The following is a 144179-nucleotide window of genomic DNA, read 5'->3' as shown; positions in this document are numbered from 1 at the left end:
GATACTTGGGACTGCATGCTGGCTGCGGTGTAGTGTATGAACTGTGTCCTGTGTTTGTGGATTCCCATGTCTGCATCTATGTGGCTCATGTCTCTGGTGCTGTGCAGGCTGGCTGCATGCACCTTATGTACTGGCTTTGGGTATCCCCATGCATGTTGGTTTTGCGATGCGTGCTGGCTGCGGCCTTGTGTGTGAACATGGCCTAGTATATATGCATGTCTGTTTGTGCTCTGGCGTACTGGCTGCGGTGGACTCCGTGTATGCTGGTTGCCAGGGGCAACGTCTTGTACTACAGCATGTGTGTTTTGTGGTTCTCGTACTCCTGTTCTGGTGGGGTTAACATTCCCTGGCCTGGTCCTGGGTGTGGCATATCAGGTGCCCTCATTAAGCAGCTATTTCTACCTGTGAGCTGTGGGGCTTGGGGTCAGTCTTTCTTGTGTCTTGCTTGGTGTAGCACCTCGCTGCTCACCCAGGCGGTCAGTCTATCTCTATCCAGTGCCCTACTGGGTGTAGCCCCTTGCTGATGACCCAGTTTTTTTTCCCTATCTTCCATTGTCTGTGATTTCTAACATGCGCCCCCCCCCCTCCTGGTTTGGTGTTGGTTCTTCTCCCCTTTTCAACCCCTGTATGCACCGTAAGAGGGAAGGGTGGCACAAGCATTCGGGTGGCTCCCCTCTTTCTGTTTACAATGGTGGTGGAAAGAGGGAGTCCTGCACTGGTCAACACTGCCCATAGGTAAATGGGATGGTGTAAAAGGCCAATAGAAGATGTGGACTCAGTGGCCGGAGCCCCAAGTCCAAGGAAGAAAGGGTGTGCCCTCCATTGACTGCATGGCCCAGGGTGAGGACTACAACCATGAACAGAGAGTACTACTCCCCTTCTCAGTGCCACTACCACCACCCGCATCCTTTCTGTCCTGCGTCTCCCCTCTAATGAATGTGACGTCATTGGCCTAGGAGGAGGTTGCAGGGCTCAGAGCCTGGAGTCAGACCTCAACCAATCTGATACTGATGACCTATCCTGAGTATAGACCTTTAATATTTTACTCTCAGAAAACCCCTTTATTTCTGACAGCCTTTTCCCTACAAATGAGATCTAGTACTTGGAAGGAGCTGTCTAATCCTCACCAAGTATCTCAAGCTGAACCTTGTTTGGTTTGTTCATGGAGAAGGCAGAGCAGTTTCTATTGTTTGCTGGTTTCCTCGCAGGCTCTTATCAGGTATTTATAGACAGACCGCACAAATACTGCACATTTCCTCCCACAGCGGCGGACTGGTGTTTTCATGACATAAGCCGCACTTATTTGCCTAAGTAACTTGTCTCAATGGCTTGGGTTAATGATTACTGAACAGGTAACCTGCAAGTCACAAGTATAACTGGCAGGGGAGGGGTGGGAGTGGGCACCCGGTTAGAAGATTTGCACCCGGGAACTGCAGAAAGAGTTAATGAGAATGGAATTGTAGGCCTGTGGTTATTTGGAGAGACTGCAAAGTGTACTTAAACTTAAAGGAAGAGAGACGGGGAGTACTACTACTACCATCATTGCTACTGCCTATACCCAACTATAGGGGAAATACTACACTGTGACATACCTTAGAACGGTGCCTTTGCTGCTATCTGTACTACTACTACCATCATCAACTTAGTAAAGAGAGACTTTATTTATTGCAACCAACTTGCCTGGCCATTGCCTCCATAATTAGCCAGCCTTACATATGTTCTCCTGCCTTGCACCCCATCACTCAATATTCAACACCATGGGCACCAGGCAGAAGGCCACAAAAATCCACGGTTTTCCCCCAGGGAGGAAGGGTGCATCCGCCATTCACTGCAGGGTAAGGACAGCCACTGTGATCCACTACAGCTCCCATCCTCCTCAGCGACCATCCCCCTGCTTGTCACTGCAGTACAGCTCCACTGGACTTTGTCTCTTAGCTTTACCTGGCTACTGAATACCAAGAAGGGGCTGCTAGACTCATTTTTCACTGTTTATCTCCAGAAAATAAGGGATCTGACTGGTAAAATACTAACTATCAAAATCTTCTTTATCTGCGTAGAAGTAGTTAGGACAACGCTGCCTCATAGGTATCTGATTGCTGGGACTGTCCCTGTGTATGTACCTTGCATTCTCTTCCAGTGCTCTGGCCCTAGCTACACTATAGTACACTGAGGACCTCTAGTGGTCATATCAGGTTATGCCACATCTATTTCCTGTAGTTATTCCATACCGGATTAAGTTTTCTCCTACACACAGGATAGGGTATAACAGATCGGTGGAGTTACAACTGATGGCGTTCCCACCCATCACAAGAACAGAGGACCCCTGAAATAAATGGAGCGGCTGCTGAAGCCTGCGTTGTGCCACTGGCTACTTTTAACACTAGCGTTTTTGCTGGATCCGGCAGGGTTCAGCAAAAACGCTTCCGTTACTGATAATACAACAGTCTGCATCCGTTATGAACGGATCCGGTTGTATTTTCTTTAACATACCCAAGACGGATCCGTCATGAACTCCAGTGAAAGTCAATGGGGGACGGATCAGTTTTCTATTGTGTCAGATTGTATCAGAGAAAACATATCCGTCCCCACTGACTTGCATTGTGGGTCATGACGGATCCGTCCCAGGAAGGAAAGTAAACCGCAGCATGCTGCTCTCCGGTATGAGAACGGAATGCATTTTGGAGCACTCCGTTCTGTTCAGTTATGTTTTGTCCCCATTGACAATGAATGGGGACAAAACGGAAGCGTTTTTTTCCGGTATTGAGACCCTATGACTGATCTCAATACTGGAAAATATTAACGCTAGTGTGAAAGTAGCCTAAGGCAGTGCTCGTTTATTTCCAGCAGTAACACAGCCAATAAATGGAGCTGCATAGAGTATGCTCAACCGGCCCCTTCATTCAGTTGGGTGGCCCATGGGGTACAGGGCCCCTGCTCTCGTGATTAGGGAGGGTCCCAGCAGATCTAACAGTTATCACCTATCCTGTTGATATAACAGGAATACCCCTTTAATTTGTTTTCCAGGTGAACAATGGAATGGGTTAAAAAAAATAATCATTACCCACATCACTGATCCCCGCCCCATTTCGCCGAATGGTTCACGAAATATTGGCGTTTTTGTGGTGAAATTGGTCCCATAGGAATGAATGGCGAAATGTTCAAAACTAGAGTGGGAGCTGACAAAAGCTAGAGTGGGAGCTGAAAAATCAGGACATGATTTCTAAACTGCCACCACTCATTTTCAAGCTCACCTACACAAATCTTATATCAAAACGTTCAGCTATCCCTGCTGCCACTAAAAAGCCATAGTCCTGATAGTTTTCACAATATAACCATTTGTTTGCAACTCACTCCGCCCATTGACATTCATTGAAACTCCACTCTAGCCACCTCAAATTAGAAGGGCAATTTATAAACTGCGACTGTGCCTTCATTATTAATATTTCAGAGACATACTACGCATCAAAATGTAGGTCTGGGTCTTTTGATTCTCACAATATAAAGCTCTTCGCAGGTAGGATTTATAATTTTTAAACTACAACCGTTTGAAGATGATGGCAACCGCCAGTGAAGTGAGCAAGTTGGAGCAGTTTGTTTTTTACCGCTCTTCTCTGACCTTGCTGTAGAGTGAGTTATTATTATTATTATTTATTATTAAAGCGCCATTCATTCCATAGCGCTGTACATATGATAAGCGGTGCACATACATAATACAGACAATTGCACTAATCATAAACAAGACGAGTTACAAACTGGTACAGAAGGAGAGAGGGCCCTGCCCGTGAGGGCTTACAATCTACATGGTATGGGAGAAGGACACAGTAGGTGCGGGTGAAGTTGGTCATGGCGGTATAGAGGCAGCAGGGTCACTGGTTGTAGGCTTGTCTGAAGAGGTGGGTTTTCAGGTTTCTTTTGAAGGATTCCAGTGTAGGTGAGAGTCTGATATGTTGGGGTAGCGAGTTCCAGAATATGGGGGATGCACGGGAGAAATCTTGGAGTCGATTGTGGGAAGAGGCGATAAGAGGAGAGGAGAGAAGGAGGTCTTGTGAGGATCGGAGAGTGCGTGTGGGGATGTATCGGGAAAGTAGCTCCGAGATGTAGGGAGGGGACAGGTTATGGACGGCCTTGTATGTATTTGTTAGTACTTTGAAGTGAATTCGCTGGGCAATGGGGAGCCAGTGAAGGGATTGGCAGAGGGGAGAGGCAGAGGAGTAATAGGGTGAGAGGTGGATTAGTCGGGCAGCAGAGTTGAGGATAGATTGGAGGGGTGCGAGAGTGCTAGATGGAAGGCCACAGAGGAGAATGTTGCAGTAGTCTAGGCGGGAGATAATGAGGGCATGTACAAGAATTTTCGCAGATTCAAAGTTAAGGAAAGCACGGATGCGGGAGATGTTTTTGAGTTGGAGGCGGCAGGTGGTGGAAAGAGCGTGGATTTGCGGTCGGAAGGAAAGTGCAGAATCAAAGGTCACTCCAAAGCAGCGGACTTTGTTGACCGGGGAGAGTGTGCAGCCATTGATCATGATAGATAGGTCTGCTGAGGGGATGAACAAGATGGGGGAAAGATTATAAATTCTGTCTTATCCATGTTAAGTTTTAGAAAGCGAGAGGCGAAGAAGGATGATATAGAAGATAGACATTGTGGGATTCGTGATAGTAAGGTGGTGATGTCTGGACCAGAGAGGTAGATTTGTGTGTCATCAGCGTAGGAGTGATACTGAAAGCCATGGGACTCTATGAGCTGTCCCAGGCCAAAAGTGTAGATAGAGAAGAGCAGGGGTCCTAGGACAGAGCCTTGCGGGACACCAACAGAGAGGGAATGAGACGAGGAGGTGGTGCGAGAGTGGGAGACGCTAAACGTCCGGTCTGTGAGGTATGATGTGATCCAGAAGAGGGCCAGGTCGGTGATGCCAAGAGATGAGAGAGTTTGCAACAGAATGGAGTGGTCAACAGTGTCAAAGGCAGAGGACAGGTCAAGGAGAAGGAGGACAGAGTATTGTTTCTTGGTTTTGGCTGTCAGCAGGTCATTGGTGACTTTGGTAAGGGCAGTCTCGGTCGAGTGGTGGGGTCGGAAGCCAGATTGTAGGCGGTCAAAGAGGGAGCAGGAGGAGAGGTGGGAGGACAGTTCTGAATGGACATGTTGTTCAAGTAGCTTTGAAGCATACGGAAGAAGTGATATGGGGCGATAACTGGACAAGGAAGATGGGTCAAGTGAAGGCTTTTTGAGGATGGGTGTAATGGTAGCATGTTTAAAAGCAGAGGGGAAGACACCAGAGTTGAGTGATAGGTTGGAGAGATGAGTTAGGGTTGGGATAAACACTGTGGTGAGGTTAGGGATGAGGTGGGATGGGATTGGGTCAAGTGCACAGGTGGTCAGATGAGATTTGGAGAGTAGAGTGGAGAGTTTTTCTTCTGTAATGGTGGAGAAGCAGGTTTTGGGAGAAGAGGACCGAGCAGTTGTGTAGCGGGTCTGTGGGGACTGTGTAGTGAAGCTTTCCCTGATGTTGACTATCTTTTGTTTGAAGTATTTGGCAAAGTCCTCAGCTGAGAAGAGAGGAGAGGGTGGGGGCGCTGGGGGACGGAGAAGGGAGTTAAAAGTGCTAAAAAGTTGTTTAGGGCTGTGTGACAGGGAAGATATGAGAGATGAGAAGTAGGCCTGTTTTGCATCAGCGCGTGAGGATTTAAATATGAGGAGGGATTGCTTGTATGCGGTGAAATGATCTTTAGAATGGGATTTCTTCCATTGCCGCTCAGCAGCCCTGGAAGCTTGTCTGAGTTTTTTGGTCAGGTTGGTGTGCCAGGGTTGTCTGTTGATTTTTCGGGTTTTGTTGTGTGTGAGGGGGGCAACAGTGTCCAGAGCTGTACTTATTGTGGTGTTATATAGGGTGGTAGCAGCTTCTGGGTCTTGGAGGGAGCATATGGTAGAGAGTGAGAGAAGAGAGTCAGAAAGCAAGCAAAAGTCGAGATGTTTAAGGTTCCTGCGGGGGTGTGCTAGTGTGTGGACCGGGGGAGCAGCAGAAGAGACCAATGAAGAGAAGGTGAGTAGGTTGCCATAGGAACCCAGGTGTGTGAGCAGCCAGCAGAGTGAGAAAAGCTAGAGTGTGAGCTGAAAAATCAGGACATGATTTCTAAACTGCCACCACTCCCTCATTTTCAAGCCCACCTACACAAATCGGTTGCTGATGTATTTATAAATGTATGTTTTAATGTAACTGTGAAGCACTTTGGGCAACAACATTGCAATTAAATGTGCTATATAAATAAATAAAAGTTGAAATGCATTTCTCACTCTTTCAAGCTTGCCATGTGCACTTTTTAAATTTGATTAATCAATTGGTTAGTGTAATGTTTACTATCATTACTCACTCCAAACACTCCACACAGTTACTCTGCCCAGTCCAACCTTTCCACAGTTACTCCAGCCACTCCACCCAGTTACTCCGCCCACTCCAGTTGTAGACTACTGGTGGAGGCAAGAACACTTCACACAATTTCCCCAGAAATTGTAGCTTTTCTAGTTAACTTAATCTTTTCTTCATATATAACACTGCCGCCTCCGCAGAAGATAGTCCATGTTCATAACACGTGTTGAAAAGATATCACAAGATGGCGGTATGCATAAGATGGTGGTTCAACTGTTCAATCTTGTCATTAAACATAAAATGGTGGATATATTTCTCTTTTGAGTATCTGTACTCTCACTTTAAGTTATTTAAGCACTTTATGATCTCTCTGAGAGGTATATCTGAGGTTAACCAATAGTTCACTTGCTCAACTTGGTTTGCAGTTTGCTCTATACAATTGCTTATGATCTGGTATGAGCAGTTCGCATTTGTATGCAATTAGTTTGGATTGTATGATTGTATGGCTCAGTAGTTTGTTTGTATGGTGGAACTGTAAGTAAACATACATATAACCAGTTCAGTATACAGTTCTAATCACTATATTAACAGTAGGAAAATTACATAACTGTTTTAAATACCTATTTTGGCCTCTTGCTTCCATGAAACACACCTCTTAGTGGAGTGAATGTCTGTTTAGCTTCTCTCCTCTGCTATAATGATTCTAGCAGCTCCTGCTAGGGGAATTTCCCACACAGGTTGTGTGTGAGGCTGGCTGTGATTGGTCAAAACTCCTGGGCTCTGTGAGGCTGGCTAGGATTGGTCAAGACTCCTGCCCAGCAACAACTCTATGCTTTCTGTTGTTTCTGCTGCGTCATTGAGTTTACCTTACATTATATAATGAATCTTAAAGGCATATTATCTTTTCTGCTTCTGTGAACACAATATATATATAACAGTTATATGACATCCAAACATAAAGTCACAGTAAATAACTCTGCTTTTGTCTTTAACTTATAAACATAATAACTGTATTAAGGTTATTGGCAGGTCTAGCTGTATACAACACACAAGCTATATATATAACCTAGGACAGGTCTCAGCTGGCCAGCTACACCAAAACCGATCGGGCCCCAGTGTTAGAAATGCCAAGTGGTGATGTGTCACAGTGCTCCTACCTCGATACTGTAGCTCCCCAGGGTTAGGCTCCGTAGCATCCAAGGAGTTTAAGAGTTTTTATTTGAATAAACTGGCAATAAACTTGTGTCATCCAAACAATCCTTGATCTTTCTCTTGGCTCCAGTAGGCTAATGGTAAACTGGCAGGTAAACTTGAATACTTTGCTTTCTCTTCTGTTCTAATCTCTGGCTTCAGTCTGGTTACTAGATTTTCTGGAATTTCTGGTACCTTTTGAGAGGGGTGTCTTTGGCTGTTGATCCCCTCTTAATACTCAGCCTGTGAACTGCCAGGAGCATGGTGCTCTATGAACTGCTTCCCCTGGAATACTCCTGCTGCAGGAGGGGGGGGGGGGGTGCTCCCCTCACTGCACCATGTCTCGTTTCCTTCCACCCCACTCCACTACAGCTTCCTGGAACCCCTCTTTCGGTAGGACTAGCCCACTACTGCCCAAAAGGGAGGAGAATTAAATGGTAAGTTCCATTCTGAATAAAGGTCTCTCTGCCAGACACACTGCCACCTGCTGGTAAACCAGGCACACAATAAATAACAGTTACATAGCAATACTATTAAGGCCTATATCAAAGGACCTGGAATCAGATATACAGATTACATTATTGGTTAGACTATTAGAGACAGTAGCAGGTTATAGGAATGGTAGTGCCCTCTCTGGGGTACTACAACTACTGTTAGGGGGCACAACAAGGGCATAACTACTGTGAAAGGGGCAAAATGTGGAAATAACTGCTGTGATGGGGCACAATGTGGTCATTAATGCTGTGAGGGGGCACAAAGTAAGCATAACTACTGCGAAGGGAATAAAGGGATGCAAATGAGCTCTTAACAAGCTCTTCCTCTGATGCCACCAGATGTAAGGCAGCTATCCTATAAGTCAATGTTCGACCCTTTAAATAGGCCTTGAGACATGACTTGGATATTAGACAAGCCAGCATCTCATCTGCAGACAGCTGTTTTGGGGTGATTGTCCCTCATCAGTGCAGAGCAGAGAATACTGGCTTTACTGGGTGAGAGGCCTAGGTCAGGATTTAGGGGGTACTATCTCTCTTTGGGGAGAGAGCGCCTTAGTCCACGTGAGGAGACATAACTACTGTGAGGAGGTACAATGTGGCCATAACTACTCTTAGGGGCACAATGTGGGCATAACTACTGTGAAGAGGGTACAATATTGGCATAACTATTGTGAGGGGAATAATGTTGGCATAACTACTGTGAAGGGGGCACAATGTGGATACTACTACTGTGAGGGAGCACAATGGGGCATAACTACTGTGACGGGGAAAAATGTGGCATAACTACTGAGTGGTAGCACTAATGGGAAAGCAATGCCCTAGATTACCCTGTGATACCATCCCAATGGTATAATCTAGGGGAGTATTTTTATACGGTCAGGTTCCAGATGGGGTTGCCCTTTTTGGGGCGAGCTCCGTGGCTAGGTCTAACAGGGCAGCACAGCACCCCCTGCGAGGGATTTAACAGGCACAGTTACCATCCCCTGTTTATTTGGTTGGGTATTCTTTTTACTCTATCACTATAGTGACCTTATTCCAGAGGACATCATCTGCATTTGTAGAAGCCAGCCCTATGCCTCACCTGTATTGTTTTGCACTTGAGTTCCTCCAGTTTAGAAGCCCACTGGTTTACTGCAAACTCTGACTCTCTGGACTTATTTCCCTTTGGGGTACACTATGTCTTTCCATACTCTCTGGAGAACTTCAACATGTGGTGACACCTCGATAGTGGAACCTGGGGGCTATCTCAAACTTGGCCACTACACTAGAGAAGTGGATCTTCTAAGTCACAATAAATTTGGTGTTCCTTAGGTTGGGGTCTGAGTAATCTCCCCATTCTCTACTTTTAACCCCCACAAGGAGGTATGACATTTTCCAATCGGATTCCCGGGTGTTGGACCCACAGTTGTCATGCATTGTCAGCAGGAGTGCTAATAAAACTGTAATGAAGTAAGGAACATAGCTGGGGTCACCACCAGGGAAGTAGTCAGGATGGGACCAGCTAAAAGATGAAATGGGAATGTGGTCAGAGGATAGGACAAAAGGCAAAACCAGGAGTAGATCCACAGGTGCCAAATCCAAGGGGTGAGACAGAAGCGTAATCCATAAATAAAGCCAAGGCTGAGATCAGGGCCAGGAGCAGAGTCACAATAACAATTAGAAACAAGAAACAAGCAAAAGGATATACTTTAGTATAAAGGTGAAGTGGTAAGACGAAGTTCCCTTTAATCAAGTCAGGAGGCTGATGTCATCCAGGAGAGCATTTGTTATGGCAACTTGACACCACCAAGAGCAGCGGCTGCCAGCAGGAGGCATCAGTGGAGTAGGGAAACCTATTACCTATTGTAAAGGGGGAATATTAATCACCAATATTATGTAAATATCAATAATTAATATTCATAAATGGGAGGAGCCGTCTATTGATGACTATGCCCATTTATACCTTTATATAACAATAATACAATACTTTGCGTTTACCTTACGCTAATCACTAAGCTAGCTGCATGCGCCTTACTAAACTAACTATCGCTAATAACCACACATTACACAGATAGTTATATATAAAACACAGTATTTATTATTACCAACAATACACTAAGCACGCAATACACTAACAATACAGTACTATAAATACAGCACTAAACTACACTACACGGTTCCCAAATTCCACCCACAAACTAACTATACAATACACACACACATTTATATTAGCAGCCCACCCACCTGGTTCTACTTACTGTCCCTATTGGGTATGACAAGGGAATAGGGGTGAGGTACATTGGGGGGGTGATCAGGGCTTCAGGGATCGTTGGTGGGACAGGGTAGGTAAGGGTTGACAATGGGGGTGTTCAGGGCTGTACAGCAATGCAGGGGTTAATACCCTACAAGTGTACAGTGAGGAGGTGTATGCAGGCCACAGACACAAATATCAAGGCTGCACAGCAATGCAAGGGTTTACCAGGGGGGGATATTCGTACAATTATGGCACTGCAGGAGTTAATACATACAGGCCAAGGAACACAGGGTAGTAACTATGCAGGGGTTAACCAGGGGGGGATGTAGGGGTAAACCAGGGGGGATAATCGTAATCTAATTATACGCTATATCTATATATATATTTATAGATCAATGGTTATAAATATATATACATATAGACGCACACACCACAATACAAACCTAGCTACACTAGACAATTCCCAATTCCACCCCACACTCTAGCTGTACATACATTCCTTAGCAGCCCACCCAAAACACACACTCAGCTGCCACTGGGGTAAGCAGGCAGCAGTGAAGGGATAAGATTACAGGGCAGCTACATGGGTATGAGTTGGAGGCAGGGAAGGGGTGAATCAGGGCAGGTGTATTAGGGGCCTGGAGGGAAAGGGTTACTCTTTAGGGCCATCTTTAGGGCCATGTGGCCTCTCTCCCTTCAGGGAGCAGTCCCCATGTGTCTCTGATTGTAGTCCAGGTTTCCAAGAGGCCGCACCTCTGTCCGGTTTGGGCTATTATAGCCCAAAAGCAGCCCCCTCCTTCTTCCTCAGGCATGTGACATCATAGTGTGCCCTCCTACAATCCCAAGCAGAGGTGTGGAAAACAGGTTTATGATGTCTCTGGTCAGAAAGCCCCCTCACAAACGGTGCCAGAGAGTCTGATTGGGGCCTGAACAAAAGAGGACTAGATACTAATCAGCTGTTATCCTACAGGCTATCAGCACAAGTTTTTCTCTAAACAACTCTGTAGATAAGAGTTGGAATTGCATATATACATAGTACATATTGCATATATATATCCACAGATGCTTGGGGCACATCTATAAACACATACAAAACCGGGGGTATGAATGGGCAGCAATAAGCCCACATACATACTAGATACATAGACACGTGTGCAAATACATACACACATATCTATATATACACAAACCCTCGCATATATCTGGGGCATCACATACAGGGGACATACATATGTCCCCACTTGCCATACAGGGCCAATATATACACGGTCATACAGGAAATATATACTAACTATAAGGGGACACATATAAGGGGGCACATATATATATACAGTACAGACCAAAAGTTTGGACACACCTTCTCATTCAAAGAGTTTTCTTTATTTTCATGACAATGAAAATTGTAGATTCACACTGAAGGCATCAAAACTATGAATTAACACATGTGGAATTATATACATAACAAACAAGTGTGAAACAACTGAAAATATGTCATATTCTAGGTTCTTCAAAGTAGCCACCTTTTGCTTTGATTACTGCTTTTCACACTCTTGGCATTCTCTTGATGAGCTTCAAGAGGTAGTCCCCTGAAATGGTTTTCACTTCACAGGTGTGCCCTGTCAGGTTTAATAAGTGGGATTTCTTGCCTTATAAATGGGGTTGGGACCATCAGTTGCATTGAGGAGAAGTCAGGTGGATACACAGCTGATAGTCCTACTGAATAGACTGTTAGAATTTGTATTATGGCAAGAATAAAGCAGCTAAGTAAAGAAAAACGAGTGGCCATCATTACTTTAAGAAATGAAGGTCAGTCAGTCAGCCGAAAAATTGGGAAAACTTTGAAAGTAAGGGCTATTTGACCATGAAGGAGAGTGATGGGGTGCTGCGCCAGATGACCTGGCCTCCACAGTCACCGGACCTGAACCCAATCGAGATGGTTTGGGGTGAGCTGGACCGCAGAGTGAAGGCAAAAGGGCCAACAAGTGCTAAGCATCTCTGGGAACTCCTTCAAGACTGTTGGAAGACCATTTCAGGGGACTACCTCTTGAAGCTCATCAAGAGAATGCCAAGAGTGTGCAAAGCAGTAATCAAAGCAAAAGGTGGCTACTTTGAAGAACCTAGAATATGACATATTTTCAGTTGTTTCACATTTGTTTGTTATGTATATAATTCCACATGTGTTAATTCATAGTTTTGATGTCTTCATAGTCATGAAAATAAAGAAAACTCTTTGAATGAGAAGGTGTGTCCAAACTTTTGGTCTGTACTGTATATATATGAAAGGGACATAAAGGGGGCACATTTTCCCCACAGGGGCCACATATTTCCCACAGGGGCCACCATGAGCCCCTGTGGGCCACTAAGGCGCACATCATCCTATGAAGTGACCATTAATGCATGTATATATATCATACATGCATGCACATGTTTGCGTGCATATATGTATATATATGCATGCATATCAACCCTTCCTCAACACCTATTAACCTGATGCGGCTGGTGGCCACCAAAGTAGGCCTGCCGCTAGTATGTAGTCAGGTGAGTAACAGTGACGTCACAAGTGGATTTCCGTGAAGTAAGATACTATCCAACTCAGTGGAAGTCTGTCAGGTAACATACAATGATATCACACTGGGTTTCAATCAGGTAACCTATTATGACATCAGAAATAGATTTCAGGTAGGTACAATGCATTCGGAAAGTCTTAAGACCCTGTCACTTTTTCCACCTTTTGTTACGATGCGGAATTGTGCTAAAATAAAATAAAATTCAAGTTTTCTCATCAATTTACACTCAGTACCCCACAATGAGAAAGTCAAAAAAGTCAGAATTTATTATTATTTACAAATGTATTAAAAATGAAAAACTAAAATTCAGACCCTTGGCTATGACACTTAAAATGTAGCTCTGGGGGCCTCCCATTTCTCTTTGAGATGTTTTTACACCATGATTGGAGTCACCTGTGGTAAATTCAGTTGATTGGACATGATTTAGAAAAACACAGCCCTGTCCATATGAGGTCTCACAGCTGACAATGCAATATCAGAGCAAAAACCAAGTCATGAAGAGGAAACAACTGCCTGCAGAGCTCAGAGACAGGATTGTGTGGAGGCATAGATCTAGAAGAGGGTACAAAACATTTCTGCTGCACTGAAAGTTCTGAAGAGCACAGTGGCCTCCAGAATTCTTGAATGGCAGACATTTGGAACAACCAGGACTTTTCTTAGAGCTGGCTGCGCCACCAAACTAAGTAATCAGGGGAGAAGGGCCTTGGTAAGAGAGATGGCCAAGAGCCCAATAGTCACTCTAGCTGAGCTCCAAAGATCCTGTTTGCAGATACTAGAGACTTCCAGAAAGTCAACTATCACTGCAGCACTCTACCAATCTGGGCTTTATGGCAGAGTGGTCAAAAAAAAGTCTCTTCTTAAAGTACTCTCAGGCTGTGAGAAACAAGATTCTCCGGTCTGATAAAACCAAGATTGAACTTTTTGGCCACAATTCCAAACATCATGTCTGGAGGAAACCAGGCAGTGCTCATCACCTTCCCGATACCATCCCTACAGTAAAGCATGGCAGTGGCTGCATCATTCTGTGGGAATGTTTCGATGAGTGGATCTGCAGAGAAGAAAAGCAGAAAATCCCCAAATTCAGGTGTCCCCAAACCTTGTGGAAGACTTGAGGCTGTAATCGTTGCCATAGCTTCAACAAAGTTCTGAGTAAAGGGTCTGAATACTTATGTCAATGTAAGATGAAGATTTTTCCTTTTCAATGAATTAGCAAAGATTTCCAACATTTGGTTTCGTTTTCTATTTATCGGGGATTGAGAGCAGAATGATGTCGAAAAACATGTGTTTTTATTTTATTTTAAGTCCTCAACATACAGTAACGATATGTGTAAAAAGTGAAAGGGTCAGAAGACCTGACTGTATATATATATTTTTTTTTGGGGGGGGGGGGGGGGGGGCACTGGATCTTGGGTGAGTTCCCACACTTTTTTTTCTCCCAGGACTTGACCCCTGGCTTCCGACTGCTGTGACATCCTAGTGGGTTTCCTTCAGGTTTTGGTCAGGTAAACTGCAGACCTCCCAAGAGTCCATCATTTGGAGGGACAGTCCCTCCTTTTGACCCAAGTTCCTCTGTCCCTATTTGCTCCTTAAATGTCCTTCTTTGTGATCTGTAAATTTGTATTTTTATAGAAGGAAAAATTGCTTTGTAAACAATTGGAGTTAATTCACTCCTAACAAAATAGATGTGATAAAATTATTGGATCTTTGTGATCTGAGGTATAGATTTGCATTTTCACAATATTGACCCAGAAAGTGTTCCTTTGGTGCCCCTATGTATACTAGAGCCTGTCTTTTATATTTTTTCATTATTAGATGCAATTTGGATTTTAGAAATTTCTATTTTCTGATAATTGTTGCCCTATTGTGCACAAGAAAACTATTGAAGTCTATAGATAGAAAAATGGATCTTTCACACAATGAACCAAAATTGTCCGTCTTTGACCTTCCAAAAAGTTGGGAGGTATGAAACTATTGTGACATCACAACTGTGTATCACTCACACACGGCTATGATATCACAACTAGTTTGGGTCAGGTGATCTCACAGGTAAACATACCATATGTACCATCAAATTAGCATCTGGAAATGCAGGAGGCTACAAAGGCCCCTTTCACACGAGCAAGTTTTCTGCGCGGGTGCAATGTGTGACATGAACGCACAGCACCCGCACTGAATCCTGACCCATCCATTTCAATGGGTCTGTGTACATCACACATCAGTTCTGCGTTGCCTGAAAAACGCAGCATGTTCTATATTCTGTGTTTTTCACGCAGCCCGGCCCCATAGAAGTGAATGGGGCTTCAGTGAAAAACGCATTGTATCGGGAAGCAGGTGTGGATGCGTTCTTCACTGATGGTTGTTAAGAGATGTTGTTTGTAAACGTTCAGTTTTTTATCACGTGCGTGAAAAACGCATCAAAACGCATCGCACCCGCGCGGAAAAAACTGAACAACTGAACGCAATCGCAGACAAAACTGACTGAACTTCCTTGCAAAATGGTGCGAGTTTCACTGAACGCATCCGGAGCCAATCCGTCACGCTCGTGTGAAAGAGGCCTAACTGTTCCTTCACAGAGGACTTTGCCGTTTGTGTCTGACCCTAACAGAGGAATAGACGTTTCCAGTCACATAGACGTATGAGGGCTTGTTTCCTGTCCTGAAATATACTGATATTTTAATTGTTTGGTGGACTTTTTCGGATGCGGTAAAACCAATCATTTTTTTTATTGCTTATTTATTCTTATATGTGAAAATTAAAAAAAGTGGGTGAATTGAATTTTTGATATTTTTGTGTCAAAACAAAATTTTTTCCATCATTTTCACTCCTCTTTGGACCTCAGTATGCAATGTTCTGATCGCTTGTACCCTATTCTATTGCAGTCTATGGGATTTCGACGGCTTTTCTGTGAAGTGACCTCTATTACACGGCCAGCGCTCACTTTGTATAGAGTGGGATTATTTTGTGAGCCCACTCCATACATTTCTCCTGCACCCTGGACAAGCAGTGACGTCACATTGTGTGGGAAGGGATTACGTCAGGACTCGCTGAGCCTGTTGTGCCACATGAGATCAGTAAAGCTATTGTTCCAAGTTACCGCCGCGTCCCGTGGGAACTGAGCACCACCTGAAGACTGGACTGTGTTCACACTGACATTCCTCATTATACCTACAACTGTGTCTTCCCGATTCCTTCCGCCATCCACTCACTAGCCGCTAGGGTAAGGTCTGTCCCCACAGCCCCTGTACGTTGATACCATGAGGCTCCTATGGGCTCAGCTCTGGTTGGTTCCATCCCCTTCGCTCCCTTTCTCCATAAGAACCGCTTTGCTAACAAACATGGAGCTGGGAAACTGACTCAAGGGTCATTGGAAAGGATGCTGGAGGGAGCTTTGTGGCTGACGCTCGTGGGGCTGTGTGGACCAGACATATCATTTGGGGCTCTGCAGATGGCACTCCTAGGTGGCTCAATGATTCGCACGTATAGGGACTGTGTGGCATGGTTATCATCTCTGTTGCTGGCACTTAAAGGGCATCTGTCAGCAGATTTGTACCTATGAAACTGGCTGACCTGTTGGCAGCTGAAGACATCAATGTTGGTCCCATGTTCATATGTGCCCGCATTACTGAGAAAAATGATGTTTTAATATATGCAAATGAGCCTCTAGGAGCAACGGGGGTTTTCCCATTACACCTAGAGGCTCAGCTCTCTCTGCAACTGCCGCGCCCTCTCCTGCAGACGGAACTGCCTGCCGGAATCCTCTGCCGCAAGTGTGAAAGTACCCTTATAATATGAAAAGAGAATGCGGCTTTAAATGTCTATAGAAATCATGTACATACCTTGTGTGACCACTAGAGGGCAGCATAGAATAAGGACCTAATATCAAGACCTCAGATGACACCAGGCTGCACCATATACCAGGCTGGAAGTGTAATCACTGCGAAAAACTCAGCAGGGGAGTCCGTGTTTCTCCAACCAATACAATCATTTGATAATAATTTTTCTTTTAAATCACCAATTGCCTATATAAGTGTTTCAATTGATTATAATAGTAATTCTGTTCACAGCTGATGGTTTGTTACAATTGTATGCACTCTCAATTGTCCTCTGAGCTATTGTAGGCACAGCAGCAGCAGCACAAATCTCTCACCAGTCCTGATTTTTTGTTACAATGTATCAGTCTGGAATCCTGTCTGTCTGGATAAAGTCTGAGAATTACCTAAATGTTCCTATTTACTGACAGGAAGCAGAGATCTTGCCTATAGTGAGGAATTTAAAGGGGTTATTAGGAAATTTATATTGATGACCTATCCTCAAGATAGATCATCAATAGGTTTGAGCGAATTGAAGTATCCAAAGTGGACTTGAATCCGTATTTCAGGGAAAATGCAATTCGCCGCCAGGCCGAATTTCCTTGCGCTTTACCCTCATCCATTTGAGCACGAACATGCCGCTGCGGCCAACATGATTGAAGATCCCGCACAAAATCTCGAGTGTGGTGACGTATAGTGTCACCACGCCGACCATCATGATGACGTCATCACGCACCGTGCAGAATCTTCAATTATTACAGGTGTGGTCGGATTAGACACCAGGTTTTGTCACAAGAGGCAGTAAAAGTGCTTCCCCGCTCCCCTATAGAAAGGCTCCCAGAAGCTACTTTTGGATAGTGCACCTCTTTGTGAGAGATCGTTGACTGCTAGACATACATTTACGACACACTCAAAGACTTATTGCCCAGTTGACAAACTGTGAGAGGGGCACATCATTGGACTGAGAGAAGCAGGATGGTGGTTTCAACGAATTAGCCCCCCCACCCCATCTAGGTCATTCTTACCTAGCTGTTAGGAGGTGTTGGGACTGAGCAGTGGTTACATGAGGGCAGACTCTGGATGGCCAGGCAGACCACCAGTGGAGAAGATCATTTGATTCCCCGACAAGTACGAGCAGCTCTCATAGTGTCATTGTCCAACATCCAGACACAGGTGGCTCCTTCATTATTACACATCCCTGTCTCTGCCTGGGTTGTTAGCGAAGGAAGGAAATTTAGTGTCATGGCGCCCATTATGTGTCCTGCCATTGACAGCCAGCCACCATTGCCTTCATTTTCAGTGTGAATGAGAACCCTATGACCGGGAACCATATTATTTTTAGCGATAAATCCAGGTTCTGTTTAGGATCCAACAATGGTCAGGTTCCAGTATGGAGGCCTCATGGTGGGCTCTTCAATCCTGCCTTTGCTGTGGAGGACACACTGCCCCAACTGCTGGTGGGATGGTCTGGGAGCCATCACATGCGACAGTCGGTCACCCCTAGTGGTGATCAGAGGGACACTGATAGCTCAGTGATAAGTGCAGGACATCCTGCCACCACATGTGTTCCTCTCATGGCAGGGCTTCCAACTGGCATCTATCAGCAGGATGATGCTCACCACACACAGCAAGGGTTTCCCAGGAATGTCTCCACTGGATTACAAGACTTCCTGGGCTGCCCGGTCACCAGATTTATCACCGAGCATTTATGGGACCAGCTGGGACACCAGCTTCACCAACCTACAAGTGTGCAGGATCTCCATGCCATGGCTCATTACAAGACTGAGGTCTGATACACTATAAGACGTCCTGCAGCTAGTGAGGTGTTGGCAGGGACTGTACCCCAGGGGTGCTGCGTGCCACGGGAGCACAAAGAAACCACTGACCAGTTTATTTAAATACAAGGCTTGGACAGAAATCTGAATTTCAGCACTGGTGGAGGAAAGCTTAGCTATGACTTTGCTATGAGAAGATCAAACTAGCACTTTTCCTATGTCCCCAACATGGTACAGAAGAAAAAGCTGGGTCCTAACATAGGATAAAAGGATACTATACTGGGGGCATGGATTTAGAGGCTACTAGGACTCCTTCCAAGGTAGGTATCAATATAGACAGCACTCCAGGTAGTGGAGAAAGTGGAAGTGCACACCCAGGGCAGTTTCTACAGCCGGGGGAGGGGTGCGACCGCACAGGGCGCGTGTCTCCAGCAAGAATAGGGGGGCGCCGTCGCGGACACTGGCGGATCCAGGGGGGGGGAGTCAACGGGTCAACTGCCCCTCACAATATAGTGAGTCAGGGCGGAGAGCGGATTGGGGGGAGGGAGAGGCGTTTCCCTTCCTTGTTCCTCTGACAGGCTGCCCGGCACAAGACCCGCAGCCTATCAGAGGCCGGTGCGGGACACAGGCCTGCATCGCTGACATGGAGGTAAGTATAAGTGTTTTTTATTTTTATACGGGACAATACTTGTCGCACATGATTTGGGGGGGGGGGGCATGGAGAGGCACCTCTTACTAGCACATTATTGGGGGGAATCTATAGGGGCACTTCTTACGGTCACATTATTGGGGGGGCACTATGGGGGCATCTACTGAGGCCACAAAGAAGGGGTATTTTATATGGGGGCTCTGTGTGGTACTAGTATTATCAGGGGGTTTATCGGTTTCTGCAGTATAGTATTGGGGAGCACAGAGGCACAGTATTGGGGGTGGTAGGATGATTTGTCCAGAAGATGGGAGGATGATGGAAAAGTAGTAAACTAAGATTTTTTTTTTCAAACTGCAGAGACGAAAAATAGCTGAAAAAATGGTGGTCTGGTCTGAAGGAGAAGATGAGGAAAGAGAACATCTACGTCAAAGGAGACGTCACTGGATGTAAGAGGTATGGGGCGCTGTATAGCAAGTACAGAAAATGCGGTGTGGGGGGAGGGGGGGACTTAGAGAATTGGGCCATATTATTTGGGGCTTGGGCCCCGGATCTTTTTCGACCCTAGCATCACCCCTGACCTCCACCCATTCCACTACGCCCCGTCCACGGACGCCGTGACTGGCATCTCAACAGCAGCAGCAGCAGGAAGTGACGTCACGTTCTAGGTGGTTGATAGACCGTCAGGCTTAGCGGCTACTTCCTGCCAAGCTAAACCTGTCTGCAAGGATCGGCCATGATGAGAAGGTCAAAATAGCATATCTGTATGATGTCATCGTGTTACTGGAAATGCAGTGGTAGATTAAAAGGAAAATATTACTGATAGCAGCCAAAGGCTGTGCATGATACCGCCGGCTGAACCGCTGTATCTGAGCTTATCCTGTGTAATACTGATACATGATAAATGCAACTTACTGAAGTGAGACAACCCCTTTAAGGGGGGGGGCGCTTTTTTAATGTTCCCTAGAAGCGGCCCTGTGCACACCTTCTAGTGATAAGGTCCAATGCCTCCAGACAGCGGATAATCCAAAAAGTACAAGATTGGAGACAGCACTCCTTAAGGCAAGGTAGATGATCATCTAATCCAGATGTATGTGGATTAAAGGATCATCTACCTTGCATTAAGAAGTTCTGCTTCCATACTGTTAGTATTTCTTCCAGTCAGTGAGGTAGTGACAGGGTGACAGTTCCCTCTGGACCCTGGTAAATGGCACCCTTAGCATCACCCAGAGGTTTCACGCTATGCTTCATGTATTGAGTTATTTGGTCACTGTATGGTGGTATTGTGTGGCACTGCCACCTCGGCACTGTACCGTAGATTTTGCGTAGATGGCAGTGGTACCATATAACATTATTATTTACCCCTTAGTCTACAGGAGGTTTTTTCGTTTTTGCGTTTTCATTTTTCTTCCCTATTTTCCTTGAGCCATAACTTTTTTATATTTCCGCTCACATAGCTGTATGAGGGCTTATTTTTGCGGGACAGGTTGTACTTTCGAATGCCACCATAAATTATGGCATAAAACAGGGGGCGTCGCTAGGTCAAAACATTCGGGGGCTTGAGCCCCAGATGTTTTGTCCAGGGCCCCGAATGTTACGGCTGGTAGCTATACAACTGCCTTGCCGACCTAAGTACGGCGATACAGTTGAATTACTGTGGCCGCTTGCTTGTAGAACGGCGCGGGCGGTCGCCAAGCAACTGCCTGTGCCAGGTCTCAGGCGGCGTGATGATGTCATCGCGCACGCCTGCGCCAAGACACAGACGGCGTGGTGACTTGAACATGCCCGTCTGAATCCAGAAGCCTGCAACTTGGGCTTTGTGAATGCTATGGGCATTAAATGTTGGCATTATACCTGCTGGAGCCACTGGGGGATTAGTTATAACTACAGGGGCCTTTGCAAGTACTGGGGAGACTGAAGAGGTCATTTTACATGGGGGCACTATGTGGAGGCCATTATAACTGTTGGGGGACACTATAAGTATTGCTGGAACTACAGGGGGCATTATACTTTCTGGGGCACTATAGGAGGGTATTATAACTATAGGGGGAACCACAGGAGGGCCTTATAACTACTGTGGCACTATAGGAGGATATTATACCTATTTGGGGCACCACAGGAGGGCCTTATTACTACCGGGACACTACAGGAGGGTATTATACCTATTGGGGGCACCACAGGAGGGACTTATTACTACTAGGGCACTACAGGGGGCATTATACCTTCTGGGGCACCATAGGAGGGACTTATTACTACTAGGGCACTACAGGGGGCATTATACCTTCTGGGGCACTACAGGAGGGTATTATAACTATAGGGGGAACCACAGGAGGTAAATCACTGAAGAAAATGCACCAAAAGGATATGTCACTGACTAAACTAGCTGGTCATGCAAGCAGATATTAAAAGCTGAGACTTTCGCCAATATGTTCCTGTCAGGAAGATATCGGAGCCCATCATTGCACCACGTCACGGTCACTCAGCATGGCAAAGGGTCCTACCACTACGCTAACTGTGGTGTGAACACGGTCTGAAGGTGATGTGATCCAGCTCACAGCCCAGCCTGCACACAAATGCCTAGCAGGACAGCCAGTGCAATGAGAACAAAGCAAGACTGTGAGCCCCACCCATATCAGACCATGTGATGGAGGATTCCAGGTGCAAAGGAATGTTCAATTGCCAGATGAAGGCACATTCAAGACATATAAAACAAAATCACTGTAGAATTGCAGTGGCCAATATGGTGGAACTGCTCAGACCCCAAACACTGTAGCGTGTTTCTCATTGGGCGAGCAGTCCCATCGCATGTGAACCACAGAACCACAGGAGGGCCTTATAACTACTGTGGCACTATAGGAGGATATTATACCTATTGGGGGCAGAAGAGGAGAGACTTATTACTACTGGGGCACTACAGGAGGATATTATACCTATTTGGGGCACCACAGGAGGGCCTTATTACTACTAGGGCACTACAGGAGGGTATTATACCTATTGGGGGCACCACATGAGGGCCTTATTACTACTAGGGCACTACAGGAGGGTATTATACCAAATGGGGGCACAACAGGAGGGACTTATTACTACTAGGGCACTACAGGAGGGCATTATACCTTTTGGGGCACTACAGGCGGGCATTATACCTATATGGGGCACCACATAAAAGCCTTATTACTACTGGGGCACTACAGGAGGATATTATACCTATATGCGGCACCACATAAAAGCCTTATTACTACTAGGGCACTACAGGATGGCATTATACCTTCTGGGGCACTACAGGAGGCCCTCCTGGGAGGGTATTATACCTATACGGGGCACCACAGAAAAGCCTTATTACTACTAGGGCACTACAGGATGGCATTATACCTTCTGGGGCACTACAGGAGGCCCTCCTGGGAGGGTATTATACCTATACGGGGCACCACAGGAAATCCTTATTACTACTGGGGCACTCCAGGAGGATATTATACCTATTTGGGGCACCACAGTAGGGCCTTATTACTACCGGGACACTACAGGAAACTATTATACCTATTGGGGGCACCACAGGAGGGCATTATTACTACTGGTGCACTACAGAAGGATATTATACCTATTGGGGCACCACAGGAGGGCATTATTAGTACTGGGGCACTGCAGAAGGGCATTAATCCTAGAGCCACCACAGGAGGACCTTCTTACTGCTAGGGCAGGACAGGAGGGTATACCTATTGGCGGCACCACAGGAGGGCATTAAACTACTGGGGCACTACAGGGGAGCACTATAACTACAGGGGCACTATAGGGGGCATTAGACAGTAACGAGTAGGGGTCTTATAGGGGACATTATATGTTCTGCTCAGCAGACATGACTAGACATGCAATCTCATGTACAGGCAGCCATTTTACCATGTGCTTCAGTGTTAATGTAATGTTATAGTACATGCTACGCTATGCTTAATACCGCACACTTGTACAATCTCTCACTCACGTGCATCGCGCAGAGATGCCCTCCTGTGGTGCCCCCAACATTATAACGACTGGGGACACTATAATGGTGGATAAGTACTACAGGGGGGCCTTATTAATATTATAGAGAGCCTTATTACTGCTGGGTGCACTATGTTGGCCATTATTATTGGGCACAATATGGAGGGCACTATCACTAACAGGGGAACTCTTGGGGAGTAGTATCATTATTGGAGGCATTGTAGGGGTCAGTATTACTAAGAAGGGCACTCTGGAAGCGAATTATTGCTATAAGGATACTTTCACACTAGCGTTTTTCTTTTCCGGTATTGAGTTCCGTCCTAGGGGCTCAATACAGGAAAAGAACTGATCAGTTTTATCCTAATGCATTCTGAATGGAGAGCAATCTGTTCAGGATGCATCAGTTCAGTCCCTCTTAAGTTTTTTGCCGGAATGGCGGCATTAAATTCCATTGAAATGTATTAGTGCCGGATCGGCATTAAAATTGCCACATTGACGGAACCGTTTTTCCGGTCCGTGCGTGTGCAGACCTTTAAATCTGTGAAAAAAATAAATACCGGATCCATTTTTTCCGGATGACACCGGAGAGACGGATCTGGTATTTCAGTGCATTTGTAGTAGTATAGACAGGCACTGAGCTGGGATGTTTGAGCAGTGCGATCTGCTCGGCGTCCCACGTGGCTCAGACGGGATGTTCGGATGCGTGTGCGGGCCGGTAGTTTGGTTTTTGGAAGCGCTTCCAAAGACTACATCAGACAGAATTTATCCCAGAATGGAGTGTGCGGATTCTGTAATGTGCTTTACCGGACGCGTTTCGAATCTCACTCTGACTTCTTCATCAGTGGTGACCGGCCTCTCTCCATTCAGGGCTTTTATACGTCCATAAGGTTGGGCAGAAAATCCGAAATGGATTTTGATTCATTTCACTTTTCTCTCTCTTTTATTTGTATGTTCAGAATCCTCCTTTGAGGGCACATTTAACATAAATCCAGGGCCAGGCCCAGATGCAATTACTTATATATGGGCACAATTTCACTATATTGGTATTCAGTATATCAAGATTCGTGTGAATGTCCGCTAAAGGAATCCGCACCGCCGCATTTACAATCACGAAATTTGGCACACAGGTACATCAGGTGTCCGGGAAGGTTTTAGACCAGGTCTCAGCTCTCTAGGACGTACCGTTCCTGAGATATTCCCAAAAAATGCATTAGCCAATAGAAGCTTGGTCACATGACCCTTATCAGCCAATAGAAGCTCGCAGGCCCTTCAGCCTCCACATACACAGTTTTACTCCAGGTTTCCATAACAACCCCGCCATTTCTCTTCACTGCTGTAGGAGAGCTTTAAAGGAAATCTGTCACCAGGATAATTGCTATTGAAGTAAAGCCATGGCCTAATAGCACTTAGTACCTTATTTCCAGATGCGGGAAAATGCATGATTTTTCTGTGCGAGTGCAAAGCGGTTTAATGCGTTTTGCACGCGCGTGAGAAAAATTGGCATGTTTGGTACCCAGAGCTGAACCCGGACTTCTTCACTGAAGTTCAGGTTTGGGTTCGGTGTTGTGTGTGTAGATTTTATTATTTTCCCTTATAACATGGTTATAAGGGAAAATAATAGCATTCTTAATACAGAATGCTAAGTAAATTAGGGATGGAGGGGTTAAAAAAAATAAAATAAATTAAACTCACCTCATCCACTTGGTGCAGTGACGTCACCAAAGGTCCTTTTCCTCCCAGGTCCTCAAAGAAGAGGAAAAAAGATGAGCCGGGCTGTGTGAACAAGTGGATGAGGCGAGGTTTAATAAAAAAAAAAATTAACCCCTCCATCCCTAATTTACTTAACATTCTGTATTAAGAATGCTATTATTTTCCCTTATAACCACGTTATAAGGGAAAATAATATAAAACGGATCCCCAGCCCGATCGTCACCTAGCACTGTGCGTGAAAATCGCACCGCATCCACACTTGCTCGCGGATGCTTGTGATTTTCACGCAGCCCCATTCACTTCTATGGGGTCAGCGTTTCCTGAAAATCGCAGAATATAGAGCATGCTGCGATTTTCACGCAACGCACAAGTGATGCGTGAAAATCAACGCTCATCTGCACAGCCCTATAGAAGTGAATGGGTCGGGATTCTGTGCGGGTGCAATGCGTTCACCTCACCTTCTACAGATCTCGCAGTGAATAAAGGTTGGTAGTGGGTCAGGTGGTGCAATGCTCTGTTGGTCTCCAAATGATAAAAACAGAGGTGGTACAAAGGTTTCTGAATGGAGCAATGCTCTGCAGATCTCTGAATGAATACAGGCTAGTAGTACAATGCTCTGCACCTCTGAGAATGAATAGACTTATGTGATTTACAAACCTATGACTGTATAGTATTGGTGGTGCAATGATCTGCAAGCCCTTGAATGTGTACATGCTAGTAGTAATGCAATGCTCTGCTGATCTAAGAATGAATAAATCTATATTTATAAACATATGAATGGATAGTGCCAGTGGTGCAATGCTCTTCAGATCTCTGAATTTACACAGGCTAGTAGTGCAATGCTCTGCAGATCCCTCAATGTATACAGACGAATAGTGGAATGATGAACAATGCTCTGCAGCTCTGAGAATGAATAGAGATATGTGATTTACAAATGTATAACTGTATAATATTGGTGGAGCAATGCTCTGCAGCTCTTAGGCTGAGTAGTGATATGAGATTTATAAACATATGACTGTATAGTGTTGGTGGTGCAATGGTCTGCAGATCCCTGACTGAATACAAGTTGGAGTAGTACAATGCTCTGCAGATCCCTGACTGAATACGGCCTAGTAGTAGTAAAATGCTCTGCAGATCCCTGACTGAATACGGGCTAGTAGTAGTAAAATGCTCTGCAGATTCCTCACTGAATACAGGCTAGAAGTATAATGCTCTGCAGATCCCTGACTGAATACGGGCTATTAGTAGTATAATGCTCTGCAGATCCCTGACTGAAAACAGGTTAGTAGTAGTACAATGCTCTGCAGATCCCTGACTGAATACGGGCTAGTAGTAGTATAATGCTCTGCAGATCCCTGACTGAATACGGGCTATTAGTAGTATAATGCTCTGCAGATCCCTGACTGAATACGGGCTATTAGTAGTATAATGCACTGCAGATCCCTGACTGAATACGGGCTATTAGTAGTATAATGCTCTGCAGAACCCTGACTGAATACAGGCTAGTAGTATAATGCTCTGCAGATCCCTGACTGAATACAGGCTATTAGTAGTATAATGCTCTGCAGATCCCTGACTGAATACAGGCTATTAGTAGTATAATGCTCTGCAGATCCCTGACTGAATACAGGCTAGTAGTAGTATAATGCTCTGCAGATCCCTGACTAAATACGGGCTATTAGTAGTACAATGCTCTGCAGATCCCTGACTGAATACAAGCTATTAGTAGTATAATGCTCTGCAGACCCCTTACTGAATACAGGCTAGTAGTAGTATAATGCTCTGCAGATCCCTGACTGAATACAGGCTAGTAGTAGTATAATGCTCTGCAGATCCCTGACTGAATACGGGCTATTAGTAGTACAATGCTCTGCAGATCCCTGATTGAATACAAGCTATTAGTAGTATAATGCTCTGCAGACCCCTTACTGAATACAGGTTAGTAGTAGTATAATGCTCTGCAGATCCCTGACTGAATACAAGCTATTAGTAGTATAATGCTCTGCAGACCCCTTACTGAATACAGGCTATTAGTAGTATAATGCTCTGCAGATCCCTGACTGAATACGGGCTAGTAGTAGTATAATGCTCTGCAGATCCCTGACTGAATACAGGTTATTAGTAGTAAAATGCTCTGCAGGTCCCTGACTGAATACAGGCTATTAGTAGTATAATGCTCTGCAGATCCCTGACTGAATACGGGCTATTAGTAGTATAATGCTCTGCAGATCCCTGACTGAATACAGGTTAGTAGTAGTATAATGCTCTGCAGATCCCTGACTGAATACAGGCTATTAGTAGTATAATGCTCTGCAGATCCCTGACTGAATACGGGCTATTAGTAGTATAATGCTCTGCAGATCCCTGACTGAATACAGGTTAGTAGTAGTATAATGCTCTGCAGATCCCTGACTGAATACAGGCTATTAGTAGTAAAATGCTCTGCAGATCTCTGACTGAATACAGGCTATTAGTAGTAAAATGCTCTGCAGATCCCTGACTGAATACAGGCTATTAGTAGTAAAATGCTCTGCAGATCTCTGACTGAATACAGGCTATTAGTAGTATAATGCTCTGCAGATCCCTGACTGAATACGGGCTAGTAGTAGTACAATGCTTTGCAGATCCCTGACTAAATACGGGCTAGTAGTAGTATAATGCTCTGCAGATCCCTGACTGAATACAAGCTATTAGTAGTATAATGCTCTGCAGATCCCTGACTGAATACGGGCTAGTAGTAGTATAATGCTCTGCAGATCCCTGACTGAATACAGGTTATTAGTAGTAAAATGCTCTGCCGGTCCCTGACTGAATACGGGCTATAAGTAGTACAATGCTCTGCAGATCCCCGACTGAATACGGGCTATTAGTAGTATAATGCTCTGCAGATCCCTGACTGAATACGGGCTATTAGTAGTATAATGCTCTGCAGATCCCTGACTGAATACAGGTTAGTAGTAGTACAATGCTCTACAGAACCCTGACTGAATACAGGCTATTAGTAGTAAAATGCTCTGCAGATCTCTGACTGAATACAGGCTATTAGTAGTAAAATGCTCTGCAGATCTCTGACTGAATACAGGCTATTAGTAGTAAAATGCTCTGCAGATCTCTGACTGAATACAGGCTATTAGTAGTAAAATGCTCTGCAGATCTCTGACTGAATACAGGCTATTAGTAGTAAAATGCTCTGCAGATCTCTGACTGAATACAGGCTATTAGTAGTAAAATGCTCTGCAGATCCCTGACTGAATACAGGCTAGTAGTAGTATAACGCTCTGCAGATCCCTGACTGAATACGGCTATTAGTAGTATAATGCTCTGCAGATCCCTGACTGAATACAGGCTATTAGTAGTACAATGCTCTGCAGATCCCTGACTGAATACGGGCTATTAGTAGTATAATGCTCTGCAGATCCCTGACTGAATACGGGCTATTAGTAGTATAATGCTCTGCAGATCCCTGACTGAATACAGGTTATTAGTAGTAAAATGCTCTGCAGGTCCCTGACTGAATACAGGCTATTAGTAGTATAATGCTCTGCAGATCCCTGACTGAATACGGGCTATTAGTAGTATAATGCTCTGCAGATCCCTGACTGAATACAGGTTAGTAGTAGTATAATGCTCTGCAGATCCCTGACTGAATACAGGCTATTAGTAGTATAATGCTCTGCAGATCCCTGACTGAATACGGGCTATTAGTAGTATAATGCTCTGCAGATCCCTGACTGAATACAGGTTAGTAGTAGTATAATGCTCTGCAGATCCCTGACTGAATACAGGCTATTAGTAGTAAAATGCTCTGCAGATCTCTGACTGAATACAGGCTATTAGTAGTAAAATGCTCTGCAGATCCCTGACTGAATACAGGCTATTAGTAGTAAAATGCTCTGCAGATCTCTGACTGAATACAGGCTATTAGTAGTATAATGCTCTGCAGATCCCTGACTGAATACGGGCTAGTAGTAGTACAATGCTTTGCAGATCCCTGACTAAATACGGGCTAGTAGTAGTATAATGCTCTGCAGATCCCTGACTGAATACAAGCTATTAGTAGTATAATGCTCTGCAGATCCCTGACTGAATACGGGCTAGTAGTAGTATAATGCTCTGCAGATCCCTGACTGAATACAGGTTATTAGTAGTAAAATGCTCTGCCGGTCCCTGACTGAATACGGGCTATAAGTAGTACAATGCTCTGCAGATCCCCGACTGAATACGGGCTATTAGTAGTATAATGCTCTGCAGATCCCTGACTGAATACGGGCTATTAGTAGTATAATGCTCTGCAGATCCCTGACTGAATACAGGTTAGTAGTAGTATAATGCTCTACAGAACCCTGACTGAATACAGGCTATTAGTAGTAAAATGCTCTGCAGATCTCTGACTGAATACAGGCTATTAGTAGTAAAATGCTCTGCAGATCTCTGACTGAATACAGGCTATTAGTAGTAAAATGCTCTGCAGATCTCTGACTGAATACAGGCTATTAGTAGTAAAATGCTCTGCAGATCTCTGACTGAATACAGGCTATTAGTAGTAAAATGCTCTGCAGATCTCTGACTGAATACAGGCTATTAGTAGTAAAATGCTCTGCAGATCCCTGACTGAATACAGGCTAGTAGTAGTATAACGCTCTGCAGATCCCTGACTGAATACGGCTATTAGTAGTATAATGCTCTGCAGATCCCTGACTGAATACAGGCTATTAGTAGTACAATGCTCTGCAGATCCCTGACTGAATACGGGCTATTAGTAGTATAATGCTCTGCAGATCCCTGACTGAATACGGGCTATTAGTAGTATAATGCTCTGCAGATCCCTGACTGAATACAGGTTATTAGTAGTATAATGCTCTGCAGATCCCTGACTGAATACGGGCTATTAGTAGTATAATGCTCTGCAGATCCCTGACTGAAAACAGGTTGGAGTAGTATAATGCTCTGCAGATCCCTGACTGAAAACAGGTTGGAGTAGTATAATGCTCTGCAGATCCCTGACTGAATACAGGATATTAGTAGTATAATGCTCTGCAGATCCCTGACTGAATACAGGTTGGAGTAGTATAATGCTCTGCAGATCCCTGACTGAATACAGGATATTAGTAGTATAATGCTCTGCAGATCCCTGACTGAATACAGGCTATTAGTAGTATAATGCTCTGCAGAACCCTGACTGAATACAGGTTATTAGTAGTAAAATGCTCTGCAGATCCCTGACTGAATACGGACTATTAGTAGTATAATGCTCTGCAGATCCCTTACTGAATACAGGCTATTAGTAGTATAATGCTCTGCAGAACCCTGACTGAATACAGGTTATTAGTAGTATAATGCTCTGCAGATCCCTGACTGAATACAGGATATTAGTAGTAAAATGCTCTGCAGATCCCTGACTGAATACGGACTATTAGTAGTAAAATGCTCTGCAGATCTCTGACTGAATACAGGCTAGTAGTAGTAAAATGCTCTGCAGATCTCTGACTGAATACAGGCTATTAGTAGTAAAATGCTCTGCAGATCTGACTGAATACAGGCTATTAGTAGTAAAATGCTCTGCAGATCCCTGACTGAATACAGGCTAGTAGTAGTATAACGCTCTGCAGATCCCTGACTGAATACGGCTATTAGTAGTATAATGCTCTGCAGATCCCTGACTGAATACAGGCTAGTAGTAGTATAACGCTCTGCAGATCCCTGACTGAATACGGCTATTAGTAGTATAATGCTCTGCAGATCCCTGACTGAATACAGGCTAGTAGTAGTATAACGCTCTGCAGATCCCTGACTGAATACGGCTATTAGTAGTATAATGCTCTGCAGATCCCTGACTGAATACAGGCTATTAGTAGTACAATGCTCTGCAGATCCCTGACTGAATACGGGCTATTAGTAGTATAATGCTCTGCAGATCCCTGACTGAATACGGGCTATTAGTAGTATAATGCTCTGCAGATCCCTGACTGAATACGGGATATTAGTAGTATAATGCTCTGCAGATCCCTGACTGAATACAGGTTATTAGTAGTATAATGCTCTGCAGATCCCTGACTGAATACAGGTTGGAGTAGTATAATGCTCTGCAGATCCCTGACTGAATACAGGATATTAGTAGTATAATGCTCTGCAGATCCCTGACTGAATACAGGCTATTAGTAGTATAATGCTCTGCAGAACCCTGACTGAATACAGGTTATTAGTAGTACAATGCTCTGCAGATCCCTGACTGAAAACAGGTTGGAGTAGTATAATGCTCTGCAGATCCCTGACTGAATACAGGATATTAGTAGTAAAATGCTCTGCAGATCCCTGACTGAATACGGACTATTAGTAGTATAATGCTCTGCAGATCCCTGACTGAATACGGCCTATTAGTAGTACAATGCTCTGCAGATCCCTGACTGAATACGGGCTAGTAGTAGTATAATGCTCTGCAGATCCCTGACTGAATACGGGCTAGTAGTAGTAAAATGCTCTACAGATCCCTAACTGAATACAGGTTGGGGTAGTACAATGCTCTGCAGATCCCTGACTGAATACAGGCTATTAGTAGTACAATGCTCTGCAGATCCCTGACTGAATACGAGCTATTAGTAGTATAATGCTCTGCAGATCCCTGACTGAATACAGGCTATTAGTAGTAAAATGCTCTGCAGATCCCTAACTGAATACAGGTTGGGGTAGTACAATGCTCTGCAGATCCCTGACTGAATACAGGCTATTAGTAGTACAATGCTCTGCAGACCCCTGACTGAATACGGGCTATTAATAGTACAATGCTCTGCAGATCTCTGACTGAATACAGGCTAGTAGTAGTATAATGCTCTGCAGATCTCTGACTAAATACGGGCTAGTAGTAGTATAATGCTCTGCAGATCCCTGACTGAATACAGGCTATTAGTAGTATAATGCTCTGCAGATCCCTGACTGAATACAGGCTAGTAGTAGTACAATGCTCTGCAGATCCCTGACTGAATACGGGCTAGTAGTAGTATAATGCTCTGCAGATCCCTGACTGAATACAGGCTAGTAGTAGTATAATGCTCTGCAGATCCCTGACTGAATACAGGCTAGTAGTAGTATAATGCTCTGCAGATCCCTGACTGAATACAGGCTAGTAGTAGTACAATGCTCTGCAGATCCCTGACTGAATACAGGCTAGTAGTAGTATAATGCTCTGCAGATCCCTGACTGAATACGGGCTATTAGTAGTACAATGCTCTGCAGATCCCTGACTGAATACGGGCTAGTAGTAGTATAATGCTCTGCAGATCTCTGACTGAATACGGGCTAGTAGTAGTATAATGCTCTGCAGATCCCTGACTGAATACAGGCTAGTAGTAGTATAATGCTCTGCAGATCCCTGACTGAATACGGGCTATTAGTAGTACAATGCTCTGCAGATCCCTGACTGAATACGGGCTAGTAGTAGTATAATGCTCTGCAGATCCCTGACTGAATACAGGCTAGTAGTATAATGCTCTGCAGATCCCTGACTGAATACAGGCTAGTAGTAGTATAATGCTCTGCAGATCCCTGACTGAATACAGGCTATTAGTAGTACAATGCTCTGCAGATCCCTGACTGAATACGGGCTAGTAGTATAATGCTCTGAAGATCCCTGACTGAATACGGGCTAGTAGTAGTACAATGCTCTGCAGATCCCTGACTGAATACAGGCTAGTAGTAGTATAATGCTCTGCAGATCCCTGACTGAATACAGGCTATTAGTAGTACAATGCTCTGCAGATCCCTGACTGAATACGGGCTAGTAGTAGTACAATGCTCTGCAGATCCCTGACTGAATACAGGCTAGTAGTAGTACAATGCTCTGCAGATCCCTGACTGAATACACCAGAGCGCATATTGAAAAAGAAGGAGTATGTAAATAAAAAAGTTTCTGATCTTGGAGGCAAAGGAGGAAATAAAAAAATAAAAATTAAGTATTAAAGGGGTTGTGTGGTCTTAGACATTGGTGGCATGTTGCTACAAGATGCCACCAATGTCAGTTAGGTGCAGGGCCCTTCTGTGGGGCCCATACTTATCTCTATAACGAAACACCAAAACTGAAACTAGCCGAGCGCACTGCTCAGGTCATGTCTAGGGTTCGATGGCGTTCTTACCCTCATCTTACATTTTCTACCTCTTAGGCCCTTTGCAGACGAGCGTGTCCGGATTAGGTCCGGATGCGTTGCGGATGCGTTCAGTAAAAACTTCGTGATTTCGCAAGCAAGTTCATTAGTTTTGTCTGCGATTGCGTTCAGTTGTTCAATTTTTATCGCGCGGTTGCAATGCGCAATGATGCATTTTTCACACACGTGATAAAATACTGAATGTTTATAAACACCATCTCTTATCAACCATCCGTGAAAATTGCATCGTATCCGCACTTGTTTGCGGATGCAATGCGTTTTTCACGCAGCCCCATTCACTTCTATGGGGCCTGCGTTGCGTGAAAAACGCAGAATATAGAACATGCTGCGATTTTCATGCAACGCACAAGTGATGCGTGAAAATCACCGCTCATCTGCACAGCCCCATAGAAAGTAACGAGTCCGGATTCAGTGCGGGTGCAATGCGTTCACCTCCCACATTGCACCCGCGCGGAAATCTCGCCCGTGTAAAAGGCTATTAGTATAATACAAGAGATTTTTTCCTACCTTCTATATTTCATTGCTTGGAGCAGAGCGTCGGCAGAACTTGAAGAGGAGGAGAGCGCGTCAGTGAAGACTGCGGTCCAGTGAGAGAGATCCCAACAAGGGTGAATACGGCCGGCGTCAGCGAAGACTGCGGTCCAGTGAGAGAGATCCCAACAAGGGTGATAACGGCCGGCGTCAGTGAAGACTGCGGTCCAGTGAGAGAGATCCCAACAAGGGTGAATACGGCCGGCGTCAGTGAAGACTGCGGTCCAGTGAGAGAGATCCCAACAAGGGTGAATACGGCCGGCGTCAGTGAAGACTGCGGTCCAGTGAGAGAGATCCCAACAAGGGTGAATACGGCCGGCGTCAGCGAAGACTGCGGTCCAGTGAGAGAGATCCCAACAAGGGTGAATACGGCTGGCGTCAGTGAAGACTGCGGTCCAGTGAGAAAGATCCCAACGAGGGGTGAATACGGCCGTCGTCAGTGAAGACTGTGGTCCAGTGAGAGAGATCCCAACAAGGGTGAATACGGCCGGCGTCAGTGAAGACTGCGGTCCAGTGAGAGAGATCCCAACAAGGGTGAATACGGCCGGCGTCAGTGAAGACTGAGGTCCAGTGAGAGAGATCCCAACAAGGGTGAGTACGGCCGGCGTCAGTGAAGACTGCGGTCCAGTGAGAGAGATCCCAACAAGGGTGAATACGGCCGGCGTCAGTGAAGAATGCGGTCCAGTGAGAAAAATCCCAACAAGGGTGAATACGGCCGGCGTCAGTGAAGACTGCGGTCCAGTGAGAGAGATCCCAACAAGGGTGAATACGGCCGGCGTCAGTGAAGACTGCGGTCCAATGAGAAAGATCCCAACAAGGGTGAATACGGCCGGCGTCAGTGAAGACTGCGGTCCAGTGAGAGAGATCCCAACAAGGGTGAATACGGCCGGCGTCAGTGAAGACTGCGGTCCAGTGAGAGAGATCCCAACAAGGGTGAGTACGGCCGGCGTCAGTGAAGACTGCGGTCCAGTGAGAGAGATCCCAACAAGGGTGATAACGGCCGGCGTCAGTGAAGACTGCGGTCCAGTGAGAGAGATCCCAACAAGGGTGAGTACGGCCGGCGTCAGTGAAGACTGCGGTCCAGTGAGAGAGATCCCAACAAGGGTGATAACGGCCGGCGTCAGTGAAGACTGCGGTCCAGTGAGAAAAATCCCAACAAGGGTGAATACGGCCGGCGTCAGTGAAGACTGCGGTCCAGTGAGAGAGATCCCAACAAGGGTGAGTACGGCCGGCGTCAGCGAAGACTGCGGTCCAGTGAGAGAGATCCCAACAAGGGTGAGTACGGCCGGCGTCAGCGAAGACTGCGGTCCAGTGAGAAAGATCCCAACAAGGGTGAGTACGGCCGGCGTCAGTGAAGACTGCGGTCCAGTGAGAAAGATCCCAACAAGGGTGAGTACGGCCGGCGTCAGTGAAGACTGCAGTCCAGTGAGAGAGATCCCAACAAGGGTGAGTACGGCCGGCGTCAGTGAAGACTGCGGTCCAGTGAGAGAGATCCCAACAAGGGTGATAACGGCCGGCGTCAGTGAAGACTGCGGTCCAGTGAGAAAAATCCCAACAAGGGTGAATACGGCCGGCGTCAGTGAAGACTGAGGTCCAGTGAGAAAGATCCCAACAAGGGTGAATACGGCCGGCGTCAGTGAAGACTGCGGTCCAGTGAGAGAGATCCCAACAAGGGTGAGTACGGCCGGCGTCAGCGAAGACTGCGGTCCAGTGAGAGAGATCCCAACAAGGGTGAATACGGCCGGCGTCAGTGAAGACTGCGGTCCAGTGAGAGAGATCCCAACAAGGGTGAGTATGGCTGGCGTCAGTGCTGTGGACCACAGTGTCTCCTTCTCAGCCTCTACATCTTAGGCTCCATTTACACATCCGCAATTCCATTCCGCATTTTGTGGAATGTAATCGCGGACCCATTCATTTCTATGGGGCCGCACGATGTGCGGCCCCGATCCGGAATTGCGGACCCACACTTCCGGGTCCGCAATTCCGATCCTGAAAAAAATAGAACATGTCCTATTCTTGATCGCAATTGCGGACAAGTATAGGCATATTCTCTTAGTGCCGGCAATGTGCTGTCCGCAAAATGCGGAACGCACATTGCCGCTGTCCGTGTTTTGCGGATCCATGGATCCGCAAAACACACACGGATGTGTGAATGGACCCTAAGTAAGAGGAGGAGGAGAAGAAGGATGGACTTCCGTGGCATCCGGCACTGGCCGCCAAGCTACACGAGTGGGAATGTTGTAAGAAAAGATGATCCAGAATAGTTTGTTGTGGAATGCAGTGTAATTAATAACACCGACAGGTCAGGTGTGGTGAGGGGTCCTATTACACAAAGGGTTACAGGAAAAGAAGGGAGGGAAATGTAAAGTTCAGCAAAGGCAGGGTTAAGACTTTGACAGGTCCCCACAGCAGTATTATACAATGACACCACATGACAGACAGACCAATCGGCACACACTGCAGGGACCGCCCAAAGCACCGCGCCGCCGGCCAATGAAAACACAGCGCAACACATGCAGCCTGGACCGCCCACAGCAGCGCGGCCGTCCAATCAGTTGACGCCCGGACCGCCCACAATTGTGGCGGCCAATTAACACACGGCAAACCACACGCCGTACGGACCGCCCACAGCACAGAGCCGTCCAATCACACCATCCCCACAACTGCGCCGCTGGCCAATAACAGCCTCTTATGGTGTCTTGTGTCAGTTGGAGCAGAGTCATTTTGTGCAGAACAAGCGCCGCCAAAACATGCACAGAGCGACCGAATTATCAGATACACACCGCAGCTGCCGCCAGCAGTCAGTGCCAGCCCTATCAGCCGCCAGTCAGTGCCAGCCCTATCAGCCACCAGTCAGTGCCAGTGACACATATTACAGCTACATATAAGTCAGTATTACAGTAAGAGAAAATATTATCCTTTGTAATAAAAGCCCTGTGTGTGCGCGTGTGTGCTGATAATTGAACTGCGCATGCACAGCGCTCTTACCATTCAACACATGACGTTCCACTTGCAACTGTGCTGCCCACACCAGTGCCAGCCGTCAGTCAGTGCCATCAGTCACAGTGCCAGCAGTCTCACCCACCAGTCAGTTCCCTTGCCATTTAATATAGACTGTTCCTACTAATGTTTATGCTCTACTGTTCTAGCGCCCGTCATTGTAACGTTATATCATATTATATAGGAAAAAGATGGCGTGGCAGGCTGGTCTGGTCTACATCGTGACTAGCCAAAGGAGTGCCTCACTCCCTACACTTTGCATCACGGCTCGTTTTGATCCGCGCGACGGGGAGATGCACTGGCGACCCTGCAGGCATCAGGAGAGGCGCAGGTCCCGGGGTAAGTACAACCTGGATGAGGGGCCCCGGCATTTCGAACTATTCTATATTGATGACCTGTCCGCAGAATAGGTCATCGGTATCCGATCGGTGGTGATCTGACTCCGGCGAGGGCCACGCTTACCCTGCGCCTGGTAAGCTGTAGTCACCTCAGCTGATAGGTGGGGGTCTACAGATACTGATGAGCTTTCCTGAGGGGGGTCATCAGTATGACGAAGAATAACCCTTTAAAGGGTTAAAAGGGGGTGACCTGTGAAGCCAGCAGGATGTGGGCGATGCACAGTGCAGATCCTGTGCAGTCCCTTTCTTCCATAGATATTACAGATGACGTCAGCACGATGACAATGTAAAATCCCCGGCCGATGAGATCATCAGGTGACTGTATTGACTGAGGCAGCGGCTCTCCGACCATGGGCGGGGTCAGCGCAGGTTTCATTGTGACGTCACGGTGGGCGGCGCCTCCAGCCCCTGCTCCCGGCTGCCTGTCACTTTCGGCTCATTCCTGTGCTGTCCTCGGAGATCGGCAGCTCCAGCACAACGATGGCCGCCCGCCTGTGTGCCATCCTGCCCCGCGTACCTTCCCGCAGCCAGCCCGCACTGCCGGGGCTCTGGAGCTCCTGTCCTCGGCCAGGATTCTGCTGAGACCCGCACGGAGCATGAGCTAACCCCCGGCACTGATGGGACCGGCCATGGGGGCGACCTGGGAGAGGAAGGGCATCAGCGCCCGGGCATCTGCTGCTGCTGGCATCTGCCTACTGGTGGTGAGTACCCGCCCCATTGTGTGCCAGCCTCGTCTGCCCACTCTGCAGCTGCTCATCATGCCGGATCCTGCAGTCAGGGTGCAGACCTATCAATGTGCGGGGCCCAAGCTGCTGCAGAACCTCTTTGTGGACGGCCCCAGGCTTATTCTGCAGGGTTTGTGAACCAGGAATGTGCTGGAATGTCTCAGGTGTTGCTGCAGTTTACATGGATGGGAAGAGGTTCTGCAGCAGTTTGTGGGTCGTAGGAGGTTCTGCAGCAGTTTGTGGGTCGTTAGAGGTTCTGCAGCAGTTTGTGGGTCGTTAGAGGTTCTGCAGCAGTTTGTGGGTCGTTGGAGGTTCTGCAGCAGTTTGTGGGTCGTAGGAGGTTCTGCAGCAGTTTGTGGGTCGTAGGAGGTTCTGCAGCAGTTTGTGGGTCGTAGGAGGTTCTGCAGCAGTTTGTGGGTCGTAGGAGGTTCTGCAGCAGTTTGTGGGTCGTAGGAGGTTCTGCAGCAGTTTGTGGGTCGTAGGAGGTTCTGCAGCAGTTTGTGGGTCGTAGGAGGTTCTGCAGCAGTTTGTGGGTCGTAGGAGGTTCTGCAGCAGTTTGTGGGTCGTAGGAGGTTCTGCATTGGTCAATGTGAGGGATTTTCTAGGAATTGACAGCCTTTCGGATGGATGTTTTGTAAGTGCTTATTCCAAGAGGTTCTGCAGCGTCAGGGGATCCCAGGCAGTCCTGCATCTTTGCAGGCTGGTGCTGTGCCCGGGGTGTCGCTGTAGTTTATTGGCCTGGATGTCCTCGTGCCAGTTACTATTGGCCCCCAGAACCAGGAGAGGACAATAAGGCCACTTTCACACCTGCGTTTGGTGCGGATCCGTCGCTGCACCAGTAGGCTCTGGGGAAGCTGGGTGGCAAGTCTTCTCATGGCGCCCATATTGGTTTAAATATGTAGAGAAAATCTAAATGGCACATCCTCATACCTATGCTTCTGATGGGTATTGGTTGTCACCCAGCTTTCCAAGACACGAGAAAATATGAAGACTGTGACTTGCTGGTTTTTATGATTTTAAAGGGAAATGCCCATTGAGCGATTGTATGCAATTGTCTTTAAGTATTTGTCTTTCTGTGTAACTGGCTCCGGTCAAGAGGGAGTTAAAGGTTTTTTTTTTGTTTTTTTTAGGGGGAGAACTTAAAAAAAAAAAAAAAAAAAAAAGGTCCAGAGTATGTTGAAAGTAATAGACAATCATTACTCGCCTGTTTTTGGGTCAAGGGTGTTTTCTTCTGCAATCGGGGCGTGTTCTGGGTGTTGCATTGTTTGTTTTTTGTTTCTTTCCTCATCTTCTGGTATTTTGCCCCATAGACAAGGCTGGCATTTTGGGATTTTTAAATAAACACACAACGGTTTTTGGCGCTGTTTTTCATGTGTTTTCTGCGCCACCAAAAAAAAGCCGTTAAAAATTCTCCCATTCATTTCTTTGGGAGGCGGAACTTGCTTTTTTTTTATTAAATCCACGCTTTTTCTCCCATTGAAATGAATTGGAAGCTGAAAAATGTGCCAAAAAACACACTTTTTATTTAAAATCCGGAGCGTGAACAGACCCTTGGACTACCTGCAAAAGTTTTCGTGCAGATAAACCGCAGTGTCGGAGTGAATGAGATTTCCCAAATCTTTTGCAGACTTTGCTTTTTCTCCAGTTCGGAAAATTTGCCTCCCATTGTTTTCAAAGGGCGGCGGCACTGCATTTAGTGGGCTGGCGGTTTTAAAGCTGCAGCATGTCCCTTCTCGCTGCGTTGTATGGACAGATGGCGGCAAAAATTGCTGCGGTTTCTGCTGCGGAATACGCTGTGGATTTATCCGTGAGTTTCCCCCCCCCCCCCCCCGACCCCTTTTAAGTGCAGGTTTAGTTTTTAAGTTTGGGTGAAATCATGGCAACTGGCTCCGGTGGCGTATCTGTTTTGGGTGATTTTCTTGTAAACTAAACAGCTTTACCCTCCCCAACCACAAAGATGACAATCGCTCCTCCACTCTTACTGTAAAGAATCCACGTTAGAGATGGCAGCCAATAAGATTCCAGCTTTTATTTTTACGTAAATGTCAGCTGTAATGTGACTGGTTGCTATTGGCAACACTGACATATGGGCAGATGAACACTGAAAGAAAAAACTGCTATTGGCCAATCACCGGGCAGCTTTCATTTTTGCACAGCACTGTAAGAAATGAAAGCTGCGCTATGATTGGTTGCCATGGGCAACAGACATATTGCCATTATGAGTTGCCCCCATGCATTATTAGCACTGGCTGTCCTTCTCTCTGGTATCCAGCCGTAGGCTCTTGGGGCATGCTGGGAGTTGTAGTCTCGCAACAGCTTGAACCACAGGGGGCGCGGCCAGCTGGGCTATGTAACGGCCCTCAAGACGAGCGCACTCCGCTATTGACCACTAACAGGCCCCACCATTAAAGGGGTGTCCCTGTATTCTATAAATATGGACTGAAACCCAATCGGGCAGATTTAGCAATCGTTTTCATGGTTCCCAACGGTTCCAGATCTGCAGGGACTGCCCCCGATTTCCAGAGGCAGCGCCTGCAAATTTAGGCCATCCTTGGTTAAAATGGGAGGGGCTTGTGTAAAATGGATGGTGCTCGTGCGTGTTCATACCATAAATTTTCAACTTTTTATACTTCTCGGCCTTTAAAAAAAAGTGATGATAGCAGGAGGGGGCAGAACCAGCCCTGGCCGGCAGATTTACTATCCTTTGCGCCAGGAAATGCTCGTAGCTGGCATAGTTTTGATTTTATGGTACACGGGCGGCTAATAGATTCTCCAAATCTCGGCGTGAGAAAGTTTAAGCTGTTGAAAGGTTGCTGTTGGAAACAATCAACAAGCTTGTTGTCAGACTCAGACCTAACCGCTTAGCCCCGCCCCTATTACAAGGCGCCATTATCAGATTACATTACAGGGTATGGTGTATGGAGCGCACTGCAGAAAGGCCTTACAGCAAGTGATGTGTAGACATTGAGCCAGTCTGAAGAATAGTGAGTGCAGCTCTGGAGTATAATACAGGATGTAGCTCAGGATCAGTACAGGATAAGTAATGTATGTACACAGTGACTGCACCAGCAGAAAAGTGAGTGCAGCTCTGGAGTATAATACAGGATGTAGCTCAGGATCAGTACAGGATAAGTAATGTATGTACACAGTGACTGCACCAGCAGAATAGAGAGTACAGCTCTGGAGTATAATATAAGATGTAACTCAGGATCAGTACAGGATAAGTAATGTAATGTATGTACACAGTGAATCCACCAGCAGAATAGTGAGTGCAGCTCTGGAGTGTAATACAGGATGTAACTCAGGATCAGCGCGCCCCGCCCCCCCCCCCCCCCCCCCCCTTTTCTGGAGATAAGTTCAGGTCCCAGAGTTGAGACCCTCATCTGTCATAGGTTTGTGACCTATTCTGTGGATATGCCAGAAATGTCTGAAGTGGGGACACCCTTTTTAATTCTATAAGATACCTTGGTGGACACGCGCTTTATAAACCTCCTGTTCACACAGTGCAGCACAGAGCCATTAAGTCGTGGTACGTTGTGTGGGCAGACGCGTAGAAGTCACAGAAAGGTCTCCGTCACCTTCTCTCCTTTGTGCACCTTTCGTGTCCGTAAACAGCACAGAGCCCAAAATATTGTTTATGGCTTATTGTAATCCTATAACAGGCGGCTAATCCCTATAGTCAGTGTGATAATCCGCAGAGGTGTCCTGTGGTAGAACAGAAGCCGACGCCAAGATGGAAGTTACCTCACCAACATATTGTGTGCTCCTTCTATGTCAGATCACATGTAGGCTGCTCGAGAACATATCTAATTGCAAAGTATCTTCAAGGGATTGACCACTCCTTGAAGGGCTCATGCACACGACCGTATGTATTATGCGGTCTGCAAAAAATACGGATGACGTCTGTGTGCATTCCTTCTTTTGCTGAAAGGAACATCCACCCCTAATAGAACAGTCCTATCCTTGTCTGTAATGTGGCCAATAATAGGACATGTTCTATTTTTTTTTTTTTTTTGCGGAGCAGACATACGGAAATTTTTATTTTTATTTTTTTGTGGACCCATGGAAATGAATCTGCATATGGACAGTAAAAAAAAAAAAAAAAAACACACACAAAAAGAAAATGCCGTACATTTGCAATTGCGGACAAGAATAGGACATGTTCTATTTTTTCCAGGAACGAAATTGCGGATCCCGAAAAAACTGATGCGGATCCCGAAGATGCAGATCCAGGAAATGTGGATTTGCATCCGTTCCAGCCCCATTGAAAGTGAATGGGTCTGCAAATTGCGGAATGAATGACGACCCAAATTACGGACGTGTGAATGGACCCTTTATACTGATGGCCGTTCCTGTGGATTTTTCAGCCAGCACTTGGCCTATTGTGTCCGGTTGGCACTGTCTCACCATTGGTATGTGGCTCCTGTCCATGGGACACGGGAGGATAATCCAGCTAGATGCCTCTCAATCCCGTTGTGGTTGTGCTTGATTCCCCCCCCCCCCCCTTGTGACTTCTAGTAAAGCCACATCATAGACAACGTTGTCTTGAAGTCTCTTATCTCGACTCTCGTGCAATTAATTGATCTAATGGACGTTGAGTCCAGTCTTAACTCCATCGCGCTGTCTGACGTTGTGGAGACGGAACGTGAAGATAAAGGGTAGAAAGATCTGCGGAAACTAAGATCTGAACAGACCCAAGACTAGAGAGGACATGGAGAATGGAGGTAAAGTCAAGCTAGTTGTAGGGTGTCAGGAGAAAGGTCCACAGCTGGAGATGAGCGAATCGCTCAAAATTCGTTTTGGGTTTGATTGGGTGCAATTCTGTTTGCGTCCATATAAATTCTACCTGAATGGAAAGTGATAGAGTGTTGCCTGGGAAACCTCTCGTCTCTCTCTCCTCTCCTTTATTTTTCCCAAATGGAGTCTCACAAAATTCTGAAGACTCAGAATGTGTGGAAAAACTCAATCTGAATTTTAGAATTAATTTACTGGGGGACCACAGGAAATCAAAGCCAGGGTGGTCCATGTGCACTGAACCATGTCCACGGAAGTCTTCTCCTCCTCCATGGAAGTGGTATGTGTGGCCGAACTTTCAAGGCCTCATGGCCATATTTTGTGTCCGTGTCCAAGTTTTTTTTTTTTCCCATTCATTTCTATGGGTCGGCGTGCCGTCCATATTCGTGTTTCTGTCCCGCGACTTATAGAACATGTCCTATTCTTGTCCATATTGCAGAGAAGAATAGTCATTTCTAGTAATGGGATTAAGAAAATTGCAGATTGCATACGGAAGGTCTCTGTATTTTGTGGATCCGCGGTTTGCGGACTGCAATACGGTAACGGTCCTGCTCAAGGGTGCAGGTTTATAAACCGAAAATCCGTATAGATTTCCATGCGGGTTTCTCTGCGTTTCTTCACCAAAACTAGTCCGCCTCATTTGAACCCTATGAATGTAGCAGTGGTAACCGGTGAAGTCCACGACTTTGGACCAACACTAATTTCAAGAATCAGGACCTGCCGACCATCTGATCTGTATGTGGTCCCCGCGACTCCCCCAAAAAGAGTTTCCAGGAGTCCAACTGATGTTGGATTTCAACAAGCCCTTATGTTCTCATAAGGGCTCATGCACACGACCGTATGTATTTTGTACTCCACAAAACATAAATCCGCAAACAACGGATGACATCAGTGTTGCATCAGTTTTTTTGGGGTTTTTTTTGCGGGCGGATCTATTGTAACAACCCCTGTCCTTGTCCGCAAAACGGACAATAATAGGACATGTTCTACTTTTCTGCAGAACAGACGTACGCACACGGAATGCACACTGAGTCATTTCCGTATTTTTTTTTTTTTTTTCAAGCCCCATTGAAATGAATGGTTGCGTATACGGACCTCTAAAGGAACGGAACTGGAAGAAAAATACGTTTGTGTGCATGAGCCCTAAGAAAGCTGCCTCTAGAGATGTCTGCCAATGGCTTACCTACACCTCCATACGGAGAACACATGCACACTCAGCTGAGCTTGTGTTTCCAGGGGGCCAAATAATGTCTGCCATCTAAAGCGCCAGCGATTTCTGGAGATGATTGCATCAATGTAAGGGTTTGGGCATTCCAAGCAGGTGACTTTTTAACATGTCAGGAGACCACTTTTGGTTGGGTTTCCGTGGTCTGTAATAATGGCTCTGTCATCATAGGTACTGGTTCTGGGTGCCCATCATCAGTAGATGGAGGGAATAAAACACATGGAGGAGTCACTCGTCTAGCTCACTCCGGGCAGCACATCCTCCTCGTCTGTAGATTTGGCCCTGTGACCGCCATTATTTGTGCTGCAGTCTAAGCAGCTTCTGCTGGAGAAGTGGGTGGATGCTGCTGTCGGGACAAGCCCGGGTTCTCCTTGGCTCTGATTCCTGCCATTGACACTAGCCCTGTGTCGGCTATTGTCAGCTCTGCTGCACGAGATGTATTAGTCGTGTCACTTTATGTTGGGATGGACTCTTGTTTTCCTCTTGGTTATATCCGGCTTCTGCAGTGATCTGTGTCACGCATTCCTGGTTAGTGACAATGGAGGCTGTTATGACGGGAGTTATACTTATTCCCCCGCAGACACGTGGACTGTCTCATCATCGCTTCCATAGTCCCATTCTTAAAAGAGCCACAAAGATAACCTGATCACCTTCCTGTCCCCACCAGGCCACCGGTATCTCAGAGCCACCTCCATGTCCTGCACCACCTCAGTCAGGACACAACTGGGGTTTTTGGTGCAAGCACTCTTTAAAGGGGTTTTCCGAGATCTTTATACTGATGACCTATCCTACGTCATCCGTAGCTGATCAGTGGGGGTCCGACACCCGGGACCCCCGCCGATCAGCTGTTTGAGAAGTCATCGGCGCTTGCAGTACCGCCAATGCCTTCTCTCAGCTTTCGTCTGGTTCATCGGGAGTGTCTTTTCTGCTTCAGCGTCTCCATGCCGTCCCCATCAGAACTCAGGAGGCAGGAAATTGTTTTATAGACTGAAATGATAAAGATGGGAACTAAATTCATATGCAGTATTTTGATGTTCACGTCTGCTTATTTTTTTTTTCTTATTTGGGGCACCTAACAGCTTAATTTTTAGAAATATGTGTATAAATGTACGTGTGTGTGTGTGTGTGTGTGTGTGTGTGTATATATATATATATTATACGGAAATGCATCCGTATGTCTTCCGTATCTGTTCCGTTTTTGCTGAACCATCTATTGAAAATGTTATGCCCAGCCCAATTTTTTCTATGTAATTACTGTATATTGTATATGGCATACGGAAAAACGGAAAGGAAACGGAACAACGGATCCGTGAAAAACGGACCGCAAAACACTGAAAAAGCCATATACTGTCGTGTGCATGAGCCTTTAGACTTCCCCCCCCCCACATTCATCAGCGCTGTGAACGGCGCGGGCAGCGCAGCGATGCTGCCTGTGCCGGAAATAACCAATAGCAAAGCTCCTTACAGCAAGGAGCTTTGTTATCGGTTGGTATAGGCGCGCGCCGGAGCGATACAGGTCCTGCAGCAGGGGAAGTCGGCGGGAGCTGGAAGGAGGAGGGGGCGGCTCCTGGGGTGGTTGTTGCAAGGAGAGCGGGGCGCGCTGCCCGAGGACCCCGGGAAACATGACAGGGCTGCTGGAGAGGTAAGGAGCCGTGGACTTATGTGACTGGTCCCCGGACTGAGAGAAGAGCTGCCCCCAGCCATGTGTTTCCCCCTGCCACCGGGTGAAGGGGGGTGGTAGAGTTGTTGTTCTGACCACCTTGCTATTACCCCATTACTAGCACCCCCCCCCCCTCCGGCTTCAGGATAATGAGGAGCGTAGTCTCTAGGTGTGCAGAATAGTTATTATGTGGACATGACCTGCAGAAATATAAGAAGGGGAGACACAAAATCTAAAAGAACCCCGCCCCCCTTCTCCTATTGCCCCACTAGTGACGCTGCAACCCCCTCCTCCTGTCACCCCACAGGTAAGAAGATGTACAGACTACTCCACTGACTATGATGGGATCCGTTCAGTTCCCGTTCGGGATCTGTCTTTTTACCGGACACAAAAGTGCTGCATATAAGGCTTTTTTGTCAAGTCTTTAGACAGAATCTGCAACAGCGTCTCCAAACGCAGGTGTGAGCATGTGTAGGCCTACGTATTATGTATCTGAATTACCGCAACTTTCGTACTCCTCCTCGGGTAAAAATACTCCTCAAAAATGGTCAGAGGAGTATTTTTACTCTTCTGCAAAAACATAGTGCGACCTCTGTGTGTGTGTGTGTGTGTGTGTGTGTGTGTGTGTGTGTATATATATATATATATATATGTGTGTGTGTGTATATAATGATGTATGTGCACTCCATTAGGCCTGTACAGCATTTGTATAGATACACACACATGTTTGTTCATGGTTGTAGACTAGGGGAGTCTATCTCCCTCACATGCACTGGTCAGTTCACATAAGGTCATGACAAGACACCATCAGACCCACATTGTAGATGACCAGTGCTTCCAGCTCTGTAGTCGGCTCTGCTGCCCGGATAATAGATGTGGATTTATGTCTGGAGAAGCAATCATTTGCACAGACTGGCTGTCCTGTACCCGATAGACGAGGTTCAGCGTACGTCAGCGAGGCCACAAATTCTCCAAACGATCATAGGGCGAAGTTCCCTTTGAAAAAGTGACCATCTTCTACTCAGGCTTGTGGAACTTGGTGGATAGTTTTTGACCTTGGACAGATGTGCATCATCTAGGTGTCATTCTAAAGCAGATTTCACAAATCCTTGGATCATATTCTGATATTGAACATAAGCTGTAAAGGAGATAATTATTCTACTGATGACGAGTTGTCCACTGAGAGTCATTCTCATTACCTGTGGAAATACAGATGTGGATAGGTGGTTTACTGGGCTGAAGAAGTGAGGATGTAGCTACCAGATCTCAGTTTATGACCAAATACTGTTCTAACCTAAATGTGATGATGCCCCAGTGCTATGATTCCTAGAACCGTAAGTGTGTAGCTGCCCCTCTCTCATGTAGCATCGTACAGCCCAAGAGTGGAGCATGGACCTATCCCAAAGAATGAATTGTATGATTTTTGGGACCTGGTGCTAATCCAAATTCACTTTTCACATCCATCCCAAATGAGAGATTCTTCAATGCCAAAGGCAGAACACAAGCAAAAAAAAAAAAGCTAAAGATGATTTCCTAAAACAGTCCCTGGAGACAAATGTGTTTCCATTATAACCTATTTTGGGTGAAGACCACCCACGATATGTCCAAGAAGATACCTTTTATTGGGGGTTTTCTAAGTGTTTTTCACTGATGACCTACTGCAATCGCCGCTGCTTAGGTCATCACTAAAAAAAAACACTTCGAAAACCCCTTTAAAGTATCGTCGTCCAGACAAACAATTGTGGCCTTAAGGGATATTTCTAACTTGGACATTTATAGGATTTTCCACATAGGTCTGGATGTAGATCCTACCTCTGGGATTTGCTCCTTTCTGAAGAATAAGGGTCCCTGCCGGTGGGACGGCTGCCACATTCAGGTGGAGAATAAAAGGCTAAGTAGTTGTGCATCTTGGAGTTACAGAAAGAGATGAGCACAGCTGCTCGTCATGACGCTTTCTCCAGACCTTTTGTTCTCATTGGATCTGTTTCCACTCGCATCATGACTAATCGCTTTACTAATGGATCCAAATGGACTCTGACCAACCTCAGGGACTTTATTGGAATCCATTAGGCTCCAGTGTTTCTGATAACAAGAATTTTTTTGGAGGTTGTTCTGTTCTTGATGAAGATACCAGAAAGTTGACCGAAACCCGGAGGGACCATTGTAGTTCTGGTGTGATCAGAGAAAAGGAGATTAAATGATTGCCTCTGGGAGAATACAAAAGAGAATGTAGACACTTGACAAGTGGATTGGAGAGGCCCTCTAACCAGTGGGACCTGTCATCTCTCATTGTCTCAAGTAAATTTTTCAATATTTCCAGCAAAAATCCAGGATATGCTCATTCACGTGAGCTACGTTGCCCATCGCTCTGATGCCTACATATTTATTTGCATTCTGTGTTATTGATGAACCCAACTGGGTGGAAAAGGTGTTTTGACGCTTCCGGGTAATGACTGCCATATATTTCTGGCTACTTGTTGGCGTATGAACCTTGCCATGCTGGAAGCGGATGTCACAAGCCAGCGGATGTCCCACGTCTCGTTGCAGTGATGGTCGTACATACTGCTTTAAAAAAAATTTTTGCATCATAAAATTAACGCGGTTATTACAGGACGCTGGGAAACAAGTCAGCGGGTGGCAACCAAATAATCTGAGGGTTCATGCAGATGACCATATCAGTTTTGTGGATCCGCCGGTGCGCTCAGCACTTTGCGGATTGGTACGTCCTTCCCTATGAGAGAAATGTCTATTCTTCTCCGCTAAACGTACAAGAATAGGACTTTCCAATTGTTTTTCTTATTTTTTTGCCGGGCTGCGTAATGAAGCCCCATTGAAATGAATGGGTCCGCATCCAATCCACCAAAAATGCCGATCAAATACGGACTGAAAATATGGTTGTGTGCATGAGGCCTAAGGAAGAGAGATAATCCAACCCGCCATCGTAGGCTCTGGAGCACTCCCCCCTGCTTTCCCAGACTCCTGAGCGGTAAATGCACTCATATCTTCTCCCTCATTTCAGTGTGTACCTCGGTAGGTCGGTCGTTCAGGGGTCCAGGAAAGCTGGGCGACCACCCCTGCAGCAGCTGGATTGTGAACCCCATCTAAATTTGTTTAGGGCGAAATGGTTAATATGGTGTGTCTCTGTTGGGCGCTATGGGGACTGGCTGGACCATGTCCCTACACTGCCCATCAAAGAAAGAAAATGGTAACGCCCAGTTGTCAGTTTATTCATACATTTCCAGGAAGAATAACAGAGGAATAGAAAAACCACAGTATTTGCTGTTTGGTAAACTAATCCCAGATTCTGATATTTTGGTAATAAAGGGCTTTCTAGATGAAGAGTTTGATTTCGCGAAAAAGATCATTTCTTTTTTTGATACAGCTCTGGGTGTGGAGTAAGAGACCACATCATACCGTATTCATTGTGTTTTCTGTGGCTGCAGCTTTTTAAACCTCATGCCTGCTCCGGGTGTACGATCTTCTATATGAATTTGTGGTTTGGGGGCCAGTATGAGTCCTGTCTGCTCCCGATAGACTTGGCCAGTAAGCGTCGCCAGAGGGACAGGGGCACTTTCTCATGTCTGCTGCAATGACTTTCTCTAAGATTAAAAAAATCCTTCTGTGCCAGGGCGGTGTCTCCACTGATGTTTGTGGTCACGATGAAAAAGGAACCATGAGTCGGTGCTCGTGATGACTGCAGCGCATGAACTGCAGAATTAACGTCTGGACCTCGTGAAAGTGCTGTGATGGATTTTCTCCCAAGGAGTTCACACGGGGGCACTGGTTTTCAGACGCTTCCTGATGTACACCAACTTCCATGAACCTTGGTTTGCCGTATGGTTTCGTGCTGTATATTTAAAGGGGTTTTTCTCACTTCAGCAAGTGGCATTTATCATATAGAGAAGGTTAATACAAGCCACTTACTAATGTTTTATTATTGCCTCCTTTGCTGGCCGGATTCATTTTTCCATCACAAGTTTCACTTCTCGTTTCTATGGTTACAGACCACCCTGCAATCCATCAGTGGTGGTCGTGCTTGCACACTATAGGAAAAATCACTGGCCTCTCTCGTGGCTGGGACCGTGATGGCGTACATAGGCTAGTGCTTTTCCCTATAATGTGCAAGCACGAGCTCCACTGATGGATCTCAGGGTGGTCGTGACCATGGAAACGAGCAGTGTATAATTTTGATGGAAAAATGAATCCAGCCAACAAGGGAAGCAATATGGATAATAATATATTAGTAAGTGCCTGGTATTAACTTTATCTACATGATAAATACCACTTGCTGAAGTGAGATAACCCCTTTCAAGGCATCTATTGATGTAAGTAGCTGTCCATGAGGACCCTTAATATTGGGAGCTGTACTGGACGAGTGGTTTAGATGACCTCTCTAGAGGGTTTCAATTCTGCCCCCAATGTCGACAAGACCTGTCACAAGAGTCGCATCAAAAGGGGGTCTCAGAAATTAGACCCTCAACCTACACACAGAAAAAACGGGGGTTGGTGCTGAAGATAACCATTCAAGACCACCTCTCAACGAAAGTTCATAAAACCTACAGTTTAGGAAAATCATCTTTCTGTAAGCTCCATGCAGTCTAATGATGAAGTGACTTTGGCACTACCAAATTGGGACCTACATATTTGATGGGGCAGAGCTCCAGTGTTGAAGACCATTGCCCGCTTTCTTTCCTGTCCTTGTCATATGACCAGATTTACGTCAACTGCCAAGGGTCCATCAAGGTGGTGGTCCATGGTACACATTTTGCATTGGGGCTCTGGACTTTTGAATCCTTTACCAGGAAACTACTTTTATTGGCCTCACCAATTGTTGATGTGACGACTTCAACTACCGTAAATTTGGGGCCCACTGGATAGAAAATGTTGGCATGAATTGCATCTAGTATATATTTAACAGGAAGAGTCACTTTACGAGCCGTTTACAGGTACGATGTTTCAGGCTTTTATAGTCCTGTTATGACTCCACGCCTAGTGTTTGTTATTTGCTCTCCATGGTATCAACCAGATTTTTTCTGATTTCTCCGCATCCACAACTTGTCAAGTCTCCTCTCAGTTCCCCAATCTTTTCTTGTCAACCCCCTCCTCCCCCATCCTCTTTAAGAGGTTTGTGTACTGGTGACAGGATGTGGTAGATGAGGGTTGTTATTTTAGCATACTACTTTTTTTTCTGCCTTTTCGTCCGTTACTATATGTTCTCGTTTTGCTGCCAAAGCTAAACCTTTGTTTGCCATGTGTCTTCACTACTAGACCTTGTGTGACTGGTTGCTGGAGGCTCCATCCTGATCGGGAACTGCTTGGTGTGATGTATGAAACTACTACAGGAGACAGATAAAATAGTATGGCGGTATAGTTGCTATATATAGATAAAATATAATGGGTCTTTCGGCAATGCTGCTTCTGTGATTGCAGGCTCTTGGACCTTCTGGAATTGGTCTTTACTTCAAAAACATTGAGGCACAGACTTGTATCATGTAATGATCCCCATACTCCAGTTATAATTATATTGGTTATTTATACTTCAGAGCAGCGTTCACAGTTCTGCTGTTTGCTGTTAGAAACAGTTGGAAAGCTTATCAGGATGTTCCACCGTTTACTTGAGTCTATATAATGCACCATTTCCTAAATGAAGGGTTCTAATAGAAAAGATTAAAATGGGCCTCCAATTATGGTGTTGGGTTGTGCCTCACAAGACAAATGACCTGGTGGTTGTTTTTTCCTCACACATGACCTTAGGGACAGTTTCCCAACCCTAGTTTGTTATAGGGGTTATCCAAAGCTTTAAAACACCCCGCCCACATATACTCTATACGAGTGTATTACTGTAATGCAGCGGCGGCATGAAGCGCATGGCGTCATAGCAACCAAGGACGCCGTGCGCTCCTGCTCTCAGCAGGAATCCAGACCGCTCACGGCCGTGTGCATTCTGCTTAAAGTATTTCTTTTTTCTGGGTCAGATGCCTCAAAAAAGCAGTCCCAATGACGCCAGAGTGCCTGTTGGGGGTCGTCTGTCTCTTTTTTTTGCTCCTCAGTGGCAGAAGATCTCCAACAGCCCCTGGATAAATTCTGTGATGGGGGGGAAGGCCTAAAGCTAATTTTTCAGAATCTCCCATTAGGGAGATTTTGTCATTTCAGATTTCCGTACAGATCCCGCAAGACAGACTGCCATCATCTTGGTAAAAGTCCCAGAGCAGGAATTGACGGAGGGGTTTTATTGAACTCTTTTTCTGGTCAAAAAACAATGTCTCGTTTTGGACTATAATAAACTTGAAGTGTTTGAACCAATTCCTGCAGTACGAGAAATTTCGTATAGAGTCCATCAGGTCTGCAGCGTACAATCTGTTCCCGGATTGCTTTATGGCCACAGTAGACCTGAGGGATGTGTATTATCATGTCCCCATTCATCCCAGCCACCAGAGGTTTCTGAGGGTAGCAGTCCAGTTAGAGACAGATTCTGCATCTTCAATTCCAGGCGTTACCCTTCGGCCTCGCTCAAGCTCCGAGGGTGTTCACAAAGATTTATTTTGGAGATGATGGCCCACATCAGGGAGAAGGAGATCATCATTATACCATACCTGGACGATTTTCTGCTGGTGGCCCAGTCAGGTCCGATTCTTCAGGATCAGATTGCCTGGTTCAGGGAGGTTCTAGAGAAGCTGGGATGGGAGATAAACCTAGAAAAATCCAGTCTGTGCCCAAGCCAGAGATGCAGTTTCCTAGGAATGATTTTGGACTCCAGTTCTCAGAAGTGCCTCCTACCCCTGCAAAAAGCTTTACTAATCAGATCAAGAGTTCAGCAGCTTCTCTCATCTTCTTTACTCACCATAAGAGAGGCCATGTCGGTACTGGGTCTTTACCATGGTGATTCACCATGGTAAAAGATCATGTGACGTACCATGTGATGACCGGAGTGACGTCATCCCAGGTCTCTGAACTATAGTTAATGCTCACCACAGGTCCTATACAGTAAAAGAGACAGACGGAGATGCCGGCTACGCGAGCAAGTGGATTAAGGTGAGTTAAATGATTTTTTATTATTTTTTTAACCCCTCCAGCGCTGTTTTACTATGCATTCTGTATTCAGAATGCTATTATTTTCCCTTATAACCATGTTATAAGGGAAAATAATACTATTTACAGAACACCGATCCCAAACACGCGCGTTTTTTCTCACGCGAGTGCAAAACGCATTACAATGTTTTGCACTCGCGCGGAAAAATCGCTGGCGTTCCCGCAACGCACCCCCACATTTTTCCGCAACGCCCGTGTGAAAGAGGCCTAAGTGATGTTCCTTTATACCACACATGACCACTGCAGCCTCAGTTGTCTTGTGCCCTATGTCTCTGAGGCCAGTGATTGGCTGCAGCTGCCATGTGCAGCCAAAAAGATGACACTGTGGCTTCAGCGGTTGGGTAGATCAGAGCAGTGAGAGTCTGTTAAATATAGCCCGTTTTATTTTAACTTCTTCCCTTCCATTTAGCCGTTTTTACTTTAAAGAGGTATTTTGATTATAACATGTCCGGTCCGACTGCTGGGACCTCCACTGATCACTGGAACAGGGATCCCATGAGGACTAGGGAATGCCAGAGATAGAAGAGCACAGTGTTCATCCTCTTCTGGCAGTTCAATAGAGATGGAGTTCTTTAGCTCAGACAACCCCTTTAAGGACTTCTCAGTCAAGGAAGACCTTCCAGTAGCTGTGGACCTTATTACGGAGAATTCCTGTCTTATTTTCACATAAGGTGAAGTCATCCTTCAGGAATGCATCTCGTTACTCATTCACAGTGTTCCTGTAATTCGTGGGGTTATCACTGCTCCTGGCAGGAAACAGTAGGCTACGACGCAAAAAGCCGGTGACAACGTGTGTTTATGGAAAATCTGTCGACTTATTCACAAGCTTTAATCATAAGCTAAACCAGTTGTATCTCATGATTTATTTGCCTCTTCCATCACTGCCAATGAAATACCCATCGGCTTAACAGAAGCTAAAAAAACAGGAAGTGCACCGTTGCGTCACAGCCGGGCGTGTCACTGGTGTCACCTACCAGGAGAATAGATATCCAGATCCCCTAGATAAAGGGATACCCAAATCTTTCCGGTTCCTGATATACTAGTTTTGATCTTCTCAATTATGAGAGGTCCTTTGGTAGAATAGAGAAAAATGGGCCTCAAAAAATTAAATCGGGCATCATCTTTTTAATGCAGAACAGTCACAGGACACCAGTCTCTAAATAGGTAGGGTCCCACCCTCTAAGACCCTACAGATGCACTGGGAACGTCTAGGGTTAGATTACCCCTTTAAAGGGATTATCCCGTAAATAATAAAAAAAAATTGAAATTGTGCATCATATAGTACACAACAATCCCTTTCTAACAAAGCTAGAACCAGCCCTCACATGGATCCAGATATCTCCACATTTTTGCTGCAGCTCTCTCCCTGTCACAGCTCATGGTATGTGTCCTTTCAGCTGCAGCTCTATCTATGTAACTGTCACGGCTTCAAACAGGTGGCAGTTCAAGGATGGGACTGAGCATGTGCGACCACCTCACTTAAGTGGACAGAAGTAAGAAGAAGAACAAACAGCAGGTGGCACTATATGTAGATACATTTTATTAAATAAATTGGTGGCAATACTAAATTGTTAATTACATGCATCTATAAAAATATTTGGATACAGGTGCTGGTTTGAAAAATTAAGAATATTTTTCATGGGACAATCCCTTTAAGTGTTACAAGTGATGTTTTTTTTTTTTTTAAACAGACTGTATACTTAGCCCAAGGCTTTACTAGTTGATGTTATCAATTAATTTTGATGGACTCATTACTTATAAAGTAAGAAATCTTTTGTACGTTTCGGTCAGCTCGGTATTCCCATATACTGAAACATTTTTCTTCTCCTTTTCCTTTCAGATTCTGCTTTTTCATCTTGAACCCATGGGAGCTGAGTCGGTGCTTTCTGATAAAAAGACCATTCTACCATCTGGGAAGTATTTGTATACCAATCCTGTGTCGAAGATAAATGTAACATGTGACAAATGTCCAGCTGGCACATACGTGTCCAAACACTGTACCAAGTTTGCCCTTCGAGAGTGTAGCCCTTGCCCCAATGGCACCTTCACAAGACACGAGAATGGGAATGACAGGTGTCATAATTGTAGTCCACCATGTGAACCGCCCATGGTGGTGAAAATGCCTTGTTCTGCCTTGTCTGACCGTGAGTGCTCATGCCCATCTGCAACATACCTCCTCAATGGTACCTGTGTCAATCACACCATGTGCCCCATAGGATGGGGTGTGAGGAAAAAGGGAAGCGAGACTGAAAATGTCAAATGTAAGACATGTGCCCACGGTACTTATTCTGACGTGCCTTCAAGTACTTTGAGATGTAAGACCCATACCAACTGCTCAGCTCTGGGCCTGATGGTCCTGAAGCCTGGTACAAATGACCGAGACAATATATGTGGACCTCTCCCTTCATCCCCATCCAAAGATTTCAATTCTCTACCCGCTGAATATGGTAAGTTGTGTATGATCAAGTTCACTTAAGAACTGCAGGTCTTTATTGGTTATTTTATCTTCAGTATCTGTGCATTTTTCTAGAACATTCTCAATGTTATTTTTCCTTGTTTGGTATATCATCTCTTTTCTGACTCTCTGCCCTTCATGATGTGATCCTATTGCCTATGACTTATTCCACAACTCCTCTTCCCCAGCACCCTTACTTCTTGGCCATTTCTCCCTGATCTATTCCTGTGCCTCATAATTTTGACCTATTTACAGATCTCCCTCTTCACCTCATTCCTTAGACATGAGCCTCTGTGACTCTTGCACCAAGACTGAATCCTCTGTGCCTTATGCCCTAGACCTATCCCACTGTACTTATACCCTAGACCTATGTCTCTGTGCTTATCCTTTAGACATTTGCCTCTGTATTCTTTCTTTAGACCTGTTTCTCAGTTGCCTTTTCCCTTTGACCTGTGCCTCTGTGGCCACTTCTCCTAGATCCATCCCTCTGTGGCCCCTTCTCCTAGATCCATCCCTCTCTGGCCCCTTCTCCTAGATCCATCCCTCTCTGGCCCCTTCTCCTAGATCCATCCCTCTCTGGCCTCTTCTCCTAGATCCATCCCTCTCTGGCCTCTTCTCCTAGATCCATCCCTCTGTGGCCTCTTCTCCTAGATCCATCCCTCTGTGGCCACTTCTCCTAGATCCATCCCTCTGTGGCCCCTTCTCCTAGATCCATCCCTCTGTGGCCCCTTCTCCTAGATCCATCCCTCTGTGGCCCCTTCTCCTAGATCCATCCCTCTGTGGCCCCTTCTCCTAGATCCATCCCTCTGTGGCCCCTTCTCCTAGATCCATCCCTCTGTGGCCCCTTCTCCTAGATCCATCCCTCTGTGGCCCCTTCTCCTAGATCCATCCCTCTGTGGCCTCTTCTCCTAGATCCATCCCTCTGTGGCCCCTTCTCCTAGATCCATCCCTCTGTGGTCCCTTCTCCTAGATCCATCCCTCTGTGGCCTCTTCTCCTTGATCCATCCCTTTGTGGCCTCTACCGCTAGATCCAACTCCTTCCCTATTTGTCTCTTCTATTTCTTTCTCCAATTTCTCCAGCCTTTCCTCTCGCATCTCACCATTTCCACTTCCCTTTGTCGTCTTCCTTATTCTAGATATGCCTCACTGCTCACCGTTACACGTATTACTTTCATATTCCGGTTCTACAAAATGAAACCTTACATTTGCACTGCTCCCAGAGTGGTGCACCTATTTAGTGATCTGCGGGGAAGGTCTTAGCTCTTCTTTACCTCTCCTCTTCATGGGAAAACAAAAAAGACCAAGGGTGTCCAGATGGAAGATGGAAAACAGTGTCCACCTAATATAGCCACAAAGGACACCCGTAGTTGTAACTCGGTACTAGCTCCCGAGTGAAATAAGCGAAAAGACAAGAAAAGGGAGCTCATAGTACCAAAAAGTAAAAATATATTTTATTTGGTTATAACATGATTAAAAGAAATGCATGTAAAGAAGGAAGTAAATGATATGCCATTAAAAAGTGAATGGGAGCAGAAAAAGAGCGCCACCCTGGGATAGCGCACGTATCAATTATGAAAAATATGTATGTTGATCAATGGAAAATACACGGTGCAATGACCGACCAATGACCAAAGAAAAGTATCATGAAATGAATACACAGGTGAGTCAAGAGTCAAAAATGACCCCAGACGAAGGCACGCCGAAATGCGCGTTGGGGTAGCACCATTCTGGGAGATATAGCACACGGTCTTTTTCAGGTGAGTCCCCTTCTTCTTTTCACCCATACGGCATTTGGATACAGGTTCTACTTTATACCAGGTTTTCATTGTGGTTTGTTGTTTATTTTTCATGCTGCACTTGCAACACAAACCCTGTTTTTCTTGCCATGTGGGTTCATTTTTGACTCTTGACTCACCTGTGTATTAATTTCATGATACTTTTCTTTGGTCATTGGTCAGTCATTGCACCGTGTATTTTCCATTGATCAACATACATATTTTTCATAATTGATACGTGCGCTATCCCAGGGTGGCGCTCTTTTTCTGCTCCCATTCACTTTTTAATGGCATATCATTTACTTCCTTCTTTACATGCATTTCTCTCCTCTTCATGGTAGCATTCTTCTCTACAGATATTGCTTGCTGATTTGCCTAGCAAATCGTGATTGGAAATGTAGGTAGACTGCACAGATCAAGGTGACCAGGAGGTTTTTGCTGGTGTTGTTGGATTAGTTTTATTACTTCCATGTGTATCTTTTCCAAATTATTCTGTATCCTGAAGACCAGGGGTAGACAAAATTACTGTAGACTTTATGAGCTTGTTTGATCCAATGTGACCCAGTAAGTAAAGCGTTCCAGCCCAAGGATGGAAATCACACATGCTGTTTTTGTGGCCGTTTTTTTTTTTTTTTTTTTAACAGAAAGCAGGAGTTGATCCAAAAAGGACTACACAATTTACTGAAAGACTGCTAGTTCTCATCCCTTTTGGATGCACTCCTGTATTTGGCTCAAAAAACTGCATGTATGATTCCAGCCTAAGAGTTGTCCCATCTGGACATTTAGACATTTCCTCAGTGCATTTATTTGGCTTTTTTTTTCCGGAACTCCTTCATTCGCGGGATCCCACCTCTGAGACCTGCTACCAGACGTTTATGGCACGTCCTGTGGATATTGTGACCATTTCTGGAGACCTCTTTAGGGGTAGCTTAATTTGTCATTCAGTGGCCTCATCAACGAGACCACCCTGTCCGAGACCGCATCTCCCACCGACAAATTGCAAATTTTGATTGTAGTCACTGGTCACTTTATAGAGGACCCGTCACCTCTCCTGACATGCCTGTTTTAATAGCTAGTGTTCCAGAATTTAAATCAGTTTGAGACTTTTTTTTTTTTTTTTTTTTTTCTTGCTGCTGTACACTTCTTTTACTGCTTGGTTATAACTTCTGTGCCTTTTTTAGTCATGAATGGGCTTTGTTTTTTACAGCCTTTTTATTTTAGTATTTTTTTGTCTTTATTTTTATACCCAGGAAAAAAAGGTAAAAATTGCTAATCGTACAACGTGCTGCTTATTTCCTGTTAATGGGGCTGACATAGTAGACCCAGTAACAGAGGACATACAGACCCCAGAGAGGTTGTACAGGACTGCATAGCTGATCTAGACTCCCGGCGGTTACGTGACTGCTGGAATCGGAGCACTATGCATGAAGTGGCTGATGGGGGGGAAGGGGGAAATAAGTGTCGGATCCCCCATGATTAGGTACTGATGGTCTATCCTGAGGTTAGACCATCTATAAAACGCTGCGTTTTTTGTCCGGCCGCCTCTCAGCATGTTTGCAGTGCTGCGGCCGGACCTCCGGCCCGCCCCCATTATAGTGAATGGGTTCGGAGCGGACTTCCACCAGCATGGTGGACTTGTGGTAGCACGGATCCAGCAGGTTACCGCAGTTGTGAAAGTAGCCTAAGTAGAGGGATATTATACAGAATTATAAAATCTACCCCATGGTTTTAAAAATTCCACCAATAATGCCCTAAAATACCTTATCAAAGGCGTGCTATGTTTTGGGGAAAAAATACCAGACTCTACAAGCAAAAATGCATTATAAAAAAGAAATAAAAAAATTCAGCTCTCCATTCACGTCAATGGCATGATGCAAGACCCTTTACACCTTGCCCCTTCCCCCTACTGTTTGTAATTTTTGGCAAATGGCTTCATGTAATGAGGGAAACTAGAGCAGCGTTTCACCCTCCATTGAATGGTCACTATTTGCTTAGGAACCAAAGAAAACGGACGAAGAACCTCTGAATTCCTTCCCTTGAAGTTGTACCCGATGAGCTCTGCTATGCCGTTCTCCTGAAGTGTAATACATGGCCATGAGCCAAAGAGAACCTGCTGAAACTAGATAAGCAGTCCTAAAAGTTCATGCGCGAAAAGAGAGCAGTTCGTTGCTTGGCTACTAAGACATCGTTTTCCATTAGCCCATGTCCAGTGTCATCCCACTGATGGTCCATCGCAGCCCATTTGGGGGGAGAGCACTCGTCTTATCTATGGCGTCGCCACTTAATATACATTCATTGTTTGTAGTGTAATATCAACATACAGAGACCTTCTACGGCTGATAATAGTCAAGTTTTGACAGTCATTACCCCTTGAAGGGAACCAGTCACCTTGGGAATCTATAGGCACCATGTTATAGAGCCGGAGGAGCTATGTGGGGGGGGATTCAGTGTAACCTGTCATTCATTCTGTGTCTATGATTAGGAGTCCAGTGGGTGGTCCTGCTCGGCGGACTCCAAAGCATAGAAGGAGCGGTTGTGGCCATGAATAATACTCTGTGTAGTTGTCCCTAGGCTTTATTGATGTAGCAGTGCCACAATGATTTGTATTTACTGCCGCAGCCTGGAGGATGTCTTTTGGGTGTTTTTTATATGGACCACAAAGATTTTGATGTCCTGACATGTCTGCTTTAGTAAATTCCTTAATTAAAGGGCATCTGTCCGCAGTTTTGTACCTAATGAAACTGCCTGACAGACTGAAGACATCTGTGTTGGTCCCATGTTTATATGTGCCCTCATTGTTGAGAACAATTATGTTTTAATATATACAAATGAGCCTTTAGGACCAATGCCAATGATGGCGTTGCCTTTACACCTAGAGGCTCTGCTCTCTCTGCAACAGCCGCGTCCTCTTTACAGTCAAGGCCCAGGCGGTGACCATATTATCACATCTGACCCTATCAATCAAAGCGGAGAGGACACAGCAGTTGCAGAGAGAGCAGAGCCTCTAGGTGTAATGGGAACGCCCCCGTTGCTCCTAGAGGCTCATTTGCATATAGTAAAACATCATTTTTCTCAGCAATGCGGACACATATGAACATGGGACCAACACAGATGTCTTCAGCTGCCAAGCGTACATGGAACAGGTCAGCCAGTGTCATAGGGACAACTCTGCTGACAGATGCTCTTTAAAAAGTAATAGTTTCGGTCTGGTCTTTTCTTAGCAGTCTACGTTGTGCGCCATTCTTCTGTTATGCTCCTGGAAACGTATGTATGAATAAATTGATAACTGGATATTACCATTCCCTTTGTCCGTGCCGTGTCCCCAGTGCTGACACTGTCAGAGTATCTAGCGGCTCACCCTAAAAATAGAGAAAATGGTTACGCCCAGCTGTTAATTCATACATTTTTAGGAGGAATAACAGAAGAACGGCACAATGCATCATTCGGGGGGGGGGGGGGGGGGGGATGCTCCAGAATTGTTTTAGGTCCGATTTATTAACAATCGGAGTACTGTTCTATTTGGAAAATCAGTAGTTTCCACAGCAAACTGGAACTAAACCTAAAATGTAGTGTTGTGTGAGATTTCAAGAGAAAAATTCTCAGAGCGGGGCCAAAGGACTGATTTCTCTGTAGAGCCCTTTCATTCTGGAAATCGGCTGTGATCTGCGATCAGACTTCTTCCAATGTAATCTTCTTCTCCCATGTGTCTATCCCATATCTGAAGGTCATTTGGACTAGACTTCCCCTTTAAATGTCTTCTCAGGTAAACTGAGGCAAAACCAACATAACTATTAATCTGGTTTATTTGCGAAATCCACCAGTCATTAATTCTGCCCAGGTAATTAGGAAGTTCTGAGAAGGTTTTGTGCCAGATGGATGGCTAATGTTTAAAATGGCAGGTTAAGGGAGGTAAGGTTTCCAGGTTTGTTCCTACACAAAGGTTTATTTCATCTGCACTTTCCTTTCTTGATGTTCACTTCTGGGTTTTCCTAAATTTTCCGAGCAGCAGGTGTGTGGTTGAGTGACCACTTGTCTGAGCGGGTTGAAGTTGTGGACTCCTGCCAGAATAAACATGTGAGGTCATAGAGGAGTTTGACAAAAGGGGTTGTATGTGAAGTCAGTTTTGCTAAAATTAGGTATGTTCACCTTGCCAGATCATTCATGGCTTTCCGTAAGGCGCTGTCACCTGGAGGTTGGTCTTTCTGCAAATTCAGATATTCAAGGATTCAGAGCTTAAAACTTCACTTCTGCTTTTAGCAGTGTAGGGCTCAGAATGTCCCTGGGATGTTAGTCAAGTGTCTGTATTCCCATACTGTCTTCTTCTCCTTGTCTTGCAGAGCCGACAGATGTTTACAACAATACTGAAAAGAATGAAACGGAATACTTGAACATAACGGAAGATCAGGGCATGGGACACCAGCTGCAGACTCCAGACAGAAGGCCTCCACAGATGGCAGTTGATCTTCAGCAACCTGGTGTATCAGGAAATAACGATGAAGGACTCAACACCATTTATAAGACCACTAGAAGGGGACCTCCTCGTCAAGTTCCCCACCACTTTGACATCAACGAGCACCTACCTTGGATGATTGTACTTTTTCTTCTGCTGGTACTAGTGATCATTGTGGTTTGCAGTGTCCGGAAGAGTTCCCGCACGCTCAAAAAAGGACCAAAGCAGGACCCGAGCTCCATTGTGGAAAAAGCCGGCTTCAAGAAGTCTACGGCATTGACCCAGAACAGGGAGAAGTGGATCTACTACTGCAATGGGCATGGTGAGTAGTATGACAACTGTCTTTTTCTGGATGGTCTTGGTCTTGATTGGTGGCAAAGTATTAGTCCTCCATTCGTTAAGGCTTTTTGCATAGGTGCTGCTCAAATGGTGCCAAAGCCGTTCAAGAAATGGAACATGCCTCCTCAAACTAGGAACCCATAGGGAGGGAATATGGAGGTCAGCAGGGAGGTGTTTTAGGTCCTCCATGAAAGCTCCAGGTACTGAGCGACACGAGGTGCCTTCTAACTGTAGCCTAAGTTGTCCCTTGCTTGTAGGGTAGGATGTGCCATGATCCTATAGACGACAGGAACCCCCAATAGGGGACATGTTTAGACTATATAGGGCCAGTTTCTCAAACTTGTACGAAGAATGGGGGTCCTTCACTTGTTCCAGAGGAGTTTGAAAGGAGTGGTGATACTTTCGGGGATGGTCAAGTACAGTGCTTGGCTATCTTCATCATTCTATAGCCTTTGAATGGAGTGGCAGGATGCATACGTGACCACCACTCTATTCTAGCGATCGGTGGGGCCCAAGTGATTATTTATCACCTATCCTGTGAGCAAGTGGTGGGATAACCCATTTAAGGTCAGGGCATGGATGCTTCTTAAGTCTTGAGGACCTTGGGAGCCAAGTAGACCATTCCAAGAGCCAGTGTGACTCTGTTTCTAGCCAGGCTCATGTAAACGATAGACCATTTCTAGAGGTGATGCCCACCAACCTGTGGTTTAGATTGCTTAGAGATGTAATCCATCTACATTTAGTCTCAGAAAAATCTGAAATGTGGCATGACATGGCTGCTTCCAAGCTTCACGGTGACAGCCCAGCTTTGTCAGGTTGTCTGGTTTCTATAGCAACTGGATTGTTAAGAAGTTACTGTCATATACGGTTGCCAGGCAGCTCTTTCCCAAGCAACCTGTCTGTCTCCGGTTTCTCATATCTTGAACTGAAATACTGAATAGACTGAAGATGGTAAAGAAGAAGCGAGAAGGCTTGAAACCATGATGTTCTCTATAACGAACTTCTAATAAAAGGAGTTTTCCAGAATTTTCTTTTGGTAGCCTGTGCTTAGGCTAGCTAGGCCAGTGGTGGGCAAACTTTTTTGTCAACTGAGCCAAATGTCGCCAAAACCACGATTGAAATTTCTTTTGAGAGCCACATTTTTAAAACCTAAAATATATAGGAAGGAAGCGCATGCTGAAGTGAATGGGTCCATGATGCGGTCTGCACACGGCCGTGTGCAGCCCGCATCATGGACCCATTCACTTCAATGGGTCCAGGATCCGGCATATGAGTGCTACAGAGTCCCTCCGTGGTGCTTCTGGCTGTGCCTCCGCACCGCAAAAAAGTAGCGCATGCTGAAGTGAATGGGTCCATGATGCGGTCTGCACACGGCCGTGTGCAGCCCGCATCATGGACTTATTCACTTCAATGGGTCCAGGATCTGGATATGAGTGCTACAGAGTGCTTCCGTGGTGCTTCTGGCCAAATGCAGCCCGCATCATGGACCTATTCACTTCAATGGGTCCAGGATCTGGATATGAGTGCTACAGAGTGCTTCCGTGGTGCTTCTGGCCAAATGCAGCCCGCATCATGGACCTATTCACTTCAGCATGCTCTACTTTTTTGCGGTGCGGGCAGTCGGATGCGGATCGCGAACCCCATTCAAGTGAATGGGTCCGCGATCCTCATGCAGCTGCCCCATGGTCCGTGTCCGTGCATTGCGGACCGCTATTTGCGGTCCGCAGCGCAGGCACGGCACCCTTACATTCGTGGGCATGAGCCCAGAGTGTGTTTTTACATACTTTTATATGTACTTTCTTTTATTTGGATCTTGATTATTATTTCATTTTATCTTTATCATTTTTTACTTTTATTAAACTTGTCTGCAGACATTACTTTTGCTGTTTAAACACATGCCAAGTAAATGCTGATGCCAAATAATTGAGTCACCTGTAGGAGGTAGAAGGAGGTACACTGACTCTGACCTTGTAGCCTTCAGCGGTGTTCTGTCTCTGGCAGATTTCACTGCCCGGGAAGTTTTCAATACCCCTCGTCACTTCCTCCTCGTTCCGACGTCTATTAGGAGGTGCGTACTGCCGGCCCTACTGTGATGCGCGTGCGCTAATGCTAGTTATCTTGCCTGTGGGACGCATTTGCGTTTCACAAAGCAAGAGAGGGTGTGTCTGCTACTGTGATGCGCGTGCGCTTGCTTTGTAGAACGCAAATGCGTAGTGCAGGATGGGTCGCCGTGGGAAAGAGCCGCATTGAAGGGTCTAAAGAGCCGCTTGTGGCTCGCGAACCGCACTTTGCCGACCACTGGGCTAGGCCATTAGTGTATCATTGGTTAGAGGAGAGGAGATGTAGGAGACTTATTAAAGGAACCCCCCGGGGCCAAACTGATGATCAGTCGAGGGAAGGAGGGGTTCATGCGCCACCTCCTCCCCTTTTGCATTGAGTGAGCAATTCTTTTTATTTTATTAAATTTATTTTAGAAGTCCTTGAAATATGTCCTCCCAGTTCTCATGAATTATAGGAATCTACATATTTTTCAGTATAGGGGGCAGTCTCTGCACAGAATTCACATTGCAGAGAATAACACTCTTTGTAAATTATTTTTTTCTGTTCATTATACACCCCGAACCATAAAGATAATATATGTCGTAGTGAATACCAAACCAAAAGTGCAACACCCATATAATGATTCACAATGTGCCACACAATTATAACATTGTGCAATAAAAAGAGGAACCCAAGTTACACGTGTACGTAGTAATATAAGTCACAGGTAAATGGTGAGAAGATCCTCCAAAAAATAAATAAAATGACAAACATAAGAAATACGGTAGATATGTAAACCTATAGTAACTAGTAATACATAGATATCCATCTGCGGCACAGCTCTACAGCCGTTGCGTGCAGGGGTTTTTGTCCGGCCGAATGCCGGGGAGTGGCCGGATCTCATTATAGTCGGTGGGGTCCTGCGGGCAGATGGCACTATCCGGCAATTCTGCCGGAAAGCTGTGCCGCAGATGTCAAAATCCCCTCACACCCCTGACACTTGTTTTACCATGGTTTCTTCCAGAGGAATAATGATTTCTTTTTTATTATGTTTGTAATTTTAATGTCCTTTTATTACTTTATTTTTTGGATGATTTAAGCATTTACCAATTTGGGTTACTCTTTTTATTGCATGCGATTTGCAGTGTGTATATATATATATAATATATATCTAGCTTCATTTTATAACTGTGTGGTACTTTGGGAATCATTATATAGGTGTTGTGCTTTTCCCGTTAATTGCCTAACACCATGTGTTGCGTTCATTAGCGAGGTGCGATGACAGCAGACCGCCAACTGCTTTATAATTGATCTATTAACCTGGAATGACTGTAAATGTGTAACTGATGACATCACGAGACGACGGAGGCAGCAGCTAACGGGACCCAGGTATACGCCGTGTGATGATCGCCCCCGTTCGGCTCAGCGTAGCTACTGATTCCTAATTAGTTTGGTGGCGGACGTCTCCAGCGTTGCTCACATTGGGCGGGGGAACTGCAGAAATCAACATTTGAGTCTTCTCTACTTAAAGGGGTATTCTCACCACAGACACGGCTGACGTATTGCTTGGACATGCCATACATTGCCCTTCGGCCGGGGGTTTGACCAGTGCAGGATCTCTGTTTGCCGCCTTGTCTTCTGTTGGATCCGCTCATCCGCATGGACAACCATCGCGGTCAGGGGCCACCCGGAGATAAAGTGTAACAGTGGTCCTAGCAATACGCCGCCAATGTCTACAAAGAAACGGTTTCTTTCTTTGTCAGTGAGAAAAGCGCAATGTGATAGGTGTATGAATACCGCGGTCACCATTCATGGGACATGTAAAAGTTGCAGGAAGGCGCTTGCATGGAGTTACATTAGTTGTACAGATGGATATGGATGCAGAGATTCTGCAACTTGCAAAATGTTACCATGGCGCTCCTCTATCTTCTATGACAGCTGTAACTTGGCTTAGGCCTCCTTTACATTTCCGTTTTTCACGGACGTGTGCTGTCCGCATTTTCCACGGAATGCACACATACCCATTGACTTTAATCTGTCTTTTCACACATCAGTATTTTTTTTACCGAGTCAGTGAAAATATCACCAAGACCTGCACTACTTTGGTTCTTGATGCGGACCGGACGCGCCCATTATAGTCTACGGGTCCGTGTAAAAACACAGACTCAACACGGATGGCATCCTTGTTGCGTCCGTGTTTGATACGTTTTTCACTGAGCACTAATAGGAACTGCTCCAGAAATTAAAAGTTTCTGACGAGCCGTGTCCTTGGAGTACACAGACTAAACGCGGATGCTTCACGCACACCTTAACGGATGAAACGCGGATTTTTGATATTTTTATTTTTTTACACAGTTGTGAAACGGACACTGAAATGTGAACCAGGCCTCAGGCAGGGTGCTGGTTCTCCTTAAAGAGACCAGTCCTGTATGGGGACTTGCTGGAAGTGCTCCATGGGAAATGAATATCCGAGAAGGAGAACTTTCTCGCCAGCGCCACCTATTGGACGAGGCTCCCTGTGAGCTAAAATCCGACTTTCCAACCAGCCTTGGGATTTGACAAGGGAATATGGCCAAGCCTAGTGTACTTCCAGTAAGTCTCATCTTTAAGGAGATCCAGCACCCCCGCCTAAGCCGCCTTCAAGACATCGCACTGAGCCAGACAGAATCTTACTCCGTACCGATGAGGGGCACGCCCCCCGAAACGGCTGTCTACAGATGGATATCTGGCCTGGCTATATTCACTTGTCGGCTATTGACTCATAGGGAGCCACTTCCAATAGGTGGCGCCGGTGAGATGGTTCTCTTTTTGGGAAGGTACCTCTTTGAATACAGCTCTAACATAAGAGTACCAGGCGTTCATGGACACGGTGGCTGATTATGTTAGAGGACCTCTCTGTGCGGTCTATTGTCCACGCACAAAGCGCGCTACTATTTTGGAGCTGTTAGAATAAGTGGGCAATTTAAAAAAAATATAATCCGGTCTGTGGTTACCATGGCGATGGCAGGCGGTCGTCCGTCCGCCCGCCGGCACAGATTTTCTGTACGTCTGGAAAAAAGGGTCCCTTGTAGAACATATGTATCGGCCATTGTGTACTAACCCCTTACAGAGATGAATCCCCCTGCAGGGAGGTGAGCGTTAACCCTTTTGCACAACAGCAAAAGAAACGAAAATGAAAACGACAGTCCTGGTTCATGAATAGAATGCTGGGACTACAGTGGAGACTGACTGTGACACAGGTAGAGCTGTAGATGAGTCGTGGGAGGAAAGTTAGCAAGTGAATGGGGCTGAGCTGCAATTCACTGCACAGAAAAAAATAAGAAGGCGGCGCAGGGCTATCACAGAACCGTGACCCCTTCATTCTCTGGATTGGTGGGGGTCCCATATCCTAGCAATAATACATTATAGGAAGACCCCTTCTGTTCTCTGTATTATTATTATTATTGTATGTAATGTTGTGTTTCAGTTTGTCAACATTTTTCAACATCTCTGCTTGCTGTCAGAGAAACTTTATGTACAAAGGCCTTGAACCTGTACAAAGCTGTGTTTCCGTGCGGAGGCCGCACCTTCACTCACCTCCGGGGATCAGTGGGCACATGACTGGGTAAGTTAATGCTTCCGTCAACCCAAATTTGGGCACCCATCAGTTGCCTCCGTCTGGTGAGGTTGCAGCCGCCTCACCCTTAGGCCTCATGCACACGATCCGCAAAAAATACGGATGACGTCCGTGCGCATTCCGTCTTTTGTGGAACGGAACAGCCGGCCCCTGATAGAACAGTCCTATCCTTGTCCGTAATGCGGACAATAATAGGACATGTTCTATTTTTTTGTGAAACGGAATGCACGAAGAGTAACTTCTGTTTTTTTTTGCGGACCCATTGAAATGAATGGTTCCGCATACGGTCCGCAATAAAAAAAAATAATACGGAGTTGACACAGAAAAAAAATACATTTGTCTGAAAATTTTACCTTCGCTGAAACACTGTAGCAAACTCCCAGTGATACGAGATATGTACTGCTGCTCATAGAGGAATTGCTTAAACTGTAATAGCAGCAAACCCTTAGCTGCGATAAAACATTTGACTGTATTGTGTTTGAACAGGGATTCACAGCTGAGGGTTTGCTACAGTTCTACCCAGTTTAGGTATGCTTGAATTCTCTGACTGCAAGCAGAGATCTTTATAATGGCGAGAAAGTGATATGTAAAGTATATCTGCCAGTAGGCAAGCTTTAAAATGTGACTTTTTCTATCGGAGGGGGGTAAGAACTCCCAAGTGAGCCGGCTGCCCAGCTGGCACCCGTTGTGCCCGCAGGGTGCTGTACTGCGGGTACAGGGATTGAGGATTAATCTGAACGGAGCTGGAGACGCCCCCTCCATCCTCTTATGTGTTGTTTGTCTCTGGGTTTATCGTGTGTAACGGGTAGAACTTAAGATTCATCAGTGCCCCGGGGCCAGGGCTTTGCGATCTGCTGGGTACATGTGCGGTGTGGATGGAACAGCCCTGAACCAGCTGCCCGGGCCCCTGGAGGTGGGTGTACGTAGCTATTTAGAGGTCACAGATGGAGGGGCCACATGACTCAGAATCCCAGGAAATTCCCAGGGACTTCAGTATAATACTGCCTTCTGCTCTGCATCCCATTACATGGCGTATAGACTCGCCTCTGTCTTTCTACTATGTGCAAGATCTCCGCTTGCTTTTACAAATCTCGCCCACGTGCTACAAACAGAAAAACGAGTGTGTTGCAAATTTGACCACGATCGGGGGTGGTCCTGCAGCAACGTAACAAATACAGATTTTTCTGCCAAGTGTATAATTAGCCTTGTAGTCGTAATAGGGAGCCACAAGCCCCCTGGACCCTAGAGTGATGCAACACGCCACATTATTTCTGCACTGTCTGGCCTATAGATTTCTGTGAATGCCATATTGTAGATCTGTGCAGCATGGACCCGTAATACTGCTGTGTGCCCAGGACAGGAGAGAGCTTTGTGCTGCTGCGCTTTTTAGATCGCAACTGATGCACTGAAACAAACTCGGAGCTGTGTCAGCAGCACATTCACCATTGCAAGGGTTTAGCCTCTGGAGGTGAACGTAAAAAGTTTCCATTCACTCACAGCAAGCAGAGATTTTTAAACTGAAACCCGAAATGTGTTGCCCAGACAGTAAGCAGCTAGCAGTGCCACTTGATGGGACGCGATGCCGGAACGATGTGATATTACGGCTGGCACCCATCTCCCCCAGTATAACCTCAGTCTGTGGCGGTGCAGTGTAATGCAGATTGTTGCATCAGCCGCAGCGCTCGCAGTGATGAGACCGTTACTGGTGAGGAGCGCTCGGCTCACGTCTCTTGCTGTGACATTTGCAGTTTGTTTCTTCCTTCAAGGCGTCCAATAAATGAAGCAGTTTGGCTGAAACCTTAAATGAGTTTCACTGCAGCCACATAATCTGATAGATGAGGCTTCTGTGTGCTCCGGGATCCAGTACGGTATAATCTGATAGATGAGGCTTCTGTGTGCTCCGGGATCCAGTACGGTATAATCTGATAGATGAGGCTTCTGTGTGCTCCGGGATCCAGTACGGTATAATCTGATAGATGAGGCTTCTGTGTGCTCCGGGATCCAGTACGGTATAATCTGATAGATGAGGCTTCTGTGTGCTCCGGGATCCAGTACGGTATAATCTGATAGATGAGGCTTCTGTGTGCTCCGGGATCCAGTACGGTATAATCTGATAGATGAGGCTTCTGTGTGCTCCGGGATCCAGTACGGTATAATCTGATAGATGAGGCTTCTGTGTGCTCCGGGAACCAGTACGGTATAATCTGATAGATGAGGCTTCTGTGTGCTCCGGGATCCAGTACGGTATAATCTGATAGGTGAGGCTTCTGTGTGCTCCGGGATCCAGTACGGTATAATCTGATAGATGAGGCTTCTGTGTACTCCGGGATCCAGTACGGTATAATCTGATAGATGAGGCTTCTGTGTGCTCCGGGATCCAGTACGGTATAATCTGATAGATGAGGCTTCTGTGTGCTCCGGGATCCAGTACGGTATAATCTGATAGATGAGGCTTCTGTGTGCTCCGGGATCCAGTACGGTATAATCTGATAGATGAGGCTTCTGTGCTCCGGCATCCAGTACGGTATAATCTGATAGATCAGGCTTCTGTGCTCTAGGATCCAGTACGGTATAATCTGATAGATGAGGCTTCTGTGCTCCAGGATCCAGTACGGTATAATCTGATAGATGAGGCTTCTGTGTGCTCCGGGATCCAGTACGGTATAATCTGATAGGTGAGGCTTCTGTGTACTCCGGGATCCAGTACGGTATAATCTGATAGGTGAGGCTTCTGTGTGCTCCGGGATCCAGTACGGTATAATCTGATAGGTGAGGCTTCTGTGTGCTCCGGGATCCAGTACGGTATAATCTGATAAATGAGGCTTCTGTGCTCTGGGATCCAGTACGGTATAATCTGATAGATGAGGCTTCTGTGTGCTCCGGGATCCAGTACGGTATAATCTGATAGATGAGGCTTCTGTGTGCTCCGGGATCCAGTACGGTATAATCTGATAGATGAGGCTTCTGTGTGCTCCGGGAACCAGTACGGTATAATCTGATAGATGAGGCTTCTGTGTGCTCCGGGAACCAGTACGGTATAATCTGATAGATGAGGCTTCTGTGTGCTCCGGGATCCAGTACGGTATAATCTGATAGGTGAGGCTTCTGTGTGCTCCGGGATCCAGTACGGTATAATCTGATAGGTGAGGCTTCTGTGTACTCCGGGATCCAGTACGGTATAATCTGATAGATGAGGCTTCTGTGTGCTCCGGGATCCAGTACGGTATAATCTGATAGATGAGGCTTCTGTGTGCTCCGGGATCCAGTACGGTATAATCTGATAGATGAGGCTTCTGTGTGCTCCGGGATCCAGTACGGTATAATCTGATAGATGAGGCTTCTGTGCTCCGGCATCCAGTACGGTATAATCTGATAGATGAGGCTTCTGTGCTCCAGGATCCAGTACGGTATAATCTGATAGATGAGGCTTCTGTGCTCTAGGATCCAGTACAGTATAATCTGATAGATGAGGCTTCTGTGTGCTCCGGGATCCAGTACGGTATAATCTGATAGGTGAGGCTTCTGTGTGCTCCGGGATCCAGTACGGTATAATCTGATAGATGAGGCTTCTGTGTGCTCCGGGATCCAGTACGGTATAATCTGATAGATGAGGCTTCTGTGTGCTCCGGGATCCAGTACGGTATAATCTGATAGATGAGGCTTCTGTGCTCTAGGATCCAGTATGGTAAGGGGGAGGAGGTGAGCAATCTCCTTCAGAGTCAGTCACTTCCAAATTGGTTGCTACCCTGAATTGATAGGGCTGTTTTACATTGGCCGAGGATCGGGCCAAGTATCCGGAACGTACATTGGTACAGACACTGATTCCAGATTATTTCTCTGTCTGAAAGTGCCTCCTGCAAACGAGCAAAACACTCGTTTCTCAGGTGATCGCATCTTTCATGCGGCATCTGAAATCGGTGTTTGCCGGTAGCATACTATCCCATGTTAATTCAATGTGTTGTCGACTATATGAAAAGTGAATGGGGAACGAATGATCGTAATAACGCTCATTCCTTCCCCACTCACTTTGCATCAAGCACTTTAAACAAGAGCACATCAACACATACATATATAGTCGATTGCCTCTCATTATTGGCTCCGCATACGCACTGGAAGAACGTTGACAGTACTTGACAACTATCGGTGGTTTCCACACTGTTCCCAGACGGCAGATAGATGGGGCAGTTGGATTTCAGCATGCCCAATCCTCTGTAATTAGTCAAATTAATTTTTGCTATGTTTTTTTGTGTACATTTATTATTATTTTTTTACATGGGAATGTTATCATTTCAAAACTCTTTATGTAAAAGGTTTCTGAAAAACCCGTGATGTTGACCTCATAAAATGAGTAGATGAAAGGTTTGGGTCCAGTTCTACAAAGCTCAGCATCTCTAAGTCTTTAATATTCAGTCGGTCCCTTTACAAATAATTTATAGCGGTCATAAAAGACGTCCCCGTTGCAGGGTTACGACTCGTAGCCGCACGCTTCCTTAATAGAAGCCATCCAGTTATTCTTAGTTTATGGCTGCAGGGAGGCTGAGGAGCCTCAAGATTCATGGCGGTTACAGTCTCTGCACGGCCTGATTCCTGAGCGAAATGCGACTGGTGCTCTACACCAAGCCTCGGGGGTCCATGAAGAGGTCGGATTTTTAGGATATCTCTTACTAATCACAATTCTGATTGCTAGAGGAAGACTGAAAGATTTGTCAGTTCTAATCAAGTGCATCTTGAATGCAGGGCCGGTGTTAGGGGGGGGGGCAAACTGGGCAATTGCCCAGGGCCCCGATCCTCTAAGAGGCTCCCTGCTTCAGTCCAGACCAGCAGATCGCAGAAGGTTGAACAGTCTGGACTCCAGAGTGGGGAATTTCCCAGTTTAGGAGTCCCCGACCTCTTCATGGACCCTCGAGGCTTGGTGTAGGTTCTTGCCCTTAATGTAGAAGGTTGTAAGTTCAAATCCCTACAGAAACTTTTTAAAAATAGATGCTAAATAAAACTTAAATACACAGGGTGTTCTCAACAGTGAAAATTTAGATTTTATTGAGAACAAAAATGGAGCAAAACGTAAAATATGATCAAATCACTCCCGTATTGGCCGACACCAACCTTTTTAACTTGTGTAACGAGTATTTTTTTGTTTGGAAAGGTGGCAACCCTGTTGTGGAAAAATTATTGTTCGCTGTATGGTCGCCATCTATCCTATGGAGATGCGCAGATTCGTTCGCTTCGTGCAGAAACTTTCGCACAATGGCCTGGTCATCCCAACCTGTAGCTGATTTGTGCCCGGCCTGGTATTACTGCAGGATACCAGTGTCATGGCACCGGCTGAGGCGGGAGGGATGGGGACCGTCGAACAAAGGTTTCTTCATCCGCGAGGATAAGCGCGGCAACGACAAGGGTGCGATCATTCACATATTCGCCAGCCAATCATTTCATACCATAACCTGTCTCCCCATTGGTCATGATTGTAAGACCGCCTCCCATCTTCTGGTATAAATAAACCTCGCCTAGCCGTTGGAGGCAGGCACATTATTGGATCCTACTTGAGAACGTCTCTGTGACGTTATTTTGGAGGAATGGCGCACACATCTACGCACACTACACCAAGGATTTCCCGATTGTAATTCTGGCGGTCGTTTTTGGTTGTGAGAACGAGACAAAGGAGCAAACTGCGATATCAACCCTAACAGCCCCCCCACTCAGGATCTCTATAGGCCCGCTCACTGCAGCAAGCTAAGTCTCATCAGGACTCTCTTCATAAAAAATTTTTTGCTTTTCATCGTGATATACTGACCGTCATATAATTATAATTTTTTTTTATATAGTTATGTCCACGGAGATGTGTGGGGGCTCATTTTTTGCGGGACGATCTGTCATTTTTGACAATGCCATTTGAGTTGTGTATGACTTGATCACTTTTTCTTCGGAGAAAAGAGATTTTTTCTTTTTTTTGGGGGGGGGGGGGAATAGGGGTGAATAAAATTTTTATGGTATTTTCAAAACTTAATTTACATATTTTTCTTTTTAAGTCCCCCAAGTGGACCACAACTTGGGCTACTTTCACACTTGCCGGATCAGGCAATCTGCATGCAACCGGACAGCATTTGTAGACTGATCCGGATGCAGATCCGTCTTACAAATGCATTGCAAGAACGGATCCGTCTCTCCGTTTGTCATACGGACAAACGGATCAGTTTCTATTTATTTATTTTTTTCACATTTTTACCGGTCTGCGCAGAAGGACGGATCCGGCACTAATACATTTCAATGTAAATGCTGCGGTATTTCCTCCGTCCAAAACGCCGTTCAGTGACTGAACTGAAGACATCCTGATGCATCCTGAACGGATTGCTCTCCATTCAGAATGCATTAGGATGAAACTGATCAGTTCTTTTCCAGTATAGAGCCCCAATGACGGAACTCGGTGCCGGAAAAGAAAAACGCTGGTGTGAAAGTACCCTAACAATCATCAGATGTAAATTGCTCCATTATTCTGTATAGAAATCACTTTATCACAGTTCAGTGCTGCCATCTAGTGGCCTGAACTGGTATATACTAACAATGAGCCTGGAAGCCTACCGTAGTACAGGCTGCGACTCATTTTTAGAACAGGGTGCTTTCCCCGATCTCCTCTGGGGGAAAGCGCGGCTGACGAGGAATCCCGCAGGGGAACTCATTGTTGTGAGGGGAGGGGGCATGTGGCATATTCTGGGGCCATGAGGGCGAAGAACTGTGTGAGGAGCTTTACAGGGTGTAAATCTGTGAGGGAGCGCCGGAATCGACAGAATGTAACTGTGTTGTTAGTTCATTATTTCAAGATTTGGGGCCCCACTTTTGATTTTGCCCAGGGCCACATTTTGTCTAAAACCGTCCCTGCTTGAATGGTCTGTAGGGGGCACACTTCTAGTTCATGGGTCTGTTTTTCCTTAGAAACACTCTTGTTCATGGACTGTGTCTGGTATTGCTGCACATTCAAATGAATATAGCTGAGCTGCAGTACCAAACACAGCCCATGGACAGGGGTGGCGCTGTTTTAAAGGGGGGGAGCATATATAGACAAACCATTCGAGCTCAGGCGATATGGTGTCATCACTGGTTACCAAGGGGTGACATTACGCCATCCCTGGGAGTGCGTAAGGTCACCTTGGCACAGTTTACACAGACACCTCCTGTCCGCACGGGCACAGGGAGGTCCACGCTACCTCTGGCGTGACACAACACTCGCCCACAACCCTGATAAGCTGAGAGCTTTTTCACTGCCCCAGTGAAACTGGGCTCTGCCAGCCCTGTAGACTTTGTGAATGTGGTCACAAAAAATCCCAAATTTGCTGGATTTTTTGTTGCGGATCACAAGTGACTTCTCCTCCAGCCTAGGGATCAGCGTAGGCAGTGTGTGAATCACTTGCCACATGTCTTGGGAGGCATTCGGCGCAGAGATCCTGGGGCACTGTATGTGACTGCCCATAGGACACTTGATGAGGTTTGAACTTCTTTCCTTGGTCATACCATCTAGGTAGGGGAGCTGATGGCACTGGAGGTAACTGATGGCATGGGGGAACCTGTATAAACCCCTTTAACCATCACTTACCTAGTGCTGTCAGCAGTTATGAGTGCTCAAAACTGCTGACAGACTCAGTCTCGAAGCTAAAATCTAAGTGTCTGCATTATTTTTCTTGAAGGCCTCAACTTCCATCATCTTCTACTCTATTCACAGTGAAAGCTGCTCTTAAATCAGCAGGGTCTGCTTGGCGGTACGAGCTCGAGCCACTTAAAGATACGCTAAACCTAGGAAATGAAACTCGGTAAACTCGTACAAGGGCTCTTTTAAGGACCTGAAACAAAACTTTTTCATAGAAACAGAGGTCCTTCACTGACCGGTTGTCTCCTTATACCCACTAAAGTGGGTGGAGGTTAAATAAGGGGACGCGTCAAGGTCATGGCATATCCTTTAACCTGAGCAATATTTGAGATCGGTACGATTGTCATCATAATCTGACGGTGACCATTATCTGATTCTTCCCGCAGGGATCGACATTCTGAAGTTGGTGGCAGCTCAGGTGGGCAGCCAGTGGCAAGATATCTATCAGTTCCTTTGCAACGCCAATGAGCACGAGGTGGCAGCATTTTCCAATGGCTACGCAGCGGATCACGAGCGAGCCTACGCAGCTTTACAGCACTGGACTGTACGAGGGCCTGAGGCCAGCCTGGCCAAGCTGATCAGTGCTTTACGCCAGCATCGGCGCAATGACGTGGTGGAGAAGATCCGTGGCCTCATGGAGGATACTGTACAGGTACCATCATTTCTGGTGCTCCTTATGATTTTGTGTTTAGATGAGAAGACCTACCTGTCCATCATAATCTCTCTTATGGACACCCCCATTAATATGGTGTCAGAAAGCACCTCTTCTTTTTTTTTTTTTATACCAAAGTGTCATGTGTTTGTGGTAACAGCTGGAGTCGATACTGTATAGAGAGAAGGTTTTTGGGATTAAAAAAAACTCTTTCCACAGGATAAGGGGATAACTATTAGATTGGTGGGGGTCCTACCGATCGTGAGAATGGAGGCCTTGTACCCCCTGCAGCCCCCTAAAATGTATGGAGCGGCCTGTCGGGCATGCGTGCAATTGCTCCATTTATTTCTATGGGAATTCGGGAGATAGGCGAGCGCTATACTCGACTATCTGCAGAACTAACATAGAAATCGGTAGATCGGCCACGCGCATGTCCGACCTGCCACTCCGTGCGTTGCAGGGCATACGAGACCCCCCCCTTCTAGTGATCAGTGGGGGTCTGAGCAGTAGGACCCTCGCCAATCTAATAGTTATCCCCTATTCTGATGGGAGATAACTTCAAACAATCGGAATACCCCTTTAAGCTTTTAGACATGATGGGAAAATGATGCAAAGTTGGAGTGCGGTGGACATGTGATGACATAGACATAGCTCTTGGAAGGTACTGGTTCTTGCAGAGATCCATGTGGTATAAGCCTGGTTTCTGATTAGTAGCTGCAAACATTCATTATTCTGCATTTATTTTTTATTTTTTTACAAAACTTTAAGCTTTGATGCAAAATCGCATGAAGGCGCACATAATATGATTATTTTTTTTATTTTTTTATGTTCTCATTCAGATTTTATTTGTGTGAAAATTGACCTGGCAGTTTGAGCGTTAAGCCATAAATGACCTCAAAGCAGCCAATTTTGCCTCCTGACGCCTTGTTGCAGACAAATTTTTTTTTCTTGTTGTACGTACTTGTTTCTTTTTGGATTGCTGCTATATACAGCTGACTGTTTCCATGTATAAATGATAGGCTGTGTGCTGCACGGGGTAACATAGTGTTCTGAACAGTGTCCTCATAGAAATAGCTCCTCCTGGTCCCGTTATAGCACATCATGGATGGATCTGATCTCCGCTGTGCAAGACTGCTCCCGAGTGCCTGGATTTTAGATGGTTGCCTGCTAAAACTTCTGGGCAGGAGACCATATCTGTACATGTTGTATTTCTTCTCTCCATGTACTGAAACATATGGCGTGCATCTTACCTGCAGAGCTCTTTTCCCCCCTCGTACACCTAATTTAGTTGCCTTTTGCCACCACTAGTGAGCTGCTAGGTAGAATCGTAGCCATATTTAGCTGCATACAAATCGCTCCCCCTAGTGGTGACAAGCGGCAGCCTAGGCATTTATATCTGTCAATCTACTCTCTTCCAGATGCTAAATCTCAATGCATAGCTACTGATTTTGACTGATCCTGATATATGGAAGATCATGCCTTGACTCCAACTTCTCCGTTCCATTTGTGTTGACTCGTAGGCTCAACACACCCGCCATTACCTGCTTGATCAGTGTCTGTGCCCCATTTACAATCTGGGAAGATTATACAGTAGGAAATAACAAACTGAGTTTCATTATATTGAGTAGCAAACCGCAGAAGTATGAATACAGCTCTGGAGTATGATATGGGCTCTAACTTGAGACCAGTACAAAGGACCTGTCATGGAGGCACAATTAAGGGCTCATGCACACGGCCGTGCCCGTGTTACAGCCTGCAAAGAGCGGGTCCGCAATATGCAGGCCTGTTCGCGTGCATGAGCCCTAAGGCTGAGTTCACACTAATCGTTAGGGTCTCCATGGGCAGTTCCGTCAGATTTGACAGGAGGAATAGGGCAGCATCCAGCTCTATTCTTCCCAATAAAATGATGGACACAACGATGGAACCTCAAGGAACCCCATGATAAGTTAGCGTGGTCCGTCAGGTGCCAGTGGTGTCACGTGATGGATTTGGCACTGCCGCCATGGTCTCTGTGATAACGGATGTGGGGGGAGGGTGGTTGTAGGAGATTTTTCTCTTGAGGGTGGAGGTGGGGTGCAGACGGGTGCAAGTGCTTTAGGTTGCTCCTGTATACTAATGCCAGTTACTCAGTTATTTATAGAAGCTTGATCTCTTATAATGAGCTTTAAATCTCCAAAAAGTGTCTCCATTGAGTATTCCAAGTGTCGGGAGGTGACCGCGGTGGAGACGTGTGCCTGGCTGCGAAGGCTCTTGATAGATTGGCGTGGCGCTGTTCATTAAACCTTAATTGGAGTCATTTGGCTCATCCTCTAGTCACACTCCATATACTTGACTGAGCTGTTTACCATCTAGTGCTCACAGGAGGTTCCTTCAGTGGGTAAGAAGTGAACTTAAGGTCCCTTAAGTTAAAGGGGTTCTTCAGGGTTATATCATATCATCATTGGTTAAAGTGTATGGGGTGATCTGTGGTAGCAGACTTAGCCCACAGTAGGGGCGAGCTGACTCAACTGTGTAAACAGTGAAGGGGACCCTTTTAGTGATGGTCATGGGGGTCCGGGAGGTTGGATCATACCAATCAAATATTGATGGTTTATCCAAAGATTGACTATTGATGTTATAGTCATGGAGAAGGTGTCGGGCCTGACAGAGCAGGGGCTACTGACCCTTAGTGGCTGTCTGTTCTGGCTTATAAGGGGGTCGGGGTTATAAAACATGGTGTAACGTGAGCAGGACTGCAGCACCTGTACAGGCACTGGCTTCTGTTGACCAAGGGTGGAGATTAAGAAGTAGACCCCAGTTTTGACTTCACTCCGGGCCCCTTCATCCTCATTCTGCACACCTGCTATGTTCAGCTGTATGTTTTAACATAATGATGGTGGTAGTAGTCCTAGTAAATATGTAAACTCAGTCTATTACTTACAGCCAAGGTCATATCTGCACGGTTCTTCGGGTCACCTGGTGGACACGAATTCTGGTCTACTTTTCGTGACTTGTCCACGGCTCTCGGGAGATGAATCATTTTTACTTTATCGAAGGGCACGCTGTGGCCCTGGGCATCTCCTTCATGCTGCATTTCACTTATCAGCCTTGACAAGGGCACTATGTCATGTCTTGGAGGAGATGATGGGAGCCTGGGGAGTCTTGACGCTGAGTACTGGGAACCGCCGCCACAGATGACTGTGAAACTTCATTATAAAATAATTGCTCTTCTCTGGAGATGACTTGGACACCCAAAATGTTTTTTTTTTTTTGTGTATGGGACTCTGTAAGGGAGTAGGTCACCTACCTGCCTCCAGATCATCATCCACCACTGCACTGAATGTGTTAATGGATTGTCAGAGTGGGTGCCAAGTACAGCTGCTCTGGCACTTGTAGTGTTAATACATTATCAGGGTGGGTCCAGGGTAAAGTGGCCATTGTCTGCTCTGGCACTGGTAGTGTTAATTAATACATTATCAGGATGGGTCCTGGGTGCAGCGGTCACTCTCTGCTCTGGCACTGGTAGTGTTAATACATTATCAGGATGGGTCCTGGGTACAGCGGTCACTCTCTGCCCTGGCACTGGTAGTGTTAATACATTATCGGGATGGGTCCTGGGTACAGCAGTCACCCTCTGCCCTGGCACTGGTAGTGTTAATACATAATCAGGATGGGTCCTGGGTGCAGCGGTCACCCTCTGCCCTGGCACTGGTAGTGTTAATACATAATCAGGATGGGTCCTGGGTGCAGCGGCCACTCTCTGCTCTGACAGCATTGTCACAGTGAAGTAGCAGAGCTGAGCGCAGCCCCTTCCCTCATTGTCGTGAATAATGAATGTGCGCTGTGTGCTCCCGTTTCCCAGTACACTGTAATCAAGCCTCCTGGCTTATTCCTAGAAGTGACATTCAGCTCACCCCTGATTCTCCCAGCAGTGAGTGACCACAACCCTCATCATGAGGACATTGCCCTTGTCTCTTGCCCTCTCAGGACTGCTTAACCGAAAGGGGTATTTCCATCACACGCAGTTATTTTGACCTCAAAATTTTTGAAAAGCCCAAAGAGGGATAACAACAGCGGCAATTTTTTTTAATACTAAACTATGCCTCAAACTCTGCCTAATTCCTGTCCATACACACCCAGTCTCTCTTGTGCCCCCACACAGTAGTTATGCCTCCATTTGTCCACCGCACAGTAGTTATGCCCCCATTGGGCCCCCACACAGTAGTGCTCACCTTGTACTGTTAAAGTAAAATTGAAACAAAAAAAAAAGTAATACTCACCTAGCCCAGTTCCACCGATGATCGGAGCACTTCCTGCTCTCCCCAACAGGCGCATTGCAGTGATCCTCTGCCTGTGCTCCCTTACACAGCCCAGCACGTGTAGTGTGTCACAGCATTGCGTCTGCTTGGGATCGCAGGAAGTTCTCCGATTATCAGTGGAACAGGTCTAGGTGAGTTTTTTTTGTTCAGTTTTATTTTATTAACAGCGCCAGCCAGTAAATTACATTCAGCAGTCTCTGTGTCCTTTAGGGTCCAGGGCAGGTGGGAGATATGTTTATGGCATATCCACGGGATGTGCCATAGACTCCTTACAGATGCAGGTCCCACACATCTCTAGATATCTTGTGAGGTGCCCATTCATGTGCCACTCTCTACCTTCACTTCTATGGGAGTTCTGATATGTGGTTATGTGTGGTGGTCAGGTAACGTGTCTGTAGCCACCAGATTATATCACATTACTCAAGTCTTACAGCCTTACACCACTCAAAGTCTGAAAATCCTGGAGAGACTGCTTTTAAACCCAGTGTCCCTCTTTTCCACTATGACACACTGCCAGCCGGGGGTATAGAAAGCTGAGATATGAGGAGCTCTTTGGCGATGCTGCTCACAATGCAGACCTGTGCCTGTTACATGGTGGTCATCCATGATTTACTCAGATACCCTGAAGCCCAAGCAGTACTTTCTCTTGATTATATTGTAACATCAAGTCCATCTTTTGAAACCCCTCCCCTGAGAACAGCCATACCTTGTCCACCAGAACAAGTGCCCCATTGTTAGTGGCCCTCTGCTATGGTTAAGGGGAGACCTTCCTCTAACCAACTCTGCCCTATGACATAATGATCCCCTGACAATAAGTGTTCTCCTGGGAGCTCCAACACTCATCCGTAATCTGTGGGGAAACTTTATGGTGAGTGCTTAGTTTCCCTGCAACCCCACCACAGGGGAAATAAGGCATTACACAATGTCCATTCAAATCTGTGGGTTGCCTGTGTAATGCAGGGCAGGACAGGTCCTCCAGATCGAGAGATCATTGTAACCACCCTCCACTCTGACCAAGTATGACTTGTAGTTCAACCATAGTGTGGAGGAGTCTCAGAGGCTTTGAGCAAAGAAGTCCCAGAGGTGAACTTCTGGCTTGGGTAGGATGGGGGGTGGGGGGAGGCTAGACTTCTGCTCACCTCCCTGGTGTGGAATGTGTGGAATTGAACTTGAAGATGATTCTTTCAACATGTCCTAGAAGCTGAGCTCTGGCTTTGGCAATGGAAGCAGAAGACAAAGGTTCAAGATCTATAAATAACCAAGTCCATTCCACGTCATGGTAAACAGGCTTCTGCAGGCCTGTGGCGTTCAGCAGGATCCTAAATAAGAACTTGAAACTGTCTGGAGGAAGTCTTAGATACTTGTCACCTATCTACACCTGTTTGTGGAAGAATGTACTGCCAGCGCTGAGGCACAAGGCCTCCTGAACTTCATGCCTCATCGCTGTCATTAGCTACTGATCATCATAGAGATGACCTGAGACCATGAGGAAAATAGTTAAAGTGGTTTTCTTACTACAGACAATCCAAATCATATGGCAGCTGCTGCATCTGAGGCCTTTGGCATGCCCCGGCAGTGGTCCTTGGAGAGGGTAAATACTCATGCATGGTGCCAATTCAGATGAGTGGGGCCATCTGTGTAATACACGATCCAAGATTGCCCGAGCGGCAGACGCTATTACAGAAGGGCTCCCCTTTCTGCCTCACAGATGGGGGTCCTGAGCTTGGGACCCTCTTCTGTGCCATCTATATGTCACATATTCCTGAAACAACCCCCTTATATGCATCTATAGATCTGCATTCGATGTGTGAACCCATAAATGTTGTGTGTAACCCCCTTGAATATTCTGTAAATGTGCATTTTCTTCATGCAGAATGGCAGCCTCTTCTCTGCGTGATGCAAACAAAAGCGGAGTACTGTGCTCCTACCAGCTCCTTCTCCCCTCTCACAGCAGCATGATGTCTGATACATCTCAAGGGGGAGAGACTGCAGCTTCATCTCTCTTCTCGTCCTCATGCAAAAGCCACATACTGTGCTCCTAGCAGCTCCTCCTCCCCTCTCGCAGCATGCTGACTGATGCATCTCAGCATGATGCAAAAGCTATGCACCTCTGCTGCGACCTGCTCTATTTCCCCTCTCGCAGCATGCTGTCTGATACGCATCAAGGGAGAGATATTGCAGCTACCTCTCTCTTCTCAGTGAGATGCAAGTGCTACGGATTGTGCTCTTAACTGCTCCTCCTCCCCTCTCACAGCATGCTGTCTGACACACCTCAAGGGAGAGAGATCGCAGCTGCTTCCCTTGGTGAGATGTAAAAGCGGTGCACTCTGCTCCTACCTCCTCCTCCCCCCCTCTCGCAGCATGCCATCTGACACATCAAAGGGGAGACATATTCTAGCTACATCTCTCTTGCTGATGTGATGCAAAAGCTACGCACTGTGCTCTAACCTGCTCCTCCTCCCCTCTCACAGCATGCTGCCTCACACACACACTAAGGGAGAAATCCTGCAGCTGCATCTCCCTCCTTTCACTCTCATATATTCAGAACGTACGAAGTTGCTGAAATAGAAAGGCACTTGAACTCTCTTTAGAGCCTATCTGTTCAGAAAGTCAGTGATGGTCTGAGGCCCCACCCTGTGATTTCGGTAGGGAATAAGGCATTTTCCTCCACATATAGCTCAGAGGTGTGTGAATACATGGACAGAAGGAGAGTCGGGAACCTCGCATGCCTGGCCGTATCGGTACCATTCTAGGTGGGCGCTTTATACTCCTTCTAGTGGTTGTGCCTGTATATAACACAGTTTGTAGATACGTCGTTGATGGTACGCTGGCTCCACCGGAGCATAGATGTGTACTCTATAAACAGGCCCCGGGTTCCTCTCCCTCGCCTGGGGGGGGGCTGGATGACGTGTAGACATTGTGTTCCCGGCTCTCACCACTAATATAAACATGGATCATGCAATAATATTGTTATTACGAGCTCGTAGCTGCATGGGTCAGTGGGGGAGGGGGAAGTCCAGGGGTTGTACATCGGTTACAGTGTATGTTATAGGGCGGCTGCATTTCTTCGTGTCGGTCACATAGTAGGCTGATGCATGCAGTAAATCTATATATCTGATCTTCTAAAATTAGACACCGCTCTCTTGAGAAATAAGATGTATGGGGAGCGTGGTCGCCCCCTAAGGCTGGGTTCACACGAGCGTGTCCGGATTAGTTCCGGATGCGTCCCGGTGTGTTGCGGCAAACCCGCGCGAGTAGGAATGCAATTGCAGTCAGTTTTGACTGCGATTGCGTTCCGATGTTCAGTTTTTATCGCGCGGGTGCAATGTGTTTTGCACGCGCGTGATAAAAAACCGACTGTGGTACCCAGACCCGAACTTCTTCACAGAAGTTCAGGTTTGGGTTCGGTGTTGTGTAGATGTTATTATTTTCCCTTATAACATGGTTATAAGGGAAAATAATAGCATTCTGAAAACAGAATGCATAGTAGGTGATCAATTGAGGGTTAAAAAAAAATAAAAAAATTAACTCACCTTCTCCTCTTGTTCGCGTAGTTCTCCCGGTCTTTAGTTCTTTAAAAGATGAACTATGGGCTAAAGGACCTTTGGTGACGTCAGATCACATGCTCCAATCACATGGTCCATCACCGCGGTGATGTACCATGTGATTGGAGCATGTGATCTGACGTCACCAAAGGTCCTTTAGCCCATAGTTCATCTTTTGAGAAGTAAAGAAGAGACCGGGAGCTACGCGAACAAGAGGAGAAGGTGAGTTAATTTTTTTATTTTTAACCCTCAATTGATCACCTACTATGCATTCTGTATTCAGAATGCTATTATTTTCCCTTATAACCATGTTATAAGGGAAAATAATACAGTTTATAGACTGTCTCCACGCAACCCCATTCACTTCTATGGGGCCCTCGTTGCGTGAAAAACGCAGAATATAGAGCATGCTGCGATTTTCACGCAACGCATAAGTGATGCGTGAAAATCATCGCTCATCTGAACAGCCCCGTTGAAATGAATGGGTCCAGATTCAGTGCTGGTGCAATGCGTTCACCTACCGCATTGCACCCGCGCGGAAATCTCGCCCGTTTGAACGCAGCCTAAGCAAATGCTAGTTCAGTGATGTCCTCCGACAAAAGTAATACGCTATATAAATGATTGTGTCTTCTAGTGCATATGGATCCAGTACTGTATGATGTCATCATGTATGGCATGACGACATCAGAGGGTAAGAGGTAGCCCACTTACCCACAGCAGGCAGTCAGGTTTATGCTGTGCACCACCAACCATGGCTCCATACCTCCACCTTAGTTGTCAGACACAACAGTCGGCTAGTTTTTGCTTTGGCACCCAGTAGCCTCCAGCTATATTTCCATCTTGTGGTTGTCGGACGCAGTAGTCAGCCAGGATTAGCTGTTCTACCAGTGTCCTGTATTGTCCAACTTAACATACCATGTTGTATACTATTGTATGCACAGAAATTGGCCAGGTATAGCAGTTGCATTGGCGTTCCGTAGCCTTGTAGTTGTCAGAGTAGTCGGCCAGGTTTCGCTGTTGAACCATTGCCTTGTAGCCCCTCAGTTCTACCTCCATGTTGGTTGTCAGGCACAGTAGTTACCCAGGTTTAGCTATTCGGCTGATGCTCTGTAGCCCCCAGCCGTGCCTCCATGTTGTGTATTATTGCAGTTGTCGGTAGTCAGACAGTTTTTAGCTATTTAGCCAGTGCCCTGTAGCCTCAAGATGTGCCTCTATGTTGTGTACAGACACAATAGAATCAGCCCGGTTTATCTATCGCCCTGGCATCCGGTAGCCTCCAGCTGTCCCACCATATTAGTTATCAGTTGCATCGGCATCCTGAAACCTCCAGCTGTACCACCACATTGCACGTTGTTGTAGTTGTCAGGCATGGTAGTCAGCTAGGTGTAGCTGTTGCACCAGTGCCCAGTAGCCCCTAGCTGTACCACCACATTGCACGTTGTAGTAGTTGTCAGGCATGGTAGTCAGCTAGGTGTAGCTGTTGCACCAGTGCCCAGTAGCCCCCAGCTGTACCACCACATTGCACGTTGTAGTAGTTGTCAGGCATGGTAGTCAGCTAGGTGTAGCTGTTGCACCAGTGCCCAGTAGCCCCCAGCTGTACCACCACATTGCACGTTGTTGTAGTTGTCAGGCATGGTAGTCAGCTTGGTGTAGCTGTTGCACCAGTGCCCAGTAGCCCCCAGCTGTACCACCACATTGCATGTTGTAGTAGTTGTCAGGCATGGTAGTCAGCTAGGTGTAGCTGTTGCACCAGTGCCCAGTAGCCCCCAGCTGTACCACCACATTGCATGTTGTAGTAGTTGTCAGGCATGGTAGTCAGTTAGGTGTAGCTGTTGCACCAGTGCCCAGTAGCCCCCAGCAGTGCCTCCATGCTGTGTTATTGTAGTTGTCAGGCATGGTAGTCAGCTAGGTTTAGCTGTTGCACCAGTGCCCAGTAGCCCCCAGCTGTACCACCACATTGCACGTTGTTGTAGTTGTCAGGCATGGTAGTCAGCTAGGTGTAGCTGTTGCACCAGTGCCCAGTAGCCCCCAGCTGTACCACCACATTGCATGTTGTAGTAGTTGTCAGGCATGGTAGTCAGCTAGGTGTAGCTGTTGCACCAGTGCCCAGTAGCCCCCAGCAGTGCCTCCATGCTGTGTTATTGTAGTTGTCAGGCCCAGCAGGTTTGCAGGAGTTGTTCTTCTAGTTCTCGTGTCCTCGGAGCCTGTGCTGTACAAACATTGACTATGCTCTGTTGGGCTCATGATCCAGAATTGCCTTTGAATAATAGACTCACGTTGTCTCCTATTGTACCGCCGATGTCGTGAGCCGCCGGGACACAGAAAAGGGTCTCTATTATCTTGCGTCTGCCTCCTACGCCGCTGAACATCTTTTCTGCACAAGTGGAATGAAAACAACTGAAGAATAGTGCAGGGATAATGGGTGCGGGCGGGTGAGCTCTGCACGCAGCGCCCATGATGGGCTGTGTCTCTTCTGCCGCCATCGCTGGTGGTTTTTCTATGCTAGAAACGCTGCAGATTACGTTACAACCACCATTAACTGCACCTGGACCCAGAATGAAAATAATTCATGCAGTAACCCCTTTGCGGTACATGAGATTTGTCAGATCTCATTGGATCACACGGGAGAGTGCACATGTAATCCGCAACGTGTGCAGGAAGCCTAAGGGTATTTTGTTTGGGCTCTGATTCTGCACCAAAACTGCATTCGGATCTTCCCCTTTGACTTCAGTGGGGAAGCCGTATGTGAATTCATACTGTGCTTTTTGTTTTGACTACTTGCTGTTTTTAAAAAACTCCTATCCATTCTGGATGCGGATTCTGCGGGGGATCTAGGTCTAGAATTCCCATTGAAATGGGCAGAAGTGAAATTCCACATCAAATCTGCATCAAAGTGTCAGGAAAATAGAATTGCATCCCAAAAAAAAAACTTGTGCGGATTCTGCATCTGGGGGTTTTTTCGGCACAGAAAATCCTCCGTGTGACCGTGCCCTTGGGTAACTGCACACGATGCAGAAAATCTGCACCCAAACAGCATGAGGGTAAATGCACGCGATCAGGATACCGAAATCTGCAGGTGTTCGCAGGGAAATCCGTGCTTCCAATCCGCATCAATTGGTGCGGATTTGGTACGGATTTTACTGTCTCCATTGAAGTGATTTGGAGAAAATCTGGTCAGGAAAAATAAAATAAATTGACATGCTGCGGATTTTAAAATCCTTAGGTCAAAATCCACATTGTGTGTATGAGAATCTTACAGTTCCCGTGCCGCAGATTTTGAAATCGGCACAGCAGGTCAATTTCTGCCCAGAAAATGTAGGCTCTCACCTGAGAGACAGTCGCATCCAGTGTAGACAATGCTCTGGGAGCTAAACACAACAGCAGCTGCCACACAGATCTCGCTGGCATTTTGCTACAATGTATCGGTCTGGAGTCCAGGCTGTTTAGCTCGCAGATCATTGTCTAGACTGGATACGATTGTATTTCTCATCTGAGAGTAGGACTGGCTATGCACAGGTCTCTGAATGTAACCAAGAGTGTCCTCGTTCACTGACAGCAAACTAATATCTTGGAAAAAAAAAACGAGGCATTGAGGCATAAAGTATATTAGAAAGTTGTAGGACATTTTTTAGTTAGGGTTCACAAGTAGCGGTTGAGGTGCGGTTAAGGTTGAGGTTGCTACGATCATTCATCCCAAGTTCCATTGTTTGTAGGCAGCACATGCCAGTTCACAAGGGGCAATGTCCTGCCGCCAAACAGGAATTTTTGGTGTTGGCTGAAAGGATGCGCTCACCCCTGACAGACTGGCGGTTTGTTTTTTTGGGTGACCATTGGTACCTTGACTTGGACCAGTTATTGGGAAAACATGTTTGTACCACTGGTCATCCTCAACATCTGCTTTTATTAAAGGGCCTTTATACATTGATTTCACTCTATAGGGCGAGTGTCCTGTTATTTAGTTCTGTAACTGGGCCATGGTCAGACCCTAGTGGACTCCACGGCCGATTTCTAAAAAAAAACACCTGCAGTCCTTTTATATCAGGAAGCTAAGGCTTGATGGTAGCATAGTATGCAATAAAGAACACATGTCAACATGGCATCATGTTATGGCTACTGTAACTTGTCCTTCTCTGGGCTGGCACCTACCCAAAATATATGGGCAGGTGCTGGCAGCAGCAGACCACTCCAGGTAACTGTGGTCTAACTGGTCACTATAGGATGTCCATAGTCCCTTTAGTAAGTTTTGGGTGCTGCCTCCTGCCCTTTTTTTGCCCTCTGGTGGTTTATGCCACCAACCTCTCCATTTCTAGGTACTAGGTTCTCTTCTCTTAACTCATAATTTTAGAAATTGCATTTGATTTTTTACTTGACTTTTTTTACTTGACCAAGTTAGAATAATTGTCAGTTTTTGAGGAATCACTTGAGTTACTTTCATGAGTATTTCTAGCTAGAACCAACATCCTGGAAGCTAAGGGTGAATTTTTTTTGGACTTGTACCAAACCCTATGTACCCAAAACGTAGTGAACTTGAACCCTCTTATTTAAGTGACCCACTACAGTGATTTTAGTGCCAACTTGATTAGTCATAGTCCTCTCCTGATCTGACTGGGAGCTCCGGGGTGAATCACTTGAGATCTAGATGACAAATGTGGTTTACTGTAATGACTGTCTCGTCCTCCGTATAACTTTCCAGACCTCGGCAAGTTCAATTAAGTTCTCTGACCACACAGACGCAGCTGCTGACTTTATAGAGGGAATTACTGTTCCATCTCAGGTAGCTTCAGAGCTTAAATTTAACATTGTTTGGAAAGCCAAAGGTGAAGAAGAACTAATATATATCTAGCTCTGCTTGGATCGTACATCTGAATATGGGAACTAATGGTGCCTTTCTGAAGTTTTTATGTTTTATCTACCATTGGAAAGTACTGAATAATATAGGATATCAAATATGAAAGATTAAGATTGAGGAGGACACACTGAGGCTTAAATCTGAGGACAAGCTTTTTAGATCTTGGGCTGGGATTGCAGATCATAGTACACAGATAAAATGTACAACATTTTGGCTATCAAGGCGTGCATTTTGGATGAGATCAAGCCCACCCCAACACATCACCAGCTCGTCTCCGCCTGCACAACATAACACTATGGGGGAGATTTATCAAAAGTGGTGACGAGGAAAACTAGCTTAGTTGCCATAGAAACCGATCAGATTCCACCTTTCATTTTCGCCCTTCGCCTATGATCGCACCCCTGGAGAGACATTCTCCTCCTTCTCAGGACAGGAAACAGGAACCAGAACCGCTTTACAAGAGAGTCCACCCTCTCTACCTCCAGTCCTAAGGGACAGGTGGGATTTGGAACTGCTAAGAAGAATCGAAAGGAGCTGCGGGTGCCCCGACTGTTATTAGGAGGGCTTTTCCCAGCGGCATAAGCCTCCTTTAGGAGCCGCTGCAGAGACTGGGCCTCTTTCTCTCTCCTACCCCACTCCGTCTCCTTCTTGGTCTGGGAGGGTTTCGGCCTTCCAGGACGTCTGTGGCCGTGATCGCACGTCCGGCTGTCGGCACACGTAGGGAGAAATACTTCCGGGTTGTGGCGGTAGGAGGAAGCCAGCGTTGTAAGACCAGAAGTGGGGAGGAGCCAGTACGTGTGTCGGGAGAGAAAAGCCCAGCCAGCTCGCTACCATGCTGGGTGGAAGAAGCTGGCAGTTCCTCCATTCTGGCTGAGATTTCTGTGGGAACATGGAGCATACTCCACTGAAGCCACCAATTATACGCCGGTACCATGATGGGGTAAGAGGGGTTGTACCCCAATATTTCTGATGCAGGTTACTCATGGGGGTCATCTTCTATGTTTAGGTATCTAAGGAGTCTTGTAGAAAAGTCTCCAGAGCGAAGGACAAGGGTTGTGCTGTATGTAAAAGAAAAGTTACCCTTTGCTTGGGCTAAACCCCTTTGTGAAGCGTGTGTAAGCAAGTTAATGGAGGAGGAAGCACTGTCCCTGATGGGCAGCATCAAGCAGATGATCCGTGAGGAGGTTAAGGAGTCGCTTAGCGGTCTGCTAAGAAATCACCCTAGTACCTCTGCAGTTGCATCTAATCCCCCTCCAGTGACAGTGATATGCTTTTAGGATTGGAGGAAGAGGGAGAATGGCTTTCATCTAATGAATCCTCTGATGACGAAGCTGCAGGGAGGCCTCTCTTTCATGTGGAGAACATTAACTCCCTAGTCGAAGCAGTAAGAGCTACCATGGGCTTAGATAACCAGAAGCCACCACAGTCTGTTCAGGACTCTATGTTTGAGGGTCTGGGCCCCAAGAGAAGGAAGGTCTTTGACGAGCATATAAATATTCAGGCAGTCATTGCTAAGGAATGGAAAAAAACCTGATAGAACGTTTTTTTTATTCCTTCCTCTGTGAAACGTAAATATCCTTTTGATGAAGAAGGAAAACTTGATGCCCCGGTAGCTAAGATATCTAAAAAAGCTGCACTTCCATTTGAGGATATGGGTTCTCTTAAAGATCCAATGGACAGAAGTGCAGAAATTAATTTAAAGAAAAATCGGGAAGCCTCGGTGGAGGCCTTTAAACCGGCAATCGCCGCCACTTCTGTTGCGAGATCCCTAAAAGCATGGATGGGGGAGCTGGAGGCTCGCATAAAAGGGGGTACCCCTAGGGAGCAGTTATTATCCTCTTTCCCTACTATATATAATGCTCTGGACTTCCGCAGACTCATTAAGGTTATCTGCCAGAGCTTCCGCCTTATCCAACTCTGCTCGTAGAGCTATCTGGTTAGAAAGCTGGAATGGAGATGCTAGCTCTAAAGCGAAGCTTTGCGCCATTCCATGTCGGGGTGAATACTTATTTGGGCCGATCCTTAAAGATTTACTTGAAAAGGCCTCTAATAGAAAAAAGGGCTTTCCTTCCACCAGTCAGCAGCCCCCTAGGAGATCCTTCCGTCCCAGGTTTAATAGAGAGGGTTTCAGGGGGAAGGATAGAACTAGACAGTCTGCGGGAGCAGCTAAGAAATCTAAGGGGTTTCTTTTTTCTGGGTCAGATGACTCAAAGAAACAGTCCCAATGACGCCAGGCCTCCAGTGGGGGGTCGTCTGTCTGGTTTTTCAGGTCAATGGCAAAAAATCTCCAACAGCCACTGGATAATTTCTGTTATAAGAGAGGGCTTAAGATTAAAGTTTTTAAAGTTGCCGATAGAAAAATTCATAACAGATTATCGGTCAGACCCCCCAAAACAGGCAGCCATCATTTCAAAGGTTTTTTTTCCTGTTAGAAAAGTAAGTGTTGGTGGAAGTTCCAAGACAGGAGGTGACAAGAGGCTTTTACTCAACCATATTTCTTGTAAAAAGCAAACAAATTGGTTTTGTTTCGTACAATAATAAACTTAAAATGTCTGAACCGTTATCTGGTATACGGTTTCGGATGAAATCCATCGGGTCGGCGTTGAACAATCTCTTTCCAGACTGTTATATGGCCACAGTGGATCTGAGGGATGCATATTATCATGTCCCTATCCATCTCAGCCACCAAAATTATTTGAGGGTAGAAGTTTAGCTAGAGAAGAATATCCTACATATTCAGTTTCAGGCCCTTCCCTTTCGGACTATCTCAGGCCCAAGGGTTTTCACAAAGATCATTGCAGAGATGATGGCACATGTGAGTGAGAAGGACATAGTTATCATACCCTATCTAGACTATTTTCTTATTGTTGTCAGGTCAGATCCTAAAAGAACAAATTAACTGGTTAAGGGAGGTTCTGGACAGACTAGGATGGGATATAAACCTGGAGAAGTTCAGTTTGTGTCCAAGTCAGAAGTGCAGCTTCTTAAGGATGATCCTAGATTCCAGATCTGAGGTGTCTGTTGCCCCCTCAAAAAGGTCTTCTGATCAGGTCAAGAGTTCAGATCCTTCGCTCTCGTCAGTCAGTTTCTTTGAGGGAGGCCATGTCCGTGCTGGGGCTCATGACGGCCACTATTCCTGGGGTAGAATCGGCCCAGTATCATTCGAGGCCCCTGCAGCTTCAGATTCTGGAGGTTATGTGTACTCTCTCTGGATGCGGAGATTCATCTATCACCTCAGAATCAGATTTCTTTGGAGTGGTGGATGGATCTGCAAAATCTTCAGAGAGGGGTTCCGTGGTGCAGAGAAGCAGTCCTTCCCTTGACCACGGATGCCAGCCCATATGGATGGGAAGCCTACATGGACTGTCTGTTCTGTTGCAGGGGAGCTGGGACGACATTTCCCTGTCCCAGTCTCACAATTTCAAAGCACTGAATGCAATCCGGTTAGCATTGAGACAGAGTCTCCTGATCACCAGGAGCAGAAACGTCAGAATCTATTCAGACAATGTGTCGGCAGTAGCCTATATCAACAGGCAGGAAGGTACCAGAGCTCCAAGTCTGATGGCCCTAAACCACCAGATTTTCAATCTAGCAGAAGATTTTCTCTTTACATCTAAAGGGAGTGGACAATGTGAAAGCAGATTTCCTCAGCTGTCATCTATGCCAGGGGGAATGGTCCCTAGACCAGAGGGTTTTCAACCAGATTTCAGCTTTATGGGGTGTCCCGGAGATAGACCTTTTTGCCACCAGGTCAAACAAAGGTGAGGGAGTTCTTTTCCCTTTCCCCAAAAGAGCATCCAAAGGCAGTGGACGCTTTGGCTCAATCCTGGAAGAAGGGCCCTCTTTATGCCTTTTCCCCCTCTAAAGCTGTTACCAAGAGTCCTCAGGAAGATCAGGGAAGAAAGTGCCATGGTCATAGTGATAGCTCCCTTTTGGCCAAGGAGGGTTTGTTTTTCTTGGATCCGCAGGATGTCGATAGCCACCCCTTGGGATCTTCCCATAATCCAGGGACTGCTAGTTCAGGGCCAATGTTTCACCCAGAAGAAAAAAATCTTCACCTGAGTGCCTGGCTATTGAGAGGGAGATTTTGAGGAAAAGAGGGCTCTCGGAGGTCGTTATCACTACTCTGTTGGCGAGTCGTAAGAGGGTCACTTCAGAAATCTATTTGAGAGTTTGGAGGGATTTTTACAAATTCGCCAGTATACCAGTGGACGTGCTAGAGGCTCAAGACATTCCACTTGTGTTGGAGAAAAAAAGCTTACACCTAGCACTTTAAAACTGCAGATTTCAGCATTAAGTGCCTTTTGAGTTTAAATTAGCAAATCATCCTTGACTTAAGAGGTTTGTTACTGCTATAACTAAGTTATCCCCACTCTGTAAAGATAGAGTTCCTCCCTGGGTTTTAAACTTAGTGCTTTCGGCTTTCACTTCAGATCCTTTTGAGCCTATCAGTACAATTTCCCCTAACATGCTCTTCCTAAAACTTACTTTTCTCTTAGCCATTACCTCCGCTAGGAGAGTTAGTGAGATCGCTGCACTTTCCATTGACCAACCTTACTTAGGCTACTTTCACACTAGCGTTGTTTTAATCCGGCGTTCAATTCCGACACCGGAACTGCCCGCCGGATCCGGAAAAACGTGTGAAAACGGATTACATTTGAATCCTGATCAGGATTTTGATCACAATGAAAAAATGCATTGGAAAAAACGGATCCGCCATTTATGGACTTTAACTTTTTTTTCACATTTTTCGGGCTTAACATGCAAAAGCCGGATCCGTTTTGACTGAACACACAGTGCCAGATCCGGCGTTAATGCAAGTCAATGGGAAAAAGGCCTGATCAGGCGTTCAGTCAAAGTGTTCAGGCTTTTTGGCCGGAGGTAAAAATACTGCATGCTACGTTTTTCTGAAAAGCCTGATCAGTCAAAAAGACTGAACTGAAGACATCCTGATGCATCCTGAAGGACTGACTCTCCATTCAGAATGCATGGGGATAAAACTGATCAGTTCTTTTCCGGATTTGAGCCCCTAGGACGGAACTCAGCGCCGGAAAAGAAAAACGCTAGTGTGAAAGTAGCCTTAAGAATCTTGTAGGAACTGGTGGTGATTTCTCCTGATCCTTCTTTTTTTGCCTAAGGTTTCTTCCCAGTTTCACCATTCCCTGGAGATAGTTTTACCCTCCTTTTGTGCGTCTCCAAAAAATGAGAAGGAATCAGAATTCCATTGTTTAGACGTTCGGAGGTGTATAATACATTATCTTCAGGTCACTCAGCCTTAGAGGTCCTCCTCCCGTCTGTTGCTTTTATTTCAGGGTACGAAGGAGAGCTCTGCTGCATCTTCTCAAACCATTGCTAGATGGATCAGACAGGCTATTTACTTAGTGTCCTCATCCAAGGGGATTGTTCCGCCCTCTGGGTTTGGAGCTCAGTCTATTAGATCAGTCTCCACTTTTTGGTGGAGCCATTGCCTTCCACGTCCTATAACATGTCTCCAAAGGAGAGACAAACGGTCCTGCTACAAGAGGACATAGTTTTAAATTAGAGGGGCAAAGGTTTAAAAGTAATATCAGGAAGTATTACTTTACTGAGAGAGTAGTGGATGCATGGAATAGCCTTCCTGCAGAAGTGGTAGCTGCAAATACAGTGAAGGAGTTTAAGCATGCATGGGATAGGCATAAGGCCATCCTTCATATAAGATAGGGCCAGGGGCTATCCATAGTACTTAGTATATTGGGCAGACTAGATGGGCCAAATGGTTCTTATCTGCAGACACATTCTATGTTGACTAGGGCTGCAGCTATCGATTATTCTAGTAATCAAGTATTCTACCGATTTAATCCAACAATTAATCAAGGACTAATTAATTGTTTTATATTAAAAAAATGTTTTATATAAACATACATTATCCCCCCCCATGCCATCAGTCCCCCTCCCCAAGTGCAATCAGCTCCCCGTAATGCCATGAACTCTCTCTCATGCCATCCGCTCCTCCAGTGCCATTAGTTCCTCCCCCATTGCCATGAACTCCCCCCAGTGCCACCAGTATCCCCCACTGCCATGAACTCCCACATGCCCTCAGTGCCCAGCCGCAGCGCCAGTAAAATCAAATATTTACCTTTCCTGCTAAGGGCGCCACCGACACTCCATAGCTCTCACACCATAATCTTCACACGATGCACTGGGACCTGACATCACACAGCATCAAGTCATAGTGCACGCTTACGTGCACTACATCCTGACGATGTGTGTACGCGCTCTGTGGTCACATGGTAGATACGAATGAATCCTCGATGCAAAAAATTTGCATCAAGGATTTTTTTTGTGTTGAGTTACTCTATTTGATTGGAGTAATAGTTTCAGCCCTAATACAGACATTGCTTTACACGGGCAATTAAATACATTTAAACTTAACACAAGGTAAGGACCAATTTTCCAGAAGAACTTCACATCTGCCAATCCATGGGACTAGTGAACCGCAACCCAGCGGTTCATTCATTCTCCCCAAACGCCCCTCACACAAGTTATTCTTACCTGGCTCCCCGGCATCCGCGTTCCTGCTTCTGATGCCTGCACGGCCGCCGCTGCATCTCCCCAACACGCAGATGAATTGAAAACATCCACCGTTGGGCAGACACATAGTACTGTACAGGACAATAGCTTTCTAACAAAGTTAGAACCAGCCCTGTACCTCACATGGGTCCAGAGAGCACATTCGACCAACTCGGTGAGATGGACAGAAAATAAGGAAAAGAACAAACAGCAGGTGGCGCTATACAGATACATTTTATTGAATAACTCACTGGCTACAAAATTTTTAATACATGCAATTACAATAGTATTCGGATCCAGGTCCTGGTTTGAAAAATGTAGAATATGTTTCCCCTTTAAATATAATTGGACAACCTGCCATTACAGTTTAGGACGTGGTGTTATGTACTGAGGATCTGTTGTGGCTCTCCCATGGCTTGAGTAGATTAGTCTAGCAAAATGTTTCTGATGTTTCTGTCTGTAATGAAATTACGGGAAGAGCAGATTTTATCAGCTCATCTTAATGCACTCATCTGCCAGAAACACCTGCATTGCAGAGGAATACAGATCAGCTCCAAGACCTAGGATCAGGATCTGAACGTGCTCATTGGTAAGACATAGTAGGGGGCTGCAAATATACTGGTAGTCCTTGGGAACCTCACAATAAGTGGTATTCTATATAATGTGGCTGCAGCGTATTTCTGGGATACGCTGTGAGATTTTCCTGAAAGTAGATGAAGATAACCAAACCAGAGAGTCAAAAATATTAGACTTTGATGTATAAAGGAAAATTATCTAATATCACATATCTGAGTGGCATGGCATGTGACCCATCAGGATTAGTAGATAATTTGAAGATGAAATAGGCTTATTTTCAATCATTGGGATGACAATCAGATGTGAGTGGGTGACCTGTTTTATCTTAAGAACAGTGATCTATCAAAGTCTGATCTTCACAACATATTTGGAAGTGTTTTATGGTACGAACAAAGGAGATTTCTGTGGACCTCAGAAGAGGGGTTGTTGATGCTCATCAGGCTGGAAAAGGTTACAAAACGATCCCTAAAGATTTCACACTCCACCAGTCCACATTTAAACACATTGTGTACAAATGCAGGAAATTCAAGACAATTACCCTGCCCAAGAGTGATCGACAAACGAAGATCACATCAAAAGAGCAAAGCCTGTAATAGTAAAGTCACAAAGGAACCCAAAATAACCTCTTAGAAACTAAAGGCTTTTCATACATTCGCTAATGTTGATGTTCATGAGTCCACCATCAGGAGGACATTGAACAGCAATAGTGTGCATGGCAGGATTGCGAGGACAAAGCCACTGCTGTCCGAAAAAGAGCATTGCTGTCCATCTGCAGTTTGTTAAAGATCACCTGGACCAGCCAGAAGGCCATTGGAACAATGTTTTGTAGACGTATAAGTGCAAAATACTACTTTTTGGTTTAAATGAGAAGCGTTATGTTTGGAGAAATGATACTGCATTCCCATCTGTGAAAAACGGCGGTAGCAGTATCATGATTTGAGCTTGTTTAGCTGCATCTGGGCCAGGGTGGCTGTTCCATCAATGATTGCAAATCGATTCTGAATTATACCAGCAAATTCTAAAGGAAAATGTCAGGACATCTGTCCGTGAGCTGAATCTCAAGAGTGTGTGGGTCATGCAGCAAGACAACGACCCAAAGCACACAAGTCTTTCTACCAAAGAATAGTTAAAGTTAGGAATGTCCTAGTCAAAGTCCTGATCTTAATCCAATAGAAATGTTGTGGAAGGACCTGAAGCAAACACTTCATGGTAGGAAACCCACCAACAACAAAGTTGAAGCTGTTTTGTAGGGAGGAATGAGACCAAATTCCTCCAAGCTGATGTGCAGGACTAATCAACCATTACCGGAAACATTTAGTTGCAGTTATTACTGCACAAGGGGGTCACACCAGATACTGATAGTGGAGGTTCATTTACATACTTTTTCCATTTACAGACGTGATATTGGTCAATTTTCTGCAATAAATAGTCTAATATTTTTGACTCATTTGTTTGATTTGATTATCTTTTTGAATACTTTTAGGACTTGTGTGAAATATAATGTAGTTTTAGGTTCAATTTATGCAGAAAGTGGCATAAGCTAGTCATGGTGGTCCCCCTTATTACCCGAAACCAATAACATTGGGCCAACATAGGTAAGAGACCCAGAAGTCTACATCACTACGCCTTCTAGGAGCCGCTATGTCCACTTCCCCCCAGTATTTGCACAAAGCTGTCGTATCCCGCATGCTAAGAACCTTCCTGCAACCTAGGCATTTTGCATTCATGGACATGTATGATCTAGGTTTGTGAAAGTTCAGCTCTTTCAACAGCCTTCAAAATGTTCAGGATGTTTTTATAAGGTTACTGCAGATCTTTTGCTGAATGTGAAATATTCACACCTTTTATTGTGGCAGCAGATTTCGTCTCTACTCTGCAGTGCATCACAGGAGCCCTCCCCATGACTTATTCATTAGAAAGAGAACTTCCCTTATCTGGAGGACAGAAGATGAGCCTGGGTACTTGATGAAAGTCACCAGGGGTTTCGCACATTGTGTTTAGTACCTCCTTACTGTAGCCTGCATTGACCTGACATTTATATTTCTAATAATTTTTGCAGCCAGTATCCTCATTTTATTATGTAGTTATGTAGTTTTTATAATGTAGTAGATATCACCTTCAGTCCTATGTAACACCACAGATAACACAGTGATAACTCTCAGAGCACAGATAATGTAATAGATATCACTTGCAGTCCTATGTAACACCACAGATAACAGTGATAACTCTCCGAGCACAGATAATGTAGTAGATTCACCTGCAGTCCCATGTAACACCACAGATAACACAGTGATAACTCTCTGAGTACGGATAATGTAGTAGATGGGTGTGAGGACCCAGAATTCAGAACACACACAGTGTGACATGTGACCTGAAGTCTGGGGCCGGGCTGAGGCATTGTGGGCCAAATTCTATATACCCCCTCCCTCCCAACCCTCCTGTGAAACAGATATTTGGATGGACACTACATACATTGCTACAAAATATACAGTAGAATATAGCACCATACCTGTTACATCTAGTGACGTCTCCTGGGATGTAGACTTTCCTCAATGTCTTCATTCAGAGATTAGAGCGCCATGACGCCTTCTTTCAGTCGCGTCTCATCTCTGCAGAGTTTCACAGAAATGTATTTTAGATTCCTCACTTTACTATCATCCTCCCCCTTCTGGTGCCTCAACACTGTCATCCTGCTGCTACCCCCAATACTGAGCTAGTACCATACAAATAGTCCCCCATAATAACATGCTCCCAAACGGTCCTCCATGGTAATGGCGTTCCTTACAGCAGGGTTCCTCAACTCCGGTCCTCGGGGACCACCTATCAGTCAAGCTTTCAGGATTTCCTTAGTATTGAGCAGGTGATATAATTAGTGTCAATGCATTAGATCTTACCACAGGTATTCATTTTGTGGGATACTCTCAAATCCTGACCGGTAGGTGGGCCCCGAGGACTGGAGTTGAGGAACACTGCCCCACAGTACCTCCAATAGCAACCTCATTAATATGTGCTCAATAATAATGCCCCCAGCAGTAACAAGGCCCCTCTATAAGATACCCCTATAAGAGCATGCAGTAGTACTAAAGTCCCCTATAGTGTCTGCAGTAGTTATAATACCTCCTATAGTGGTTCAAGTATTTATAAAGACCCTCTGTAGTGCCACTAAAGATCTCCCCCTCCCCCCGTAGTGCCCATATGTATAATGCCCTCTGTATTATTAAAATACTTAATGGCCCCTCTGTATTATTATTTTTAAAAGTCCCCCTGTGTATTATTATTATTATTATTATTATTATTATTATTATTATAATGGCCCCCTGTGTAGTAGTATTATTAATAATAATAATATTATTATTGTAATGGCCCCTCTGTAGTATTATTGTAATTATGGCCCCTATTCTTCTTTCTATATATGATTGCCTCCTTTGTATAATGTCCCCCACCTCCATAGTGCCCCCAGTCCATGGCCTGCCTATTAAAAAAATATATATACTCCCCTCTCTTCCTTACTCCGTCACTGCTTCTGGCCTGTCTTGAAGCGTCCCGGTGCCGGCAGTCATGAACACATCACCGTGACCTCCTGCGCAACGTCATCTCGCGAGACCCGGCGCAGGAGGTCACGGTGAGGTAATCGCGATCTCCTGTGCCGCTCTACTGTCTCATAGGCTTCAGGTCACTAGCCTGAGGCGGAACGGAGGGGACGGTAACCATAGGCTCCCATGGCCCACATGGAAATTCCTTGTGCCCCCTGCAATTTTGCTCCCTGGGCAATGCCCCCCCCCCCCACACACACACCCACACACACACACACACACACACACCCACACCCACACCCACACACCCACACACACACACACACTACGGCACTGCAGTAGTGGACAAGTCACATTGCTGTCATCGTTTTCATTATGTGATGATTAGAGAACGTTGTCTCCGCCATCCATTGTCTCTCTTTTACTTTCAACCCTGTACTCTAACATAATTATAGGAGTGGACAAGTCACTGCCTCCCACAAAATCAGCACATTCTTCTCCTGCTTTTCACTATCTGATGACTACAAGGCATTCTATCCCCACAGTCGCGTATAGCCCGGTCTGAATCTGTGTTGTATCTCTATCAATTCATGATACTGCCGCTGTCTAATTTTTTTTCCTTTTCTAGTATAATCACAAATAGACAGGTCACTACCTCCAACAAAATCAGCAAAACTCCTCATCTGCCACTGTCATCATTCCCTTGATCCCACAGGATGTTTTATCACCCACTTTATCACACAGTCCCTGTCGCATTACAGTCCTCTCCTAAGTCACTGCCGGAAACCCGCCAACCCCATTTACTGTAATGGGGACCAGCGGCGATGCGGCCACAACTTGGCAAACATGGCGAGAAGCAGCCAGGAAAAAAAACGCTGCGTGCATTTGTCCGGCCGCTTCTCGCCATATTTGCTGGTTTGCGGCTGCATTCTCGCTAGTCCCCATTATACTGAATGGGGCCGGACAACAATGCGTTTGATTCTGGAATGCAGAGAGAACTGACATTTGCTTAAACGCAAATGTGAAACAGGTCTTATCCCAGTTCCCACTTTGAGGTTGTCATGCTTAAATACTACTACTCTATTATTAAAATTGAATTCCTTTATAATGACCGATCATAATTATGAGATCAAAGATATGAAGCCTCAAGTTCCATACAATATGTTCACATTAATGTCCTAAAATAAATCGGTGTCAGTTCGTAGCATGAAACATCGTGTACGGTATTGACTCTTCCTAGTACCTACAGAGGATCATAATGCTGCCGGCTGTATAGCGGTTCATTGCTTAGACAGGTTGTTAAGGAGGAATTTATTGCGGGTGTCGCCAACTGTAAGGTTAGTGTACCTGCTGCTGGCTCCTGTACGGTTACATATTACTGGTTTATGGTGCTGATGCATCTTCTATATGCTTATGAGTCATTTTCTGACTACTGGACAGCAGCGTAGGACCTCAATCTAAAGTCATTTCCAAGACTTAATATTCAAAGCATGTCCTTAGGATAGCTCACCAAATATTGGATTCTGAGGGTCTGATACTCCAATCCGCACAGTGAAGGCATCCTGCAAGGGACTCGGCTGCAGTACCATATGGTTGTGCCGGGAACTTCAGGTGGCTGGGAGTACCACTGTGCAGAAAGACTGTGAAGGTCTCTTCATACTCGGGATAAGCCGCACCCCCACAATCCTAAAATGAGGGTGTATCCCAGCTATCGATGACAACTTGTGACTGTTGTAGCTGAACACTGGCCACAGCAGTGATCTCACTGGTTTCGTTTCGACATGCCTGCCACCACCACCACCGATTGGCTGCAGCAGTCATGTCAACAAGTCCTCTCTGGAGCAATAGAGCAAGTATCGGCACTGGAGCGGCAGAGGAGTAGTAAGGCAAGTATTACTACTTTTGATATTTTTGGACACCATTGTAATTTTTATTATTTTATTTAAAGAGCAGAGTCAACCCTATCAATCCAGACACACTGCCTGGTAAAGTTGACCATGCTGGTGACGATGATGCCTGTCTTGTGAAAAATGGTTGTGGCATTCCCAAGAACAAACCGCTTATTTCCTTATACAAATGAGGGCTTCAGTGCACTGAGGGGCGTGGCCAGCACTGGAAAACAGATGTCGGCTGAGGTCTAGGCTCCGCCCCTTGGTGTTACTGAAGCCCTCCTTTGCATAAAGAATAAGTCTTTTTTTTTTTTTTTTCTCGGGACCACCACAACCGATTTTTACCAGACAGGTACCATTTTAATCAGCAGGATCAACTCTACCAGGCAATAGGCCTGCTTTAATGGGATTGATCCTGCTGACAGGTGCTTTTTAATTGGGCACTTTTAAATGGCCTTCAACAAACTAATCAGTTACTTGCTCTGAGCTCTGGTTGCCTGCCCACCCTCTTCCTCCTTGCCATTACCCGTGGTGGAGTCCAGTTCCTTAGGCCTTTTTCACACTGGCGTTGCGGGAAAATGTGCGGGTGCGTTGCGGGAACACCCGCGATTTCTCCGCGCGAGTGCAAAACATTGTAATGCGTTTTGCACTCGCGTGAGAAAAATCACGCATGTTTGGTACCCAAACCCGAACTTCTTCACAGAAGTTCGGGCTTGGGTTAGGTGTTGTGTAGATGTTATTATTTTCCTTTATAACATGGTTATAAGGGAAAATAATAGCATTCTGAATACAGAATGCTTAGTAGGTGATCAATTGAGGGTTAAAAAAAACAAAAAAAAATTAACTCACCTTCTCCTCTTGTTCGCGTAGTTCCCGGTCTCTTCTTTACTTCTTTAATGATGAGCTGTCGGCTAAAGGACCTTTGGTGACGTCAGATCACATGCTCCAATCATATGGTCCATCACCGTGGTGATGGACCATGTGATTGGAGCATGTGATCTGACGTCACCACAGGTCCTAGCCGATAGTTCATCTTTTGAGAGGTAAAGAAGAGACCGGGAACTACGCGAACAAGAGGAGAAGGTGAGTTAATTTTTTAAAAAAAAATTTTAACCCTCAATTGATCACCTACTATGCATTCTGTATTCAGAATGCTATTATTTTCCCTTATAACCATGTTATAAGGGAAAATAATACAGTGAATAGACAGTCACCTAGCAACCATGCGTGAAAATCGCACCGCATCCGCACTTGCTTGCGGATGCTTGTGATTTTCACGCAACCCCATTCACTTCTATGGGGCCTGCGTTGCGTGAAAAACGCAGAATATAGAGCATGCTGCGATTTTCACGCAACGCACAAGTGATGCGTGAAAACCACCGTTCATCTGAACAGCCCCATAGAAATGAATGGGTCGGGATTCAGTGCGGGTGCAATGCGTTCACCTCACGCATCGCATCCGCGCGGAATACTCGCCCGTGTGAAAGGGGCCTAAGATTCATGCTCCATCAGATCCACCTAGGTCAGGCATGCTCAACCTGTGGCCTTCCAGCTGTTGCAAAACTATAACTCCCATCATTCCCGAACAGCCTACAGCTATCAGCCTACATTAGGGCATGGTGGGAGTTGTAGTTTTACAACAGCTGGAGGGCAACAGGTTGAGCATCCCTGACCTAGGTCATGGGGCTGGTTATACAGTAAATTGCTTTAAAGGTACAATATTTTTTGAGGATAATGCCCCTTTAATAATATGCTGTCTCTCCCCCTCCCCCATAGCTGTATACAGAAGATGGTGATGATGGGGTCTGGCTCTTGTATGGGAGGTGAGGTATAACTACGTGTCCTCTACTCCTCAGTGGGGTATGGATTCACGATAATTTAGTAGCTTGTTATATTTTTCTCCCCGTTGTGCCGTTGCTAGTCGGACGGCGTTGGTATTCACACCGAGTCCTGACAGACCTCTCTGCCAAGGCACGCACTGCCCGCTGGTGTCCCTGTAAGGGCTGAGAGACATCTAGAGCTGCCCCACCCTTCATGTCCTTTGACGCCATCAAACCGGTCACCTTCAGGAAGCCGCAACTATCGAATATTCTGCCCTCGGGACAAGGTTGTATGGAGTGAGGTGCTTCCATTCTCCATAGGCGGTAGATACTTTTGCAAAACTTCAGACCCTCATTGAACAAAAACCTAGAAAGGTAGACATTTTTGCAAAAAGTGGTTTCTTCAGGGGTTGTGGTGACCCGAACCAGCAAAAGGACCACTTTTTTTCCATGGTGGCCCCTTGAGCTCACGGCAGTCAATCCCATGGTAAAGTTTCGATAACGAAAGGAAGCGGCCACGTATCTGATCGGATTAGAGACTCTGGCTAATGTCATTAGTGATGTCTTTTTTTTCTCAGACTTGGCAGCTGCAGATGCAATGTTTTTCTTCCGTAATTTACTCGCAGAAATGGTTTTTGACAAAAATGTAATTTGCCTCCTGAGCCGTTGGCTCTGCTGTGCTCCCTGGCAGCAAGGAAATTAGATTGTAAGCTCCACTGAGATGGGGAGTGATGTGAATAAACTAACATTGCATTAGAAACCAAAGCGTAGTACATAATGAGATATTGCGGAGGACAAACATTTTGGACGGTTCTTCTATTAAAGGGGTTGTCCAGTATTAAGCCTCATGCAGATGTCCGTGAGATACCAATAGCAACCAGTTACGCCGTGCGCTGCTGCAATCCCAGTCCGGTATCTCACGGACGTCTGCTTGAGGCTTTAGAAAAACGTGGCTGCTTTATTCCAAAAACAGCTCCACCCCTGTCCATGGGATGTGTCTGGCATTTGAGTTCCGCTCCATTGAGGTTCATTGGGGTTAGATGCAGTACCACACAAATCCTGTGAGCAAGTGTGGCACTATTTTGAAAGAGAGAGCAGCCATGGGTTTATTTATGTAATTTTGGATAATCACTTTAATATCCGTGCACTGTTCGATCATAACCCATCCAAAATTTGGTATGTGACCCCCTTCATAATCCTAACTGTGATGTCAGCTCCTCCTCTTTATTTTGACTTTAGTGGCCGATGGCCGTCATGTTGTGGCCTCACAGAAACGGGTGAGATGCGCCATGGGAACATTTATATCCCAGCATTCTGTGTAAGTGGTTTGAAGCCACTGGTAGACCTTAAGGGTATGTGTACTCAATTTTTTTTTTTTTACTTCGATACCTCTAGAAATAAAAGATGAAACAACTTTGCAAATGGTTTGAATTAGAACTCCAGCATTTTGTGTCTCCAGCTCTTATACCGACCATGGTCACAGGTTACAAACAAGCCCTGTGTAGTCCGATCCTGCAGCTGTGTGTTACCCCATTCCCCCTACCCCCTCTCTCCTACTTTTTTTTTCTATCAAAGATGATAATAGTCTTATTTTTGGGGGGAATTTGACACGTTTTTAATCCTTCAATGGCTGAAAATTGGCCATGACCTGCAGTTTATAGTATAGCGCAGTCCCCCCCCCCCTTTTTTGGGGGGGGGGGGGTTTGTGACATCTGCTGATATATCAGTGCACATAGTGGTAAATGTTTATAGTGGCGTCAGATCCCTCAGATCAAAAATGGGCAAATTGTTGTTGACCTCGAGAACCTATTTTTTATTTCTTTTCATTTTTATGTTTGTTTTGAGATTCTAATCTCATGTTAAAACCCCAGGCAATGGTTTTCACCTTGAAAAGCTGCCATGGGCAACGATTCTCACATGATGGGCTACCCTGGGCAATGGCTATGAAGTGACAGGCTGCCCTGGGCAATGGTTATAAAGTGATAGGCTGCCCTGGGCAATGGTTATAAAGTGATAGGCTGCCCTGGGCAATGGTTATAAAGTGATAGGCTACCGTGGACAAGGGTTATCACAGGATGGGCTACCCAGGACAGTTTGGCCGCAGCCCTGTATGTGCATAGTGATCTTCTCTGGGACACACCCGGCTAGCCCTGCTGCCTTCTGCATATCAATGCACTCTCTGCCAAGGGCAGCTGTCATTGACAAATGAGCGCACTTACATAATCTGCTGAGGAGCATGCACTCTCTAATAGGCGCTTACAGGATGAAAGTGCTGGGAATCTTATATGTACACAGCTCTATCAGATTGCTTTTTTTTAGTGCTATGGATATGTGTTTTGGCATGCCAGGAGGAGACGCTTTATAACAGCTGGAAGAGGGTCTTTTGGGTGCGGATCATATATATATGTTAGAAGGGCAAATTACATGGTAATAAAACAGTGCTGTACTGCAGGCTAGAAACACTTGAAGGGGTACTGCACAAACATTAAATTATTATAGAGCATGCTTGCACTTAGAAGATAGACCTGATTGCTTTTAAGCGTCAAGTACATGTAGTATGACGCTATGTACGGTAAACACTTCCTTCATGCCTAAACTCTGCTTTCATGTTCATTGCCATGAGAGGACCTTCTTCCTCTGCAGGTTGTGACACCTTGCTCTACAAAGTATTGTGTAAGTGTGGGACAAAAGAAGTGATATCTCTGTCTTCTATTTACAAGAATATAACTACTATAATACTGCCTCCTATGTACAAGAATATAACTACTATAATACTGCTCCTATGTACAAGAATATAACTACTATAATACTTCTCCTATGTACAAGAATATAACTACTATAATACTGCCTCCTATGTACAAGAATATAACTACTATAATACTTCTCCTATGTACAAGAATATAACTACTATAATACTGCCTCCTATGTACAAGAATATAACTACTATAATACTTCTCCTATGTACAAGAATATAACTACTATAATACTGCCTCCTATGTACAAGAATATAACTACTATAATACTACTCCTATGTACAAGAATATAACTACTATAATACTGCTCCTATGTATAAGAATATAACTACTATAATACTGCTCCTATGTACAAGAATATAACTACTATAATACTGCTCCTATGTACAAGAATATAACTACTATAATACTGCCCCCTATGTACAAGAGTATAAGTACTATAATACTGCCTCCTATGTACAAGAATATAACTACTATAATACTGCCTCCTATGTACAAGAATATAACTACTATAATACTGCTCCTATATACAAGAATATAACCACTATAATACTGCTCCTATGTACAAGGATATAACTACTATAATACTGCTCCTATGTACAAGGATATAACTACTATAATACTGCCTCCTATGTACAAGGATATAACTAATATAATATTGCCTCCTATGTACAAGAATAGAACTACTATAATACTGCTCCTATATACAAGAATATAACCACTATAATACTGCTCCTATGTACAAGGATATAACTACTATAATACTGCTCCTATGTACAAGGATATAACTACTATAATACTGCCTCCTATGTACAAGGATATAACTAATATAATATTGCCTCCTATGTACAAGAATATAACTATTATAATACTGCCTCCTATGTACAAGAATATAACTACTATAATACTGTTCCTATGTACAAGGATATAACTACTATAATACTGTTCCTATGTACAAGGATATAACTACTATAATACTGCTCCTATGTATAAGAATATAACTACTATAATACTGCCTTCTATGTACAAGAATATTACTACTATAATACTGCCTCCTATGTACAAGAATATAACCACTATAATACTGCCTCCTATGTACAAGAATATAACTACTATAATACTGCTCCTATGTACAAGAATATAACTACTATAATACTGCTCCTATGTACAAGAATATAACTCCTATAATACTGCTCCTATGTACAAGAATATAACTACTATAATACTGCCTCCTATGTACAAGAATATAACTACTATAATACTGCTCCTATGTACAAGAATATATACCTACTATAATACTGCTCCTATGTACAAGAATATAACTACTATAATACTGCCTCCTATGTACAAGAATATAACTACTATAATACTGCTCCTATGTACAAGAATATAACTACTATAATACTGCTCCTATGTACAAGAATATAACCACTATAATACTGTATGATGTGGGATTTTGAAAGTATTCATGACTGCATGGAAAGTTCCGAAGTTCTCAGCCTTTGCAGAAGAAAGATGTCTATCCACTTGAATTCGCCCTTGATCAGATATCATTTTTTTCAACCTCTTCTGTTAACAATGTAATGTAACTCCTTCCAATGTCCCACCACCCAGAAGATGCTTCACTATATTTTCTTATTTTCTTCATTAAATGTAGGGTTATTTTAGTGATCTTAGTCGTTGATAATGTACCTGATAATCTGTAAACATCTCCATGCGCTTATGTCAGGCAGTACATTGTGTTCTTGTGATTGTGCCCACTGAGCCATGTGAAATGTGACCAAGACTGCAGAAGGATCCTTGGCTTTGTATCTTGGGAAATAAATAAATGAGTGCATTGTTTAGCGTCATTCATGTATGTTTCTTCTGTTTGCTTTGACAGATAGAAGATGACAAGCCAACCCTTCAAGTAAATCCTAACCAGCCAATGTCAACTCAGGATCCTTCCCTCAAGGCACCCGACTCTGCCACCCTGATGATAGAACCATCTCCACTGGATAAGAACAAAAGCTTCTTTGCCGATGAGTCAGAACCTCTCCTGCGATGCGACTCTACATCTAGTGGTTCCTCTGCTCTTAGCAGAACAGGCTCCTTTATAACCAAAGGTAACTGAACTGGGCTCATTTTGGTGTCAGTCTGGTCATCTAAGCGAAATGGCATTTTATTTCTATGGGGGACGGTGCTAAACAACTGCTGGACTCCAGGGGTGCTGTCTGTCTTGGCGGACAGGGTCCGGTTAAGTTGAGATCCAGCACACTCTGGTGTTGCTTCGATTTACAAGAGACATCAAGAGCCAGCCAGGCTCTTCCATTCTACCATAGATGGTCATCAGACCCCACCAAGTCCACTCTGCTTCTCCACAAATCCAAAAAGTTAGTAGTGACAAATTATCCAACACACTGACAACTTACTCCTGCAATTTGGGCTGCCCCACTTTAGGGTTGTGACTTCCAAGATTGAGAATTACTTCTGTTCCCCTGTTGAAAGGAAGAGGGACTGCCAGATACTTGAAGGAGTTTACAACCAACTACCTGGCTGAGATTCAGGAGAAAAATAGCAGAAAGTGACCAATCACCCTCATAGTAACATAAGTGATCGGAACTTCCCTGCTGCTGAAGTTCCTACGCTATCCAATAATCCCAAAAAATGTGGTGGTCTTATGTCCTGGTAGACCACTTCATATAGTAGCTTTGGTCTAACTACTGATATTCATGGGTTAGACCATCACTGGGATCCACACCAATTGTTTATTTGTTACTCCTTTTAAAAGTGAGGACTATGGATACGTCAAAGTCTTGATGAAGTCTACAGTCCTAGAGCTGGGACCTTTTACTGACAGATATTTATTGAATATTTTGTGGTTGAGTAGTGATGCAAGTCCTTTTTACACGTTAACATATTAATACATTTTTCTCATCTTCCCACAGAAAAAAAAGACACGGTACTCCGCCAAGTTCGCTTGGACCCTTGTGATCTGCAGCCGATCTTCGATGACATGCTACCCATCCTCAGTCCTGAAGACATCCGCATTATTGATCAAATACCACAGGCTGAAGATAAACTAGATCGTCTCTTTGAGATAGCCGGCGTTAAGAGCCAGGAGGCCAGCCAAAAACTCCTCGACTCGGTCTACAGCCACCTCCCTGACCTGCTGTAGTCCTGGTAATGTCTACAATAAACTACTTGCCTTGAATGACAGAAAGAGCGGGTACCTTGCTTCTCTAGGCCAGTCTTAACAAAATGTCATCTCCGCTTATTGCATTCACCCAACTTCAGTAACCGTGGCATTGATCGGGATGCCATGCGTGCTGCAAACGTATGTTGGATTTGCAGCTCTGTACATATCATGGCCATTTTCACTTCACGGGAATTCACTTCACCTCGTTTGCATAGCAGCCGCTATTGTTTGTTCCACATGACGTGTAGCCATGGAGGAACTCTGGAGTCTAGAAGGCATTCCACCACACAAAGTACACAAATGTCTGGAAACGTTGCGTTGCGTAATGCAGACCACTCTTGGCACCACTCGTATCTTCTGGTTTCCTATATATCGCTGACCTTTGGGCTGATGATTATAATAAAGGGGAGGGAGATGATAATCTAATAACCTGCCCTCCTGAGCTGCTGATGAGACTTACAATGCATGGTACTTACCTTTTATCACAGCCGGTACAAGAATATAGGTTTTATGATTCCTCATGAATGGTTCTAAAATGATGCAGTCTTCTTGGTCACCACATCTCCAACCCCACCTACCCTTGAGGGACTCTCGCTTCATTGTTAGACCTGTTTTGGCAGGTTTTTCCTTCTTTGAAAAGGCTTAAAAGGTTAATTTTTTGGTTATTGGTCTGTTTCTTGAAAAATAAGGTAAAAAATACAAATTTTTTTGTCATATTTAGTCAGCTGAACTAGTTTTTCTCAGGATGAGAGTACCTGCCATTTATTTAATAATGTTTTTTGTTTTTGCTTGACAAGGTAACATATCACCCTCCCATGGTGGCAGGATCTATTTTGTGGGCTAAACCAATGCTTACTAGCATGGTCATGAATACGCTGGACATTGGCCCCCAAAATGGCCGCCTTGTCTTTGTTTAGCTGACAGATGCCCTTAAACTTTAAGTCAAGGAGATATCGGGCAGATATGTTGCTACCATCAATGATATAAGGGGTTAGCTGACTCTGTTGTTTTGACTCTGTAATGTAAAAAAAAAAAATAATTTCAATCTGGAAACCATCAACAAGCAGACAATCTGCTGTTGACAGATCTTACTATAGCTCGGTTTTAATACTAATCATGGTTTTCATCCCAATAACCTTTGTGGAGCCATTAAAGTGTTAAGGATCCAATCAGACCGCGGCAGGACATCATGGTACGAAGTAGAGCCAAATAAGAATCTGTCTGCAGCAGCTTTTTGACGGTTTCCAGGTAGCGATGATTATTAAGTACAGTGGAAACGCCAAATATGTTTTGAAAATAGATGACACAGATGCTGGCTGTTGCATTTGCTGACATGGTCACCAGTGTTAGTGACAGACTGTGCGCGACTTTATTTATTACTTGATCTACAAAATAAGAACGGTTTTACGATTAAAATGAATGTCCACATTTCAGCACCAAGTAAGTTCCAAAATCCTGTCCTGTATATTATCATATTGCATTGTTGTGGGGTTTTCGTTTTTTTGAGTACATGTCTCCGAATGCCTTGGAGTTAATGCTAACATTCTTGCTGTCTCCAGCCACCACTAGGGGGAGTTTAATGTCTACAGATGTACTAGTGAGTTCAGAGGTAGCTGTGTAAACCCATAAGCTACCCCTAATGGTGGTGGACTATAACTTGTGCAATAGGTTGTACAATAATTGGGGTGTTCGGCAGACTCCCCCACTTGGCCGGACCTGTAAAAGAAAGATTACTTACCTACTTCCCGGTACTGGCTCCCAGCGTGTTCTCCTCCCAGTCCGTGATGCTTCGCTGGGCTCCCTCGCCAACATGATTGGCTGCGGAGACATCAAGCCGGATGTTTACAGTGCGGGAGCGTAGCAAAGCATTAAAGGCTGGGAGGAGAAGGAGCGGGGATCCAGTACCGGGAAGCAGGTAAGTAATCTTTCCGGAACAGGTCTTTCCAAGTGGGGGGGGTATGTATCAGGACATCATTTTGGAGCAATGGTGCTGTAGGGTGGATAATCACTGTACGTCCGTATAGTAGGACTGTACGTATGTGTTACATCATATGGTCAATGCCGGGCCGGTTCACTATGTAGTCCATGAGTCTGCACTTGTCCCCATGCAAAGTGAATAATCCCTAAAACACCAGTGTTTTTGATCCCTACAATAAAGGTAACAGCTGAACACACGTGGCCACCATGGGTGGTCGGGGTTTGGTCACTGATCTTACCCTAATCATTGTACTCCATGGATTTCATATCATGTTACGTTTCTCAAAGGGAAATTCCGTGTCTAGTTGAAATTATAATGTTTTTAATTTTATTTATTTTTTCTTTTCTGGAGAATGACTAATTTCTGCCTTAAATTGTCTGCTAAAGACTCACATCCAGCCTCGAGACATGTATGTAATCAAAACTTCAATATAAAAAAAAATAATAATCCACGGAAACTTCTCTGGCAGTAGAGGTTGGTAAGTATAGCCTGCTCGGTTTAGAAACTGTCAGCAGGTAGCTAAATCTATGTCTGAGTTTTCAACAGGCAACTTCTTGCTGGAAGTTGTGTCACCGCCACAATTCGGATCTCGAACTCCACAACGTTCATTCATTCCTCTTCATTTTAGAATTAAACTTTTTTAAATTATTTTATTTTTTCTGTGCTTTTTTTTTTTTTTTTTGACATGTACTTCAACTATATATGTCTGACGAGAATAAGATTTGCCTTCAACGAAAACTAATTTATTACTAGATGTTTGTTACTGGACGATGCTTCTTTATGTCCACCTCATGAAGATGAGATATTTCCATGTACTTATCTAACCTTACCAGTAAGCAATCAGATAATGTTAAGCATTTAAGCAAGTGTGTTTTTTTTTTTCTTGTTTTCTAAGAAAAATATATAAAAACTTATTTATATTTCAAGAGCGGTTTGTGTTCTTTCATTGGTGTGGCTCACGCTGAGGTCGTGTGTTTGTGTTATGTCTGGCTCCGTGTTGTGCGACCGGCACACCGAGGAAAGGATGGCGTATTCCACAAGTTCAATGCACGTTTGTATGCAGCACAGCGCGTGCTTACAATGGGCCTATTAGTTCTTCCTCCCACTTTAACTCTTTTTTTTTTTTTCAGAGGCAGGGGTCTGGGAACAGTTTTCACACTTTGGACATATACAAATCAAACCTGAATTATAGAATAAAAAATATACCTGGAAAAATTGTGAAAATGCCACTTTGTACCAGGGCTGTGAAGTCAGAATCTTGGCGTCTGAGTCTGATTCTAAGCTAGTTTTGGGTGGAGTAAGGTAGAAAAGTTCTGACTCCAGCTTAAAAAAATAGTCAAAATAAATGTATTAACTTTCATAGGCATTTAGAAATGTTAATCAGAAATATGTACTATCGATCTAAAGGCGCATTTACATGCACAGACCCAGCAGGCAATTATCAGGAAGGGACGTTCCTTCTGCTCGTCAGTGGAGGTGAAGCGCTGCATTTACATGTAGCAATCTCCTCCACTGTATGGGGTTGAGTAATGGCTACTGCATACAGCTTTATTGTTTCTGGACAGCAGATCACTGTTCACACAGCATGGTCTGCTGCCCAGAAGTGATGATTTAATGTTCTGCAAGAACGAAGAACTCGCCCAATGAACAAGCGTTCATCAGTTGGTGAGCAGCACATTTATATAGATTATATTTGGGAATGGGTATACGTAGTATCATTTGTTCCTGATAATTGGCCCCACAGTTGTGCGGTGTAAATCCACCACTAGGCTCCTATTTATCTAAAACTGTGATAAGCAGGGTGTTCTAGTGGTGATAGATAATCAGTTCTCACCTCTCCTGTGACCTCTTCTGTCCTCATACTATAAACAGTGATGAGAAGGGTGTTCTAGTGGTGATAGATAATCAGTTCTCACCTCTCCTGTGACCTCTTCTGTCCTCATACTATAAACAGTGATGAGAAGGGTGTTCTAGTGGTGATAGATAATCAGTTCTCACCTCTCCTGTGACCTCTTCTGTCCTTATACTATAAACAGTGATGAGAAGGGTGTTCTAGTGGTGATAATCAGTTCTCACCTCTCCTGTGACCTCTTCTGTCCTCATACTATAAACAGTGATGAGAAGGGTGTTCTAGTGGTGATAGATAATCAGTTCTCACCTCTCCTGTGACCTCTTCTGTCCTTATACTATAAACAGGTCTGCCTTTAACGCGGGGCAAAAGGGGCAGCTGCCCCGGGCCCAGTTGCTCCTGGGGGGCCCAAGGCAACTGCCTCTTGAGCCCCGCTGGCCAATGGAGGACCTTTTCATGGGTCCATGGCCCCGTTGCGCCGCTGTGGGCCCCGTTGCATTCTCCCGCACTGTATGTTAAGTAACAGCATCGGAACACCAGGGAGGAGAAATCTGCTTTTCTCTGTGGACGTACCTTCTGTGATGTTATGCGCTGCGATTGGACATCGCTACAGCCAGGGAGAAGGAACGCCCAGAGAGAAAAGCTGATGTCTCCTCCCTGGTGTTCCGATGCTGTTACTTTGCATACAGCGTGGGAGAATGTAACTGGGGCCACAGCGGCGCAATGGAGCGGCGCCCAGAAATGATAGTAAATGCAGGGACATCCCCCCACATATGCCCTACATGTCCTGCTACTTAGTTAATAAAGTATGGACCCATGAATGCGGCAGCGGCACTTGTGTTCTCCCTCTTCCCCAGGGTCCAATCAATATTAAAGACGGCCCTGACTGTAAACAGTGATAAGCAAGGTTTTCTAGTGGTGATATATTATCAGTTCTCACCTCTCTTGTGTTCTTCCCTGTCTACTAGGTATCTTCATGCTGCTCCAAGGCCTTTAGTTACAATGCCTGAAACTGTGCTGCACAGTAGTGAAGACCAGAGGAGCAAGTTCACTACTGGGCATGCCTGCAGTCATCTCAGAACCGTTAGACAGAAGAAGAAAACAGCATTAAAGGGGTTGTCCGGGAAGAAGTACGTTTTGACAGGAGCCTGCAGCTCTGGTTTTGATTCGTACTTGATTCATTAACCCTTTCCACAGAGCCTCGCACACAGTGCAAATGAACAGGATATATATCAACAACATACATATGAAATGTAATTACACAGTATTAAAGGGTAACTGTCAGATTTTTTTATGAAAAACATATTTTAGCATATGTTACTGCTGCAGTAGCATTATGCATAAAGCAATCTTTAGTTTCTTCACATACCACTATTTTTCCCTTAGTTACAGCTGTTTAAACATTTACAATATGAGGACCTTCTCAACATGGCTCCTCTGCCAGTTCTCTGAGGCCAAAACTGATTTCCCTCACTTCCCATACACACTTGCTGTAGTCAGCAGCTCCCTGCCAGCCAATCAGATTAGATTACTGAGAGACACGCCTCCTCACTCTGAAGCCTAATGCATGCATGCAGTGTGGAAGACCTCCCCTCTGTCTTCTGTTTATACTAAAAGGAAGACAGACAAGCCATAGCAACGGTCTTTTAAGGGAGCAGTGGAAAGGGACAGAGGACATTAATGAAAGCTGTTATTATAAGGTAATTACAGATCTTTTGGAAATCATTGACAGACTAACTCAGGTATACATGCCTAGCTCTAATAAACTAGCAAATTAAAAAAAATGACAGTTACACTTTAAACAGTGCCAGTTAACCCTTTCAAGTGAAATAAAGTAAGAAGTTTATAACTTTGCATCAGGGTCCATTCACACGTCCGTAGTGTATTGTGGATCCACAATACACCCGGCTGGCACCCCTATAGAACTGCCTATTCTTGTCCGCAATTGCGGACAAGAATAGGACATGTTCTATTATTTTTCCGGAGCTGCAGACCAGGAAGATCTGGGGCGCGCTCCGGAAATGCGGATGCGGACAGCACACTGTGTGCTGTCTGCATCCATTCCTGCCCCATAGAGAATGAATGGGTCCGCACCCGTTCCGCAATTTGCGGAATGGATGCGGACCCATTCTACAGACTTGTGAATGGACCCTTAGGGAAATAGGCAAATGTCCACAACTGTCCAGACTCCAGCAATAGTATGTTTAATTACCCACAAGTCACAAAAGATGCTGAAAGTGGTCCCCGTTGACGTCTCCGCATCTTTGGGCAGGTCGGATTATGCTGGGTGATACGGCTTATGATGCTGTGGATAGTGATTGTGAGCTTTCATCCAGGGGATGTGGATTGTTAGTGGATAAAAATCTCTTCCCATACCCTGACTTATTATGCCTCCCTAGCCATGAAGCAAACAATTGCAGCGTCATGGAGGAAATAATTTCTTGATTTCACATGTCTTGGTATTTGATCAATGAAAAATTAAGCTGTACTACTGGACAAGATGGACAGGTTTGGTTGCCACGTGTCAACTATGTCAGGAACAACCCCTTTGCCTGACCAGCATCTTAGGCTCAGTTCACACATCCGTTATTTCCATCATTTTTGGTAAGCCAAAACCAGTAGTAAAGCCTCCACAGAGATGAGGTGTAATGGAAAGATTTGCATCTGTTCTGTGTTTTTGATCCGCACCTGGTTTTGGTTCAATAAATATATATAATATATATATATATATATATATAATATATATATATATATATATATAGACGTATGTACTGTATGTTCCGCGAGCACTCAAAAACGCAACCATCGATTTCAACGAAACTTGGTATACATATCCCTTGCCTCCTGGAAAGAAATCTTGTGGGGGTCTCAGCTCTCTAGGACGTACCGTTTCTGAGAGATTCCCAAAAAATTACCTGCATCAGCCAATACAAGCCTGCAAGTCTTTCTCTTCATATCCCAACTGCCATACACACGGTCGCATGACCCTTATCAGCCAACAGAAGCTCGTAGGCCCTTAGTCTCCACATACACACAGTTTTACTCCAGGTTTCCATAACAACCCAGCCATTTTTCTTCACTGCTGTAGGTCAGCTTTAGTCTAGGGCTGCACGACCCATAGGGCACAACTACACGAGGTCACTGTTAAGGCAGCAGGGTACTGTGAGGTCACTGTTAAGGCAGCAGGGTACTGTGAGGTCACTGTTAAGAGGGCTGGCCCCTGAGGAGTTCATTGTCAAGGGAGTGGGGTGCTGTGAAACTCACTGTTAGGCCTCTTTCACACGGGCGTTGCGGGAAAAGGTGCGATTTTTTTTTTTTTTTCTCGCGAGTGCAAAACATTGTAATGCGTTTTGCACTCGCGTGAGAAAAATCGGCATGTTTGGTACCCAAACCCGAACTTCTTCACAGAAGTTCAGGTTTGGGTTGGGTGCTGGGTAGATTGTATTATTTTCCCTTATAACCATGTTAAAATAATAGCATTCTGAATACAGAATGCATAGTACAATAGCGCTGGAGGGGTTAAAATTTTTTTTTTTTTATTAAACTCCCCTTAATCCACTTGCTCGCGCAGTCCGGCTTCTCTTCTGTCTTCTTTTTTGCTGTGTGCAGGAAAAGGACCTGTGGTGACGTCACTCCGGTCATCACATGGTCCGTCACATGATCCATCACCATGGTAAAAGATCATGTGACGGACCATGTGATGACCGGAGTGACGTCACCACAGGTCCTTTTCCTGCACACAGCAAAAAAGAGGAAAATAATAATGATCGGGTCCCCATCCCGATCGTCTCCTAGCAACCGTGCGTGAAAATCGCACCGCATCCGCACTTGCTTCATTTCTATGGGTCCTGCGTTACGTGAAAAACGCACAAAGAGGAGCATGCTGCGATTTTCACGCAACGCACAAGTGATGCGTGAAAATCACCTCTCGTGTGCACAGCCCCATAGAAATGAATGGGTCAGGATTCAGTGCGGGTGCAATGCGTTCAACTCGCACATCGCATCCGCGCGGAATACTCGCCCGTGTGAAAGGGGCCTTAAAGGGGCAGGCTGCTGTGAAGGTCAAAGTTAAAGGGGTTCTGCAATTTTATTAAGTTGATGATCTATCCTCTGGATAGATCATCAGCATCTGTTCGGTGTGGGTCCGGGACCCCTGCCGATCAGCTGTTTGAGAAGACAGCGGCGCTGGAAGTAGCACTGTGGCCGTCTCACTGTTTACCGCAGGCCCAGTGACGTCACGACTAGTATCACTGGCCTTGGCGGGGCTAAGCTCTGTTCCCTTTGATGGAGCTTAGCCCCACCCAGGCCAGTTCATACTAGTCGTGACATCGCTGGGCCTGCGGTAAACGGCAAGAAGGCCGCGGCACTACTGCCAGCGCCGCTGTCTTCTCAAACATCTGATCGGCAGGGGTCCTGGGTGTCGGACCCCCGCCGTTCAGATGCTGATGATCACTAAAAGTACACCACCAAGCGATCAAAAAGGCGTATGCCCCCCTAAATTGTACCAATCTGTCACCTCATCCTGCAAAAAATGAGCCTAAGACAATCGCCCAAAAAAAAAAAACTGACTCTCAGAATATGGAGACACTAAAACATAATTTTTTTTGGTTTAAAAAATGATGTTATTGTGTAAAACTTAAGTAAATAAAAAAAAGTATACATATTAGGTATCTCCGCGTCCGTAACAACCTGCTGTATAAAAATATCACATTATCTAACCCCTCAGGTGAACACCGTAAAAAATAAAAACGGTGTTAAAAAAGCAATTTTTTGGTCACCTTGCATCACAAAAAGTGTAATAGCAAGCTATCAAAAAGTCATACGCACCCCACAATAGTACCAATCCAACCGTCCTCTCATACCGAAAAAAATTAGCCCCTACATAAGACAGTCGCCCAAAAAAATAAAAAAAACTACGGTTTCAGAATGTGGAGACATTTTTTTCAGAAATGTTTTATGTAAAACTAAAACAAACAACCCAAAAAAGTGTCATATTTGGTATTGTTGCATCTGTAACAACCTGCTCTATAAAAAGACCACATGATCTAACCTGTCAGACGAACATTGTAAATAACAAAAAATAAAAATGGTGCCAAAACAGCTATTTTTTGTTACCTTGCCTCACAAAAAGTGTAATATAGAGCAGCCAAAAATCATATGTAACCTAAAATTTCGGCCGAGATGGAGCTAAGTAGGCTGTCAATCTAGAAGAGAGGGGTGGGCTGGAGGGACGAGATGGGCGGCAGACATGGTGAGGAGATGGAGCCTCTAGGTGCTGAAAAGACGCCCACATAGCACCTAGAGGCTCATTTGCATAGCAATAAAAGTGCATTTTTAAGGTTAACCGCAGCAGACAAAGGTAATACAAGAACACGGTTAGGTACAGCAGACACTAGCAGATCGCTAGTGTCAGACAGCTAAATAGGTCAAAATGTGGTGGTCGAAACTCTTTAAGGTGAAATATGGCAGGGTCCTTAAGGGTTTAAGGGGGCTATAAACTATAAAAAAAATCCATCTATCACTCCCCCCTGGGTCATAGGCATTACAGGGGAGAGAAGACAGTAACAGGCTGTGACCTTTTTTCCCTTCTCTCAGTTGCAGCTCCCCCTCTGTCCCCTACACAGACACAGAACAGCAGCTTGGCCCTTATATGATATACTTGTTGTGACCGCTGCAGCCAATCACCGGCCTCAGAAGTATACAATCACAGACTTTTGTGATTTCTCAAAACTGATTCAAGAGAAAACTGGAGAGGTTGTCCCAGGTTTGACTTGGAAAGTGGTTGGTTACAGCCTAATGTTTCCCTTTGCTTTTGATAACACCTTCCTTTGCCCCCCTCCTCCCCCCTTTCAATGTTGGTTCTATGAATAGTAATTTTCCAGGCACACTGGCTTTCTGGCCTTTGGGATTTGTCTTGAATTGAAGGATGTTGTTTTTGGCTATGTTTTATCAGGTGCTTGGCTTGGTATGGGTTCCATCATTCATCAAGAACTGAAGACCCCTTCCACCAATATGTAAGGAGTGTTTTACTGGCTAGAGCAGTGCTAAAGCCCGCCCATCAGTGCCGGTGACGTCACCGGGCTTCCTGGCAGCCCTATGGAGAACCTGGTTCGTCACCGGAACTCCTGATAATGCCTTTGCCCTGTGCGATTTAGCGGAGGGCAAAGGAGAGCATCGGAGCATAAACTGCTCCGACTCTAAAGTCAGGGGGGCTGCCTGGGTGAAAATGGAGGTATGTCCGGGTTCAGCTCTGAACCCGGACAACCCCTTTAACTTTGTCAAAGGGGTGTGCCACTGCCAGCACTGATTGGATGGTATCAGACTGTGAAGGAACATACCCCCAACTGGTAACACCCATTTGACAATTGATTCCTAAATGTCAAGTAAGAATAATAGAAGAACGGCACAACATACAATCAAAGAAAAGCTGCTCCAGAATTGTTATTTCACATTGGATACAATTATTTACTAAAGCAGATGTTAGGAGAGGGGACATATATGCAAACATCAGCACATTTACAGGTCTCCTAAAGGCACAGTACTCCTGTCAGTTTCAGTGTCAGTAATGGCATATACACTTGTTGGTTACAGAGTCTTTTAAGTGGCACATCAAGCTTGGCTGTTCTTCTTCAGAGACCTTGAATGGTTTGCAGCCCCAAGGGGGTCCTCCTGTCTCTCTCTTCTCACTGGGCACTTAGGCACTCTGTGTTACTGCAGCCGATTTCATTCGTAGCAGTCTCATCTCTGGTCACATTACTGGATGCCATCGTTGGCACCACCTCGCTGCAGCTGTCATGCGTTCAGGGTTTTCCTATGGAAAATCCAACATGGATTTTTCCGCCCTTGGATTAGCCTTAGACCCCTCTCACACGAGCGAGTTTTCCGCGCGGGTGCAATGCGTGACGTGAACGCATAGCACCCTCACTGAATCTTGACCCATTCATTTCAATGGGTCTGTGTACATGAGCGTTATTTTCACGCATCAGTTCTGCTTTGCGTGAAAAACGCAGCATGTTCTATATTCTGCGTTTTTTCACGCAGCCCTGGCTCCATAGAATTAAAGGGGCTTCAGTGAAAAACGCATCGTATCCGGAAGCAAGTGTGGATGCGATGCGTTTTTCACTGATGGTTGCTAAGAGATGTTGTTTGTAAACATTCAGTTTTTTTATCACGCGTGTGAAAAACGCATCAAAATGCATTGCACCCGCGCAGAAAAAAACTAAACAACTCAACGCAATCGCAGATAAAACTGACTGAACTTGCTTGCAAAATGGTGCAAGTTTCACTGAACGCATCCGGAGCCAATCTGTCACGCTTGTGTAAAAGAGGCCTTACTGTCATTCGATGGGACTAGTCCGCCGATTTTCCGGGAAAATAATGAGCCTGTGAATGAGGTATGATGTAATGTCATCGGATTCTCTCTGTGCCGAATCTGCTCACGTTAAAGAGAACAAGGAGAAGAAAATGATATCAGAGGTACCTAAAAAAAAAAATATGAGAACAGACCGTTATCTAATCTCAGACCAACCCCACTGAGATAATGTAAGTAACATAGTTGGGACATATAAAGCTCTACGGGAATGGGCAAAAGTTAAAATAATGAAATAAATGATAGTATAACATCTAGCACAGAAAGCCCAAGATAGAGGACAACCAGAAAAATAGTCAAAGGTCTGGTGAAGCAAAAGAAAAGCAATTAAAGGAAATCTGTCCCATGGATAGGCCTCTTTCACACTAAGTTCCCCCCCCCCCCCCCCCCCCCGGGCCGTTTTTTGCGTTCTGTATACGGAACCATTCATTTCAATGGTTCCGCAAAAAAGACTGAATGTACTCCGCATGCATTCTGTTTCCATTGCCCGCAAATCACTTTCCGTGGCTCTATTCAAGTCAATGGGTCAGCAAAAAAAAAACGGAACACATACGGAAATGCATCCGTATGTCTTTCGTATCCGTTTTTGCAGAACCATCTATTGAAAATTTTATGCCCAGCCCAATTTTTTCTATGTAATTACTGTATACTGTATATGCCATACGAAACAGAAACGGAAACACAATGGAAGCAAAAGACGGAATAACGGATCCGTGAAAAACAGACCGCAAAACACTGAAACAGCCATATACGTTCGTGTGAAAGAGGCCATAAAGTAAGGCCTATTACGCACGACCCTATGGCTTTTTCAGATCCGCAAAAAATACGGATGACATCCGTGTGCATTCCGTTTTTTACGGAACATCTGGCCCCTAATAGAACACTACTATCCTTGTCTGTTATGCAGAAAACAGGACATGTTCTATCTATGAATGGAACGGAAATACGGAAACAGAATGCATACGGAGTACATTCAGGGTTTTTTTGCGGACCCATTGAAATTAATGGTTCTGTATACGGTCCGTATATGGAACGCAAAAAACGAAACATAAACGGAAAAAAATAATAACAGCGCCTTCCCTGATGTACCTTCCATTTGCCATTTCTCGTTTTCTATCTTGTGGAAATCATCTTTGTATGAAATGCAAATTCGGCAGTAAGGTGCCCAGAGGGTCGTTATTTTCTTTCAATGGTGTCCAAGAACACCCCCATCCAGTGCCCGGCTGGCCCAAGCATGCCTCTCCTGGGCTGAGACTTCACATCCCCATCAGTGCTTTCGCCGCCCCTCTCCCTGTTACGTCACTGATCCGAGGTAACACCGCCCACACTCACCTTCGAGTTTGCAGAGAAATCTTGCGCAGGCGCATGCCCAGTGACGCATTTGAGGCTGACATGAAGCATGCAGGAAGTCTTCGGTACTGCGCCTGTGCGAGATTTCTCAGCAAACCTGAAGGCAAGTGTGGGCGGCGTTACCTCGGATCAGTGACGTAGCGGAGGGAGGGGCTGCAACAGCGCTGATGGGGATGCGGAGTCTCAGCCAAGGAGAGGCGTGCTTGGGCTCTGCTGGAGGGCGGGCCTGGGCACTGGATGGGGGCGTGCTTGGGCTCTGCTGGAGGGCGGGCCTGGACACTGGATGGGGGCATGTTTGGGCTCTGCTGGAGGGCGGGCCTGGGCACTGGATGGGGGCGTGCTTGGGCTCTGCTGGAGGGCGGGCCTGGGCACTGGATGGGGATGTGCTTGGGCTCTGCTGGAGGGCGGGCCTGGGCACTGGATGGGGATGTGCTTGGGCTCTGCTGGAGGGCGGGCCTGGGCACTGGATGGGGATGTGCTTGGGCTCTGCTGAAGGGCGTGCTTGGGCTCTGCTGGAGGGCGGGCCTGGGCACCGTTAATAGAAAATAATGCCCCTCTGGGCACCTTACTACCTAATTTGAATATCATGCAAAGATGATTTTCCCAAGGTAGAAAATAAGAAATGCCAAATGAGAGGTACATCAGAGAAGGAGGCGTTATGTTCCACATGGGAATAGTTTTGCTTTATTAGTGATAATCCATGGGACAGATTTCCTTCCAATAACATTTATCACCTGGACCCTAAATGTAGAAGTCGTGCTTGTCCGATCTCCGTTCCCTTCCCTCCCCCAATGATGCGACTAGGACAAGCAATTTGAATTGAATTTTTGCTGCAGCTCTGCTTTTTGAGATTGGCTGCTGTGCATAAGCTGAAGCCCACCACAAGCTCAGCACTTTCATTACATGGAGAGATGGGTGAAAATACTGCAAATTCTAATAAATATATTGTAATAAAGACCAGAGGAGAAGCGTCTTCATCAGCTATTATCTTCCCTGCCTCCTATTAGTAAGCAATAAACCTCTCTGGCAGTAGATCAGTAGATTTTAGATTCTGATTTCATAATGTACATAAAGTAACTAAAGTTTCCAAATGGCCTTCACGGCTGTAATTTGCCTTCTGGAGCGCTGCCAGCTTTTATGGAGACTGCGTTGCGGCAATCAGGATTAGATTCCTGTCTCCTCAGCGATCGCAAGAACGTACCGTCAGCTGCTACCATGTCCTGTCTGTAAACTCCACCGCTATATTGTGTGCAAACGTGTCGTCTGCAGACGCAGGGCAGTCATCCATATTATATGGTGGAGCAAAAGGCATGAGACATGGAGGTTCTATTTTCAGATATTGCTCCAAAGCCTCCATCCCATACAATACCGCCACCATCTTGTACCTCTACCCCCATTCATGGCGTAATAAAAATACTGAATCACTATCTGAAGTCTTTTCATATTAGCAGATAAGGGTCAGCAGCTATTGGTAGCTCCACGGCCGCCACAACACCCACTCCGATGTCTCCACCTGATCTGCTTCTGGATGCAAAAACAGCTGGTAAAAGCTTTTGAAAAGTCGGCAATAGTAGCTAAATGTACTGCCCAATATCATCCACAGTCCCCAAATATACTTCCAGCTGCACTGCCCAGTCTTTATCATAGTCCCTAAATATAGTACCAGCTGCACCACCCAATATCAGCCCCAGTCTCCAAATATAGTGCCAGCCATAGTGCCCAATATCAGCCGCAGTTACCAAATATAGTGCCCAATATCAGCCAGTCTCCAAATATACTGCCAGATGTACTGTTCAGTCAGTCACAGTCCCCAAAAATAGTGCCAACCATAGTGCCCAATATCAGCCGCAGTTACCAAATATAGTGCCAGCCGCACTGCCCAATATCAGCCACAGTCCCTAAATATATTGCCAGCTGCACTGCCCAATATCAGCCACAGTCCCCAAATATAGTGCCAACCATAGTGCCCAATATCAACCACAGTCCCCAAAGATAGTGCCAGCCGCACTGCCCAATATCAGCCACAGTCCCTAAATATATTGCCAGCTGCACTGCCCAATATCAGCCACAGTCCCTAAATATAGTGCCAGCCATAGTGCCCAATATCAACCACAGTCCCCAAAGATAGTGCCAGCTGCACTGCCCAATATCAGCCACAGTCCCCAAATATAGTGCCAACCATAGTGCCCAATATCAGCCGCAGTTACCAAATATAGTGCCAGCCGCACTGCCCAATATCAGCCACAGTCCCTAAATATATTGCCAGCTGCACTGCCCAATATCAGCCACAGTCCCTAAATATAGTGCCAGCCTCACTGCCCAATATCAGCCACAGTCCCTAAAAGTAGTGCCAGCTGCAGTACCCAATATCAGTCAGTCCTTAAAATATAGTGCCAGCTGCACTGCCCAGTACAATTATGTCAGCCATGCTTCCTTCTGTCAACCTTAGTCATCATAGTGCCAGCCATACTGCCCTATCTCTGCCATCATCACCAACGCCACACTCCATACTCTAATAGTTCGGCATAAAATCTAAATGTCCTCGCCAGCCGCCCCTCATCATCTAGGGGTCCTCACCCATAAGGCCAGGCTCACTTTAGGCAGCAATGATCTATAGCACTTTCCTTTACTTCTAAAATGCTGATTGGAAGTTTGAGGCACTTCATGCCTCCTACCTCGATCTATACAATGGCTTTTGCTTCATCAACAAAACATATACTTGGTGTACCTGTTCCCTTTAACAGATAAGGTAAGAAGCCCGACAGCTATTCATCCACAAATTGCCACGCCTGAAATTACACTGAAATGATAAATCATTACTGACAGCTCAACGAGACGAGAAATGTTCTACACGTACATTACAAGAAACTATACCGCTACCTACATTACATGAAAAGGTTCAAAAAATTGCAGCAGATGAGGACATCAAGCATCAGGATATTGGAGTGTCTGGAAATGGACTCATTTCTTTACTTGCACCGTCTGTGAAGGCCACGTTCCTGTGCAGGTGGCAGATATAACTATATAAAGTTTGGATAAGAGTTGTAGTTTTCCTAAACTATGGAATGAATTCTGCTTCGAATGCTTCGCTCAACACAACTACTCATGTATTACTGTAGATAACAGTCCAAAATCAGGTTCCCTTTAAATGTCTATTGAAAAGCTGGTTGGTACGCACAAAAGTTTTTATATATTTTGGCATCAAATTATATTTTGGTACATCCAGGGGTGACAACCATTTGCATTTACATACAGGTCCAGGCTCTGGAAGCATTACCCGTGAAAACATCTCTCTTTTATACAAAAATTCAAAAAGCAACTACAAACCGGATTCCAAAAAAGTTGGGACACTATACAAATCGTGAATAAAAACTGAATGCAATGATGTGGAGGTGCCAACTTCTAATATTTTATTCAGAATAGAACATAAATCACGGAACAAAAGTTTAAACTGAGAAAATGTACCATTTTAAGGGAAAAATATGTTGAATCAGAATTTCATGGTGTCAACAAATCCCAAAAAAGTTGGGACAAGGCCATTTTCACCACTGTGTGGCATCTCCCCTTCTCCTTACAACACTCAACAGACGTCTGGGGACCGAGGAGACCAGTTTCTCAAGTTTAGAAATAGGAATGCTCTCCCATTCTTGTCTAATACAGGCCTCTAACTGTTCAATCGTCTTGGGCCTTCTTTGTTGCACCTTCCTCTTTATGATGCGCCAAATGTTCTCTATAGGTGAAAGATCTGGACTGCAGACTGGCCATTTCAGTACCCGGATCCTTCTCCTACGCAGCCATGATGTTGTGATTGATGCAGAATGTGGTCTGGCATTATCTTGTTGAAAAATGCAGGGTCTTCCCTGAAAGAGATGACGTCTGGATGGGAGCATATGTTGTTCTAGAACCTGAATATATTTTTCTGTATTGATGGTGCCTTTCCAGACATGCAAGCTGCCCATGCCACACGCACTCATGCAACCCCATACCATCAGAGATGCAGGCTTCTGAACTGAGCGTTGATAACAACTTGGGTTGTCCTTGTCCTCTTTGGTCCGGATGACATGGCGTCCCAGATTTCCAAAAAGAACTTCGAATCGTGACTCGTCTGACCACAGAACAGTCTTCCATTTTGCCACACTCCATTTTAAATGATCCCTGGCCCAGTGAAAACGCCTGAGCTTGTGGATCTTGCTTAGAAATGGCTTCTTCTTTGCACTGTAGAGTTTCAGCTGGCAACGGCGGATGGCACGGTGGATTGTGTTCACTGACAATGGTTTCTGGAAGTATTCCTGAGCCCATTCTGTGATTTCCTTTACAGTAGCATTTCTGTTTGTGGTGCAGTGTCGTTTAAGGGCCCGGAGATCACGGGCATCCAGTATGGTTTTACGGCCTTGACCCTTACGCACAGAGATTGTTCCAGATTCTCTGAATCCTCGGATGATGTTATGCACAGTTGATGATGATAGATGCAAAGTCTTTGCAATTTTTCGCTGGGTAACACCTTTCTGATATTGCTCCACTATCTTTCTGCGCAACATTGTGGGAATTGGTGATCCTCTACCCATCTTGGCTTCTGAGAGACACTGCCACTCTGAGAAGCTCTTTTTATACCCAATCATGTTGCCAATTGACCTAATTAGTGTTAATTGGTCTTCCAGCTCTTCGTTATGCTCAAATTTACTTTTTCCAGCCTCTTATTGCTACTTGTCCCAACTTTTTTGGGATTTGTTGACACCGTGAAAATTGGAATCAACGTATTTTTCCTTTAAAATGATACATTTACTCGGATTAAACGTTTTATCTGTCATCTACGTTCTATTACAAATAAAATATTGACATTTGCCATCTCCACATCATTGCATTCAGTTTTTATTCACAATTTGTTTAGTGTCCCAACTTTTTTAGAATCTGGTTTGTATAAAGTACATAGTAAAATGACAAAAGGCAAATATAAAGTATATAGTAAACAGAAAATCGCAAATATAAAGTTCATAGTAAAATAGCAAAAAAAAACGAATATAAAGTTCAGCCTTGAATTTATGCTGAGGATTTCTCCACGGCAAGTACATGTCAGATTTTACTGCAATATGAGCATACCCCAAAAAGGGGCTTAAAGGAATTGCTCTGTGGCATAATATTGAGGGCCTATCCTCAGGATAGGTCCTTAATATCAAAATGGTGGAGGTCTAACTCCTTGCAACCCTGCCGAGGCCGGTGTGTAAAGGGGTCACTGTGCCCATGCAAGCCCTGCTTCCTCTACCAAGTTTACCTGCATGCCGCCTCGGCAGTGCAGTGTAATTATATTGGATCGTCCCATTCACTTGGACGTGAGGTCTGCAGGGCCGGTGCAAGGATTTTTGTCAACACAAGCGAAGTTACATTTTGCACCCACCAGAACTCGGTGGGGGTGATGTGACATGAAGGGGGAGAAATGTGACATATGGGGGTGATGTGACATGGAGGGGGAGAAATGTGACATCTCTCCCCCCATGTCACATTTCTCCCCCCATGTCACATTTCTCCCCCTCCATGTCACATTTCTCCCCCTCCATGTCACATTTCACCCTCTCCATGTCACATTTCACCCTCTCCATGTCACATTTCACCCCCCATGTCACATTTCTCCCCCTCATGTCACATTTCACCCTCTCCATGTCACATTTCTCCCCCCATGTCACATTTGTTTCCCCATGTCACATTTGACCTCCATGTCGCATTTCTCCCCCTCCATGACACATTTCACCCTCTCCATGTCACATTTCTCCCCCTCCATGTCACATTTCACCCCCCATGTCACATTTCACCCTCTCAATGTCACATTTCACCCCCATGTCACATTTCTCCCCTTCTATGTCACATTTCTCCCCCTCAATGTCACATTTCACCCTCTCCATGTCACATTTCTCCCCCCATGTCACATTTCACCCTCTCCATGTCACATTTCACCCCCCATGTCACATTTCTCCCCCTCCATGTCACATTTCACCTCCTCAATGTCACATTTCTCCCCCATGTCATATTTCTCCCCTTCTATGTCACATATCTCCCCCTCCATGGCACATTTCCCCCTCCCATGTCACCCCCCCCCTATTAATCTTGTGTAAAAACATTATGCTCACCTGGCCCTGCTCCCGTCTGCAGCAGCTCCCCTTCTCCTCAGCAGGTAATCACTGGCCTGACACGTGACACGGCTGCGGCCACAGATTGGCTGAGTGGGAAAGGTCCTCAAACTTGTCAGGAGCCCAGAGAGAAGATACAAGGACCACACAGTGGAGAACAGCCGAGGGCGGGCGGGGGCGCGCAAGTGATTTATTTAAAAAAGAAATAAAGTTTCATTTTTCTCCCTCCCCCCTTCCCTTGGCTCGGCGCCCCTGCGCCCCTGCGCCCCTGCGCCCTAAGGCAGCGGCTTGGTCTGCCTTATTTTAGAGCCGGGCCTGAAGGTCTGGGAACGCTCCTTTCACATATTGGGCAGCACTGGTGCCTTGCAGTGCTGGGGTCCTGGGTTTGGAATCCGATCAAGGGCGATATCTGCATGGAGTTTGCATGTTCTCCCCATGTTTGCGTGGGTTTACTCCAGTTTCCTCCCACACTCCAAAGACATATTGATATGGAACTTAGATTGTGAGCCCCATTGGGGACAGCTTGATGCGAATGTCTGTGAAGTGCTGCGGAATATAGTACCTCTATATAAGTGCATAAAATAAAAAAATAATTAAAAATACTTCAAATGTATCCATATGGCCCCATTTTAGGGTGTCTTAGGCTGGGTAAGTATAACTTTTTCCTATATAAAATAGCATAACAGTATACAGATGGATACTGTAAAAAAAAACATACTGCGTGTTATATATGTATAGTTTTTATTTTATTTGGGAGTCTATTAACAACGCATGTCTCTGTACGCCTACACATATGTCACAGCCTTCTGTCGAAGGCTTACAATGGGGTGCAATGAAGTACAATGTGAACAGAGCCTTACATACATTTTTTCCTGTCTTCTTTTGGATCCAATTTTAGGGAGGTCCTTGGCATAGTAAGAGTTAATATGTCCCTATGCAGTGCATGTGATACAATTCTGTATGCATGAAATTAACCGGCGCAAATGCCAGCATGGTACATGGAGACGGGTTTGCCCTGCATCACTACACGAAAGTCACAAACACTGCGCCATTGTTGTCTACAACAAACTCCTTTCCAGAAAAATAAAAGCCTAACAATTGATCTATTAAAGGGACGTCTGAGGCGGATTGTGTGTCCCAATGTACAATTTGTCTTCACAGGGACTGCACAGAGTTTATAGGAACAACGTTATTTCTCCAGACAGGAGAAGCTCGGTATAATACGTATAATGCGGGAGTACGGCAGAACGAGTCGCATAATCTCCGTAAAATTAGTGGTCACGCTTTATGGACGACGAGAGGTTTTGATTTCACAACACAACGCAGCTGATTAATTCACATGACTTTGAAAGCAATAACTCCTTACTAAGGGCTCATGCACGAGAACGTGTGCCGGCCTTGTCTGTGCTGCGGACCGAAAATTACGGTCCTCAATGCACGGGTACTGACCGCATGGCCGCGGACCCCTTCACTTGAATGGGGTCCGCCAGCCGCACCGCAAAAAAAGTAGTGCATGCAATCTGATCCGTGCCTCCATTCCGCCCCGCACCATATCTCCCGGATTGCGGACCCATTCAAGTGAACAGGTCCGCATCTATGATACGGTGTGCACGCGGCTGGTGCCCGTATATTGTGAACCCTCTGTTTGCGGGCCCCAATACGAGCACGGCCGGGCAACGACTGTGTATATGAGCCCTAAGTGTTAGGTAACAATGCACACCTAGAAGAACAAAACGAATTTTCTCTTATTGTCGGCAATAGTTACCGTAATTCTGTTCTCATTCAGCATGTGATGGGATTTACTATTCCATTGGGGTCTTCATGACAAAGTATGTAAGGGGACATTTATCAAGACCAATGTACTGTACTCCGGTCTTGATTCCCTCTGTGCTGCTGGAAAATCGGCCAAATTTATGCAGAGGCACACACCTCTGATATATTTGGCGCATCTGGCTGTGCAACACACAAATTTACAGAAGTCAGAAAACTGGCGCGGAAAAAGATATATGTTGCCGGCCTCTGAACCGCCTGCTTCCCACCCATAGAACGCTCAGTTTTTTCACGTGAATGGGAAAATTTCACAAATGGCATGCGACAATGGCAACCTATTTGTCCCCCCAAAGTGGCGTATATAGGTTAGTAAATGTCCCCTTCAGTTTTCTGTAAGGGGGCACTGTTGTATAGGTTTCTTTGGGAAATATTTGCCATCCATTGAGGCCAAAGGTGGTATTGCAGGTAATAGAAATCAAGGTAAGTAAGTTATTAAATGGCACCGTTCTCCGAGGCTGGTTGGTTTCATATCTTAGAGATTCTTTACTCCAGTTACTAAAAATGAGTAAGTATGGAAGAAAGATGAAGCAGCCTTGCTACTCACACGAAAATTAGTATCCTCTAAAGGGGTTGTCCCATCTTGCCATTTCTATAGCAAGACCGGACGAATTGTGGGCCCCAGGTGGCCGGGGTTATGGAAACAGCTCAACGGGCAAGTGCTCCTCTGTTCCATAATTCCCATTGTAGTTAATAGAAGCTACGCATTCAGCATAGCAAAACAAGCTACGCTGCTTCTATAACATTGGAGTTACAGCGAGATGGGGCAAACTCTTTAGGTTAAAATGTGGGGAAAGTGGTTAGGAATAATTTTGTAATATACTTTATTAACTGATTTTCATATGCAGTGTTTGGCATGTACAGTGCACTGACGACTCCTCATTGTCACATGCAGAGGAAGGCTCCTGAGCCTGCCTCTACTCTCCCTGCTTCATTCATCCATTCAACTATATGTACTGCAAAACTGCTTCACCCTGTCTTCCTATTTCAGCATGTCTCGCCTTTATCCAGTATCAGGCTTAGGTTCCTTGAGCCCACCAGAGGAAATTATTCTTGGGGCGCAACCCACATATTATCATTAAAGTTTAATACGTTTTGATTCAAAGAAATAGGCTCTAGTGGCAAATGACTGGCTCTAAAGGCAGCGCCAACAGTTTTTTTTCTTCTCCTGGAGCTTTGGGGCTAAAGTATCAGACCCTGGGCCCACCGGAAGACACTATGGTACTCTGGTGGGCCAGTCCAAATCTGCCACTAATTCCCTGATGGCTAATTAGTTAGTGAGCACGCCGGGGAGATAGATGAGAGATGAATTGTCAGTGACCGGCACTGACAGTCAATATACTGTAATAGAAGACAGGGATAAATAGTTTTACAGCACATAGAGACAATTATATTGATGCATAAAGCAGGGAGAGAAGAGGCAGGTTCAGAAGCTTGCCTCTGCATATAACAGTGAGCTGTCTTCAGTGAACAGTACACGCTGAACACAGAGGATGGGTTTTCTTGAGCAACACTCATTTAGAGCATTGCAAAGGGACAACCTCAGAGCCTTTTTTTTTTTAAGAAAACTGAACAGAATCATTTAAAAAAGTATGTTACAAAATATCCCCTCATAGATTGTAAGCTCTTGCGAGAAGGGCCCTCATTCCTCTTGTTCTAATTATTGACTTGTCTATTGCTATGTAATTTATGACTGTTTGTACATGAACTTCTGAATTGTAAAGTGCTTTGGAATATGTGGGGGATTCAGTCAGCACAACCCTGTATGCAGGTGCACATCGCTATGGCGAAATACATATACAAACGCAAAATACAAATGCAATAGCACTCTTGACGTGGTGAGTGGCTTATTACGCTTTGGCCAAAATGTACACCAATGCCTCATTCAGCATCCAGCATGGAGGCAGGGCAGAGTGCTGGTTGCAGAGTGCTATTGTATTTGTATTCTCCGTTTGTATATGTATTTCGCCATAGCGATGTGCACCTGCATACAGGGTTGTGCTGACTGAATCCCCCACATTTTTTTCTTTGTAGTATATATTGGAGGCGTGGCGATCTCCATGCAGTAATGCACACCTGACCAGTTAGTCTGCCCTGGAGGCTGGTTTTAAAACCAGTATAAAACTGAGTCTGCTTATATAGAACCTACCAGTAGCCATTTGGCTCCAGGAGAAGTATATGGTGGGCTCAGCATGCATGTTGGTACTTGCATCCCTGGATCCGATGAAAGCTGTCACGGCACCGGACGGGGTTAAATGCAGAGTGTGCTTGGTATGCATGCTGCACCTGCATACCCTGGACTTTGTGTGGCTGTCATGGCCCATAACAGGTAGGAACTAGTGTTAGGGACCACTCATAGAGGCGACCTTGACGTGGTGAGTGGCTTATTACGCTTTGGCCAAAATATACACCAATGCCTCATTCAGCATCCAGCATGGAGGCAGGGCAGAGTGCTGGTTGCAGAGTGCTATTGCATTTGTATTTTGCTTTGGAATATGTTGGCGCTATATAAATAAAGATTATTATATTACTACTCTTAACCACTTCCCCTACACATGAAAAATGTAAAAAACTAAAATGAGAATCTCGTTCTAACAAAGCTAGAACCAGCCCTGTACCTCACATGGATCCAGAGGTCTCCCCATTCATTGCTCTGCTAGATTTATATCAAGCTGACAGCTCAGGGGAGTGTCCTTTCTGTTGCAGCTCAGGGGGGCGTGTCTTTTCTGCTATTGCTTAGGAGGCATGTCCATTCAGCTCCGCCTCTCTCTCTATCATGGCTCAGGAGGCAGTTCTCAGTGAGCCGGTGTAACGTTACATTACCCTACTTCGTGAGATTTCCCTACCTCGTAACTTCCAGTCGCACCGGAAATGACGTGAGGAGGCATGCCGGAGTTGTGCCGATCTGCGCATGCGCAAAACGATGGTTTAGGGAAATCTCACAGCGGAGTTCAGCTGGACACCCGGACACTGCGCATGCGCCGGAGAGCCTCACCAGTCTTAGAGTAGGGAAAAATTACCGACAGTGCGCAAGTGCGGCTAACTACAGAACATCCATCTGATCTTTGCGCCTGCGCAGTGTGGGGAGATCTGATGGCCATTTCTTCTGTTAAATAAATGTATATATTTATTTAACAGAAAAAATGGCCATCAGATGTCCCTACCCCCACACTGCGCAGGCGCAGAGATCGGATGGATGTTCTGTAGTTAGCCGCGCTTGCACACTGGGCTGTAATTTTTCCCTACCCTAAGGCTGGTGAGGCTTTCCGGCGCATGCGCAGTTTCCCGGTGTCCAGCTGAACTCCGCTGTATATATATATTTATTTAACAGAAAAAATGGCCATCAGATCTCCCTACCCCCACACTGCGCAGGCGCGGAGATCGGATGGATGGATGTTCTGCAGTAAGCCATGCTTGTGCACTGGGCCGTAATTTTTCCCTACCCTAAGGCTGGTAAAGGGCTCTCCGGCGCATGCGCAGTGTCCCGGTGTCCAGCTGAACTCCGCTGTGAGATTTCCCTAAACCATCGTTTTGCGCATGCGCAGATCGGCACAACTTCGGCACGCCTCCTCACGTCATTTCCGGTGCGACCGGAAGTTACGATGTAGGGAAATCTCACGAAGTAGGGTAATGTAACGTTACACCGGACAAAAAAATAGCAGGTCGCACTATAGAGATACATTTTATTGAATAACTCAGTGGCTATGCTAAATTTTTAATGATATGCAATTACAGAAGTATTGAGATCCAGGTGCTGGTTTGAAAACTGTAGTATCACGCTCGTGTGTGGGAGGAAAACACCACACTGAGCATAGGAGGGAAAGGGGATACCGGAATATGGCCTGGAAACTAGGGAAGGAAGATGGACACCTCCTAGAGAAAACCCAACTCCATTCCTGACAGACTACCAGTATGAACAGGCCCCAAAGGTAGGCAAGTTCATACACTGGATACCTAAAATTCTATCTCACCCTATGGGACCCTGGAACTAATGTCAGGACTGAGTCTACCTGTTCCTCCAAAGGGCAGGACGAACAGGAGTCTCCCTCAGGCCTAATGATGGGGAAATTTTTGGCATAACAGAAGCAATCACATTCACAACAGGAGCAAAAATAAGAGTAATTAGAAATTAAAGAGTAAAATACAAGAAAAACATAACACAGAATTTACTTTAAAAATTCACTACTGGGTTTCTGGGAACAGTGGTGGTTATAAATCCTAACCGCTGCTGGGAGGAAGGACCTCCGATAACGTTCCTTCATGCACCTAGGATGCAGCAGTCTGTCACTGAAGGAGCTCACGAGCTCCACAACAGCTTTGTGCATGGGGTGGGAGACATTGTCTAACAGTGATGTTAATTTTGCTAGAGTTCTTCTGTCACCCACCTCCTGCACTGGATCAAGGGGACAACCTAGAACAAAGCTGGCCTTCTTAATGAGCTTATCTAATCTCTGTCTCTCAGCCACAGATAAGCTGCTCCCCCAACAAACCACACCATAGAATATGGCTGATGACACCACTGAGTCAAAGAAGGTCTTAGGAGAGCCCCCTACACTCCAAACAGTGGCGGATCCAGGGGGGGGGGGCAACAGGGCAATTGCCTCCCCCTCCCCCCGAGCTGGCGGCGGCGGCGGGGCACAGGGAGATGAGCGCTTCCATTGTGGAAGCGCTCATCTCCATAGTCATCTGTATCGCCGTCCTCAGGACAGCGATACAGATGACTGTGCCGAGGCAGGGGAGGGAGAGGCATGTCCCTTTCCCTTCCTCAGAGGCAGGCGGCGCAATGACGTCATCGCGCGTCATCACGCCGCCTGAGCCGTACAGCACGGGACACAGGCCGGAAGAGGCCTGCATCGCATCGCTGTTATTGCTGGCACATGGGGGGGCGGGGCTGTTATTGCTGGCACATGGGGGGGCGGGGCTGTTATTTCTGGCACATGGGGGGGCTGTTATTGCTGGCACATGGGGGGGCTGTTATTGCTGGCACATGGGGGGCTGGTATTGCTGGCACATGGGGAGGCTGTTATTAATACTGGCACATGGGGGGCTGTTATTAATACTGGCACATGGGGGGGCTGTTATTAATACTGGCACATGGGGGGGCTGTTATTATTACTGGCACATGGGGGAGGCTGTTATTAATACTGGCACATGGGGGGCTGTTATTAATACTGGCACATGGGGGGGCTGTTATTAATACTGGCACATGGGGGGGCTGTTATTATTACTGGCACATGGGGGGGCTGTTATTAATACTGGCACATGGGGCGGCTGTTATTAATATTGGCACATGGGGGGGGCTGTTATTTTTTTATTTTTTATTTAACATCTTTATTCCTTATACAAAGCAGTACACAAAATGCTATTAGAAATTAGTATTTTTCAACCCCTTTTTTTTTCCTTTTCCACCCCATCTCCTTTCCCCCCTTAACCCCTTTACCCCCCCAGCATATGATGCGTGCACCCCCGCCTCCCCCCCCCCCAACCCCCCTTGAAGAAAATAAGGAGAAGGGAGGAGAGAAGAGGGGGGGGGGGGGGGAGAAAAAAAAGAGAAAGAAGAATAATTAAAATAAATTAAAGTTGTGGAGTCCTATCAGAATTACCAGCCGTCCCATATCTTAGCCCATTTATCAATTCCACCCCTCTGCTTATAGCGAATCCGTTCGTAGTTTTTCACCTTATTAACCAGATTTATCCATTTATTTACTTCTGGAGCCTGCCGTGCAAACCAGCTCCGACTAATCAGGTCCCTGGCCAATAGTAATATTCTCCCTAGTAGAATCTTTTGGTGTTTATGACTAGTTAGTATTGAGAGATCATTCAGTAAAAACAATTGTGGCTCAAGAGGAATCCGTGTTTTTAGTTTATAAATAAGGAATTTATTGATACCACTCCAATATGCCCCGAGTTCTGGGCATGCCCAGATCATATGTATGTAATTCGCCCCTGCAGTATCACATCGAGGACAGTTGGAGGAATCTCTTATTCCACACTTGTTAAGCCAAGTAGGGGTAACATACACTGCTCAAAAAAATAAAGGGAACACAAAAATAACACATCCTAGATCAGAACTAATTAAATATTCTTCTGAAATACTTTGTTCTTTACATAGTTGAATGTGCTGACAACAAAATCACACAAAAATAAAAAAATGGAAATCAAATTTTTCAACCCATGGAGATCTGGATTTGGAGTCACACTCAAAATGAAAGTCGAAAAACACACTACAGGCTGATCCAACTTTGATGTAATGTCCTTAAGGCTACTTTCACACTGCCGTTCAGAGCGGGTCCGTCTGATATCTGCTCAGACGGATCCGCTCCTATAATGCAGACGTTTGTATCCGTTCAGAACGGATCCGTCTGCATTATAGTTTGAAAAAAATTCTAAGTCTGAAAGTAGCCTGAACGGATCCGTCCAGACTTTACATTGAAAGTTAATTGGGGACGGATCCGTTTGAAGATTGAGCCATATTGTGTCATCTTCAAACGGATCCGTCCCCATTGACTTACATTGTAAGTCTGGACGGATCCGCTTGCCTCCGCACGGCCAGGCGGACACCCGAACGCTGCAAGCAGCGTTCAGGTGTCCGCTTGCTGAGCGGAGCGGAGGCTGAACGCCGCCAGACTGATGCATTCTGAGCGGATCCGCGTCCACTCAGAATGCATTAGGGCTGGACGGATGCGTTCGGGGCCGCTTGTGAGCCCCTTCAAACGGAGCTCACGAGCGGACACCCGAACGCAGGTGTGAAAGTAGCCTAAAACAAGTCAAAATGAGGCTCAGTAGTGTGTGTGGCCTCCACGTTCCTGTATGACCTCCCTACAACGCCTGTGCATGCTCCTGATGAGGTGGCGGACGGTCTCCTGAGGGTTCTCCTCCCAGACCTGGACTAAAGCATCTGCCAACTCCTGGACAGTCTGTGGTGCAACGTGACGTTGGTGGATAGAGCGAGACATGATGTCCCAGATGTGCTCAATTGGATTCAGGCCTGGGGAACGGGCGGGCCAGTCCATAGCATCAATGCCTTCGTCTTGCAGGAACTGCTGACACACTCCAGCCACATGAGGTCTAGCATTGTCTTGCATTAGGAGGAACCCAGGGCCAACCGCACCAGCATATGGTCTCACAAGGGGTCTGAGGATCTCATCTCGGTACCTAATGGCAGTCAGGCTACCTCTGGCGAGCACATGGAGGGCTGTGCGGCCCTCCAAAGAAATGCCACCCCACACCATTACTGACCCAATGCCAAACCGGTCATGCTGGAGGATGTTGAAGGCAGCAGAACGTTCTCCACGGCGTCTCCAGACTCTGTCACGTCTGTCAAATGTGCTAAGTGTAAACCTGCTTTCATCTGTGAAGAGCACAGGGCGCCAGTGGCGAATTTACCAATCTTGGTGTTCTCTGGCAAATGCCAAACGTCCTGCACGGTGTTGGGCTGTAAGCACAACCCCCACCTGTGGACGTCAGGCCCTCATATCACCCTCATGGAGTCTGTTTCTGACGGTTTGAGCAGACACATGCACATTTGTGGCCTGCTGGAGGTCATTTTGCAGGGCTCTGGCAGTGCTCCTCCTGTTCCTCCTTGCACAAAGGTGGAGGTAGCAGTCCTGCTGCTGGGTTGTTGCCCTCCTACGGCCTCCTCCACGTCTCCTGATATACTGGCCTGTCTCCTGGTAGCGCCTCCATGCTCTGGACACTACGCTGACAGACACAGCAAACCTTCTTGCCACAGCTCGCATTGATGTGCCACCCTGGATAAGCTGCACTACCTGAGCCACTTGTGTGGGTTGTAGACTCCGTCTCATGCTACCACTAGAGTGAAAGCACCGCCAGCATTCAAAAGTGACCAAAACATCAGCCAGGAAGCATAGTAACTGAGAAGTGGTCTGTGGTCACCACCTGCAGAACCACTCCTTTATTGGGGGTGTCTTGCTAATTGCCTATAATTTCCACCTGTTGTCTATCCCATTTGCACAACAGCATGTGAAATTGATTGTCACTCAGTGTTGCTTCCTAAGTGGACAGTTTGATTTCACAGAAGTGTGATTGACTTGGAGTTACATTGTGTTGTTTAAGTGAGCAGTGTATAATTTATGATAAATATTGAACTGTATTAGGACGTGGTTGAAAATGTGGGAAAGTACATCTGGGTTAGTAACAATACTCCCCCACCCTACACTTTGTATATTTGGGCAGTCCCTCTCCCAGGCCTTTTGCCCTGGTGATTGTGTCTCAAAAAAACGTGACAATTAATAATTTATATATATTTAAAATCTTCATTCTTAGGCTAGTTTCACACTTGCGGCAGGACGGATCCGACATGCTGTTCACCATGTCAGATCCGTCCTGCGGCTGTTTCGCCGTGCCCCCGGGCCGCCCCCATTGACTATAATGGGGACGGGGGCGGAGCTCCGGCGCAGCACGGCGGTGCACGGCTTAAGGCCGCCGGACTAAAATTACTGCATGTCAGGTTTTTTAGTCCGGCGGCTTTCTCCGTGCACCGCCGTGCTGCGCCGGAGCTCCGCCCCCGTCCCCATTATAGTCAATGGGGACGGAGCGGCGGCCCGGGGGCACGGCGAAACAGCCGCAGGACGGATCCGACATGGTGAACAGCATGTCGGATCCGTCCTGCCGCAAGTGTGAAAGTACCCTTACTGGTGCCTTCCCAAACCTCTCATTTAACGGGGAGGAATTATCTATTTCTAAGGGTACTTTCACACTTGCGTTGTTTGATTCCGGCAGGCAGTTCCGTTGCCTGAACTGCCTGCCTGATCAGGCAAACTGTATGCAAACGCATGTCATTTTTCTGACTGATCAGGCATTTTTCAGACTGATCAGGATCCTGATCAGTCTGAAAAATGCCTGATCAGTCAGAAAAACGCATTGCAATACCGGATCTGTTTTTCCGGTGTCATCAGGCAAAACGGATCAGGTATTTATTTTTTTCTCATTTTTAAAGGTCTGCGCATGCGCAGACCGGAAGGACGGAATCGGCATTTCGGTATTTTGAATGCCGGATCCAGCACTAATACATTCCTATGGAAAAAAATGCTGGATCCGGCATTCAGGCTAGTCTTCAGTTTTTTTCGCCGGAGATAAAACCGTAGCATGCTACGGTTTTCTCTTTTGCCTGATCAGTCAAAATGACTGAACTGAAGACATCCTGATGCATCCTGAACGGATTACTCTCCATTCAGAATGCATGAGGATGAAACTGATCAGTTCATTTCCGGTATAGAGCCCCTGTGACGGAACTCTATGCCGGAAAAGAAAAACGCTAGTGTGAAAGTAGCCTAACAGTGATTTATCATTATCATCCAAACTAAAAAGTGCCCAACGAAGCTGAAAATACCTAAACCATGACAAATTCTCTACACTATGTGATAGTTCCACAAACAACTTTATTTCTCAATTTTTAACAACCTGTGCCAGGGAAAGAATCCCATTGCCAGAATTGATCCTTTGCTATACCATCTAATATCTGTAGGTGAGTGTTGTGCCAAAGAGGCGTGAATGTGAGTGATCCTTTTACCCCCAACCATTCTCTAGTAACAGCCCATATTTTCATTAGGAGTTTTATAGTCCCTCTATACCCCCGGTCCCTATTAGTCAATAACCCAGATTCCAAAAGCGTAAATATATTATCGTGTGAAGAGCTTCTTACTAGGCTACTTAAAAAAGTACTATTTAGCCATTCGCTGCACGTCCATAACTGGGCGGCAATTAAATAGCCTTTAAAGCATGGGAGGTTTAAACCCCCATGTTCCAAAGGCTTATAAAGGTATTTCAATTTGAGTCTCACTCGTTTTCTTCCCCAGATCAAATCATTAATTATTCTTTCCATTAATTTGAAATATTTATCCTCTATCCAGATAGGTAAGTTCCTAAGAACATAGAGAAATTGGGGTAGAATTAGCATTTTAACGAGTGAAACTCGGTCTGCTCTGGATAAGGGAAGTCTCAGCCAAATCCCTATTTTTGCTCTCGTTTTTGTTATCAGTGGGGTCAGGTTGCGATGTACCGAATCTTCAACCTTGGGAGATATCGTCATACCCAAGTATTGAAAGGTATCAACAAGATCTAGCTGGGTTATCAAAGATTCCTCTTGAGACACTGAGTCTATTGGCATCAGAATGGTCTTTGACCAGTTTATATCCAGGCCTGATACCTCTCCAAATTGTTTAACAGTATGAATAATTCTTGGGACAGTTATTTCTGTGTTATCTGCAAAAAAAAACCATCATTTGTGTATAAAGAAATACGATCTTCCTCTCCTAGTATTCCAAAACCTTTAATTTGAGGATCCTGCCTAACAGCCAGGGCCAGGGGCTCAATGTAGATATCGAATAGGAGTGGAGATAGTGGGCAACCCTGACGGGTACCTCTATTTAGATCAATGCTCGAAGTAAGGCTCCCATTGAGACTCAGCCTGGCCGTAGGGGATCTGTAGAGTGTCTTGATCATGTTTAGAAATCTTTCCCCAAAGCCCATCCTTGCCAAAACCCTCCACAGAAACCGCCACTCCACCCTGTCAAAGGCCTTAGAGGCATCTAGAGACAGGATGGAGTGAGCAGACCCACCAGGGGCCTGTATATTAGCAAAAAGCCGGTAAGGGTTATGATGTGTACCTTTGTTTTGAATAAAACCGTTCTGAACCGGGTGGACAACGGAGGCGATTACCCCGGAAAGTCTTGTGGCCAAAATCCTCGCCAGGAGCTTTACATCGGCGTTCAACAGCTAAATCGGTCTATAGGATCCCATATCTATGGGGTCCTTACTTTTTTTTGGAATTAATATTATTACCGCTTCCATCATTGAACCCGGCAGGTTCCCCTCCCCCACCAACTCAGCAAGGACCTCCAGCAATCTAGGAAAAACATCCTCCTTATATCTAACATATAATTCGTTTGGGAGTCCGTCTGAGCCGGGGGTGGAGTTACCCGCACATAGTTCAATTGCACCTTCCAGCTCCTGGATAGAGAGATCGGCCCCAAGTACCTTCCTTTGCGCCAAAGTAATAGTGGGAAAAACTATACCATCAAGGTAGGAATCCATCAATTCATCCGTAATCTTACAATCGGATCTATAGAGGTCTGAAAAGTAATCAAGGAAGGCCCTCTCTATGGATTCGTGTCCCCTAACCACCCTCCCATGGGGCAGTCGTATATTATCTACATATTTTTGGGATTCCTGGCTAGAGATCACCCTAGATAACAGTTTCCCTGGGCGGCCTGCTTCAGTGGAGTATTTTTGCCCTTTAAAGAATAGGCTCTGTTGTGCCTTATCCAGCAAGAAGTCGGAGTATGCTTGTACAGTCTTCTGCATATTTTCCCTTTTTTCCTCTGTCGTATTTATATAAAAAGATTGTGTAGCTGAGGACGCTTGTTCTTTTAAATATTTCTCGTTTTTCCCGTACTCCTTTCTCAAATTTGCAATATGGCTGACCATTATACCCCTCATATAGGCCTTGAAAGTGTCCCATACCACTTGGGTTTTAGCTGACCCATAATTAGTTAGCCAAAATTGGTTTATTTCCTTTTGTATTATTTCATGATCCTTTATTAATGATAGCCAATAGGGATTTAGTCTAAAGGGAGACCTCCCTATTTGTTTATCCTGGGCCAGGCAGAATTCAAGGAGTATCGGTAGATGATCCGAAAGTGACCTAGTCTCGTACTTCATTCGTGTTACATGTCGTACATATTTTTTGTTAATCAATGCGTGGTCTATTCTGGACATAGAGCTACCTGATTTACTGATACATGAGAAGACTCTTCTCCCTTGGCCCAGACCTCCCACACATCCTCAAACCCGGCCGCGGAACAGAAGCGAGCCAGGGGGGATCCCTGAACAGGGGCATCTCCCTCCACGCCCAGAGCAGCCCTGTCTACTGTCGGGTTCATAACACAATTGAAATCCCCAATAATCAATGTGGGGCATTCTGGCCATTTGTCAATAAATATTAACAGAGAATTCAGCACTGAGAACGAGAATGGAGGTGGGATATAAACAAATGCCAGAATGCACATCCTTCCGCCAGCTTACAGTATAAAAAGACAAATCTTCCCTGATGGTCAACAGAGGACGCCTCGCAAAGAAATTCAATTGTTTTATGAATAAAGACTGTCACTCCCCTAGAATGACTAGAGAAGGTTGAGTGATACGTGTGCGCAGCCCATCCCCTGGTGACCATCCTCGAGGTCTCCCCAGTAAGATGTGTTTCTATCAGGCATACAATCGCTGGAAGATGTATACGCATTATGTCAAAGACCGCTTGTGTCACGACCGCTATCCCAGCAGCAGTCGTGTCGCACCAGACGGAGGGGAAGGGGGACCCTTATCTACGGATGGGAAATAGAATGGCCACCCCTGACTAACCCTAAGCTGGCACCTGTCTGCCCTGATACCCTAGACGGGGTGTGAACCCATGCGGCGAGCAGGATGCCTAAGCCCTCAGTCACCCTAACAAGTCTGGACTGGGGAAAGGCCGATGGGAGCGCTAGTCACCATCACTCACGACTAGGAAAACAACAGGGGAAGACAGCAACAAACAAACAACAGCAGAGATAGACTTATCCAGTCACGAGCAGAGAAGGCGATCCCAAACACGACAGTCCACGCCGGACAAGAGCTCCACAGCAACACCATCAAACGATCTCCTTCCAAGGTCAGAGTAGCACTGGAAGTAAGGACTATATCTGGCAATAACTGCAAGTGAAACTGAAACTAATATAGTAGCTGGGAGTGGCAGACAGGACTCACCTGAGAAGGATGCCTACAAACTCCCAGTCAGGACAAAAAGGTTCACAAGGCAAAACCCAGATGACATACCCTGAACCACGGAGCAAACTTACAAGCTATCGCGAGTAGCAAGTCGCTGCGACCTTCTCCTCCCAGACCTATCTGGATCAGTCACAGTCGTGACAGTACCCCCCTTTCTACGAGGGGCCCCTGGAACCTCAAGACCAGGCCTCTCCGGATGGGAGCTATGAAAAGCCCGAATGAGTCTGTCCGCTTTTATCTCTGATGCTGGAACCCACATTCTCTCTTCGGAACCATAACCTTTCCAGTGCACCAGGTACTGAAGAGAGCGGCGAACATATCGTGAATCAACAATCTTTTCTACCTGAAACTCAAGACTGCCATCAACAACCACCGGTGGAGGCGGTAGTGGCAATGGTTCAGGAGGTTCTACATATCTCTTAAGCAGAGATCTGTGGAAGATATTATGGATCCTTAGAGTCTGAGGTAGCTCCAGACGAAAAGCCACCGGGTTAATGATCTTAATTACCCTATAAGGACCAATAAATCTCGGACCCAATTTCCACGAGGGAACCTTCAACTTGATATTTCTGGTAGACAACCACACCAAGTCATTCACCCCAAGGTCCGGACCTTCAGAGCGCTTCCTATCAGCCGCACGTTTGTATCTACCACCAATTCTCTTCAAACTTTCTTGCACACTCTGCCACACTGAAGAAAGTGAAGACGCAAATCGTTCCTCCTCGGGAATCCCAGACGGCCCCCCCTCACTAAACATACAAAACTGAGGATGGAAACCATATGCACCAAAAAATGGTGACTTATCGGTGGATTCTTGACGACGATTATTAATGGCAAACTCGGCTAACGGTAAATAAGATGACCATTCCTCCTGATTTTCGGAAACAAAGCATCTCAAATATGTCTCTAGGTTTTGATTGGTACGTTCAGTCTGACCGTTGGACTGTGGATGGAAAGATGAAGAAAACGACAGATGAACCCCTAAACGAGAACAAAAAGCTTTCCAAAATTTAGAAACGAATTGGGTACCACGATCCGAAACAATATCGGAAGGGAACCCGTGAAGCTTCACGATGTGGTCAATAAAAACCTGAGCCAGTGTGTTAGCATTAGGCAATGCGGCAAGAGCAATAAAGTGCACCATTTTACTGAATCTGTCAACAACTACAAGAATAACAGTCTTCCCCGCTGATACTGGTAGATCCGTAATGAAATCCATTGACAGGTGCGTCCAAGGCCTGTTGGGGATGGCCAGAGGTAAAAGACGCCCTGCCGGACGAGTATGATCTACATTAGAACGAGCACAGGTAGCACATGCAGACACAAAATTCAACACCTCCTGGCGCCATTTAGGCCACCAGAACCGACGAGACACTAACTCAGAGGTTGCCCTACTACCTGGGTGTCCTGCCAGTGTGGAGTTATGGTGTTCTTTTAGTATCTCCAGTCGTAAATTTTCTAGCACAAACAGTTTACCCGAGGGGCAGGAGGCCGGGGCGTCCCCCTGAGCTTCCAACACCCTCCCCTCCAAACCTGAGTGTAATGCAGAGACCACCACCCCCTTTTGCAAAATGGGCTCTGGTACCTCAACATCACCCCCTCCAGGAAAACTTCGAGACAATGCATCCGCCTTAATATTTTTTGCCCCCGGGCGATAGGTTATTACAAAATTAAACCTAGTAAAAAATAACGACCACCGAGCCTGTCTAGGGGTGAGACGTTTAGCAGACTCCAGATATAATAAGTTTTTGTGATCAGTAATCACCGTGACGGGATGAACCGCCCCCTCCAAAAAATGACGCCACTCCTCAAAAGCCAACTTAATAGCCAAAAGTTCCCTGTTGCCAATATCATAGTTCCTTTCTGCAGTAGACAATTTCTTCGAAAAGAAAGCACACGGACGCCATTCACCAGGGGACGGGCCCTGAGATAGTACCGCTCCCACCCCCACCTCTGATGCGTCAACCTCTACAATAAAAGGAAGCGAGACATCTGGCTGTACGAGAATAGGGGCCGAGGTGAATCTCTCCTTCAGAGATGTAAAGGCAGTTTTGGCTGCATGTGACCATTTGGAAAAATCGGATCCCTTTCGGGTCATGTCCGTCAGTGGTTTGACCACCAAGGAATAGTTCTTTATAAACTTTCTATAAAAATTGGCAAACCCCAGGAAGCGTTGCAATGCCTTCAGGTTCTCAGGCAGATCCCAGTCTATAATCGCCCGGACTTTCTCTGGATCCATGCGGAAACCTGAATCTGACAACACATACCCCAGAAATGGCAGTTCATTTACGGCGAACACACATTTTTCTAACTTAGCAAACAATTTGTTGGCCCTTAATATCTGCAGCACTTGTCTCACATGGATCTTATGTGTATCCAGATCCGGGGAATAGACCAGGATGTCATCAAGATATATCACAACAAATCTCCCGATAAGGTGACTAAAAATATCGTTGACAAAATGTTGGAATACCGCAGGCGCATTAGTAAGACCAAATGGCATGACCAGATTTTCATAATGCCCTTCCGGAGTATTAAAAGCCGTCTTCCACTCATTCCCCTCTTTGATGCGAACCAGGTTATAGGCTCCTCTTGCAGTATCCCAGGGGGTCAGTAG

The 144179-nt window shown here is 45.6% G+C and overlaps 1 protein-coding gene and 1 long non-coding RNA gene across 2 annotated transcripts; one reads left to right on the top strand and one right to left on the bottom strand.

Annotated features, from left to right (window-relative positions):
- The first annotated feature begins 37263 nt into the window (after positions 1-37263).
- Positions 37264-109278, top strand: TNFRSF21 (TNF receptor superfamily member 21). Its single transcript, XM_040427310.1, has 6 exons — positions 37264-37542; positions 54175-54781; positions 60902-61336; positions 75032-75297; positions 106992-107214; positions 108037-109278. Exons 1-6 carry the CDS (start codon positions 37459-37461, stop codon positions 108264-108266), a joined length of 1845 nt encoding a protein of 614 aa, XP_040283244.1. The 5' UTR covers positions 37264-37458; the 3' UTR covers positions 108267-109278.
- LOC120997285 lies at positions 90401-109954 on the bottom strand. The gene is made up of 3 exons (XR_005778139.1): positions 109288-109954; positions 90844-90849; positions 90401-90414 (listed from the first exon to the last, which is right to left on the bottom strand). It is a non-coding gene; the product is annotated as an uncharacterized LOC120997285 (long non-coding RNA).
- Positions 109955-144179: the final 34225 nt, after the last annotated feature.

Source organism: Bufo bufo, chromosome 4, assembly GCF_905171765.1.
Source record: "Bufo bufo chromosome 4, aBufBuf1.1, whole genome shotgun sequence".
In the NCBI taxonomy this organism is placed as follows: domain Eukaryota; kingdom Metazoa; phylum Chordata; class Amphibia; order Anura; family Bufonidae; genus Bufo; species Bufo bufo.
This window is presented reverse-complemented; position numbering and strand designations above follow the sequence as displayed.

What these genes read in the sequence shown, in the direction of transcription:
- TNFRSF21 (XM_040427310.1), top strand. Translation starts at nt 37,459, where the DNA reads ATGGGACCGGCCATGGGGGCGACCTGGGAGAGGAAGGGCATCAGCGCC. An exon ending in CTGGCATCTGCCTACTGGTG is followed by an intron (nt 37,543 to 54,174) that starts GTGAGTACCCGC and finishes TTTTCCTTTCAG; the next exon opens with ATTCTGCTTTTTCATCTTGA. An exon ending in TTCTCTACCCGCTGAATATG is followed by an intron (nt 54,782 to 60,901) that starts GTAAGTTGTGTA and finishes CTTGTCTTGCAG; the next exon opens with AGCCGACAGATGTTTACAAC.